The following is a 144,179-nucleotide window of genomic DNA, read 5'->3' as shown; positions in this document are numbered from 1 at the left end:
GACAATTTTGACCGGATTCCAATTCCTTTAAAAGCCAATATCTTCGACAAGGAAGAAGCTAGAGAGCTCAAAAAATCCATACACAGCCTCTGGGGGGCACGAGGATTCATTGAAATGAGTTTGAAGAAAATTTAAATTTTGGTCATTTTTTCAGAGGAGGTAAGGGGGGACCCTTATCCAATTTGACTTTTTTTTTGGATGGGCCATATCTTGGCCTAGGAAACACACAAAAAGCCCAAATTCACACACAACATCCCCATGGCACCAGCATTCTTTGTTGCAAGTTTGGAGTAATTTTGACAATTTTGACCGAATTCCAATTCCTTTAAAAGCCCATATCTTGGACAAGGAAGAAGTTAGAGAGCTCAAAAAATCCATACACAGCCTCTGGGGGCACGAGGATTCATTGGCATGAGTTTGAAGCAAATTTAAATTTTGGTCATTCTTTCAGAGGAGGTAAGGGAGGACCCTTATCCAATTTGACTTTTTTTTTGGATGGGCCATATCTTGGCCTAGGAAACACACAAAAAGCCCAAATTCACACACAACATCCCCATGGCACCAGGATTCTTAGGTGCAAGTTTGGAGTAATTTTGACAATTTTGACCGAATTCCAATTCCTTTAAAAGCCCATATCTTGGACAAGGAAGAAGTTAGAGAGCTCAAAAAATCCATACACAGCCTCTGGGGGCACGAGGATTCATTGGCATGAGTTTGAAGCAAATTTAAATTTTGGTCATTCTTTCAGAGGAGGTAAGGGAGGACCCTTATCCAATTTGACTTTTTTTTTGGATGGGCCATATCTTGGCCTGGGAAACACACAAAAAGCCCAAATTCACACACAACATCCCCATGGCACCAGGATTCTTAGGTGCAAGTTTGGAGTAATTTTGACAATTTTGACCGAATTCCAATTCCTTTAAAAGCCCATAACTTGGACAAGGAAGAAGTTAGAGAGCTCAAAAAATCCATACACAGCCTCTGGGGGCACGAGGATTCATTGGCTTGAGTTTGAAGCAAATTTAAATTTTGGTCCTTCTTTCAGAGGAGGTAAGGGGGGACCCTTATCCACTTTGACTTTTTTTTGGATGGGCCATATCTTGGCCTAGGAAACACACAGAAAGGCCCAAATTCACACACATCATCCCCATGGCACCAGGATTCTTTGTTGCAAGTTTGGAGTAATTTTGACAATTTTGACCGAATTCCAATTCCTTTAAAAGCCCATATCTTGGACAAGGAAGAAGTTAGAGAGCTCAAAAAATCCAAACACAGCCATCGGGAGGGTAACGGGGATTCATTGGCATGAGTTTGAAGAAAATTTAAATTTTGGTCATTTTTTCACTGGAGGTAAGGGGGGACCCTTATCCACTTTGACTTTTTTTTGGATGGGCCATATTTTGGCCTAGGAAACACACAAAAAGCACCAAATTCACACACAACATCCCCATGGCACCAGGATTCTTTGTTGCACGTTTGGAGAAATTTTGACAATTTTGACCGAATTCCAATTCCTTTAAAAGCCAATATCTTCGACAAGGAAGAAGCTAGAGAGCTCAAAAAATCCATACACAGCCTCTGGGGGGCACGAGGATTCATTGAAATGAGTTTGAAGAAAATTTAAATTTTGGTCATTTTTTCAGAGGAGGTAAGGGGGGACCCTTATCCAATTTGACTTTTTTTTTGGATGGGCCATATCTTGGCCTAGGAAACACACAAAAAGCCCAAATTCACACACAACATCCCCATGGCACCAGGATTCTTAGGTGCAAGTTTGGAGTAATTTTGACAATTTTGACCGAATTCCAATTCCTTTAAAAGCCCATATCTTGGACAAGGAAGAAGTTAGAGAGCTCAAAAAATCCATACACAATCTCTGGGGGCACGAGGATTCATTGGCATGAGTTTGAAGCAAATTTAAATTTTGGTCATTCTTTCAGAGGAGGTAAGGGGGGACCCTTATCCAATTTGACTTTTTTTTTGGATGGGCCATATCTTGGCCTAGGAAACACACAAAAAGCCCAAATTCACACACAACATCCCCATGGCACCAGGATTCTTAGGTGCAAGTTTGGAGTAATTTTGACAATTTTGACCGTATTCCAATTCCTTTAAAAGCCAAAATCTTGGACAAGGAAGAAGCTAGAGAGCTCAAAAAATCCAAACACAGCCTCCGTGGGGTAACAGGGATTCATTGGCATGAGTTTGAAGAAAATTTAAATTTTGGTCATTTTTTCAGAGGAGGTAAGGGGGGACCCTTATCCAATTTGACTTTTTCTGTGTGGGCCATATCTTGGCCTAGGAAACACAAAAAAAGCCCCAAATTCACACACATCATCCCCATGGCACCAGGATTCTTTGGTGCAAGTTTGGAGTAATTTTGACAATTTTGACACAATTCCAATTCCTTTAAAAGCCCTTATCTTGGACAAGGAAGAAGTTAGAGAGCTCAAAAAATCCAAACACAGCCACCGGGAGGGTAACGGGGATTCATTGGCATGAGTTTGAAGAAAATTTAAATTTTGGTCATTTTTTCAGAGGAGGTAACCCCCTTACCTCCTCTGAAAAAATGACCAAAATTTAAATGTGGACCCTTATCCACTTTGACTTTTTTTTGGATGGGCCATATCTTGGCCTAGGAAACACACAGAAAGGCCCAAATTCACACACAACATCCCTATGGCACCAGGATTCTTTGTTGCAAGTTTGGAGTAATTTTGACAATTTTGACCGTATTCCAATTCCTTTAAAAGCCAAAATCTTGGACAAGGAAGAAGCTAGAGAGCTCAAAAAATCCATACACAGCCTCTGGGGGCACGAGAATTCATTGGCATGAGTTTGAAGCAAATTTAAATTTTGGTCATTTTTTCAGACTTATCCAATTTGACTTTTTTTTGGATGGGCCATATCTTGGCCTAGGAAACACACAAAAAGCCCCAAATTCACACACAACATCCCCATGGCACTAGGTTTCTTTGTTGCAAGTTTGGAGTAATTTTGACAATTTTGACCGTATTCCAATTCCTTTAAAAGCCAAAATCTTGGACAAGGAAGAAGCTAGAGAGTTAAAAAAAATTCAAACACAGCCACCGGGAGGGTAACAGGGATTCATTGGCATGAGTTTGAAGAAAATTTAAATTTTGGTCATTTTTTCAGATGAGGTAAGGGGGGACCCTTATCCAATTTGATGTTTTCTGGACGAGCCTTATCTTGGCTTAGGAAACACACAAAAAGCCCAAAATTAACACAAAACATCCACATGGCACCCGCATTTGTTGTTGCAAGTTTGGAGTAATTTTGACAATTTCGACCAAATTCCAATTCCTTTAAAAGCCCATTTCTTGGACAAGGAAGAAGGTAGAGAGCTTAAAAAATCCACACACAGCCTCTGGGGGACACAAGAATTCATTGACATGAGTTTGAGGTAAATTTAAATTTTGGTCAATTTTTCACTTTGACTTTGACTTTTTTTTTGACGGGCCATATCTTGGCCTAGGAAACACACAAAAAGCCCCAAATTCACACACATCATCCCCATTGCAACAGGATTCTGACCAAATTTTGACCAAATTCCAATTTCTATAAAAGCCCATAACTTGGACAAGGAAGAAGCTAGAGAGCTTAAAAATTCCACACGAGGACACTAGGATTCATTGGCATGAGTTTGAAGAAAATTTTGATTTTGGTCATTTTTTCAGAGGAGGTAAGGGGGGACCCTTATCCAATTTGACTTTTTTTGGACGGGCTTTATCTTGGCCTAGGAAACACACAAAAGCCCAAAATTCACACACAACATCCCCATGGCACCAGGATTCTTTGGTGCAAGTTTGGAGTAATTTTGACAATTATGACTGAATTCCAATTCCTTTAAAAGCCCATATCTTGGACAAGGAATAAGCTAGAGATCTTAAAAAATCCACACACAGCCTCTCGGGTGCACGAGGATTCATTGGCATGAGTTTGAAGAAAATGAAAATTTTGGTCATTTTTTCAGAGAAAGTAAGGGGGGGACCCTTATCCAATTTGACTTTTTTTGGATGGGCCATATCTAGGCCTAAGAAACAAACAAAAAGCCCAAAATACACACACAACATCCCCATGGCACCAGGATTCTTTGGTGCAAGTTTAGAGGAACTTTGACAATTTTGACCAAATTCCAATTCCTTTAAAAGCCCCTATCTTGGACAAGGAAGAAGCTAGAGAGCTTAAAAAATCCACACACAGCCTCTATGGCAGGGGTGGCAAACTCATTTCAGCTCAGGGGCCACATTGAGGAAAATCTATTCCCAAGTGGGCTGGACCGTTAAAATCATGGCATAATTACTTAAAAATAACGACAACTTCAGATTGTTTTCTTTGTTTAACTTTGGTCCAAAATAGTACAAGCACATTCTGAAAATGTACACATCACAAATAATCGTCTTGACAAAACACTTCAAGTTAGTTGAAAATTCTGAGGAAAAAATTGGGGCAATTTCAAGAACACAATGCCTCAGTGATTGGAACTTAGACTTTGTCTCAGTGTATCTACAAAGCCATTTAATTTTAAGTCACAGCTTAACTGGGATTGAACAAAATACAAAATAAATACAAAATAAATAAATAAAACAACTCTTCTAGTTATCAAATACCTCATTTGTCATTGCCACATATTAATCCTGTGCTAACTCAACAAACCATACAAAGTGAGGTAGAAACTATTCAAGAGGGTTGAGTTACTCCCTGCCTTGTAGGCTACACTACACTGTAACAAATTGCTGTAAAAAAAAAACAGCCAAATTCAGTATAATACTGTTAAACATTAATACAGTACTTTATTGTAGAAAACAATGCATTCTGGGCAATACTTACCGTTTTCCGTAAATTACAGTAGTATACTGTGAATCGCATTGCATTGTGGGGGTGATTTGAATCAAGGCCCGGGAATTACGGAATTCTACAGTATTTCTAGAGGAGACGTTGAACGGAGCAGCAAAACCAACTTCACTTTCAACGATTATCCACCTGAATTCTGTACTTTATGAGCAAGTTGTGAGGTAAGATATTTCGGCGTTGTTTTTTTTTACTATCGTCGACAAAATTCTACTATAGTAGTAAACGTAGAAGTTACGTTACGAAGCTAGCTTGCAGCACGCTAATGCTGCTTTATCGTCAAGGTTTTTGAATAGTTAAAAGAAGTTCGTCATATACGGGGTTTTATTTTCAGCTGGCTAGCAGCTAAACGCATATTGTGCTTAGGGTTTTGGGCGTTTGGTCTCTTTTTTTGCACGTTTACCTGGATGGCTATTCTTAGTTTTGCTAACGTTCGAAAAGTAATTTTAATAGAGCACTTTTTAATCACAAGTAAAACATATATTGAAAGTGACGACAACACTAACAGTTTCCCTAGAAAGCATGCTTGGAGAAACTCGTGGGCATGTTTAAGTTAATGCTCAAAATGCACTCAGTCCACTTGATATTTCATGGTTGTTTTTTTGTCAGTATTGATGCTACTGTGTAATTGTCATGGTAAAGACGGAACTACAACTTTTGTGTTTTGTATTGGCAGCTGTCATTGTTGTTGGATTTGCTTACAACATGTACAGAATGTACCTCTGTATTGGCATATGTAAGGCACATGAGAATTCATAGGAATATTCCAAACTCAACTTTTAAATGTCTTAAGTGTCTTGTCTGACTGCAAAAGGACATTCCAAAAATGTGCAGCCTTCAAATCCCATACATACAAAGTCAGGAAAGCTACAGCTGTGTTAACCAAGAACATCTGCTTGATTACTATCCTCTGCCTGAATTCACTGTGGCATTAATAGTTCTCCATCATTCTCTCCTCTTATTGTAATGTCTATGTTGGTTGTATCATCCTCAAGGCATTGCCAAATCTCAGTTGCAACTCATTGGACTTCAAAGCTCTGGCCTATAATCAATAGAAGACCTGAAATATGTACGGCAAGAAGAAGCGACTGACCTCCTACCTGTTATTAACCTCCGGAAGCTGTTTAAATCAGGTAGTGCAAATGTAACTCAATGTTATATTCAAAGCCCGAAATGAACACAAGCCACCAGCTTACACAGGTCAATTTTCACAATGTCAAAGTTCAAACGTTTTTTTCAATCAAGCTACTCTGTCACGTCATCATCTTAACAGTGACTTACTAATGTGTTCTTTTTCTTTGTTCTAGAGACAGAGATGGTCACTCCAGATCTTCAGATTCTTCCAAGCCCCACACCAGTCTCCAGCCCAACTCCACTGGAATGCAGCTCACCACTATCAACCTCATCATCTTCAACAGCCACTACATCCATAGACCTATCCTACTCCAGCAACACAAGTAACAGATGGCCAGAAACATTGAGCATATCAGAAATAAATGGCCTTATCTCTTCAATTATGCTAACGTTGAGCTTCTTACAGACCTTAATGTGCTGCGTCTCCTGGAGCTTACCATGGAAGAATGTGGGACAGCGATCATACAATACTGCCGGTAAACCTACCAACAAAGAAGTCCAGGGTGTCCTCTCCCAGGGTGAGGGTGCTGAAGTAGCACACCATGTTGTCCAGCTACTGTAGGCCCACTTCAAAGATACCCCAAACGGGCTCATCCTTGTGGCAGACGTAAGTTTGTATTGCACTAAATTGTCTTAAAAATCATCTATGAAACTAGTATTCTCACTACAGTTTTACTATCTGTGCCCTACAGTTGTCTGCCACAGTGGCTGGTGTTGAGAGGACTCTCACCCTACCCCTGACTCCTCGTCTAATACTGCTCGGTAAATATTCAGTGAATTGACATACTCTATATTGCATATCAGATGAGCTTTTCAAGTAGAGTTAGTTTTCAGAAATAAAGTCATGAATGATATGTTCTTATATGCTTTCAGAAATTATTCAAAATTCCCATTTCAGGTGGAACAGAGCATGCGACTGTTGGACGCCGGATGATCAGCCTTGAGGGTCATGTAATATGTGAGGGAATCCAACCAGCCTTTGTGATAGGGCTTGCTGCTCTGTTTTCCCTGTACTATACTTCAACCTACAGTACCAGGAAAGGGCCACCTGTACTCTTTAATTCATTAAAAGGTAGGGCTCGTCCAGTGTTGTTGACCTCCTCTCTCTCTCTCTGACCATTTCATATATTTGCAGATTTTTTTCTATCCAACTTCTAATTTCAGACTACTGAGTTTTACAGGCACTTCATTGTAATTAATCCATAAGGGGGGACAAAGTCCAGCCGAGGCAAGATCATCTCCAAGAAGACTGAGACTGAGTCGTCCAGAAGAAGTCTCTCACAATCAATCCCCATGTCTCCACTTTTGATGTTGTAAGAGACCTGTTTAAGTTAATTTAAAACAACTTGTTTTGAAATGCTGAGATAAACTAAAACTTTTGAGTCACATTTTGTAAAGGGTATTCTCCTTTTTGTTGGTAATTGTTCATGTGTACTTCAAATAGGTACATTTTTCCCCATGCGATCAAATCGTAGGGCTCCCTTTGTGTGACACCTCTTTTTAATTTTTTTTGTGATGAGTTTGATGTACCTGTGTTCTAAAATGTATATCCTCAACCACAAATATTTGTGTTGCCTTTTTTCTAATAAATGTTGGCTAATCCTATATTTTATATTTTCTTAGTCTCTTATTTTCCATAGAATAATTTATTGCTGAATTTTAGTGAACTTGACACGAGTACTGCAGGTACTGTTGATTGTAATAATATACAACCCTTTACTGTTAGTTTACAGTAACTGTACAAAAAACGGTAAAGTACCGTCATCCCTGCTGACAGTAATCTACCGTTAACTCAATAAAATACGGCACTGTACTGTAATTCAGTAGATTTCAGTATTACGGTAACATACTGTTATGTTGATGACAGTATGAGAACTGTAAATTTACAGTAAAGAGCTGGCAACACAGCTGCCAGCTCTTTACTGTAAATTTACAGGACAATTTGTTACAGTGTATTTAATGATAAAAAAATAAATAGCAATGCATGAACAATTTTAACAAACCAAACATATGAACCGAAGTGACTGACATTATTACAGTAAATCCCACACTTCACTTTCTTTAAATTTACACAGAAGACAATCATTTTCACAGAACTATATCAGATGCATTGTCTCATGCGGCAGTTTAAGTGGGGTTACCCATTGTTTAATTTACTCCTGAAACTTGCCATCTTTTAGCTTTCACAAGTGCATCAATATCAGGCGTCAAATCCTGAGTGGCAGCCAATTTCAGGATGTTACTTAAGTGTTTGTGCGTGAGCCTTTAGCGCAGCTTTGTTTTATTGATGCTCATTACAGAGAAAACTTGCTCACAAAGATACGTGGTTCCAAACATGCACAACATTTTTGCAGCAAGGGCTGTCAACTTGGGGTAACCTGGCATGAGAAACTGATAAAATGTGTCCAAGCCAGCTGCAGCAAATTTACCCTTCAAATCTGAGTAACACTGCAAGTCTATTATTTCAAGTTGGATGTTGACGGGCAGATCAGAGGCATTCACTGTGAATGGCGAGCAAAAAACTTTGAAATCTTTCTCCAGTTTACCAAAAATCTGAAAGCGTTGCTCAAACTCCCGCAGTAGTCCCGTTATTTTATCTTTGAACCGCTTCATGTCTGCGACATGTTGAGTCGCGCACACATCCTTCAGAAAGGAAAGTGAGCTGCATCACTCACCTCCTGCGAGTTGCCTCCCCACAATGACAGCTTCAACTTGAACGCACATATGCTGTCATAATAGTGCGTGACAACTTTGTCACAACACCTGCTATTTTCAGCTCATTGAGGGCGCAGCATCTGTAGCCAGGCTGACAGCGCGGGACCGGTCCACTCCGACCCTGTCCAGTGCGCCGACGAGTGCGGTGAAAATATCAGCTGCTGTTGTGGTATCCATCATTGGCACCAACTCTACCAACTTCTCGGTGACGGTCAATGTGTGATCAACTCCGCGGATGAATATGGCCAGTTGCGCAACATCTGTAATGTCCGTGCTTTCATCAATTGCAACTGAAAACGCAATAAATGACTTTACTTTGCGCTTCAATTGACTGTCCAAATCCGCCGATAGATCAGAAATCCTGTCTGCAACTGTGTTTCTTGTCAGGCTGATATTTGCGAAAGCCTGGTGCTTTTCAGGGCACACAATCTCCGCAGCCTTCAGCATGCATGTTTTCACAAATTCACCCTCACTAAATGGTTTTGAAGCCACTGCAATTTCATTAGCAATAAGGTAGCTGGCTTTCACTGCAGCATCACTGATTTCTCGGCTATGAGTAAACACAGACTGCTGTTTCTTTACATTACATTACATTACGATCATTTAGCAGACGCTTTTATCCAAAGCGACTTACAATAAGTGTGTTCAACAAAGATAGATAAAAGAACTTCAGGTCACAAGAAATCGTAAGCGCATCTCCTTCCTAAACCGACAGCTAAGAGCATAACTAGAGCTAGAGTAGAAGTGCAATAAGTTAGGTACTATGATGAATGAGAAAAAAGGACAAATTAGAAATGAAAGATTAGAAAACAAGAGCATCAGAAGAGCTAGGACAGAGTAGGTGATGTCCTAAGAGGGAGGATCCGGGTTGTGTTACTTGAAGAGATGGGTCTTCAGCTTGCGGCCAAAGATGGGCAGGGACTCCGCTGTCCTGACATCAGTCGGGAGATCATTCCACCACTGAGGTGCCAGAACAGAGAAAAGCTGTGACCGCATCGATCTTTAGACCGGCCAACAATTCAATCACCTTCTCTCTTTTTGGGGGCAATTAGGGTGCCAAAGCACAAAGTGTTCAAAGAAGAAGATGTAATAGGGCAGGCAGAAAGACAAGGTAGCTACGGACTAGCTGTATTTGCTTGGCCTACTTGCTCAGCCCCGGTATAAACAGTTTGCTTGCATAACAGAATTGCTATTGCGACATCCATTGGACACATTTGGAACAGCAGTTTCTTTCATTGAAAAATTGCAGTTCATCTTGATACATTGCAAAATCATCTCGCGGGCCGGATATAAACCGTTCGCGGGCCTGATCAGGCGTTTGACACCCCTGCTCTAGGGGGCACCAGGACTCATTGGCATGAGTTTGAAGAAAACTTAAATTTTTGGTCATTTTTTCAGACAAGGAAGGAGCTAGAAAAATCCACACACAGCCTCTTGGGGGCAAGAAGATTCATTGGCATGAGTTTGAAGAAAAGTAAGATTTCAGACCTTTTTTCAGAGGAGGTTAGGTGGGACCCTTATCCAATTTGATGTTTTCTGGACAGGCCTTATCTTGGCCTAGGAAACACACAACATCCCCATGACACCAGGATTCTTTGGTGCAAGTTTGGAGTAATTTTGACCAAATTCCAAATCCTTTAAAAGCCCATATCTTGGACAAGGAAGAAGCTAGAGAGCTTAAATAATGCACACACGGCCTGTGGGGGGGGCACGAGGATTCATTGGCATGAGTTGGAAGAAAATTTAGATTTTGGTCATTTTTTCAGGTAAGGGGGATCCATTTGATGTTTTCTGGATGGGCCATATCTTGGCCTAGGAAACACACAAAAAGGCCCAAATTCACACACAACATCCCCATGGCACCAGAATTCTTTCGTGCAAGTTTGGAGTAATTTTGACAATTTTGATCGAATTCCAATTCCTTTAAATACCCATATCTTGGACAAGGAAGAAGCTAGAGAGCTTAAAAATTCCACACGAGGGCACTAGGATTCATTGGCATGAGTTTGAAGAAAAGTTAAATTTTGGTCAATTTTTCAGAGGAGGTAAGGGGGGACCCTTATCAACTTTCACTTATTTTTGGATGGGCCATATCTTGGCCTAGAGAACAAACAAAAAGCACCAAATTCACACACAACATCCCCATGGCACCAGGATTCTTTGTTGCAAGTTTGGAGAAATTTTGAAAATTTTGACCGAATTCCAATTCCTTTAAATGCCAATATCTTGGATAAGGAAGAAGCTAGAGAGCTCAAAAAATACATACGCAGCCTCTGGGGGGCACCTGGATTCATTGAAATGAGTTTGAAGAAAATTTAAATTTTGGTCATTTTTTAAGAGGAGGTAAGGGGGGACCCTTAGACAATTTGACTTTTTTTTGGATGGGCCATATCTTGGCCTAAGAAACACACAAAAAGGCCCAAATTCACACACAACATCCCCAAGGCAACAGGATTCCTAGGTGCAAGTTTGGAGAAATTTTGACAAGATTGACCAATTCCAATTCCTTTAAAAGCCCACATCTTGGACATGGAAGAAGCTAGAGAGCTCAAAAAATCCATACAAAACCTCTGGGGGGCACAAGGATTCATTGGCATGAGTTTGAAGAAAATTAAAATTTCGGTCATTCTTTCAGAGGAGGTAAGGGGGGACCCTTATCCAATTTGCCTTTTTCAGTATGGGCCAAATTCGTGACCTAGGAAACACACAAAAAGCCCCAAATTCACACACAACATCCCCATGGCACCAGGATTCTTTGTTGCAAGTTTGGAGTAATTTTGACAATTTTGACCGTATTCCAATTCCTTTAAAAGCCAAAATCTTGGACAAGGAAGAAGCTAGAGAGCTCAAAAAATCCAAACACAGCCACCGGGGGGTTAAGGGGATTCATTGGCATGAGTTTGAAGAAAATTTAAATTTTGGTCAGTTTTTCAGAGGAGGTAAGGGGGGACCCTTATCCAATTTAACTTTTTTTTGTATGGGCCATATCTTGGCCTAGGAAACACACAAAAAGGCCCAAATTCACACACAACATCCCCATGGCACCAGAATTCTTTCGTGCAAGTTTGAAGTAATTTTGACAATTTTGACCAATTCCAATTCCTTTAAAAGCCAATATCTTGGACAAGGAAGAAGCTAGAGAGCTCAAAAAATCCAAACACAGCCTCCAGGGGGTAAAGGGGATTCATTGGCATGAGTTTGAAGAAAATTAAAATTTTGGTCATTCTTTCAGAGGAGGTAAGGGGGACCCTTATCCAATTTGACTTTTTTTTGGATGGGCCATATCTTGGCCTAGGAAACACACAAAAAGCCCCAAATTCACACACAATATCCCCATGGCACCAGCATTCTTTCGTGCAAGTTTGGAGTAATTTTGACAATTTTGACCGTATTCCAATTCATTTAAAAGCCAAAATCTTGGACAAGGAAGAAGCTAGAGAGCTCAAAAAATCCAAACACAGCCTCCGGGGGGTAAAGGGGATTCATTGGCATGAGTTTGAAGAAAATTTAAATTTTGGTCATTTTTTCAGAGGAGGTAAGGGGGGACCCTTATCTAATTTAACTTTTTTTTGGATGGGCCATATCTTGGCCTAGGAAACACACAAAAAGGCCCAAATTCACGCACAACATCCCCATGGCACCAGGATTCTTTGTTGCAAGTTTGAAGTAATTTTGACAATTTTGACCAATTGCAATTCCTTTAAAAGCCAATATCTTGGACAAGGAAGAAGCTAGAGAGCTCAAAAAATCCAAACACAGCCTCCGGGGGGTAACGGGGATTCATTGGCATGAGTTTGAAGAAAATTTAAATTTTGGTCATTTTTTCAGAGGAGGTAAGGGGGGACCCTTATCCAATTTGACTTTTTCTGTGTGGGCCATATTCTGGCCTAGGAAACACACAATAAAGCCCCAAATTCTCACACAACATCCCCATGGCACCGGGATTCTTTGTTGCAAGTTTGGAGTAATTTTTTTACAATTTTGACCGAATTCCAATTCCTTAAAAGCCCATATCTTGGACATGGAAAAGCTAGAGAGCTCAAAAATCCACACACAGCCTCTGGAGGTCACCAGGACTCATTGGTATGAGTTTGAAGAAAATTTAAATTTTGGTCATTTTTTCAGAGCAGGTTAGGGGGACCCTTATCCAATTTGACTTTATTTTGGATGGGCCATATCTTAGCCTAGGAAACACACAAAAAGCCCCAAATTCGCACACAACATCCCCATGGCACTAGGATTCTTTGGTGCAAGTTTGGAGTTATTTTGACAATTTTGACTGAATTCCAATTCCTTTAAATGCCCAAATCTTGGACATGGAAGAAGCTAAAGAGCTCAAAAAATCCACACACAGCCTCTGGGGGGCACGAGGATTCATTGGCATGAGTTTGAAGCAAATTTAAATTTTGGTCATTTTTTCAGAGGAGGCAATGGGGGACCATTATCCAATTTGACTTTTTCTGTATGGGCCATATCTTGGCCTAGGAAACACACAAAATGCCCCAAATTCACACACAACATCCCCATGGCACCAGGATTCTTTGTTGCAAGTTTGGAGAAATTTTGACAATTTTGACCGAATTCCAATTCCTTTAAAAGCCAATATCTTGGACAAGGAAGAAGCTAGAGAGCTCAAAAAATCCAAACACAGCCTCCGGGGGGTTAAGGGGATTCATTGGCATGAGTTTGAAGAAAATTTAAATTTTGGTCAGTTTTTCAGAGGAGGTAAGGGGGGACCCTTATCCAATTTGACTTTTTCTGTATGGGCCATATCTTGGCCTAGGAAACACACAAAAAGGCCCAAATTGACACACAACATCCCCATGGCACCAGCATCCTTTCGTGCAAGTTTGGAGTAATTTTGACAATTTTGACCAATTCCAATTCCTTTAAAAGCCAATATCTTGGACAAGGAAGAAGCTAGAGAGCTCAAAAAATCCACACACAGCCTCTGGATTCATTGGTATGAGTTTGAAGAAAATTAAATTTTGGTCATTCTTTCAGAGGAGGTAAGGGGGGACCCTTATCCAATTTGCATTTTTGTTTGGATGGGCCATATCTTGGCCTAGGAAACACACAAAAAGCCCCAAATTCACACACAACATCTCCATGGCACCAGGATTCTTTGTTGCAAGTTTGGAGTAATTTTGACAATTTTGACCGTATTCCAATTCATTTAAAAGCCCATATCTTGGACAAGGAAGAAGCTAGAGAGCTCAAAAAATCCAAACACAGCCTCCGGGGGGTAAAGGGGATTCATTGGCATGAGTTTGAAGAAAATTTAAATTTTGGTCATTTTTTCAGAGGAGGTAAGGGGGGACCCTTATCCAATTTAACTTTTTTTTGGATGGGCCATATCTTGGCCTAGGAAACACACAAAAAGGCCCAAATTCACACACAACATTCCCATGGCACCAGAATTCTTTCGTGCAAGTTTGGATTTATTTAGACAATTTTGACCGTATTCCAATTCGTTTAAAAGCCAAAATCTTGGACAAGGAAGAAGCTAGAGAGCTTAAAAAATCCACACACAGCCTCTGTGGGGCACGAGGTTTCATTGGCATGAGTTTGAAGAAAATTTAAATTTTTTTTGGTGGGCCATATCTTGGTCAAGGAAACACACAAAAGCCCCCAAATCACACACAACATCCCCATGGCACCAGGATTCTTCGGTGCAAGTTTAGAGTAATTTTGACAATTTTGACCAAATTCCAATTCCTTAAAAAGCCCATATCTTGGACATGGAAGAAGCTAGAGAGCTCAAAAATTCTATACACAAACTCTGGGGGGGGGGGGGGGGGGGGGCACGGGGGGATTCATTGGCATGAGTTTGAAGAAAATTTTAATTTTGGTAATTTCTTCAGAGGAGGTAAGGGGGGACCCTTATCCACTTTGACTCTTTTTTTGGATGGGCCATATCTTGGCCTAGAAAACACACAAAAAGCCTCAAATTCACACACAACAACCACATGGCACCAGGATTCCTAGGTGCAAGTTTGGAGTAATTTTGACAATTTTGACAGATATCCAATTCCTTTAAAAGCCAAAATTTTGGACAAGGAAGAAGCTAGAGAGCTGAAAAAATCCAAACACAGCCTCCGGGGGGTAACAGGGATTCATTGGCATGAGTTTGAGGAAATTTAAATTTTGGTAATTTTTTCACTGGAGGTAAGGGGGGACCCTTATCCAATTTGACTTTTTTTTTGGATGGGCCATATCTTGGCCTAGGAAACACAAAAAAAGCCCCAAATTGACACACAACATCCCCATGGCACCAGAATTCTTTCGTGCAAGTTTGGAGTAATTTTGACGAATTTCACCGAATTCCAATTCCTTTAAATGCCCATATCTTGGACAAGGACGAAGCTAGACAGCTCAAAAAATCCATACACAGCCTCTGGGGAGCATGGGGATTCATTGGCATGAGTTTGAAGAAAATTAAAAATTTGGGCATTTTTTCAGAGGAGGTAAGGGGGGACCCTTATCCAATTTGATGTCTTCTGGATGGGCCACATCTTGGCCTAGGAAACACACAAAAAGCCCCAAATTCACACACAACATCCCCATGGCACCAGGATTCTTTGGTGCAAGTTTGGAGTAAGTTTGACAATTTTGACCAAATTCCAATTCCTTTAAAAGCCCATATCTTGGACAAGGAATAACTGGAAAGCTAAAAAAAAATGTGCACACAGTCTCTTGGGGTTACGGAATTCATTGGCATGAGTTTGAAAAACATTAAAATGTTGGTCATTTTTTCAGAGGAGGTAAGGGGGGACGCTTATCAAAGTTGATGTCTTTTGGATGGGCCATATCTTGGCCTAGGAAACACACAAAAAGCCCCAAATTCACACATAACATCCCCATGGCACTAGGATTCTTTGGTGCAAGTTTGGAGTAATTTTGACAATTTTGACCGAATTCCAATTCCTTTAAAAGGCCATATTTTGGACAAGGAATAAGCTAGAGAGCTTAAAAATCCACACACAGCCTCTGGGGGGCATGAGGATTCACTGGCATGAGTTTGAAGAAAATTAAAATTTTGGTCATTTTTTCAGAGACGGTAATGCTTATTCAATTTGATGATTTTTGGACGTGCCATTTCTTAGCCTAGAAAACACACAAAAAGCCAAAAATTCATACACAACATCCCTATGGCACCAGGATTCTTTGGTGCAAGTTTGGAGTAATTTTGACAATTTTGACCAAATTCCAATTCCTTTAAAAGCCCATATCTTGTACAAGGAAGAAGCTAGAGAGGTAAAAAAAAAAAAAAAACATCCACACACTGCCTCTGGGCTGCTGACGATTCATTGGCATGAGTTTGAAGAAAATTAATGGCTTTGAAAAGTGGCACTGAGTTACAGCAGCAATAAAATTTCCAGAAATTGGACTGAAGGAAAAACAGTGCCCCCTGCTGCTCAGAGGGCCAAAATGCTTACGGCACCAGGTATTCCCAGCCGGTCTCCCATCCAAGTATTAACCCGGCCCAACCCTGCTAAGCTTTCGAGATGGGACGATATCGGGCGTGTTCAGAGTGGTATGGCAGTAAACGAGGAGAGCAGCCACACAGAGGCTCTTTAAAGGTGAGACAGACCCGGTTCACATCACCGTGTACACATGACTTCACTCAAGTTCATCTTTATCACAATTTACATGATGCCTTCATCAGAAACACACATTTCTGGATAATGAAGTCTTACCTAATGAAACTGATAATCATCACATAGAACATAAAGAGGGACCACTAACATCTCTGACGCTCACTTTCATCATCATCATCATCATCATCGTCACACAGTGGCTTGTGTACTTTACTTCTCATGTGCATTTATTCTTCTTATATTATGACCATGTGCAATACTCATTTTCTGAATGTATGCTTTCATATAAGACAAGATAAGATACAACTTTATTCTCCCGAGGGAAATTGCTGTGCAACAGTTACAGCACAGTCGAGTATGAAACGAAGGAATCACCTCTAGAGCAAGAAAATGTGCTAAAATGCATGCAAGATAGGGATACAAGAACACACAATAAGCAGTACAAAGTCCATACATTCCATTAAAATATATCTTCCTTTATGTATCTGTAATGTTCATTCATTTGCCAATTGTAGAAGATTCACAGTTATTATGTTCCTTTTTACAGATTCTTAAATGTTATCGTACCTTTGTAAAGCTGTGCAGCATTGACTGAAATGTAAGAGGTGGCACTGAGTTACAGCGGTAATAATATTTCCAGAAATTGGACTGAAGGAGAAACAGCGCCCCCTGCTGCCCAGAGGGCTTAAATGCTTACGGCACCGGGTATTCCCAGGTGGTCTCCCATCCAAGTATTAGAAAAAACTAGTGCTGTCAAAGTTAACGCGTTAATTTTGGCGATTAATTTTAAACTTTTAATGCGTTAAAATTTTTTAACGCAATTAACACGGTTTTGTTTACTTCCGGTGGTGGCTGACCCATAACCTTTGGTCACTTGCGCGGGCAACCATCTTTTCTTATTAAAAGAGAGTCATTGGCAGAAAGATGGCGAACGACGGACTTTTAGGGGGAAAGTTTCTGTATAAAAAGTTGTCCGACGGCTCTTTGGATAAAACAAAAGCAATTTGCACAGTGTGCAAAGCCGAATTCAACTACCACAGAAGTACCACCACCGCTGCAAGTACCTCCACAGGACCTCGCCAGGCTACTCTACAGGAGTGTGGCACTCGTGGGCGAATGACGAAACCCGTGAGTGAAAGGTTAACCAATTCTTTGGTTACTTGGATTGTTAAAAACTGCCGCCCAGTTAGCACAGTAGAGGATGATAGACTGAGAGAAGTACTTCGTGTTGCATCGGGAGATACCTCTTATAATTTACCCTCGAGAGGAACCATCGTGTCAAGAATACACACGTTGTATGAGGATGAGAGGGCACAGCGGACGAACATGCTTCAGCACGCAAAGCACGTCGCTGTCACAGGTGACCACTGGACGTCTGTCAGCAACGATAATTATTTGGGCGTCACAGCGCATTTCATCGATCGAGATTGGACTCTGAAGTCGTTTGCACTTACTGTGAGTAAAACCGAGGTGCGACATTATGCTGAGGCATGTGCTAACCATTTTCTGGATGTTGCAAACGAATGGGAAATCAAGGAAAAGTTGACCACACTCGGCACTGAAAGTGCTCGTAACATGGTTGCTGCCGCGAGGCTACTTCCATTTGAACACCTGCCTTGCATGGCCCACTCTCTGCAAAGAACGGCCACAGTCTCACTTAAAGACAGTGGATTTGAAAGTGTTCTGGCCAAATGTCGCAAGATTGTCGGGCACTTTAAGCATAGTCCATCTAACGCTCAAGAATTAAACGAACAGCAAGTTGCACACGGACTTAAGCAAGAATCACTTGCTCAAGACGTTGCAACAAGATGGAATTCTACGCTGGCGATGGTAAAGAGGATCCTGAGAAACAAATCTCCACTGACCACTACCCTGGTGCAGCAAAAGAGCAAGGTTGCCATGTTGACTGACCAGGAGCTTGCCAAACTGCAAAAGCTGGAGGAACTACTTGAACCTTGCAGGTAAGTTATTTATTTCATGTTTCCCCTCCCTCTCTTTCTTTCTCCCTATCTCCTGTGTACAGTATACTGTATGTGTACTGTTTTCTCTCGGTCTCACGTGCTCTCTCTCCATCTTGTGTGTATGTTTTTTCTCTCTCCCTCTCTCTTTCACCTGTGTGTGCGTGCACTGGTTCTCTGTGTTGTAAATAAAGATTTACTGAAATGTTTACCACCTTGTGCTTTCCATTGCAGTATGTGACTGAACTGCTGGGGGGAGAGCAGTATGTCTCCTGTTCAGTGGTCTTGCCAGCCTTACGCCACTTGTTCAGAGTCATGGAGCCCTCAGATGATGATCCAGTTTATGTTCTGAGGTTCAAGGAGGCCTTTACCACAGACCTAGCTCAACTGAAGGATTGCACCAACCTCAAATGGCTGAAGATCAGTACTGCCCTTGACCCTAGGTGTAAAGACCTGAAGTGCCTTCCAAAAGATGAAAGGAGTGAGGTGTGGGCTTCAGTACGTGACCTGATGGTGAGCGGGACACGTGCACAACAACCACCTGCTGAAACAACAGAGGAGCCGTCACCAAAGAAGAGGAGGATGTCCATCTTGCTGTTTTCTTCGGATTCAGATACAGATAATGAGGAGGAGTCCATAGAGCATTGTCTGGAGCGCTACAAAGCAGAGCCAAAAATGGCCATAGAGGGGTGTCCACTACAATGGTGGTCAAAGACAGAGGGAGCACATGCCAGGCTGGCATCCATGGCACGCAAGTACCTGTCAACCCCTGCAACCACAGTGCCTTGAGAGAGGTTGTTCTCACTCTCAGGCCACATAATTCAAAAGAAGCGAGCTTCTTTGTCCCCTGACAATGTTAACAAACTGGTCTGCCTCAGTAACTGGCTGAGTGTAAAGAAGGACTGAGTAAATTATTTCTATTTAGTGAAAAATGTTCAATGTTCTTAACTTTCAAATGTATCTCTCCTTTCTTTTTTGAATTTACACTGTTCATTAAAATGTTTTTTGAATTTAAATGTACTTTCTTTGTGTTTATTCTACATTCATTTGATGATTTTACATTAAAAGATATTCATTATAAGCTTCAGTCTTAAGTAGAAAAATGCAATTAATTTCTTGATAGATTAATCGCGTTTAATTGCGATTAATTACAGAAATTTGTGCGATTAATTAGTTAATTTTTTTTAATCGATTGACAGCCCTAGAAAAAACCTCTCACATTTCTCCTTTTCAGTGATTATGAATCCACATTTTTGAAAGCATTGGTCCATTTTATCAGAAAACCCTTTTAAAAATATTTCAGGACACATATATTTGTGTTTATGTGCATACATTGCTTTGTGTGTTTGTTTGCTGGATTACTCAGAAGGTTCTTAAACAGTTTTGACTAAGCAGGGGGGAGTCCATTACATTTTCCAAATCCAGGGCTGTCAACTTTCGGGATACAAATTTTTTCCATAGTTATGTCATCTACTTCAAGATTAATAAACCAATTTCAAAGGAAAATGCGAGCACATTTATCCCTTAATAGACAACACAGCTTGGTTCATGTAATAAAGACAAATACAGCAGTGGTGAAGAGTATGTTTCTGTGTGTTTCCAAAGCAGTTTGGATGGTGGGGGAAGTATGAGGTCTAATTTTTTCCTTTCCAGTTTATATCCTGTTTGATTTCATAACTACTTCCGCTACAGGCTGAGTTTTTGTAACCTCACCGAGAAAGGCTGTGAAGCTCCGTCCTCAGTCTTGAGCTCCAAGTCTAAGAGTCTGAGAGAGCTGGACCTAAGCTACAACAACCTGCAGGACTCAGGGGTGAACCAGACTGGAGAGTCCACAATGTAGACTGGAAACTCTCAGGTCAGATCATTTTATTAAAGGATAAGTTCACTTTTTAACGTAAGTTCCATCATTCTTACCATACCAAGCACAAAAGCACCAGCTGCTGCGTTTTTCAGGAAACTGGTTCTTTGAAGGTCCCAGTAAAAATGACCTCAATCATCATCAAAATTTCAAGGCACTAAAACCCCTTTTTGTAAACACTTTAAACTCTGTTTAATCACAAACTTCTTATAAAATTAAGAATGTGTAGATGTAAATTAGAATACAATGAATGAACGGTTTTATTACATTATTTATTAAATTGTACTCTTAGCACCATTGGGTATTGCCGCAGCTTAACCGCTGTAATCTTCCACGTTTCTTAAGGTTTTCTGAGTGTAATGAGAACTGTGTAATATCAATCAAATTGTCTTGTGTGGCAGAAACAAGGCTGAAAACCTTTTTGGTGATTTGGACTTAAACCACATGGAATTTCTCTCTGACTTGTTTATTGATTTACAAATAAAAATGCAAACACAGTAACACACCAGTTTCCAGTGAATATATTTTCTAGAATTGACACCAACAACCTGCAGGACTCAGGAGTGAAGGTGCTCTCTTCTGGACTGGAGAGTCCACAATGTATTCTGGAAATTCTCAGGTTAAGATTTATCTTTTTTTCCAAATAAAGGGAGGCAGTGGCTCAGTGGGTAGAGCTTCTGCTTGGAAACCGGAGGGTTGCCGGTTCGAGCCCCTGCCGAGGCGCCCCTGAGCAAGGCACCGAACCCTCAATTGCTCCCCCCTCTGCGAAGGGTGGTAATGTAATGTAAGTCGCTTTGGATAAAAGCGTCTGCCAAATGATCGTAACGTAATGTAAATAGATGTCTTCAACAGCAATAAGAACAACAATTACAAGGCTGTCAGGTCACAGAAAAAGGCTGTGCTTCTCTGGCATCAGCTCTGAACTCCAACCTCTCCCACCTGAGAGAGCTGGATCTGAGCTACAATCATCCAGGGGAGCCAGGAGTGACACTGCTCTCTGCTGGACTGGAGGATCCTAACTGGAAGCTGAAGACCCTCAGGTAATGCCGAGACCACAGATGGCAGAAAGTGATCTGAAACTTTAATCAGGCCAAACATTTTGATCCCAAACCAACCCAGAGCCTTGTCTGAACCCAGCCGGGCCTGATACATTCCTTAGGACAACAATGACAAGCTCCAGCTCAGACTCATTTTCTGAGTTAGACAGCGACATTAACAACAAGTGGCGCATGATTTTAAATTGGGCTGTTAAATATCACTTACATGCATACATACTTTGGTATGATTTTATGTTTCTCTGCAGTGTGGACCATTGTGGAGAGCAGAGGTTGAAATCTGGTCTGTGGATGTGTAAGTGTGTATTTATTTGGATTTATTATGAATAAATGTTCAAGTCTGATTTGGACATCACTTTCAGATACTTCGATACTTTCTTAATTTTGATTAATTACTGATTATGCCTACGTTTGTTAGGCAAGAGACTGCTGGGAGCGACTCACTGGAGTCATTAGTAATACAGACAAAGCAACAAACCTTTCATTTCCTCTTCCAAATGTTATAAGTAATTTAAACTGTTCTTTGCATAAGCAGTGAGGTCACATGGCCACTAAGCGGTTACAATCATCTAATTTATTCATGAGATAAAGCAATTGAAGGATGAACCACGCCCATTCAACTTTGGCAGCCAATTATAGCAAAAAAGTAAGAATGCTGAAAAATATAAATGGCTAAAATTTTGTTTTGAAAACAAAGCATGTCATCTTGGTCTTGCAGGTTTTATGATTCTCCAAAATGCATTTGACATTTTTTTCGAGATGCTCTGACTGGCCGCTGTTACTGGGAGGTGGAAACGAAAGGATGTTTGTCCTTCAGCGTGGCCTACAGAGGAATCAAGAGAAGAGGAAAAATAGGCTGCAGGTTTGGAAGGAATGAGCAGTCCTGGTGTATGGAGGGTGAATATGTGTGGCACAACAACATACAGTTGCGTAAAAAGTGAGACTGGTCATGAGAACTGGACTGTTTCTGGACTGGCCTGCTGGCATTTTGGCCATCTACAAGGTCTCTTCTGACTCCCTGATCCTCCTCCACACCTTCTGCTCCACAACCTGCCTCAATATCACTCTGTCAGCACCTTGAGCACGTTCAGCACACTTCTTTCTAAAACAATTTCATTCATACCCGTAAAGATCTACGGCAATCACATTGATTCTTAAAGTCACTGTGTTAGAAAGAAATTTGTAAATAGTGCAAAATCTAGTTGGGGCGTGTCCTATGCAAATAAGATCTCACTCATTTGCATAGGTTTCTAGGTTCATTTTCTGTCTGATTTGGTCGATTAAAGTCTGAAGTCCAGCTCTGGTTGACTGAAATTTGTTCCTTGACATTGTGTGCTCACATTAACAACAAACAAAGCTTATTACGGAACATTACACAGGAATGAATCTCAGTGACAGACACAGGGTTTGGAACGCAGCACAAAATGTATGACTTTAAAAATGTTCCCATGGCGACACCTTAAGGAGAATTGCTCTGTGCGTTTCAGAATCAAGCAAAACAAAAAAAAGCAGAACAAATTTGTCAGCAGGGTTTTGGTCGTTGGGTCTCTGAACTACTTAATAAAAGGAAAGCCACGATGTTTCAAGGCAAAACGCAAACAACAACAACAGAGGACATCGTGGAACCTCACCCACAGGTAAAAGGGTTGATGCAAAGTATATACAGAGGGCGGGCCAATGTTAATGTCAATGCTAAGTGGCAGAAGCTCTCAAATTCCATACATAACAGTCTGCTGCTCCAGTTTGTGACCTTTGACCCTGAAATGTCTCACATGCAGGGCATTGTAAGGAAAATAGAACCTTAGAAAATAGATTTTACAAGGTGTTAGCATCATCACAGCATAACACAGTTCTATATGTGAATCCACAAGATACGTTTAAGATAAGCAAAGATAAGCTTTGATTGTGTTATTTGATTGTACACATTTGATCATTTCTATCTTTGTGCTGTAGAGGAAATATCAACTAGGGACTCAGCTTGGGAACCAGAGGGTCGCTGGTTCAAGTCCTGTATGGACCAAGAAAGTGGACTGGCAGCTGGAGAGTTGCCAGTTTGCCTCCAGGGCACTGCCGAGGTACCCTTGAGCAAGGCACTGAACCCCCAACACTGCTCCACGGGTGCCGTATCATGGCTGCCCTGCGCTGACCCCTCTGTAAAAAGCATGTGTGTGTGTGTAAGAGGGGCACGCAAGACAAATTTCAGATTGCCGTGTTTGCATGTGTGATTTGACCCAATAAAGATTCTATTCTATATTTTATGATAAGCTTACAGAAAAATGTCAGCAAGCAACTTCAGACATAAATGTGTACAATTAACAGAGGCCAATGTACACAATGAATAGTTTTCCTTGAGGTACGTACATATATTTCATTTAAATTATTATCTGCAATTCTGATTGTATCAATTCAGACTCATTCATTTATTTTCACTGTCCAGATATAGGAAAATGGATGGTTGGATTCCGGCCACTCAAAGATCCAAATTATCCTTACAACATGAAAACAAAGCATCTAAAGCAAAAGCAGGCAGCTATCAAAACATTTACTAAAGTGTCATTCAATTTGGTTTCTTTTTAAAGCAAAAAGCAAAGGCTCTTGTCCTCTTGTCCTTAGTTTGTCCACCTTTCACAGATGTCCATTCTCCAGCCTCTATTCACTGAATTCATGTTGGGACTCTGATAAGTGTTAAATATCAACACAGCCTCTGCAGTAAACAGGTACAACATTGGATAAGACTTCTTTGCTGTTTAGAGATGTGAAGCTGACAGCTGGCAGATCAGCACACATTATCATGCTTATACCATCTGTGGTAAACTACACATCTAAATTATGCAAACATTTTTACGGTCGATAAGGTGGCAAGTTTATATCAGTCAGCAAACCTTTCTGCCCCATAGTCCACAGCAAGGTGCCGTGTCCTAAAGGTTCCACTAGAGGGAGACTGCAACACACTTTTCTCGTCTTGACATTCATGCATCATGAAAGACTTTTTCTTGTCACCAAAAATATGTAGTTTATTGCTTATTGAGATCCATCATAGGACATACTGCTGTTTCTTCCATACTACAGCAGATATATTTCTCCATTTTATTACCTGTTTTAGGCTCACAATACCAGAGTAATATGACACTAATCTCCTCTCATGTTCCCTCTCAGAAGTTGGCACCACAGTGGATTATTGAAATAGGATTCTGCCTTTGATCAAAAGGAGATCAAGGATGTGTTATAGTTCACATCGGAAACAAGGTTTGTGAATGGCCCTGCTCACGTTTGACAAAACTACAACTTTCTAAAACTATGTTTGCAGACTTAACCAGACTTGATGTGTTCTGTCTGTGCTGGTGTGTGTGTGTGTGTGTAAGAGTTGAACACACGTCATCTTAATATGCTGAATCTCCAAGGCTGAGTGTGAATGCAAGATGTAGAAATTCATCACTGATAAATAATTAAAATCCATCCGACTACAGCCAGGAATTCTGTTAGGATTTTAGGGTTGTATATTACTGGAAAGACTTTGACATATTTGTATCACTGAGGGTCAAATGTTGAACTTGAAATGTTTATGCTTGACAGAATCATCACTTTTGCATCAAAAGAATCAGAGCATCTCGTCTCCAGACTCATGACGATGCACGTTTTCACATGTGTCCGTCAGTCGGGAAATGCCCTAAAAAACACTGATTACATTGTGTGTGATATAAGCCATCAAATAGCATTCATTTACATATTAGTCAACACCATCTGTGCACTCTTACACACATGGACCGGCATATGGAGGCAAACACGTGCAGATGCAGTAATTGCATGCATCATCTCATCTCATCTACCATCATATCTTATCTCAATAGAGCCGCTGAACCTCCATCCAGATGATTCTCAGGTTGGTGGGCGAGGAGCTCTTCCTAACTTCATCAGTCCTGACACAAAAGAGGGGCCAGCTAATGCAGCTCTGCTAAACGTCCCTGGGCACACAGATAACATATTGGGGATGTCAAGAAAACTCCGGAGGCCTATAATGGCCCCACAGCTCCATTTCAAACGTAGTTAACCTTAAGGGTTATTTATCACTTGGAGGGTCACTGGGGGGCACTTAGTATTTACTGCAGGACACACAGGAGGATGGGGGTGCTGGGGTGTGGGGTCAGTGGAGGGGAGTGGGAGAGGAAGCTACCCTCGCCGCCTTCCACTTGGTACTTACTTTGGTGGCTGCAATACATACATCACAGGATGCCTCACTGACACGTCTGACTCTCTTATTTACATTAAGTTCTGCCAAACGACAGCCAAAGACATTTTCACGTGAAGGTTGCCAAGTGCTCTTATGGTATCTGGATTATTTCCACGCTTCTATGGTTGGGATTTTCTCTGGCGTAGGCAGTAATGGTCCTGAAGCAAAGCACACAATGGAGGCGGCAGCCAGCTGATGGAGTCCTGAATGGGACATGTGAGGACCTAAGAGGCAGCTACAGCCCTCCTCTCTTTCTGTCTTTGGATTTGTTGCCTTTTCATCCAGGGTTTCTGTCTCCCGGAACAAACCCCAGAGCCTTCAGATGTGGCTAAACGATAGAGAAAATGGGTGAGCCGGGGTATTCAGAGCTGATTTCATCACGCCCATAAATCTCAGAGAAATCAAAGCCCATCTTATGCCCGCCCCTCTCTTCTGCCTTTGTCTTGCTAATACACGTTAGAGTGCGGCTGGCTGCCTGCTTTGATAGCGGCCCGGGACAGGATCACGGGCAGACTTGCAGATGTGGAACCTGGAGGCACCTTTGACCCGTGACCCCCGCTGTTAAATCCTGCCACTAGTTACTCGCACAGGAATCTCACAGATCCATTTCCTGCTCTGAGAGGAAAACACGGAGAGAAACGAGAACACATCTTGGTTTTTCCTCTTCGTATCGAGAAAGATCCCAGATATTAGTCACTTTAAATACCTCATACACCCTCACACACCCACGCAAATACATACACATGAACACAAACCGTGCTGTTACACATTACTGTATTGAAGCCAATAGCATTCAAATGTGACAAACAGCAAAGACTCATAAACAAATCTTTTCATATCCCACCAACTATTGAACAGACATTTCCAACGCTGCACATGAAAGGAAATGTATTGAAACAGCAGCTGAGAGCTAAAATCAGCAGTGATCACTCACCTCAAGTGATTCTGTACCATATTTGATTGAACGTGTTGTTCCTGTAACCCGAGACTTAATTACTGTAAAACAATGATCATGATGAATAATTTAATGGGGGCAGCAGCAAGATTCACCCAATCAACAATCAGTGTACAGCAGCAGGGACGCCTGCCTGTCGAAAAAGAAGAAAAATCAATTATTTACCTCCGTTTTTTTCCGTTTTAGAACACATAAAATAGGTTCCATAAATATCAGGGAGGAATGCTGCGCGGTGCAACATTTGCTGGTGTGTGTGTGTGTGTGTGTATGTGTGTGCCTGAGCATGTGTGTGTGTGTGTGTGTGTGTGTGTGTGTGTGTGTGTGAGAGAAGGAGAGATTCACATACACACAACTGACAAATAATTCATGTACATCTATATAATACACACACACAGGCGGTGCAGCCACCTTAGCCGGCAACAAAGTCCCTCTAATCCAGCACTGCTGGCTAACAAGCGGCTCTATAGCAGAGCGACGAGGCAACTGAGGCAAACCTTTCTCCTTTAATTATACAACAGTGAGTCTTGGAGTATGTGTCTTTGCTGCTCTCTGGTATTTTCAGGCCTGTGCAGATTTCCTCCAAATTAGAGAGCGGTGTGACAGTGCGTTTAGATGCATCACTGTGGGGGAAACATTGGAACAGCGGTTACATGGAACAGCTTCCAATGCGCTTCCCACATTTGCTAGGTTACTGATATGAAAATATGCAGATAATTTGAGGGAGCGTGTGAGAGCTTGCACGTGCACACGGGAAGATAATTACTGGCAAAGTGGCAGGAGATTTGATCAAAACGAGATACAGTTCAGTGTTCTTCTCACGGTGCATAAATAAAGACGCAATCAGCACATAAATGATGTTATTAAATGCATCTGATCATTTCACTTGATAGGTTGATCTGTATGCTGATCAACCTATACATGATCACTCATAGGGACCCACAAATCATTGGTGGATAAGTCGTTTTTCCGTTTTCTGAAATTTCCTTCTGAAACTCAGGAGAACCCTGCAGTGCCACTTGTTGCAGCTTGGACGTGTAAGGCCACGCCCACTGCTGTGCCAGTGAAATGTGGATGATGTAGAAGAAGGTTGTGTTTCATGTCGTGGGAGATACGACTGTTACCTCCATTTTGCCTGCTTTGGACGTTTCACCAAAGCAAAGTGCTAAAATATGTACATATATTATGTGTTATATAATTATTTTGTACTTGTTACCACAGCAAGAATCATGTCAAAGAAATGAAGTGAGGGTTCATCTCTGATTGTTCAACATATAATACGATCCAAACACTGAAGCTGCAGCTAAACAGGTTGGAATAGTTGATACCAGATCAAATGAAGGGGTCAAATGGAAGGAGCTGTGTTATTTTGACCTCGCTGACCCCAGCCAGCATCTTTAGCCTCCCGCTGGATCTGAGAGCAGATACCAGCAGGCGTGGAGGTGTTTGGAGTGTGGGTGTCTTTGTCTGTCCTCCCCGCCTGGACGCCCTTCTGCGGTGACTGATGGTCGGAATCCTGGTGGAGCATTGAAGTCGGGAAATAATGAGCATTCCCATTACACCCTTAGCAAACACTGGGAAAAAGGAAGAGGGAGATTGTTCCACACACCAGGTAACAGCTTCGCTCATACCTGCTGAACACACAAACACAAACACACACACACACACACACACACACACACACACACACACACACACACACACACACACACACACACACACATATGCATGAGAGGCCCATTGGTTGTCATGTCATCACTTTTTTATCTCTCTATCTAACTCTGTGGGTCACCTGCACCTCAGCGGTTAAATGAGCCCCCAGTTAGATCTGATTGTCTATTTCCTCTTCCTTCTCCTCCATCACACCATCTCTACAAGCCAACTTTGTGTCTATTCATCCTCATTTGTCGCTAGTGGAAAAAACCGATTGAGGGCGCTTGATCTTTTCTTGCCGCAAGAGACCCCGAGGCATGTCTGCGCGAGGAGAACCAGCTGTTGCCATGCCGATGGCACAAACGCATTATTGGTCAGGTCAAAGCATGACACCACTCATAACTATAGACCCAAAGAGCCGTTTGTTATAGTTTTATAGTTGTAGTGTGTGCAGTGACACAGCAGCTTTCTGGAAGTAAATAATACGACAAAGAGCAAAATTATACAGAAATGACTTCAAACTTCAGAGGTTCAAGTCCAACATGAAGAATTGTGTCTACGGTCCTGCTGATTGGAGCTTTTAAGCGTGTTGATGTCATAGTGACTGGACAATGTAAGCAGCACAAAGTCCAAGAAAACCTTTCAAAGCTGTTGGAATAAACCTGTAAACATCCAAGAAGCCTAGTTGTAAGCAGTCAGTCAAGGCGAAGTTCTCCCATCGTTAACCCCGTCTAGGCTAGGACGCTCAGACATCTAAACAGTCAGACAGCGAGAGACGGAGGAGAGCGAGGAAAGAGCGGGAACGAGGTTCAGACGGGGTTAAAAGGTTCCTCTTAAATGTCTGTGCAGTGCAAATATTGACAATGACTCTACGTTGTTCTCATCTAACGACCTGCATGTTCTCTCCTCCAATCACAGCGGCTCACAGGCCTGCAGCACAATCTCCTCCACAAGCCTGGATGTCCCAACACACACACACACCCCGCTAATGATTACCCACAATGCATACTGCAGAAATGCAATGGCGCAAATTGATGCCTGTTCAATAATTAATTAAGAATTTCAAGACCTAAGGAGTGAGGGGATGCAGACACTTCCTGTGAGTTCATCAGGCATCATTTCAGAACAATATGCAAAACCTCATGCAAAATCATTTGATGAAGAGTGATGAAAAGTGTGTAGTCATATCGCCTGATATCAAATCTTTCCGATCGATAGGGAGGGCAGGGAAGAGATATGATTCAATTATCTGAAAAATGTAATATCAATTGGCCACTCTATTATAGGATATCAGGTCTAATTTTAAACATTTTAGCAGATTAACATGAAATATAAGATCAATACAGTGATATGTGAGGCTACCGTGTAACTCAATCAATCTCACTTTTCCACATAACAATGAGAGGATGTAATTAAAGTAATTACATTTTAAACAAGATTATGACCTCCAGGCTTTCCAAGCTTGTCAGAGGAATGATGATGTTGTAAACTGCTGCTTTATCGTTGCCCCTGAAGTGCTTTCATTCTCTCTCTCTCTCTCTCTCTCTCTCTCTCTCTCTCTCTCTCTCTCTCTCTCTCTCTCTCTCTCTCTCTCTCTCTCTATCGTGCAGCTTGTGTCATCAGAATAACACTTAACTGAGACGCACCAAGTTAATATAAAAGCCGCCAAGTGCCACTGAAGTCTTTATAGACGGTGTCAGGCAGAGAAAAACGGCCCCCCAGGCCCACACGGGGCTGAGAACCAGTGAAATGTGTTTTGAAAAAGTCTGCGATTCGTGGTTACCAACAAAACACACTTAAAGATTCAGTGTCTTAGAAAACACACCCCTCCCTAAACACACCCTCATACTCTGTACAGATTATACAGTATGCACCTCATAAATTCCTGCCATGTAACTGCAGAGTGGAAAACTAATTAATTATCTACAGCAGCATCAAAATAAAGGAGTAAAATGCTCCAAACTACGGATTGTTTGGGTATATAAGGAAACTTCAAATGTGTCAGTGGCAAACGACCCATATCATGAAGGCTATCAGAGGCTGATCCAGTTAACCTTTGACCCCGAAGAAGCAAGGGGCCACCGATTGACCAGTGAAGTGAAGCACGGCGAGTCAAAGGATGCCAAAACGCTGCCGACACTCGTCAGCACCCGTCTTTTTCCTCTTTGTTTCAAAGTCTACATAAAGTACAAGCATATGCACAGTTTGATGTAAACACGTTTAATCCCCAATAAAAACGTAATGTGAGTAATGCGAGGGGAAAGACGGAGGGGCTCGGTTAACCACACGACGCCCCAAACCTTTCTAAATGGCTCCTCCACTCCCCCGGCTACTCTCCATTACCTTACATATTCTAAACAGTTTCTTCAGATGTCAGTTAATGTGGCCGAAGATTGTTTTCTCCTCTGTTTGCGTCTGAAATTGATGGATGTCTGAGCTTTGACCCCTCTGCGATCCGGACGCAATGGGAGTATAGCCAGGATATCTTCCATTTATTCCTCCAAGAAACAATAAAGTGGACCAATATGAGCGTTGCACTCTTACTTACACCCCCCACCTCCCTACCCAAGCCTTCATCCATTTGCCGCATAAAAATAACTTGTGGGCTTATATTCAAAGCAGTAAAGATGTTAAACAGGCTGTCAGTAATGGCGTGGAGTCTAAACGCTTGTGTTTGACTGAGGTAATGATTGCTTTTACAGCTCCACTGACACTTCAGAGCGCGATGACGTCGTCGACTTCTCCATCTGTCGCTGTCAAAGGCTGTCGAGACGCCGTCTGACTGCTCCAAAGTTCATGCCGACGTCCCTGTGCCAAGTGAACTCTCCTCTGATATAATGGCCGCTGGTTGGTGTGCAAACATTCTTATCAACAACAAACTTCTGGATCATAAAAAAGGAGGAGGAGGAGGAGGAGGAAGAGGAGGAGGTTCTTGGCGGGGGGTGAGATGAGGATTTGTGTTGTTGTGAGTCTCTGGGTGGAGCACAGTGGTCAAGTTCTGACTTGACGTAGTCTCAAATCTGCACATGAAACATAGAAACCAGCAAGTAGCCATATTCACACACACACACACACACACGCACACACACACACACACACACACACACACACACACACACACACATTTACAAAGCAGAGTCGTCACTTCTCCTCCCTGCCCGTGTTAATCAGGGAAGCTGTCCACAGTCCCATTGATTCCCAGAGTGCAGTAGGAGGACTAGCAGGCCAGACCCGGACTTTATGTCACACACGTTCTCTACCTCTGCCCCCTATTTCCCACAGGCACTACAGGCGCCATAAATCTGATCCGGCTGTAAAACTCTCTGCCCTCGGTGGAGGCAAACATTTAGAGGTAAACACGAGTCGCTGACATGCCATGGTTAGCCTTTAAACCTGCGCGCCCTCATCAAAACTGATGCTGTGCACTCAGAAATGGCTCTCTGTATTTGTCACAAGCTCACCAAATACAAACCGTTATATCCACCCTGTGTGTGTGTGTGTGTGTGTGTGTGTGTGTGTGTGTGTGTGTGTGTGTGTGTGTGTGTGTGTGTGTGTGTGTGTGTGTGTGTGATGGCTGCAGCTTCATAGCTCGTTACATGTCAGTGCAGCAGGATACTGCAGGATGTAGCAGAATGCTCGCTGTGGCCAAATATTTCAATGAAATGGCGTCATGGAGCGTCAGAGTAATGAACATACCTGTGTAGGTCCAAAGCTGTGGAGAGGTTTCATCAAGTCACCTGGAAGTTACTTTGGGCAGTTTTTACTCAAACATATTAGAGTTTGTCCGATTATCAGCTGTTAATACTTAAATTGCATAAATCAAACTTAATCTTTTTAGCCTCACTGGGGCACTTTGTGAAAATATAGCATCTGAAGAATTCATAACACAATTCACACTCCATAACATGTCTAAATGTGAAGATGAGACCTCTGTCAAACTTTGATCTGGATTTGTGTAATGCAAGGGAAACTACCATTGCCTAATGAGGAGGAAGATGATGGAGTGTGTGTGTGTGTGTGTGTGTGTGTGTGTGTGTGTGTGTGTGTGTGTGTGGCCGTGTCAGCTATTATCCTTGAGCTTCAGTTTTTATAAATTAAGAAGCCCGCGGTTTGCACTTGAACTTCCTGTCTTAAGAAGCTTTTTGAAAGATTAATTGCTTCGGTCCAGGCTCATACAATGTAGGTCAGATAGAGAGCTTTATTTTAGTCTGTTCATTATTTGTAAGAGCGGAGAGAGAGAGAGAGAGAGAGAGAGAGAGAGAGAGAGAGAGAGAGAGGCCCTTTGAAAGAAAGAGCTTCTCCAACTCCTGAGCTCGTCACGCTGTCTCTGGGTGGAAGCTGAGTTCTTGATCAGCTGAAGGTTAGTCGGGCATGATGCCATCTTACAGCTGATGGCTCTTTGATCCTGCGGTTTGCTGTGATTTGTTTCTGATTAATGTGGAATTTTCTGCTTTCGTTTATGCAGATTCACCCCCTGCACACACACACACACACACACACACACACACACACACACACAGGCCCACCACTGCCACAACAGAGCGATGTTGACAGGCCGAGAGAGCGAGAGAAAGGAAGAGAGTTAGAGGGAGGGAGAGAGAGGGAGGGAGAGAGAGAGAAAGTGAGAGATACAGGCTGATAGAAAGGAAGAGAGCGCGAGAGAGCGCGCGAGAGAGAGAGGGAGAGCCCACGTCAGTCTCTCAGCTCTGTGGGGAGCTCACTCTGTTTTCCTCTCGTTGGAACAGGGAGAGAGTAATGTCACCCTCAAGGCAAAAATATGAGAGAGAGAAAATAAGGAAAGAATGTGCAAAATCAGGGATTACTGACTGTCATACGCTCAAAAGAGGTTCATTGAGAAGTTAGATTTATAAGGTAGAACATCAACCGTGGACACCTCAGCTGCCTGTGAGGGGAGATTAGTGTTTCACAGTCTAACACACTGGAGGGGAAAGAAAGAGAACAACTCAATACTTCCATGAAAAGTGTTGTTTTAGCCAAAATAAAGCTAAATGTTCCATCCATACATCCAGACCGTTCAAACAGCTTCTTGTGTTTCCTTCTTGGGGTCCTCGTGGTGATCGGGTTGAGCAGAGTCGTCCAAAACATCCCCAGCAACTTCCTGCATCTGAGGGATTCCTGAAACGCTCCCAGAGATTTAAATCAATGTCTGGTCCTCAGTGTCTCCACGGTCTTTTAACTAGTTGGTTGCGTGAGGAACATCTGTGGGGACGTCCAGATGTCCAGGTGTCCAGGTGTCAGTGGTGTGCGGTGAGGTTCTTGGCTGGGGAGGCACTGACTCTTTCAAAGTCAGATGTGCAAATATAAGAATTCAACAGAGTAGCACAAATTCTTCTTTGAAAAAACTTAATTTTTTTTCTTATTTTGTTTTATATAATTTTTATTCATAGAATTCATTCCCTTGAAATCATACAATATTTACATTTCTATCACTTATCAGTGGACAAATATTTTATCTTGATTTTTAATCATTATTTGTTTTTTCCATTTCATGATGAGGCACTGCCTCCCCTGACCGCACGTCACTGCTACACATGTCTTTGTGTTATCTGCCCAGGCGGATACGATTGTACCACAGGCCGGATGTGGCCCGCTGTGTTCCATCATCGCTCTCTGAAACAGACATTCATGTAAACATGCATGCGCATTAGAGTCTCCAGCTTGGCGTGGGTCCACAGCTCTCAGGTGGTTTACGTTTGTGGACTAATAAAGATAGATCTATTCTTATTTGTATATCTGCTCTGTTCATCCACGTTGTTGTACTGTACTGTGATTTAAAGTAGTTTAAAGCTGTGCTAAGTCATATGTGTGTGTAGACGGACTCTCTGCTTGTTAAAGGAGCTGAGATCACAAACAACATCCAAGCTGAGACCAACTGCTTAGTGATGACACGGAGCTCAATGAAGAGAACATTTCTCTGTGAGCTTCCTGGTTTCTAAAGAGAGATGAGGCTGAGCTCCATTCTCTCCATGGGGACGCTTATACGAGCAACGACAACCTTAAACGGATCGCCGTGCATTTTGGGATGTGTAGCAGTGTGGTGTCCACGTGATCGACCGGCGGGCCAGATCTGATAAACTTCAGGTTTGATCTCACGGGTCGGATACGATCTCATCAAGCCTATGCCGTGCCTTCTACTGTGGAAACGACGCATGCGCATTTGTGTCTCCGGTGAGCATGTGTTTCCAGTTTGGCGCCGTCGCCACCGCTGACGATGATTACCTGTGGATTAAACCAAGACAGGGGTGGACTAAACCAAGCTCGGCACATTCACACACAAACATAGACCTCACCCCAGGAGATAAATGTATGTAAATTGCAACTCTGACTTTTGAATAATTTTGTTGTAGTTTGTCGTAGTTCGCCTGTATGAGCCGACCTTTAGAAAGAGACAAAACCAATTCCAAATTAAACATGTCCCCCCGCAATCAGTCAGTCATGGTTTAACCTCAATAAATTTCACCTGGAACGGCTTTGTTTGTTTCACCCAACAAGAGGACAGCAAAAGACAAAAGTGAACGCTTCTGAGCCCTTAACAAGATGACAGCAAGAGAAAGAACCAAATGCTCCAAGATACTTGAACCAAACGCTCCTGAGCCCTTAACAAGGCGACAGTAAGAGACAAGGACCAAATGCTCCTGATCCCTCAACAAGACGACAGCAACAGGTGAGTATAAACACTCCTGGTCCCACAACGAGATGACGGCAACAGGTAAGAACAAACGCTGTTGATGGTGACTGACGCATGGATGTAATTCAGTTCCAGTTGAGTCCAGACAGGCTGTTTGCATAATGCTGGGTCGCTTTGCTGCTCGGCTGTTAAGTGTCTGGACTCAAACCTGGAAATGTCCTGGCTAACGGGGCTCTGGTCTTATTAGTTACTATTGCACTTTTTAATGAGCATTGAAATTGCAACACTTCATTTGTGCACCGGTGTTTGGGTGTGAACATTTAGAGTGGGTAGGCTCATCTTTAGCATTGAAGCCTGTTTTAGTAGCTTTGACTTCACTACTCTGCCCAGTAACAGCCTTGGGGGTCAAACTTATTTCCTCCCAACCCGTCATGCCTCGTGTCTCCATTGCAGGGCGCTGTAGCAACGTCTCAAACTCCTATGGTGTCATGTGGTAACACGTCCATCTCCCCAGATGGAAGTACCAGGTTCAACTCCTGGTGGGAGTAAAATGGTTTGCACTACAGCGTCTAGCAAACTCTCTGCCCTCTCCACAGGCTGCAGAGTCTCAAACGGGACCAGCATAAGGCCCAAACTAATCATTGTCATCTTCCTAGATGAAGTTATTTGGGCCTTTAAGGCTGCATGAGTCCTACCTGTGAGTCACAGCCCCACTTTGAAACAGTCTTCAATTTTCAAATGCAACAATGTTTGTTCAAAATGTGTTTGTGAAATGTAAAAATATTATAAGCTTCCTTTACGCTTCTGAAACTCATTTTATATCTGTAAAACCTGTGATTATGTGAATTGTTAAATGTGACTGAGCTCGCCTCCATGAAGGTTTAGGTCGGCAGGTGTCCACATTACATCGTATGGCTCCACTGATGTCATTTTTAAGGGTCAAACAGTGACCAAAGATGTTTGAGAAATGTGGCTTCTCACCCAAATCAGATCTGTTCTGGGACGTGCAGCAGTGATCTCCACCCTCAGCTGTCATGAGTTGAATAACTGATTTCTATGAAAACACATCGTCACTAAAATAGATCCCAGCGGCACTCAAGTCTTTTCGCGCTGCGTGCATTAATATGGCACAGTGATGACGTGTGTCTACCTCCTTGTTGCCTCCCTCTCTGGGGCCTGGCGCCACTGGCGGTGTGAGTTCGGTGTCGTCGGAGTGTGTGAGCGCATTTATCGGAAAAGAAAGTCTTCAACCACAAAACGGTGGAAGATAACATAGGCAGTGTTGAGACATACTAATAATGACGATTGGTAATAAGTCCTATAATTAAACTATTACAACAACTGTGGCAGAAATAATTGAATCAGTCTTCCTAGTCTGGCCTCATATAGAGCAGCTCTCCGTGCCTGCAGCCACGGGTCAGTGGACTCGCTGACTGGAGAGCGACTCGAACTGCTGGACTGTATGAGTCTAATAGGCTGAATGTCTCAGTGCTGTAAATGAGGGACGACATCACTCCCTCCTAATGTTGAGCAACCGGGACGTGAATTATAAAAGCAAAACCCACCAGCCAGTCAGTGTATCCTAAACATGACCTCTCCTTTAGACAGAGCCGGAGCCTGTAGGGCGCGCCGGTTCATCTGTGACAATATCTGAACACGAGGTGAGGAGATACTCCTGGACAACGTGCTTAATAGGTCCCAGTTTGACGTGATTATTTGTTAGGGATCTAATTACTTTTAAGCTGCATCCTGGATGTGATGCTGCGCTGTAATGCTGTTAATCTCTCCACTGTCAGAATCCAGCGCGGGGCACCAACATGACGCCACAGGAAGTTTCTCTCAATCAACCATAGTGACGATGGCTGTGATTGTTTTTTTTATGAGTTTGTTTATGTGCAAATTGGTTGTTAAAGTCAACCAGAGCTGTTTCACACTAATACTCACCACTTTAATGAAAGTGTTTCCATGCACCGTACTGGATTAAAGCTAAGATGTTCACCAAACTAACCCACTAAACTTTACCATCAATTACTTCAATCTTTTTGAACTGCATTCATTTACAGATTGAGAGAAAGTCAATAATCATTTGATGGCGCACACACACACACACGCACATGACTTCTCTCCCCTATAGATGCGATGGATGACCTAGATAAAGATCCTCTGTGCTGTCGAAGACTGAAACTAATCTAATACGGTGCAAACCTCACTGTTTCAGAGAAAGAGAAGAATGAGATCTTCTTGATTATGCACCGTGTTTCTCAAAAGGCTTTGAGTCATCAGCACCCAGGAGTGAACATGAGGGTAAATACTCAGGGGAGGAAGGAGTCACACATACCTCCATCTCCGTGGATACTGGAGGAGGCAATAAAAGTGGCTTCCTTCAGTGTTCACGTGCGACATTATAGAGGAATCCTATATATTGTGCAGTGGTGATTCTGTTGTGCAGTTACAGGGCTGCAGCTTTATTGTGCAGTAAGGGAGGAAGGAGATCAGAGGTAGCACGGCTGCTTAATGGTTCCTCAACATAACTTTGAGCAGCTGGCGAGCACCCGCACAATGGAAAAAGTGGGTTTGGGGTTCAGCTTGTTGTCTCACAATGTGACTTAATGGAAGCCATCAAAGGGAAAGTGGCGAGCAGGAAGGTTTTGAATGAATTACAGGATAATTGCTGAGGCTTTTAGATGTGGTGAGATGCAGACCAAGCTTAGGGACAGAGGGCAGGAGGAGGAGGAGGAAGAGGAAGAGAGGGAGATTTCTGCTACTTTAATGGATCTTTAACTTTGTTTGACGTAAAGGAGATAAATCTCCGTCGACACGTCGATACCCTCAAGACAGCCACTAGTGCTGCAGAGGGAGAAACATGAGGTTGTCATCTTGATGTCAGTGAGTGACAGTACACTCCTTGAAACCATGGCAACGCAAGGAATCCTGCTCAATAGACCCCTGTGAATCAGGACCTTGATGTTCACTGCCAACCAATCTAAGGACAACCGGGGGAGGAGATCAAGGACGAAACTCCTTCAGAAAGGCGATGGATTGAAGTAAAAGACAAAAGCCTCTAAATGCAAACATGAAAATGCATCTGATTTAAGCCATTTTGTTTTTAGAATTAAACACCAAGGTTCTCGGTTATAAAACCTCCAAGCAGAAAGTGTCGGAAAGAGCTCACAGAGGCAAAGATAGTTGCACACATGTACATGATGTCACTGACTGCTGTGATCGTCTGTATAAGCGCCATTGTTTTTACTTTGTTTATTTATAAGGGGACAGTTGCAGCAGATCAGGTGGAGAGGAATAACAGCAATCAGCATCACAGATTGTAGATGGGATTTATTTATGCTAAGGTTTCTTTTGTGGGAATTTGCGGTGAATACTGTTTTCTACTTCACAAACTGAGCTCAAAGTTTGACGCCTGAAGTGGCAGAAACAGTCAAGGACAGATAAGTGATCCGTTTGTACGGATATGAGATAAACAGAGTCTGGCGGAACGGCTGTCTTGGGAAATTCCCAGCGCCGTTCTGGCATTGCTTTAATTTCCATTTAATCCCAGGAGCGGGAGTTTAACGAACCAATTAATTGCAAAAATCAGATTAAATCCCTGAAAGCCTGGAAAGTATCTGCGTGTTAAAGTGTTGCAGATGCTCTAGGCGCAGATAGTATTGTCCCTGGTCGATTTGCACAGTTGGATCTCTGTTAGACGCCAACAAGTCCTTGACTCGTGAACTTCCACCAATTGTCCTCTTTATCCTTACAGTTATTAAACATAAGGCCACTTGGGCTCATTCCTGCTGTGGCAAGTGTGTCCTATTTTCATAAATGCTGTTTTAAAAATATCTCTGACACACATGTGCAGAGATACATGTAAGTGCCTGGTCCTGGGAATGCTTTTACACAGCTCACTGCATGTGCTACACTCCAGATTAGGATTCCCCTGCATGCTGGAGGGAGCGGACAGACAGCAGGCATTGCAGCACTGGTAATCCCACTGATGGTCCCCAGTACCCTTCACCCCCAAGGCAGAACAATCTGGATTAGGAAGGTGACGTCGGCCCGTCGAGTGTTAGGTGGGGACCTATGCAGAACTAATCACGGAGAAAGCAGGATAAGACCGGGACAGACGTCTGAGCCTGCAGGGGTCAGAGGTGGAAGAGCATCGGCAACGGTCTCATTTCATCTGACTGGTTCCTCTGTGTTCAATGGAAATTAGAGCTGAATCAAAGTCAAAACACATGATAAATATGCTACAAAAAGCAAAATGGATGCGTCAAACCAGAGAGGGAAAGAAGAATAATGTGCAAACAAATGAACTATGGAACAAAGACACAGGATCCGTCAGAGGAAACATCCCAGTCCAGAGTGTTTTATTGTTTCATCAATGAGCCTTTAGCCGTTTCATGAGCGACAGAACAGAGCTGATCAGATATTGAGGTTTTGTAATCAGAGAATCAATGAGGTAGTGTGTTGTCGCGGTTACAGCTTTGACCCTAATGGAGGGTCCAAAGTGGTACCAGGCAGGCAGGCGACAGCAGCAAACAGTGGCGGGAGACCGCAGAGCTGCCCCGTGCTGCTTGGAGGGCTCGTCTCCTCGCGTCTCCGTCCTTCGGGGAATCTCTGGTTACAACATGTATGATTTGTAACGGCGGTGATGCAACTTGCAGCCTGCACAACATCAGCGCATCTGTTAGTCTTCTGATCAGCGTGTCAGCGATACCCAATTTATGAAGAGAGAGAGAGATATCTGCTGAAAATTAAGTTTAATGAAGCTTAATGAGGTAAAGCTTCACTTCATCAGAACTGGCAACGCCATGAAAGGAAATGAGACGGTCTGAATGAACATGTTGACGTGTTGAGCATGCCCGGAGCCTCAGAGAGGAAATCAGCTGATTTGTTTGGGTAATGTGCATTTGGACGTGACGGTTTGAAGACAAAGAACAAAAGCTTCTCCGGACACTTGACAAAGTAAATTTAATTCCTCGTCGGAATCTCGCCAAGAACACGGCGAAGGCAACATATGAACACTGAGGTGCTGGTATGCTAATGCTTCAACGCTAATTAAAGTCAAAGCAATTTGCTAAATTTTGAAAAATGTGATTAAAAAGAGGTTTGAGGACTTTTCACACATCTGTTTCCAGCCTGGATGAGCTCAAAATAAGACATGGATCATGAAGAAGAGCAGCACAAAACCATGTTTAACGTACTTGCACGAGAACGAGGAAGGGAACAATTCCACCTTGACATGGTTCATCACTTTAAGTTCAGTGGTTGCATGTGACCGTCTATGTTCATATACAGTGTCATCATCATCATCATCATCAGCTGTGTAACCTCATGAGGGGATTACTGCTTCCTCCTTCATGTGTCTCCAACAAGGACATCACAGAGCCTCTTACACTGAGACGTGCTTGTGTGTGTGTGTGTGTGTGTGTGTGTGTGTGTGTGTGTGTGTGTGTGCGTGTGTGTGTGGGTGTGTGTGTGTGGGTGTGTGTGTGTCCCAGCACAGCATTGGGTCACACACTCCTCACTGCTGCTTCCATCCAGGCTGCTTGAGTTTAACCAGAAATGCTTCATATTACAGGTTTCACTCAAGAGAAGCTGCAAAGAACACTTCCCTATTTTTCTCGCTTGCTTTTGTTTTAAATCTGGAGCTTCATACAAAATCACATGATGTAAATTCAGCCTCACAATTAGCTTACACACTGAGGCCTGAAGCAATTATAACCACCAGGGAGATAAAAAAAGGAAAGCCAACATCTTCTGAAACGGCTTATTTCAAATGCGGGAATTGCGGAGGTGAGGAGCTCAGAACAGCTGCCTCAGGAAAGGCGCTCTCTTAATTTAAGGACAACATGTTGGTAGACATGGAGTTGTGCTGTGTGTTGTGACAGGTTGTTTTCAAGTCAAACCGGTCACTCACACGGGCCGGATCCTCCCAACCAGGAGCCGCCAAACAGCAGCAGCAGCGCCACGTAACCGTGTGACAGCCACGGATTCGGCGCTTGGACTTTGATGTGACAGGCCCAAGGTGTGTACGAGCCACACACGTCGGTAATTTTCGGAACCATCTGCCTTTTCCTGAAGCACATACACATATACACATACTTGAGCGTGTCCTGTGTGAAGATGGAATTAAGTTTGTAGCACGCGGCGATGTGAAGGCCCTTTGGAGAGTGGGGTGTGTGTGTGTGTGGGGGGGTGGGGGGGGATTAGATTTGGATTAGCTATGTCAGCACATATGTGTCAACTCCAACACTACCTACTCAGATTAATGTGCCTGCCCCTGCTGCAGGATTAGGATGAGCTTTGGACAATGCAGAGGAGAGATTAAGGGCCAGAGAGAAAGACAATTTTCCTATTGAGCGTCGTCACGAGGTTCACCTGCGTGTGCTCGTCTCTCCGCTCGTCTCTTTCAAACTGTGATGCACCTAACAAACACATTCAGGGCTATTAGTTCTGCCGAGCGATCAGACTTTCAGTGCCTTCAGTATGAAAACATAATGTCATGTTCTGTGGATGATTCACTTAACTTTGCAAAGCCATGCGATGGTGTAACAGAAACAATTTCCTCGTCCTCCACACACAAGTAACACACACACACTGAACAGGGCATACATACTGTATGAAGCCCGTATGCCTGTATGTAGCGAGAAATGAAATCAATTCTCCAACACTGAGCCACAACATGATGCCATCAGACTGCGGTGCCTCATGTACCTGGAATGATGGATTTGTACTTTGTTTGTTAATCTGTTACAATTCCACAAAGTTCTCCTCATAACAAACATCACATTAAAGCCAAATGTAACCTAAAGAAAGTGGATTTTTGAATGTCAGACTGACAGCTCCCATGTACATAGCTCCACATGAATGACCTGCTGAGATCAACCAAACCTATTTAATGCAATTCACCACTGCCATCTGGGCAAAGAAACAGAACTTCAGCCTGGAATGTTAGACTTCCATCCTCTCAGTGAGACTTCAGTTGGTCCTGCCGCCACACATTTCCCTACATCTGTTCCCTAAACCAAACAATCTGCTGTCGTATGATTTCATAAGAAATGTTTCTCTGTTTTACTCGCCAGAGTCGCTGCCAAGTAGATATTTGAAGTTGCTCGGTGTGCCAGGTGTCTATTTGCCCGACTTCCCGGTCTTCAAACAAAAGCAGCCTCCACTTACAACAGCCTGGAGGGATGTGTGCTAACAATTCCCCAGTCGGTAGCCTAGCAATTACAGCGCTCCTCCTCTATCCCTGTAATTGCAGCAGGAGCAGCTTCCTGAGCGATCAGACCGCCAGCCTGCCACCAGGGAGGCCGGTGACATCACCTTAGGCAGCGCAGGTAAATGAGGGTGTTTTTTTGCTGCCGAGTTTAGTAAAGGTTGTTGGTTAATGTGAGGTGATTCATATTTGGCTCGAGTCACAACCTGGAGCCACTCCGCATGACGGATGGGGCGCACATTTCTGTGCAACTGATGGCAACCAAACCCTCACAGGGGGCTGAGTACCTGCACTAATTGGCCCGTTAGCTCAATAAAGTGGAAGAAGGTGAATTAGACACAGCAGTGCACCTTCGCCTGCAGGGATCCACCAATCCATGAAGGTGGGAAGAGAGAAGAGCACCCAAAAACCACAATTCCTAGAAGTAGACGTCAGTTCATCAATCGATTGCAAGTGAAAGAAGTTGGTAAAACATATTTATTTCATACTTCAAAGAGACGACATGGCTGCACCTTTAGCTTGTCTCAGTCAAACCTGCTTCATTTCCATTTTTGTAAAACAATGCGTCCAGCAAAATAGTGCTTCTACAACAACAGGGCTGCAATACAACATCATTATGGAACAATGTCGATAAAAACATAAAAGTAGGAAAGTCAACCATATGTTATGTTGCAAAGGTTGAATAAAACTCAACCGTACGTGAATCTAAGATATGGAACTCTGGCCCGAGGAGATTCAGAGATACAGAGAAATTAGTCTTCCGTATTGTTTGTGTGCAGTCGGCACGTTGTTCGCTGATGTATCACATGTAAGGGTGTCATTAACCAAACCTATCACCTATAGGGCGAGAAAGCAGTAAAGATTGATCCACGAGGGCCATTTCAGCACAGATCAATGCGTATGACTCTTCTTCTGTATGGATGGAGCAAATACTGAACCAGTGATTAGGGATCATGAACATCTTCAACAGTGGTTAAGCCAAAACATTGTAGTGGAAACGTCTGTGACTGTATTACTTTAAATTTGGCTCCAGGGTCAAACGTGAACGCACCGGCATTAATTCCTTTACGGATCCGCATTTTATCGCAGCGCTGCAGAGACGGAGGCGGCGCCATCACTCAGGTCTAATTGACATGATGAGGAGCTATTACCGTATTGATCTACCTCGCAAGTGGCACTGGATCAGCTGAGGCCCGTATCGACCTAACTAAGTGGTTCCACGGGCCTCTCAGGGTCAGGAGGATGTTAAGGGGACATTACCAGCCGTTTGTAAAGTTGGGTCCCAGGAAAAACGCAACAAAAGCTGTATTTTGGAATGAAACGGGGGAGGAAGTAGTGGAAAAACTGCTCTGGTAGAAACTAGAACATATACTTGTATACATATGCAATACCCGTAAATCAAACATTGTGCTTTATCAAACATGTTCATGTACTTTCAGAGGGTTAAACTGGAAGGTCAAAGTGTGTTGGATGGTGAATAAACTAAGTTAGGCAGCTTAGTGAATTAATATCATAGAAATAAATTATCATAAAATAGACTTCTCAACTTTATACATATCCACCAAATACTGTATTTACATCGTATAACAATCTCTCCAAAAATTATACTTTAAAAACAAAATCCAAACAGACGAGGAACCAGCGTGAGTCTTAGACGGGTTTTGGCTCTCAGTCCCAGCCAAAGTTGTGACCAATCATCTGGTAGAACTTCCTGTTAAAGGGTTTATAAAAGTCCCTGAGCTTCTGCACCACCTCAGGGTCGATGTTGGGATGGGTCCTCCCTTTGGTTTTGCCCAGGCAGTGCGGCTTGCTGTTCCCCTCCGGCCTCTTTAGGCAGGGGAAGCCCTTAGCCGGGTTAAAGTGGAAATGCCTCTCGTTGACGGCCCGTCTGAGCCCGAGGAAGTCCTGGACCCGAGCCATCTCCCCAGCCGGGTCTGTGATCAGACGCTCACCGCTGACGAACAGTAGCTGCTCCATGGGGAAGAACTGGAGCCAGCGTTCCAGGTGCTTGGCATACATGCCGATCTGGACGGCGCTCCACGTGGTGTCGATCAGACCCGCCGTGGAATTCTTGAAGGTCAGACTCTCAAAGGAGTGGATGTCGGGCTTCTTGGAGCGGGTCTGGGTGTAGTCGGAGATGGCTCGCGTGACGGGGTCGCGCACCACCACGATCAGCTTGGTGTCTTTAGACATGGTGTAGATCCGAGCCGGGACCTCCTTGGTGACGTAGTAGCTGGGGGTCTTCTCCATGGTCATCTGGCCCTTAGGTGACTTGGGCATCAACTCCCTGAAGAGGAAATGATCACATTTATATACAGCATATACACACAAGGGGGTACAGTCTGTGTGTGTGTGTGTGCGTGTGTATCTTTGTGTCTTCCATTATTCTTTGTAATCCTGTTACCTTTTAATTCTGCCAACTTCGAAAGAACTACCTAAAAGGAAGATGAAATCCACTTTCACACACTTGTTCGCAGGATCTTGCCAATCAGCAGCTAGATCAGGAATCCTGCCCATCATCTGCGATTGTGCGCGAAGGCTGAACGCAGCTCATGACATGTTCTAAACGCAGAGCCTAAAGAAAGACACTCTTCTCCTGCTGCTACATCTAATCTAACCCAATCTCCTCTCTCACACACACACACACATGCACACAATCCTCACACTGAACTATGCCAACTCTTCACACCTTCATTATGTTACACAATGGAAGGTTGAGTTATGAAAAGGCAGCGTGATGCGTCTTCATGTCGGCTCAAGAGTGATGACGTTGACGCCACTTCACATGGCATATTTGTCAGTGACATTAAAGCTTCTGCGCGCGCATGCGTGTGTGTGTGTGTCTAACATTCCCAAGGAGAAGCTCAAGTGGCTGTCGGCTCTCATAACTGCACTGTAAAAAAGAATCCTGTCAAATTTACGGTGAAATATCGTCAGCTGTGCTTGCCAGAATTTAACCATAAAAAAAATACGACACAAACATAAAAGACATGTCGGTACAAAATTAGAAATATTGTAAAATTTATGGTTCAAAACAGTCGCTTGATTACAGTGAATCACAGTAAATACAACAAGATTCAACAATGACAACAAGCTTTCACAAAGAATAAAAAAGGTGATTTAGAGGTCCACACACACACACACACACACGCAAGCACACACACACACACACACTCACACTCACACTCACACACACACACACACACACACACACACACACACACACACACACACACACACACACACACACACACACAATGAGAAGTCTGAAAACCTAAACCTATACCTATAAAACACAGGAGTAATAAGCACATGAAACATGCAGGATAAAAGGCTGCCAGGCCTGCTGGGAGATTTCTGTCACGTCTGTTCTGTCAAGTGTTTCACTGTCACATTACTATCAAACAATGTCGATAAATTATACTTTTCTGTACATTCAAATTATGAAATATCAAAATGAGTTACTTTCAAACACAATTAAAATAAATAGATCTATTGTAATACCAGATGTGTTCACTATCTGTATAAATCATTTGTTTTAAGTATAATATGGTCTTCCTTCTGTACTTTAATGACCAAACTTTATTTTTATTGTGTCAGTAAATTTGACTGTAATTCATTGTTTGGTGTTTTACTGTGTTTAAATCTGAAAACACTGTAATCTATAAGTATTACCGGTCAACACTATTTCTTACATATGTTATCATATTTTTACTTAAAATTTGTCTTTTCAGTCATATGTTGTTATGTGTTATGTTATACTGCAGCTTTTCTACCTGATTTCACAATTAATTTGTGTGTGTGTGTGTGTGTGTGTGTGTGTGTGTGTGTTTCTGACCATGGATGGCTTGATGCTAATGCAGCCTTGTTAAATGCAGCTCTGACTGGATAATGGCTGCAGTGAGTCAGGGGGGATTAGAGCTTAAACCAAACACACTGGAGCATTACAGGCTGCTGCACTGCCTCACTGGCTGTCTGGCTGACTGCTGAGAGTGAGTGAGTGAGTGAGTGAGTGAGTGAGTGAGTGAGTGAGTGAGTGAGTGAGTGAGTGAGTGAGTGTGTGTGTGTGTGTGTGTGTGTGTGTGTGTGTGTGTATGTGTGTGTGTGTGTGTGTGTGTGTGTGTGTGTGTGTGTGTGTGTGCGCGTGCGTGTGTGCGTGTGTGTGTGTCGGTGAGGGTCTATAGAAAGTAGTTACTCCACACAAAACAATGAATGGACACGATCAAACAAATATGATGTAATCTGAGTCAGAATCAACTGTTTGGAAGCTTTCAAATGAAGTATCAGACTAAATCATATAGGCCATAATAATAATAACAATAATAACAATAATAATGATCCATTCCGATGATGTAATGTCTTGTCCCGTGCACTTGATCGAAACTGAACAACACTGGACAACACCATAATTTCCAGCCATCTGTTGGTACAAGCACAAGGAGCTTCTTTCTCGAAAGCCGAAAGCCGAAAGCCTCCACCGTACAAATTTATGTGGTGGAAATGAGCAGAAATTGGTCTGCGAGGTGTTGCTGAGAAAAAGCTTTAGTGATTACGGGGGAAGCAGCCGTGGCCCAAACCTCATTAGTGCCACACAAACACTCAGGGCTGCTCTTCTTCTGCTACTCCATCACCTGACTGATGCTGCTTCCTCTTTACCTCCTTTCTACAGAGGTCTAGAGTCCAAAACTTCTATTCCGCTTTCCCCTGCCTTGACCAAATAAACTGTGCAAACCTAATCAAGGTAATAGGTGTTATATACACTGAAGAAACCCCCTGCAATTATCTCCTGCATCTCCTGGATACACACAAAGTGCTGCAGGCTTCTCTCGCAGCCTCCAGGGACACAAAAAAACTAGCGATCTAACTTTCCACTTAGTCCCCGAGCAAAACAGTCGGCATGAGGAGCTCATGCATTATTCATATTCAGCAGAGAAAGGGCGAGCGACTGAGTGAGAAAGTCGCCTGAGGGGGGGGCAGATGTAGCAAGCTTTCACGATTTGTTCTGCTTAATAAACAATGTCGCCCGGAACAAATAAGCTTGGGTGCATCTTCATCTATCAATCGGCCGTGCAGAGGCGTCAGACAAACGTACTCTTCTTCTGACTTCTGCACAATTCTATACGACTTCATTAAGGTAAAAAACGCTGCTTTCAACGATCCAGAGTTTATAAATATAATCGGTATATGAAGCCTTATGGATGAGAGTGCACGTAAACATCCTCTGCCCTCTAACCTGTCCTTCCAAACTCACAGGAGAGCGGCAGAGGGAGAGGGAGATAATGGGGAGGCAGCGGGGGAGAGGAAGAGGAAGATAAAAGCAGAGAGACAGAGGAGGGGAAGGAGGGGAAGGAGGAATCAGGGAGAAGAGAGAGAGGGAGCCGCTCTGTTTTGGAAGATGGAGACAGCCGGGGTGAGACGAGTCTGGCAGAAGCCTAAAGACTTCATCAGGCCTCTGTTATCTCCAAAGCCTCTTTCACTCACAAGCTGCAGAACACCGGTGGAAAAGTCGTTTGAGCTGCCGTCCTGTTATTGCAGGATCTGGTTTAGTTGGTAGACGAAGGTTCAATTAAGCCAGAATGTGTTTACACCAGGGGACAAGAACCAAAATATGAATATGAACCAAACCAGTTAGGTATGTGTGGAACTAAATTGTCACCGCTTTAGATGCTGCATGTTCCCCACTACTGCAACTTCCAGACAGACATCAATCCAGCCTGTGTGTGTGTGTGTGTGTGTGTGTGTATGTGTGTGTGTGTGTGTGTGTGTGTGTGTGTGTGTGTGTGTGTGTGTGTTGTGTAAGTCCCTGTGTTGTGTCTGCTGGGCAGTCAGGTGTGTCCATTAAGCTGGAGGGGAAACAGCATTTGAAAGCTGGTGCCTTGTTTACATTTGGCTGCTATCAGGACGGCGGTTCAAAGTTACTGTAGGAATTTACAGCCCTTACAGCTTGCGTGCTTGCGTGCGTGCGTGCCTGGCATAACCTCGGTGGCGAGTTCACCAAAGTCAGGAGACGACGCAGAAAGCTCCACCGCGGCTTCCACTCCTCCTTGTATCCTGCAGTGTTCTTCTTCTTGACTGACTCTAATTGGCATCTATATTTCAGGCCCCCATGACAAGCGGCTGCTCCAGAAAAACCCTCAGCATTATCTAATGTCAGGATGGGTTCTAATCTTGCGATGCAGCTCTGAGAGAGGGGTGTGTGTGTGTATATGGGGTGGTCTACTGTGGGAATCGTTCCTCCGCTCAAAGACAAGATGAGAGGTGGTGGTATGCAGCTACTTGGAATAATCAGACAGAAGTTACAGCGAGATGAGTTCCAGACGGAAATCAAAGGAGTTAAGGTTTTGAGGGAGGTTGGACTCTGCCTCTTATCACACGTGTGAAAGTCATCATCACGCTTCACGCTTGCAGAGGAGCGGCGCGGCGTTCAGTATCTCTGCAGCATTCCAGCAACGATAGCGCAGACAGAGCCGCTTTCCCATCCGCCATTATTACTGTCAGTGTGCAGAGCTCAAGGCCACCTGGCTGTCTGATGAAGACAGGTCCAGTTAGAGGGTTCTGTCACACAACAGTCAGTCTCACATTAACACTTAACAATTATGACAGTAAGTTGTTTATAGCAGCAGTGAGTTTATCAGGTCGGCGCTGCTGGAAAAGGCCAAACCAAGAACACTCAAGTCATCCAACCCAACACAGTAACCCAGTAACTATATAGCCAATAATGTAACGGCATGAGCTACATTACAGTATGAACACAATAACCATTAACTATGCTATAATCTTCTATATTTAACCGGATTCTTCATTGTTCGCATGTTTCTTGTTCCAGCACCAAGCAGGAACTGATTACAGCAAGTAACCATAATCAAACAAACTGACTACAATCATCAGATAGATGTTCTGTTACAAAACATATGATATTATGTACATTTACATGCAGGTTAAGAGTCTTATTCAGGCTAATAATAGATTTTTTTCCAACGTCACATTAAAGCCATTATGTGATTCAAATTGCATAAATCAACAGCTGTTAGTCTGAATAACAGACGCAGATTACGGTGACAGTGGATGTATTTATTCAAGCATGTATATGTAACTCCCTTCACAAGCACGTCCGTCCTGACCTCACACACTCCATGATGTAACACCACAAGAATATATGGAGATAGACAGAACCCTATTAAGTTTATCTTTAATAAACAATGGTGTGATTTGTGATTATCAAATCAAAACAACGATAATTCCGTAAGCGTTTTCTCTTTGATCCAATTGTGTCTAATGTTTCCAGCTTGTGCGGCGGCTGGTACGGCTGCACGCTCCTCAACAGAGACGCGCTGGTCGAGGAGAGGAGCAGTGAGCAAACAGCAACTTCAAAGGAGCAAAACAAAGATGACGGAGGCAGATTGCTGCTTTTGAAAGTTGGCCTGACTGGCTGTCAAAGAGCCTCTGCAGTGCAATGAGAGAGGAGCAGGAAACAACAGATTCCCTCCGCGGATACAACAAAGGGAGAGACAAAGATGTCAACCACTCCAGGGGATATAATGGAGTGACTTTGTTTTGTTTCAGCCTTTCTAAAGTGCTGTAATAAGTGCTGTGGTTTGACAAATTGCTTGAAGTGAAAGCCTGCAGGGTTGTTGCTGCAAATTACATCTTCAATCTGCAAAATAGGAGGAGGACACATTAGGAATATTGACATTCCAGTTGACTAATTCAGGGGATGCTACCAATGTTTTAGTTCTCCGTTCTTTGTTAGTTCCGCTCCGTTTCTTGGTTTTGAATCACTTTGTTTGAGACAGTTTCACTGAGAATCTCCTCGTCTTTGTAGTTTCTTCCTCTTCTCTTCCTGTCAAGAGTGCTGACACGAGGGTTTGAGCTGAGAAATACTTCAAGTGGGAGCTCTCTCCCTAACACCAACCAGCCCTGGGTGTGCTGAGTCAGCAGAAAGCCAACAGTGGACTTAGATGAACCTTGTCTTAGAAGAAATTAAACTTTGCCCGCGAAGACGCCTCGGAGAAAATTTGATTTTTTGAGGAAAAAAAAAGCAGAAGAGCAACGTTTGAGTGTTTTCCTGGGGAAGTTCCACTGAATGCTCCTTCTGGTGAACTCCCGCTGAGCGTCGTCAAAGGGCACTTTCACCCCTCGTGAACACATTTGCATACAAAGTGAAGGCAGAGAAAACACGTTTCACACTAATTGTCTGCTCTTTTATTGTGGGGGTTAATGCAGACCTCAGGGGTCCTCCAGCATTCCCTTTCACTCAGCTCCATAATACCGTTGCTCTTTCTATAGACTCACTTCAAATTTACTGCCCTCTATCTGCCACTTGCCTGCAATAAGCCTCCCCGGGGTTCTGCGGGATTAGGTTGACTTCTCTGACACCCTTAGTGAGTTACGGCCCATTCTATAAACGGAGCCTCGCCGGAGAAAACACAATTTCAGCAGTGAAGTCACATCTGTAGCGCGCAAGGCCTTGATTTGAGGAGGCATGGATTCAGTTGATGAGTAGTTAAGCAGGTCCAAAGCAGACATAGCGGAGGAAGTTGAAATCATGAGATGACTGTTATTCAAGAGGAGAGAGGAGGAAGAGGATGGAGCTGTTCCCACGGCTTTGGGGAGTCGCCTCCTGCGCTCCGTGTGTGAGGAAGCGTGCACAATTGTCTGCCCGTCTCTCTTCTTCTGCCAGTGGGTGAGAGAAAGCGTGATGTGCGTCCCCCTGCTGTGCTGGGCCTCCTCTCTCTGCGGGGGGCGGGTCCAAGCAGGATGGACACAGCGCAGACCTCCAAGCAGGATGGACACACCAATCACAGCAGATAAACGGCGTGGGCACCACTCAATGCCACGGCAGGAACTGATAAGCCCACCCACCAGTCCGCTGCTGCTCACCATTAGTCCACAGGCAGTGAAGTGAAGCATATTGGCAATCAAGTCAACAAACACACACACACACACACACACAATTCTCCTTCGCTTTAAGCTCCTTGTCCTTATCTACACTAAGACACTCAAATTGCTCATTTGTCAGGTTGTACATTAGACATAGAAACCCCAATCACCACACTCATCACACCAATCCTCTGCTCAGGTTTCCAAAATGCCACTAAGAGGTCACGCGTGTGCGTGTGTGTTTGTGTGGTTGTGTTTGTGTGTGTGTGTGTGTGTTTGCGGCGTGAGGTCAACGTGTGGCCCAGCGACTCCTCTGACCACCCAAGCCGAGATCTTGTAATTGGGAAGGATCACCTTCATTACGCGTCTCAGGATGAAACGGTTCCCCACAGCTGCCAGCTTGTGTATTCACATGTACACTTGTGAAATAGTGCACACTGTTTAGTATGCAGTTAGAAGTGAGAACACGTCTCAATTATACATCACCCAGCTCATGCATTTGCTGCTGTGGCTACACACATCACTCCATCCTTTCTGATAGCTTCTCCCTCCCTCCTTCACTCCCATAACTGATCAAATGCATTGTTTGCTGGTCTGTCCCTCTGTTTCCGGAGTCAGGAGCAATAAGAAGAGAAATTGGACATCCGAAAACAGCTTTCCTTTGTTCTTGTTGTCTAGTCTGTGGAGACAAACAAAACACGTGACTCCTCGCAGACTGATCGTGCAAAAATGTCCAAAACCTGTCCGGAAATTCTTGAAAAGGATCTTCAGAGAGAAGTCTTTGCTCGGCTCGCTCTATTGTATCTTTATAGAGCCGCTTTGTAGATCCTTTGACACTGAGTGTTAATCCCTCGGCTCAGTCAAATGGACTCTTGAAACAGCAGCAGCATCCCCTTTTTATCTCTTATGCTCGCTCTGATGTAATGCATGATGGATCATCGTAGCATTCCAGGAACATTTGGAAATCGAGAAAAGGAGATCTCAAACTTCCGGGATGACACATCTGTTTGGAAATCAGGAAATCAGCAACTGGGTCAAGAGTGAAAAACTTGAAAAGTGTCCGTGAGGCAAGGAATCATGACAGAAACAGTCATGAACTCTTCTTCTCTTTGACGTGGAGGTTTACTAGTGAGGTTTCTAAATAAATCACAGCCTCTGAATCAACACAAACGTTTGGGTCGCGCTCCAGGCTGCTGCAGGTTGATGCCGTGATGAAACCTGCCGACTCCTGTAACTACCATGAAAGGTTTTTCTCCCTTCTGTTTTGGAGCAGGAATGCAGGTCAAACCTAAATGGAAGCTTTCCTTTATCTGAGGTTACTCTGTGCACACCCCCGCCTGCCCCCTCCTCCTTTTCAGAAAGCCGCAAAAAGCCGAATCCAAGGACAGATGTGTATAAATTCCAGGAACTCTGGCCGAGGGTCATGCATGGGAATCGATTTGTGCCTCGTAAACAGACATGGCCAGTCCAAACTATGAGTGAGAAAGAAAAACCTCTGACTCCAGCTGCTATGATACAGCAGCACTCAGGTACCTGCAGGAAATGGCAGCCAAGCAGTAAGCGGTCTAGACGCAACTGTTCTAATCCTGCAGACGTGTACAGCAGCAGATATGTTATCTAAATCACGTCTTCACCTCAGGCAAAATACATCTCAGGTCACACTTATCACCTCCTCAGCAGCACTTCATTACTTGGCCGAACTATTAACCGAGTTTCACATTCACATCCATTAAATATCACAAATACTGTGTTTTCTTACAATAAACTATAGATTTGAATAAATTAGACTAGTTTATTTGCTGGTTTGTCCATTATCCAGGCCTTGTTATGATTCTAGAAACACACCACACATCTTCATTTGAGGGTGAATGTCCCTAATAGCAATAAATGTGACATAAATCACACATTTACAGCCTAGAATGTATCATTTTGACACGTTTTTAAATGTATTTCAACTTTAACATGAACACATGGCAGAAGATTAATTTTACCTGACTCAAAAACGTCCTTTAGGACTTGTTCTCATTCTTATTGGTATATGATTGTCCCTGGAAGCGCTCTGAATAAACATGACAGTCAATGATTGATCATGAATGAGCAGTCAGGCTCATGATTTGCCGCTTGCAGAGGACGTAGGGCTTAAATTATTTCTTCAATTTTCAATTAAAAATTCCTGCGGCATTTTCACTTTCCTTCTACTGGACCACCACTAACAAACACAGGTATTCCTCATGAGGTTTGTGTTCAAACAGTCAGGATGAACTGCAGGGACAAAGTTGCTTCAAACAAGTAATTGATCACATCAATCGATTATTATAATTACAATAAAAAAGAAAAGTGCAATACGGACTTCCATGACCAGGATTGTGCTCCAGGGGCCTTCAAGCAAGGCACTTCACACTACTTCACTTAGAAGCGTGTGGAGCTTATGCAGAAGGTAATGGTGTGTGTGTGTGTGTGTGTGTGTGTGTGTGTGTGTGTGTGTGTGTGTGTGTGTGTGTGTGTGTGTGTGTGTGTGTGTGTGTGTGTGTGTGTGTGTTTGTGTGCGCGCGCGCGAGCTACCTGTACCACTCCAGTCCCTTGTCGTAGTTACGGTCGAAGAAGTGTGGTTCTGCTCCCACCGCCCTGATGTCCGGGTGCAGCCGTAGGAACTCCAGCAGCGCCCGGGTTCCTCCCTTCTTCACCCCGATGATGATTGCCTGGGGCAGCTTCTTGCTCTCCGACCCGTTGGAGACGCTCGACGCGCCGCTGTCGTCCTGCGCCCTCGCCTCGTCCCACTCGTCCCCTCTGCTGTCCAAGTCGCTGTCGTTGTTCAGCAAGTCTCTAGACGACGCGCCGACCGACGACTCCTGCGCGTCCGCCTCGGCGTCGCTGTCGGCGGATCCGCGGCGGGTCACGGAGCCGTAGGGCAGGTTGGGTACCGTGGAGCAGTAACCCACGCAGCAGTAGATCATGTAGACCCAGAGTGACAGCATGATGCACAGCACGAAGAGTTTGTTCTTCACGTGGGATGATGGCACAACATGTAGATTGTGTAGAATCGGACTATATTCCATAAAACCGCAGTGAAAAAGTTATATTCCACTTGTTATGCATGTTCGCAGAGGCACTTCACTCCTCCGCCATCGGCTCCGATCCTCCAACAATATCAGCCTATATGTAAAAAAAAATGGACATTTCCTGTAAAGTGCGCCTCCGACTTCAGCACGAAGGACGCACGCTGTTGTTTTTATATTTTATTTAAAATGGATGAAAGGCCACCAAAGAAAGAAGCCATTAAACGATCACCAGGTGCGCCACTGGCAGAGTTGGTCTCCATCAACTCGCTCTCCGTGTGTGAGCGCGTACACACACGTAGCAACTTATCTACAACACAGCACAGCATCAAGCGTACCGAAATATATAAAAGGTTACATCCGGGACAGACCTTCACAATAAAGGTTATACAGTCGCTTATTAAACAGAAGAGATAATAAAAGAGCTAAGAGTTCCGTGTATTTGTTATATGTTTACTATAGCGATGCCGCTGTATTCCTGTAATCGGTAGGATGCGCCACGCAAAACACACAACCTCAACAAAAAAAAAAATTAGATTTATTGTTGCTATTATCATAGCTGCCGTTAAGTCATTAAAATGTTCGACTTTCTTTATAGGAAAATGAGATAAACGTACAATAATACTGATAATATACTAGGTGTGTTTTACTTAAATGATTTTTGAAGAAAATTGTATATTTATTTTATTTTTCTGGAGGGCTGATGGTTCCGGTGAAGGTGACCAATCCCACTAACTTGAACGCATCACAGTCACTAATACAAAGAGCCGCCTGGCGAAGTCACTAAGCCTCTCTGACTGCTCAGTACATTTTAGCTTAGATAGCACAGAAGAAGAGAAGATGTAGGGTCAATAAAATCACACATCCTCTCTCTAATTAGCTGTACAAGTTACTTACTCCTAAAGGCAATTCTGATTCGTTTTCTTTCCATTTAAGATCAAATAAATCTTGGCGATTTAGAATTTTGACTGTCGAGATGAAATGAAATCATAAACATTTTAGGGGGGGGGGGAACAAACAGAACGAAAAAGCTGAAAAGGGTCCCAGTCATGTTTCGAATTTTGATATTGGTAACGTTTTGATCACATAATGTGTCTTCAGAGGAGCTAGATAAGAAGAGAGAGAGAGAGAGCGATTGAACTGATCAAAACAATTCTGATGTTAGATATACATCTGCACTGTGAACAAGTAGGTGTATAGAGATGTAGATTGACCTTGGGGTCAGGACTCCTGGTCCAGGGTCTCCTGATGAGCATACAGCTCTTAGGAGACGTATATATCGAAGTTTTTGAAATTGAAAATGTCTATTAGTATTGAACGAGCTCCCTCAAGGCTCTTAAAAATAGAATATAGTGTAACAAAACCAGATTTGTGCGATCATATCATGGGACTTTTTGGGCCTCATAATGGGAGAAATGGTCAGAAATTATGGACATCATATGTGACATGACAACACGACATCTGCTTTCTGCTTTCTTGTCACTTTATCACCTCCACATACCAGCAAACAAACACGTTTCATAAGATAATATAATAATATGAAAAGACGTTTCTCAGATCAGCTGCGTCTTTAACAGTGCCACACTTTTCCTGGCGACGTGACTCAAATTGCAGAGTGAGTCAGAGGTAATTTTCCCCACAGTCTTTCATAATTGTCCCCTTAATCACTCCAGGCGACGTGAACATGCAGTTCTGTGCAAAGAAATGCAATCAGTGTTTTTTAAAGATCAATAAAAGTTAATCATTCGCCTCTGTGATGAGGATCTGCTGTATGACTACGGATTCCGTAGAGGCACCACAAGTTTGTATTACGTTGGTGTATGTGTGTGTGTGTGCATTCTTGTGTGTGTGTTGCACCGTGTTAGCACCCCCTCCTGGTGCAGGGTCAGAGGGCTCCGGTCCCTGCACACCCCTGAGCTAGCTGAGGATTAGCAGGATTACCCCGGAGCTGCCATGTCAGTCAGAGTTTCACCAGAGACGCCCCACACCCCTTCCATCTAAGCCCCTTATCTCATCTCTCACACACTGCAGTATATGATATGTGTGTATGTGTGTGTGTGTGTGTGAGAGAGAGAGAGAGTTTTAATCCTTCATAGTCGAGTTTCCACAGTATGCGAGCACAAGATAACCTGTTTGGAGAAATGTGTTGCATGAGATCGACACAGTCACAGCTGCTGACTGCAGTATGATGCGCTTGAGTCGTTCTATTGGATATTCAATGTCCTCAGAGACTCAATCATAACATTTGAGTGACCCCCAACCTTGCCACAACGCCGACCATCAAGACGCAATTTCAACCTGAACAAACAAAATTCCCTGTAAGATAGTAGTCAGAAATGTGTCGCCATCCTTTTGAGCTGAAAACTATGAGGTCATCGTCCCTCTTCTGTTTTGAAAGAGCAGAGTTGGTGTTTTTTAAGAATAAGTATGAGTGTGTAGTATGAAGAGAAGTATGAGTACAGAGGAACATACACAGACACGCACACACACAAACACACACACTTCCACACACAGTGGTAGTGGACTAAAGTGGAAGTGTCTCCTGAATGCAACAAGTGATATAATGTGTGGAGTTTATGCAAATGATCATAACTAATGTGCAATATTTATAGTTAATTAAACCATTACTAAGATCAATAATGTAGACAGCTGCATTTTGACATTCTGACTATAAAATGTCAAAGTAAAATAGTACAAAGCACATTTGAGTCGTTTGTAGGTTCTGTTGGATTCTTAATTTACCACAAAATCTGCTCACGTCACCACAAATAAACCAGCAAGTTACATGTTATGTGTGATGCAGAAGTATAGCGGTTGCATATAGAATTGAGAACAACTGACAAGCTGCACAAACCTCCTGCCAAAACAAACCAGCAAAAGTGTGTCTTTTTCTCTTTTCTGTATTTTCTGTTTTTGCACAGGCATGAAAAATGAGACATTTTCCTCATTTGTGTCTCCTGTTGGTCTGAACCGAGGGGACTGACACACTTCAAAATAACATAAAGCAATGGAAGGATGAGGCCCAGAGCACCAACAAAAGACACCTGAGGGGAAGGAGAACACACACACACACTCACACACACGCACACACACACACACACACACACACACACACACACACACACACACACACACACACACACACACACACACACACACAGGGAACACATCCTCAGACTTTTTCCAGAGTTCTGGAAAATTGTGTGTGCTGATTCGTTCCATCTGTTACGCTTGCACAGAGATGAACAGAGACAATACCACACGCACGCACGCACACACACACACACACACACACACACACACACACACACACACACACACACACACACTCACACTCACACACACACACACACACACTTCAGGAAAGATAAACTGGAGTTTGGCCAAACTTCTTGACTTGCTTTACACATCTTCAGCATGATTACACTAACTGAACCGTGTTGTTTGTGTCATCTGTTTAGGCTGCAGAGGAGAACCTCTGAGGAGAACCTCTGCAGCCTAAACAGATGACACAAACCCAGATTAGACATCAAATGCACCTGAACACGCCTGGCTGTTTATTCTACTGCACACTTATATACATACACATATACATATTCAGGCGTACAGTGAAGCTTGTACTGTTCAACAGAGTATAACTGAGCCTGTTCGGTATAAACAAATGAAAAATGATCCCGCTTTAGTCTATTTGGTTTGTCAGTCAGCCAACATGGCAGCATTTTGTTCCCTGTGATGTCTTAAGAGGAAGGAGAAGTAAATGTAGAACAGCTTTACATATTGAGAGTTTTCACCCCAGGAGGCTTCTGCTGTTTCATAGCCAGGAGGGAAAAGCTCAAAGCTGTATCTTTACGCCTAACAAGGATATGTCGCACGCCACACATCTGCCAACACAATAAAGCTTTAATGGGGCTGCGAACAGCTTGTTCACGCTTATCATCTTGTCCTGTCAACAGACATCCAAAATCCACTTTTCAGCAGACTCGCAGTTGTGAGAATAATGTGCGAATGAAGTGGGAATGCGAGCACCTGTGTGCTTTGTTTGCACAAAGGGTTCACGTTGTGTATCTGTGCTCGTGTCTTGCAGGAGTGTGCGGTCAAACACACGCAGGGTGTAATGTCACTGTTGGAACGCTCCAGATGTCAGAGATCTAAGCTCATTACTGGGCAAAGTGGACTGAAGGATGATCTCATCCTCCGCTCCATCCCAGAGACAGCAAACAAACCTAAACAACAGGAGGACCGGCAGAGGACTTCAACACGCAAGCCCCCCCCCCACCTGTCTCAGTCTAATGACAGGGTTATTAGGTGAGCTGAGAGGCAGATCAAGACTCTGCTCCGTCTTTTTAAGTCCCCCTCCAAGGTCTTCAGCCGAGGCTAAGACCATTTGGAATATCTATAAATTCTCTTGAGCCATGCAGAAGTCCATCTTATCTGCTGTGAAGGAGCCGTCTTAGCCCTGTCGGATTTCCTCACTTGATCCTGAGGAAAAGGTCTCATCCCACTGTGCTGTCCTGCTCGAGGTGAAGGGAGGAGCGCTACTGTCACGCACCAGCTAAGGCGTTCCACTTTATTTCACGGCTGTAAGAAGAAAATGTGACACAATCTATAATTTGTGCGATTGTTTTGTGTTGACTGTTGTTCTTCCTTTTGCACTTTTCACATCCAGATAGTTAGAGAGGTCATGCTCATATTTACAAAGAAAATACAGCTTTGGCAGCCGTGCAATTAAAACCGAACACATCTAATGAAACACATTCTAAACACTTGCGTACACCTTTTTTTTAATACATTAACCAGGTGCTTTGCAGGCATGTTAATGACTTTAGCTCTCTATCACCTCATTTTCAGGTCTATTTTCATGTCTTTATTCGTTTCCGCCTTGAAAATAACAAAAATGAGCTTCAAACTTCCTCATGATAAATCTGTGTTGGCTATTTGATCCATATGGAATCATGTAACTTAACTTAAACATTCTATAGTTCATTAGAAGTGATAGAATGTTGCATTGCAGCAGCGGGATCTCTGGCGTTTGAGGCCATGATGACAGATGTGATACGTAAGAATGTTTCGTACAATTGATGGTGTGAAACAATCACATTTTGCTGCTGTCAGCTTGAGTTTTCCTTAAATTTTCCTTCAAATCTGACTTGACCTCCAAGGATTTTGCCCAAATTCCAGCCAAAATAGCCCACATCAAACCAAGGGTGGACACGACAGCCTTGAGTAAACGTCTTTCATCACCATATCTGGTGGAGTTTAAATGGCGGTCGGATCCTATGAGTTGATTTTAATGTGATTTTCACCCATCACTTCATTTTTAACCAGCTTATACCATTTCACATTTGCAGGGGTTTGGAGCCTTTCCCAGAATACACTGGGCAAAACACAAGCAAACACCCCGGACACCCATCCATCAGAGATCTAACACGCAGCGGGAGAGACAATCACTCACACACACACATTCATACACGCAGCCACTTCAGAGTCGATCCATCTGAGTTGCATAAAAGCAAATGTGCGGGGAGCAAAGCCACACGATAAGATGAGACGACTTAAATGAAGCAGAAAACTCAAACGTGGCTTCTTTAGCTGTGACGCGACTCTGTGAACCTCGGTGCCCGCCAACGTGAATGTCATTAGCCGGAGCCACAGAGCGTGTTCTGTTCTTCAAGCGGCCGCTGCTGCTTTATTATGAAGATAATAACCTCAAAAGATATGAAAGAATGGCACCGACCAAAACATCCAGCAGCTGACAAACACATGGAGTCTCATAAGTGTTCAAAAGGAGCGAACAGTGGTTGGCAACAGTGGCAACTAGATACCTTCAGGTCAAAGACGTGGAGGCCGGGGGGGGGGGGGGGGGGGGGGGGGGGAGTCCCTCAGGGGGTATATCCTGGACCAAAACGTAGCCCATTATTCCAGCGGAGAACAGGTGCTTTCAACAAAGACGTCTGCATCATTACGCTCCTGTGGGAAGCGAAGGGAAAATATCAAGGCCGGTGGATTTACTACGCGGCCGCCTTAAAGCAGATCAGATGCCAGCGAGGTGAGTCAGAGCAGCGGAGCCATTTATAGAGGAAAGATGGAAAAACAAAGGAGAAAAAAACAAAAGACGAAGAAGTAAGGAGGAAGAACTTTCTTTAACAGCAGGTTTCTGGTACAACAGGTTAATTGGTCGCCTGTGCGGAAATTCTGATTAGTGGCAATTAAAATGTTATTTTGATTCTGTCATGCCTGACTGATTGCGTTCATTATTGTAATTAGGCATCATTAAATGACAACCATAGTCATATAAAACATTCTGAATTATTTTCAGTTAAATGAAAAACATAAATGACATAATGCAGAATAATTAATTCTAAATCCAGGTTTCATTCTAATGACTGTGTTTCTGTGCAGCAGAAGCATAAAAGCAAGAATGCCGCACGCAGCTGCATCATAAACCTTTTACTCCTCAGTTACTTCATCTTCACACTCTGTATTGCGTTCATAGCGCGACGTGCATGTCAGCGATGCAGTGAGGTCACAGGAAAGAAGAGCAGAGGCCAAGAACGATCTTCATCTTCAGCTGGGTGGAGGTCCTCTCAGGTCTGAGACGCCTCGCACTCCACATATCCACCAGCTCTCACGCTGACCCACGCTTTTAATGTAAACATTCCTGAAATTCTTCCTTTCACGTCGCTCATTCCACACATCTCCTTCACATACTCACTTTCCTCTTCAGCATCTATCAGAGGAGCACACACACTCCTGACGCTCTCTCACCCCGGCTAACCTCCGCAGGCGCTCTACCACTTTACCTCCCATGGCAGCCGCTGAGCTCGGCCCTCGTCAGCCTTCACCGAAGGCCTTGGCTCCTGTCAGGGCCCCTTTGATCTGTGCCGAGATGACAAGGCTGTGTGGTCCCTGTGTCCCAGGCCTCCTCTGTTACCACAAGCAACATATGACAAGGTCACTCAGGGGAGGGCAGCAGGAACACACTCACACTGTGCTGCTACCTGCAAGATTAGGCTGTGTGATGGGGGTGTGGAGTTACTGAGAACCCACCACCTCACACTAAGGACTCAGGTCGTCCAAGAGTGAATAATTATGACGATTCTGTACTTAGATTTCATGTTCTGTGTTTGGAGCCGGTGCTTGTTTTAAAAATGTCCCAAACTCTAGATTTTGACAGATTTTACAGCACAAAACACAGCATCATGCATCATTATAGACAAATTCATGTGTAGAGGGGATGAAACTGTTGACATAAACAATAGACGAGCCGCAGGAGAACAAAGTAAATCACTCTTCACAGGTATATTTGCTATGAGTCATGGGGTGGTAAAATCTGTTGCCATTCTCTGCGGAGTCGCTGTCTGAAGTGAGGGAAGTCAGGATGTCGGATTCTTAGCCCCCCTGAGGAAGAATCAAGAAAAACACGATAAGAGGTTGTTGGCGAAATTACAGACTGCAGGCGGCCCTTAATGGAGTTCAGCTCGGGGTTGAAGGGAAATAAGGTCAGCCTACAGTCTGAGTGAAGCTCCTGCACCGACGCATTCCTGAACACTGACGTCGACAGGAACAGGAGGAGGCTGATTATCGCTCAGTCAGAGAAAAAAAGAGCTTTTTATTTAATGAAATTAGTTTAATAAGTCTGAAATAACAAACAGGCAACATACTTGGGCGTGTTTAGTTTTGACTCGAATGATCATTTCTATGCTAATGCACCGATCCTACATCAACAAAACATAAAGAAAGGAAGCCAATGCAAACATGCTATTGATGATTATGAGCTCTTTCTCTGCAGATTGAACCCTGATCATTAACATTAAATACACACACACAGCTGCACTATGAAACTATGCAGTGAATGCAAAGCTTACGGGAGACGTGACAGTCCATTGAATTTTGAACCTCTTTGAGATTTACATAGCTGTAAGGGAAGGGGGGGGGGGGGGGGGTGCAAAACAACCATCATAAACCACACATTACCCCTGTTGTACATAGTTTCCTAAGGTCATGATGGGGATTTGGGGTGATGTTGCCAAATATCCACAATATAGGTCTGAGTTTGTTTTGATTAATGAACCCTTGGTTGTTCAGTTTGGCCGAGGCGTTCTTGACCTGCGTCTCCACAGCTTTAGGTTAGAACAAGAGTGATGGGCTCCAGCCCCACAGTCTGGCATTCAAACCTATGGAGAGAGCGTGGTATTTCTGAGCTCTGTGTACATTTTCCCATGATCCAAAAGCAGTGGGCTGTAATATCCTGCTTGTAAATCTCTCTCTCTCTGGCTAGTGGCTGCCAGCGGCTCAGGGAGGAGTTGGCTTGTCACTCAGGCTGCTCGTCTCACATCATAAATTCGGGACCATCTGAGCTCAATCTGTCTCTAAGATCCATGAAATGCCAAGGCTAACTCAAGGCCCCTGCCTCCTCTAAGGTTGGTGTGATATCAAAAGCGTGTGTGTGTGTGTGTGTGTGTGTGTGTGTGTGTGTGTGTGTGTGTGTGTGTGTGTGTCTGTGTGTGTGTCTGTGTGTGTGTCTGTGTGTGTGTCTGTATGTTGCCGATGATCTTCCATATACACCTGCAACGACATCAATATGCAGATGATCCCAGTCTGGAGCCTATAACCATGGGATTAAATATCAGGAATGCAGTGAGATTTAATGTGGAGGTGAGACGTTCACGTGTCAGGTGAGGAAACACCTTCATAACACAGCAGAACCTAAAGAGAGACAGAAACACTCACAATCTCACATCCGCTCTGATTCGGGCCTCTTACAAGCAAACACGTGTAGCGAAGGACAAACTTGTATGTAAACACAAATACAAATGGGACATCCTGCAGCTGGAGGTCACCACACAAAACCAACCAACCAGCCAGCCAGCCAGTCAGCCAGCCAGCCAGCCATTTCTGTGTGAATGAGGTCTGATTTTGCCACATGTTAGTGTTTGTGGCACTCATTTGTTTACAGGCTGGATTAAAGATATAAAATAAGATAAAAGAATAATTAATCTTGTTTTGTTCTTTTTCCTGTGACTTTGCTTCAGTGCTCTGCTGAGCGTGTGGGTGCGAAACCAGAGAACACTAAGAGAGTTACAGTAATAACACTTTCCCTTGCCTTGGCGTCACATCAAGTAAATTAGTTGAAATCTTTGCAGCTTCATCTTAAAGATGATTTTTACTGCGTCTGACACTTTTGCTCTTATTTAAAAGCCATTTCCATTACACGTTCTTCTTTTATAGTTGCTGCTTCATGTTCTTTTTTTTTTCATTCCTTTTTTTGTTTTTTTTTACGATCCCTCCTCTGCGCTCGTTTAGATTTGCGTAGTAAAAATGAGGATTAGACTGTAGAAGTAAACGTATGTGGAACTGATAACAAAACAACTTTTAACTTTATTTAACTCTGCATAATAGACTGCAGCTCTGCATTGACAGGCAGAGCTGCAGTCTGTTAAGGTATGTTCACATGTATAGTGTGTAGTGTAGTGTAGCCTCAACATCTCATCTTCACTCTAGTATGTAAGAATGTTTACATCTTTAAACTTAATAGTTAATCATTCATTTTCTAAAACCTATTGAACATCTGTCAGGTCGTCGCCATTTAGCGCCGGTTGAGCTCGTTATGCATCTATCGTCACTGGCGACGACTGGCTTGCAGCCCTGCACTTAGCGTCTGAGGGGCGTTTGTGATAACCATCATTTTGTGTCATTGGATGCGTGTTTAAACAGCCCCCATAGTTCAGACCTGTAATATGTCTCCCCCCTTTAGATGTCACAGCGTTTTCATTAGGCCTGGCTCTGGGCTTGCTGGGGCTCATTATGGCCCCCAGTTAAAGACACAGCACAAAGTGGAGCCTAAGCACCCTGGCTTACCTGCAAGGTTTGAAGGTAACACCTGCAGTGATTTCAAGAGGCGGGGAACTAGAGCCATCAGCCCTTTGTCTTCCAGGCTGAAATCACATCATCAGTGATCAATAGGACCGGGTATAATAGGGGGTGGAACATACACACAAGTCACCACTGTGGAGCCAAAGGAGGAAGTATGTGCAGTAGCCAGAGGGGAAGGGGCTCGTCTGCCTGCTGCCTGCTGCCTGCACACACCCTCCTGATGAACATGTCACACTTCTCTTTAATGACAGACCAAAGGCTTGTAGCCGCTCACTGCTCACACCCAGACTGATTGATCTGGGTAATATGATGCTCAGTGTCTGAAGATAAAACACCAGCATGATTTGTAGCAATCCCACTCATTGTCTCCCTGCTGACCAGGTAGCTTTTAACCCATCATCACCTGGGGTCATCAGGTGCCCTGCCTTGTTTGTTTTGAGCAAAATCAACACTCGACACACTATGTCACATTTCCAGCAGCGCCAAGCCCAAGTCATGGTTGCATATGTCTTGTAACTGTTGTTGTAATAGCGTGACTTAGTGGAGGAGCTATGAGGCATCTGTCTGAGCAGGTCATTGTCAACGTCCAGCCCACATAACAGTAGATGTGGGTCATCAGGTGGTGAGGTTATGACTTGAGAGGAGGCTTCATTAGGCCAACTTGGTCTGTGCTACTGGGAGCCAATTACTCCCCAGCTGCCGATTAGGACATTATGGTGAGAGGAAGAGCACTCAGTCACTCCACTCAGAGGCAGGAACAGCAGGTGACCAGATGAAGGATAACAACACAACATTCAGTTCTCTTTTTTAATTGTTGTGTTTAATGTTGCTGTCGTGGAAAAGATTTCAGAATTAACCAAAACAGGATGTTCTTCAAAGATATTTGGGTTTTGAAATCCAGCTCTGAATCCTCTTGTAGTTGGCCTCTAAGTTTGCTCTTCCTGTTTCTCTACATGAGGGCATGCCATTCATTGTGGAGGGGTTATGGGTGAGAGAGTTTCTGAAACAGGCCAGCGGATATAGAGAATCATCTACGCTGATTTAGAAGTGTCCAGAGACACTCATGGGCAGTAAGTTTTGGGGGTTGTTGTCAGAGTGGAAAAGACCCCTGGAGATGCTTTCAAGAAGAAGAGGGGGGCAGGGACAGTGTCTGGACTGGGACCGGCCTGTTCGTCTGAGTGGGGACTAATGAAAACAAATGATCTGACAAGGTCACAGGGGCGAGATCAAGGCTGAAGGATCCTCCGCCCCTCTCAATTTCCAACTCAGGAGATTAATGAGGCCAGAGAAGAGCCATTTCTCAGTATCATTTACTCCCCGAGGCTTCTCAGCCCAGTGGCAGTGCTGTGCGGCCCACCTGTTGGCCCATAAAGGGCTCATGATGCTGAGCCAGAGGGCATCAGTCTCGACCAGGGGGCAGCGGCTGCACCATCCTGCTCACGCGTGGAAGCATATTGTGCCAACATGCCTTAACATGACTGGTCCATTACACTGAATTTGTAGTGAGAATGTTTCACCTGCACAATTAAAAGTGGAACATTTTAATGTGGGCCTTCTTCCTTGTTAAAATACAACAACAGTGCAACAGGCCATTAAGCTAATTAAGAACATTTTCACACACACACAAGATGTTTCCCCTTGTTAAATGCAGCAACGTAACTAATGAACATGTTTTTGAATCTCCCGGTTGTTAAAAATACACATGGTGTAATTAGATGCCCAGGCAGTCAGAACGTGTTATGTTCCGTGTCGTCACTGTTGGTTGATACATTCTTACTGACGGAACAGCTGAGTCGTGATTCTGACTCAGTGGTGCTAAAAATCTAACATTGAGATGTTTATGATGCAACGCTGCCCCCTTCTGGACACTGACGCTAAGAGCTGCAATGCAGTCTGAATGATGCACCACCACAAACTAAGTCAGAAAACACACTCATGTCTCATTTTCACAAAGATAAACAGTCTGTCCTCAGCGCAAATCATGGCAAAATATATTTTTTGGGGTTTTTTTTGCAATTGTTTTTATTGAAGCCATCATTATACATGACATTGTGCGATTATTTTTCTATATAGAAAGAGGGGAAAGAGGAGAGAGAGATAGAGAGAAGGAAGGAAGGTTGTATTATCTCTAAAAAAAGATGTTTATGTCATACAATGTATAAATGTATATAAAGCCTAATTTTGTTGTTTTTACTTTACGTTAATAACATTGTGAGCACATTTTATGAGCAAAATTCATGTTGCGTCTGAATCGTGCATTGAAAAGGAGAAGTCGTTAATATCAATGAGTTGTAATGACACACTTACATCAATAGATGGCGGTGTTAGTGCGGCTGACTCACAGGAATGAAGGTTTTAGCCATTGCTCTCTCCAATTTCATGTGAATTTAACGTCTATACGGTCGACTTTCAGATTAATAACGAGGTTTAGCACTTAAATGCAACTTTTAAGGGAAAACCAGTGATTAAAAATGACCGCATTACACATATAAACCCTTTTGTCTGGCAGAAGTAAAGGCTTTTAATATTAAGATGAGCCACACACAGGCTGCACTGCTTCATCTCAGAGCTTCAACCACACTTATTTAAACTCTGTATCAATAATAAAGTCAATCGTCTACCTAACCTTTATTTTTCCTTTTTCTCGCGCATCTCGCCATGTGGAAACACACCAGGCGAGTATTTGATTTACTACATTTCCCAGGGTGCATTGCGGTGCAGCGGCTTTTCTTGTCACTGCTGTCGCTCTCTGCCTGTGGGCGCCTGTAGCGGTGAGCTGCTCCAGCATCCCTGCGCAGGCAATGGAGCAGATATAGCTCCGATCATCATCATAATAACAGGAATAATAATAATATTAGTAATAAATCCTTTGAAAATATGTAACCGGGGACTAAGTTCTCGCGTTGCGGCAGTTCACGATGGGGGAAGGAGAATATGACAGATCGGATTTTTTTGTTGCGCCTGTGTGGATCACGGGCAGTTATTTTGAGAGAAATAATGCGGAATATTTCCCCCTGTAGGTGTTGACGCGGAGAAGACAAGATGAAGAAGCAGTTCAATCGAATGCGACAGCTCGCCAACCAAACGGTGGGCAGGTAAGAGACTCTCTGCGCTATTATCACCGGGGCAAGTCAGACAGAGGGGATGGGGATAGACCCCCCCCCCCCGCCCCCCCTGCACGACCGAGGACCAGCACCGCTCCAATATGTGTTCCGATGTGTGTGTTATCATACTGCAGATGTAGATGAGTGCAACGGGGCGATGCAGTGGAGCGATATGAGCTGTTTGAAACGCGTTACCTCGGCTTAATGTCCGGTGGAGCAGCTACCGCATAGGCAGCGTGTATACAGGCGCATTGCAACAGTGCAACCTGCCCACTGAGATGCGTGAAATATACACGATCCCAGCATGACAGGAAAGGGAAGCATCGCAGTAACGCACAAGATCACATGAGAGGCGTGAAAACAACTCAGATGAGTTATGTTCGGGATTACATGAGCTGCTGTCACCGAAGCTGTCAGTCAGTGTGTGTAACGGGATGCAGACGGATGCAGTGTGGGGCTGCGACGTGAAGGAAAAATGGGGGGAAAAGGCGCAATGTTTTCATTACGCAGTACTGTCAGCTGTGATGGGGGGGGGGGGGGGGGGGGGGGGGGGGGCACCCAGCTGAGCTGGGTGCCCCCCCTGAAGGTCGTGAAATGTATCTGACACACACAGGGGGAGGATGGGATCTGATGGGAATGTTTACAGGCGTATGCTCCCAAAAATCCGATCAGAGATGTGAGGGGGAAGGAATGAGGCGGTGTGTTGTTTGGCTTCATATAGGTGATAAGTACATGCAAACATGGCCCCTGAGTCCTGTAGTCACTCTGCACCAGTGTGGCTCTGAAAATCCACTCCCACCTTCAGGAATTGATGCCTTTTGACCCTTTAACATTGCTGGTGTGTGTTTATCACTCTGCCCCCACCCAGCAGCCTGTGCAAGGCCAGAGGTTGCCCTCTCTCTCTCTCTCTCTCTCTCTCTCTCTCTCTCTCTCTCTCTCTCTCTCTCTCTCTCTCTCTCTCTCTCTCTGCTCAGCACCAGGGCCAGGAAGTGTGGGTCATTATTATTACAAGACTGTGTGAGGGACCTGCACTCACAGGGGGGGACACACCTTAGGTTTCCCTCCTCCTCCTCCTCTTCCCCCCCCTGCTGGATCTGCAGCCATCAGTCTTTGGAGTCAATTTTCCTTTGGTTGAGGCTGTTTGCAACTCCTGCTCTTTCCATGTGAATCATTTAGGGAGTGTGTGTGGGTGGGTGTGACAGTGGGTATGTGTGTGTGTGTGTGTGTGTGTGTGTGTGTGTGTGTGTGTGTGTGTGGTTGGGTGGGTGGGTTGTGCGCCCTCATTATAGGATAGAAGGTAGGACAGTTATTTGTGCATGTGTGTGCACTTACATTATATCGCTTAATTTGGCCGCTCTCCCCACATGTCGTGCATGCAGCGCTGTGCTGTGTGAGCATTATATTCCTCTTATACTCCGCTGTGTGTCTGAGAGCCCAACAGCAGCCTGCTGAGGTGGTCCTTCTCCACTTCTGTGCCATAATGAGCAACAGTATCCTCCCCTGTAAAGTCTGCTCCCATGGCTAATGATGCCTGCTGTGCTCAAACTCAAACCCTCAAATCAAAGTGCTTTCGGAAGTTGCCATCAATCCACTGGCCACATGCTTGAAGCCAGATTTCAAGAAGGTCTTTTGTGAAGGAATTTTGTGCAACAGGTACCAGGTCTGACCGAGCAACCTTTAGCAGCGTTGCGTCTTAGCTGTGTCACACTGGCACAGGTGGTGAGAAGAACAAAGTCACACCAACACTGACAGTCTGGGATACCCGAGTGAAACAGCAAACACCAGCAGAAGCTCCTCTGTTATCATCAGTATAAGAACATTACGATCAGGTTCTTCACCACAATCTTACATTAACAACTATTGCTTTCCAGTATCATCTGATTTCATCTCTCCATGGTTCACAGCTGTGTGGTTCTCCCCTCACAGCTCTTGGTCGCTGTGTTGCATTCTCGCTCTTATTCGCCGCTTGTTTTGGATCCTGTGATGTTGAGCCTCGTGGTACAAATGCAATAAGAACCTAAAGCTGTTTGAGTGATTGTAAGAATGCCACAATAGTAAGATACAAGTAAAACTCTTAAGATGCAAAGTTATTGCCAGTAAGATTTGTAGCAGAAGGAAATGTAATATGAAGATATTGTGTCTCTAGTATGTGGCTGCTCATAAGAATGGAATAATGCTTTTGGATCAGTTGCAGGATTACACGGTCAGGTTAGATTCAAGTACATTAGATTACATTTGATCATTACTCAGATTAGATTTTACAATGTGTGAGGAAACCTACTGACTTTCCAGCTTTATGCAGCAATCACACACACAGGGTCGGAGTTTGTCCACACGTGCTAAGATGCCCCGACACTGTAAAGAGTCACAGGGGAGGTTGAGGATGCATATAGATGAATGTATACACAGTGTTTGCAGACAAATGTGTGTAAGTGCTGACTAATGAGGCAACTCAACATAAACAATTCACACGACGTTGCATTTGTCCCCTTCACATAACACTTGGGAGCCTTTTCTGTGAGGATAATGGCCTCGCTGTTTAAATGGGTTGTGATCACATCCTGCAGAGGATCACAGCCTAACTAGTTTAACATGCACAGGCAGACGACACGTAACTGCGCCACGCTGCGTTGTGCCGACTGTAATGGAGAGGCCTGGGGTTCAAACTCGAGCTGTCTGTTCAGTTTATCCGCATTGGTCGGAACAAGTGAAATTAAAGTGCAGCTTGTCCTCGGCTGTGTCACGTATGATTTGGCTGATCAGACGTATCGCTCTCCTCCTTGGCTCATCCCTCACGCTCTGCTGGCTTGAAACGTTTGACCTTCCTGAACCCTTTAGTCGTCTCAAAGGTGCAGCTTCGTATTTGCTGACTCGTCCTCGGTTCTGTCCAAGCAAGCCGGCGAATCCGGGAGAAGAAGAGAATGTACGACTCTTATAACTGTGTGTGTGTGTGTGTGTGCGAGTGTGTAAACGTGTGTGTTGGAGAAGGTGGGTTGTTTGGTTTGTGGGTGGATGTGTGATGCGTTTGTGCACCAGTATGTGTGTGGGTGGGTTCCTGTCTCTAACAGAGAAGGATTAAGAGGTTAGAATTTCAGACTTTGAATATAATAATCTTTTTATGATACCTCTCCAAGTCCACCATATTACTATGTGTGTATGTGTGTGTGTGTGTGTCTTAAATGCAAAGGAGATTGAAGGTCTTCTTCCAGTGGGGGGTTGGTGATCAGGTGTGCAGTGTCAGCATCTCTCTGGCTCTCCAAGGCTGCCGCTGCCGATCCGTGTCACATGACCGCCGGCTTGACCAATCCCGTGGCAGGAGCAGGACTTCATGTTGGAGGCTGTGCGGCCATGCATACTTTACACTACAGAGCGACACGGGGGGAGACGAGGGGCGGCCGCAGCGGGAATTCTGCCTCTTTTGTGTTTGCTTCACCTTTAAGTCACACACAATTTGGAGGTTTTTGTAGTTTACTTCAGGTTAAAATGAACTTTCAAGGCAGCTCAGCGTTTGAATCCATCTTTAATAAGAATGCGTCGTAAAGTTTTTGACACCCTCAGCATGAAACGCTGAAGAGGCGAAGGGAAGATTCAGCCCATTTCTCCTGACCTATTTATCAATTCCCCACACACACACACACACGGTCCTATCTAGGTCTAGGACAGCCGAGCAAAAGATTCCATGATACAAATATGTCACTGAGTAAAATAGGTGAATATTATATGGAGCTGGCAGCGGAAGTAAAGGGGGAAGTGAAGCACATTTTGTCTTATTCTCTATCTGATTTTCATGAAACTTGATGGGCAAGTCAGGTGAAGAACCTGTTCAATTTTGGGGAATCTCGGAATTTTCTCCCCTTTCTTTGTTTCACATTCCGAGGTGCAGCAGTACATCTGATGCAATGAGGATCGAGCCCCTGCAGACCTCCCTGACAAACACTCACGTCTGCCACCCATTCACTGTATCTGACTCACAAATAACAGTAATGTATGTGCTAATGTATGCGAACACATTTCTTCCTGCATGTGCCTTAGGGGGGCGGCTTTAACCTGCCATTACTCAAAGCAATTATCAGAAAATAGCAGTCATTTGCAGCATGGCAGATGAATTGTAGATGCTCTCTCTCTCTCTCTCTCTCTCTCTCTCTCTCTCTCTCTCTCTCTCTCTCTCTCTCTCTCTCGCTCTCTGTCCCTCTCTTTATTCTAGCCTAGACCAAGTTGCATTTGGAGGTAAACAAGTGTAAGTTTGCATGTTAGTATGGATGCGAGTATTAGTGTTACTCATCTATCATCATGAAGCTTTGTCCTTCAGTAGATATTGTTTTGCCATGTTTGCATGAATCATCCTCGTCTCCCTCTAACATAAGAATTCGAGTAATGAATTCCTGTTAACAAGGAAAATAATTGACCTCGTCTGTTTCTACATTCTGCGCGGCACTGCAACACGCTCATCTCTTGGCACCGTGATCACAAAGAGCATATGGTAGCTGACAGGTAACATGAGAGGGAGGAGACACTGTTGAGTCCCGATGCAGCATCTTCTCCCATCTCCCTCCCCCACCCTCCCGTCTCCCTCCCCCACCCACCACTCAGCTGGCGAGTACATCACTGGCTGAGGAAAGTACTCTCTAAATACCTTTGTTAATGAGTCAAAGCCCCTCCAGTGGTTCTCTATGTGGAGTTATGTGTGTGTATGTGTGTGTGTGTGTGTATGTGTGTAAGTAGTAAGATAATTCACTAATGATCTTTTTAGCTCTGGCTCTGGTTTCACAGAGGCATTCAGAGCTTCAGAGCTCTCTGTGGTGACGACCCTTCTCTTACCCCATCAGTGCCTCTCAGAGACGGCTTACTGCAGGGGAGATGCGGCCATAAAGAGCCTTTGTCAAGAGGCCATTTTGGCCATCAAAAGCAAGATGATGTAATGGCAGACAGAGAGCTATTCCTCCCTTTCTATGTCGCCGATTCTCTCAAAAGGCCAAGCGCTTAAAGTGCCGCTGTGCTGGTGGTCCAACACAAACAAACTAAGCACAAGAGTACTTACGCACACGTACACGGTTGTGTTTTTAAAGGACGATGTTGTTTGATACAGGCTCTTATTTGTACTTTGAATTCCTCTTCATCCTTATCGACCCGCCGCATATCAAAGTGGATTCTGGATCAAAGCAGCAGTATGTGTGTGTGTGTGTGTGTGTGTGTATGTAAAAGGTGACCCATTTTGTACCTCGTAATCTCATCAGCCACAGGAAATGACCTAGGGCCCGACAGAGCTGCGTTTAATGAATCAAAGCCAGAATACATAGTGTGAGGAAAGACGTCAGCCCCGTGAGATTCTGTCGCACACGTGGAAGAAGCCTGAAGCTTCAGATAAGCGTGACAGAACTTTTCCAGCGCTCGAATTAACGAAACACATCACACACCATGACATTAAGAAGCTGGTAACATTTGTAAACTTCTCACCATAAGATGCAGAGTGTCTATCAGAAGTTCCTCTGAAGGCGACACACACGCACACACACACACACGCACGGGCAGATCTCTGTCAGCACTGCCCACTTCCTTCCACTCAGGAATGGCATTGGCTCAAAACAGGAAGCAGTAATCTCTTTATGACAAATTCCTGTTTTGATTACCTTTCATCACCTTTTCTTGAGCTTTTTCTTTTTTTTTTAATTCTAAAATGTAACAGTTACTTCGGACTCCAGCTCTCTTTTTATCCACAGTGGGCGAAGAGTCTCTCATTCGGTTCGGTTGCTTAGAAACGCTCATTAGGTATTGGCTGTTCCATCACATTTGCTTATGTGTTAAGTTTCTGAAAATGGGAAAGAAAGAGAGGAACATTTCAGATCTGATTGGACCGATCTGCTGAGAATGTTTCAAGACTCTGACGGCCAAAAAGCTCATATTGATCTCTGCTGATTCACTCTGTCTACTTGATGCTCCCCATTGGACATTTCACATGCTGTAGGTACAGTGTGTGTGCGTGTGTGTGCTTGTGTGTGCGTGTGTGTGTGTCTGTGTGTGTGTGTGTCTACGTATCTGTGTGTGGTCATATGCCAAGAATGACGACACAGTTAAGTCAGAGCACAGTGCCTCTTGCGGAGCTTATTCACCATGAGTTAAGTTATTAGAGATAACTCGCTGCCTGTGTGTCTAATGCAACAGCACTGAATGCTGCAGGCTCGCTCTCTCCCTCTCTCCCTCTCTCCCTCTCTCCCTCTCTCTGTCTCTTGGTCTCTCTCACTCTCTCGCTCTCTTGGTCTCTTTCTCTCTCTCTTGGTTTGTCTCTCTCTCTCTCGCTCTCTCTCTCTCTCTCTCTCCTCGCTCCCTCTCTCCCCCACTCACTCACTCACTCCCCCCCCTCTCTCTCTCTCCCTCTCTCTCCCTCCCTCTCCCTCTCTCCATCTCTCTCTACCTCTCTCATCCCACTCTTTTACTCCCTCTCTGGATATGTAGATGTTAGTATGTATGTGTGCCTGTGTGTGTATGTGTGTGTGGGTGTATGTGTGTGTACACTCCTCTCACAGTTATTCTTGCATACTTAACAGAGCCGCGACCTAGTTTACTGGACAACTACAGTAAGTGGGTTTTTCTGTTTTAGTAACCTGGCATCGCTGCACTTCGCTCCCCCATCAGCCTTCAGCTCGGCCATTTAGGGAGGAAACCGAGCGGACCACTTGATGTGATGCACAACAACCGTCTGGGGCAAAATGTACAGTACAGTGGAGAAACATTACCATCTCCAACTGCAGTGTGTGTGTGTGTGTGTGTGTGTGTGTGTGTGCGCGTGCGCGTGCACGTGCGTGTGTGTGTGTGCGTGGGCACATGCCAGTTCTCCAGGCCATGTGGTGGCCTACTGAGGTCCCCATTCTGCTCTGCTACTCCCCTCATGTTAGTGGATCTAACACACTTCAGATTGACACTAGCAGTGTGTGTGAGGAAACAGCAGTATGATTAACCTACAGACGAGGAGCATGAAATCAGCTCATTGGCCAGGCACCAGGACAACGTGTTATCTGTTATCTGCTTCATGTTTGATTATGTCTGCATGCATTATTCATGCTTTCGTACGCTGTGTGTGTGTGGGGGGGTCAGCTGTGTGTTTGGCATGTGACTTTAAACTAATTCAGCAAAACCACAGCGTGTTTCTGATCAGCTCAGTATTGATGTTGTCACCAGTGTTGGGATTTGTTCAAATCTTGATAGTTGATGATATTGTCTCAGCTTATTTCTCTCTCTCTATATCTTTCATCTGCAACTTCAGCAACTGTGTGTGTGTGTGTGTGTGTGTGTGTGTGTGTGTGTGTGTGAGAGTCATCAGTAGCTGCAGGTAAAGGAATGCCTGCAAAGTGGCAGATGGTTGGCATAAAGCTGGCAAAGGCTCATCCCCTCCTGCATAACGCCTACGAAGCTGCCAGCTCTGCCGCGTGCTCACTTCCCTCCCAGGACGCTCTGCTCTCTGCTCGCTGGGAGGAATCTTGCTCCTCACCTCGACAATCCCCCCCCCCCCCCCCCCCCCAGCCCCCACTAAACTCAGCTCAGGCTTTGTGAGGACAATCAGCTTCAGCATATCTCCTGTATCCCGCTCAGTGCTGTGCTAGATTCTTCTGCGGGATTACGTGAGAATCTGATGTCCAAAGAGGAAATGCCGTCGTCTGCAAACAAACAGACCTCAAAGATCTATGACCGTCTGAACAGATCAGCCAAGATATGCAGGCTGTAGCTTCTTTGATGCTCAGATCAAGATGACCTCATCTGGAGTGCTGCAAATTTTAATTCCCAAACTTTTAAAGCAATTAGCCCTCCACTGGGCCTTAGATTATCTAAATCCGCAGTCGCAAGCCTGCAGGATAATCACACATTTAGACACAAACAGAGACAGAGTGAGAGGAACAGGACCATCACCTACAGGAGTGGAACATAAGCTCATCTCATGTTGTTGGATTTGTTTATTGTCAGAGCCTTGTTGTCATTCCGTTTCCTCCCAACAACAGGGAGCTCCCTATCCCATCTGTGCATCTGTGCCCCCTGCTAGGGACCCTCCAGCTCCTGGGGTCTCCCAAAGGAATCCTCTAATCAGCCAATCACAGGCCGGGGGCACAGTGACGGCGCTCACAGCTGTACTGCAGACCTGCAGGCTACACGCTCAGCGACAACCTCATCTGCAAAGTCTCTCGTTGCACACGGCGATGGATGGAGGCTTTTTGCTGTGAGAGATTGTCAGAGGCGGTTTGAGTTTAGTTGCAGAACTGTGCCAAACTTCAGTGCGCCGGGTCGGTTATTGGAGGGTTATTTTCGTCCTCTTTTGCCATGTGATCAGCAATCTGCGATCACACTTGCGCTTACAAATTATGCCAGGAATCTTTTGCTCTGCTGCCATTCTCTCTCTTTCTTTTTCACAGACACACACACACACACATATTTCCTGTAATGTTTTTTTTTCCAAATGAATCCCAGCAGTTCTAAGGGGCTGAATGTGATTAGACCCATTGGTACATGTAGACTGACCCAGTTCCCATGGTTCCATGCTCACATCCTGGCACTCTGGACTGGAGAAGCTAATGACTGACATCATGCATGTCAACATTAAATAGAAACAATCAGTAATCATATACTGTGATTTTATTGTGCTGTAGTAAGAAATGAAGGTCCATTCTCTTGATAAACAGAGTTTTGTTTTTACATAAATTGCACAAAACATCTATTATGCCTGATCAGCAGCGACATGATGAGGGCACAATAGCAGGAAGGGGCTGTGCAGACGGAGAGGGGAAGTGCAGCGGGCGGGCATGTGGACCCCTGATTGGTTCTGGAATATTCCTGTGCCAGGGAAAAAACGTGCCAACATCTCACATTATAAGTAGTATGTTAAATGAAGCATGTCCGGAGATGAAACTGGATCTTGGCCGGCGTGTGTCCCGCGACACACGGGCCGAGCCGGCACGAGCAATTCTCAGCCCATCAGCTCACCCGCAGCCCAGACAATAGGAGCTAATCAGTGGAATCAGCTTATGCCGTGCTTGCACAAAAACCTGCAGACTGCCGGCCCACCTTGGCTTCTCTCCTGAGCCTAGTTGCAGACATTGTGTAGTGAGGTTCACCAATCAGCACGGCCAGAGTCACAGCTCGTGCCCCTTCCTCCAGTCCGCACCCTGCTGGAGTCACTGTGGAAGCTGGCACGTCTGACTCACGCCTGTTAGGACCATCCAGAGTGTATACAGAGCGAACAGCTTGCTAATTAATTCATTTATTCTTTCATTTGCAATCAGATAAATATCCATAGAAACGCTGCATGTGCTCATTTTGGCGTGATTCGGTATTTTAGTATATTGGCGGCATGAATGAGTCCTCCACATCTAATGCATCACATCTGGGCCTGTTATTTCGTAATACCGCTGTGAAAAACATCTGTTCAAGGGTATTGTGCAATATTTTGGCACAGACACAATATTATGGAATAGATTCAGAGGGATGTAAGACTTTAAAAAGTCTAAACGATAACAATGAGGGATTAATGGGACAAAATGGGAAAATGTCATCACCTCTCTTCAACTGTTGTATTCTCAGGTGATCATTATGTGAAAGTGATTTGTGTTGTTCACTGAATAAACAGCACAAAGCTCCAAACTGGATGCTTCATTCAAGTTCAAGTTCAAACTTTTTGTCTTCACAGGGCAGAAAAGACTGAGGTGTTAAGCGAGGACCTTTTACAGGTAAATGTGTGTGTATGTGCGTGTGTGTTTGTGTGTGTGTGTGCGTGTGTGTGTTTGCAGAATCAACACCATTGACACCTGTGAGCGTGATCTTTGCTTGGGTCTTAGCAGTTAGGCAAGTGTGATGCTGATAGTGTGCTTTGCTGCATAATAACTGTGATTAAAGGGTGTTTCCCACAATGCAATGCACATGATGCCAACTTCCATATGCAACAGCAGATCAGTCATTAATATTGCAACTAGAAAGTGAATTCCAAATTGAAACCCATAATGGGTCTTGCACGTGTGTGTGTGTGTGTGTGTGTGTGTGTGTGTGTGTGTGTTTTCAGGTGGAGAAGCGTTTGGATCTGGTCAAGCAGGTGACACACAGCACCCACAAGAAACTGACTGCCTGTCTGCAGGGTCAGCAGGGTGCCGATGTGGAGAAGAGATCAGTCAAGTCGCCTTCAGTAAGAAGCGACAGCCATCTTTCTCTCTCTCACACACACACCAATTTAGATTCTGATTCAGAAACATGACCTGATGATGTCATTTCTCTCTCAATTAGAAAAAGTTGCCACTCACCATCCTGGCTCAGTGTATGGTGGAAGGGGCTGCAGTGTTAGGGGACGACTCTCTCTTAGGGTAAGACACACACTCTCACACACTCACACACACACTGTTAATTATTGATCTGGCTATTGAATTCTTCTGTGTCCACATTCCTCACGCCTGCATTTCAATTCTGTTCGATTGCCCATGACTTTGCCTTTGTCCGCCATCGTCGCCGCCCTGCAGGAAAATGCTGAAGATGTGCGGGGAGACGGAGGAGCGTCTGGCTCAGGAGCTGATCCAGTTTGAGTTCCAGATAGAGCGAGACGTGGTGGAGCCCCTCTATGTGCTCGCCGAGGTGAGCCAGCACGCCCGTTATTCAACACAACCTATTAAAGACGTGACAGCTCGCTCATATAAATGAACTACACGGCCTGCTGTCGGGTTTTCACTTAGGAAGTTGTTAAAAGAAAACAACTTGCAAAGTATGAGGTCAGCGGTTATATAAAAAGACTCTGGTGTGATGTTAAAGCCACATATGTTGACGCCTAAACATCCATTTTATCTTTTGTCCTGTAGGTTGACATTCCCAACATCCAGAAACAGAGGAAGCACTTAGCTAAACTTGTCTTGGACATGGATTCGGCTCGGACAAGGTGACCCAAATCTACATTTCAGACATTTGTTGTCATACACCTGGGCTTTTCAGGCTTTAAATGATCTGCGGTGTCCGAGCCGTGACCCGTCCGATATCTTGTTCCCACAGATTTCACCAGTCGTCCAAGTCGTCCAGTCACCCAAGCACTCTGCAGCCCGGCGCCAAGTCGGAGTCCCTCAGAGAAGAAATGGAGGAGGCGGCAAATCGCATGGAGATTTGTAGGGTGAGTCACTAATCAGAGCCGGTCACTGCTTGTGACCTCTGCAATTCTCCCTGCACGCCCACGTTTAAGCTAAAACTGTCCCGCAATGTTGGACATTTGTGTGATCATTTCATAAAAGGCGGTTTCACTCTGTTTGCGTTTCCAGGATCAGTTGTCGGCAGATATGTACAATTTTGTGGCCAAAGAAATCGACTATGCAAACTACTTTCAGACAGTAAGTATGTCATAAGCTGCAACCCAAGAGAGAACATACACTCCGAGTAGCAAAGATCACAGTTAAGTAATGATCCGTTTGTGTTGATTGTTGATTCTTCTTCTCCCACAGCTGATAGAAACGCAGGCAGAATACCACAGGAAGTCATTAGAAATTCTTCACTGTATTCTGCCACAGATTAAAGCGCACCAAGGTGAGTCATGCACCGTGCTAGTGTGTGTGTGCGTGTGTGTGTGTGTGCGTGTGTGTGCGTGCCTGTGTTTGCATGCGTGTGCGTGCGTGTGTGTGTGTCAGGGAAAGAGAAAGAGACGTGCCGGGACTCCGATTCTACACCTGCAATGTCTCAACTCACCTGGAGCAAAACCAAGATGAGGAGTAATGGAGTATATCGTCCCGACCTGTCACATTATTATATCATTAAACCCTAATTATCTACATTCATAATCAGGCTACGGTCGGTTTGCAGGGTCTGCATGCCAACTCACTCTGGCTATGCCATGTTACTGTTACACAGCGTCGTGGTTTCCTGCAGCTTTTGCGTCTCCGTCTGTATCTGTAGTCCAGCACCTCCAGCTCGGTGTGTGAGACAAACTCAGTGTTTCAGTTCTCAGCCAGTTTGAGGTCAACCTGACCTCACAAACACAGCGCTGTTTCAGATTCCTTCACATAGGCCTATTAAATTCCAGAGGGATGAGATCAAATCATAATGGTCAGTTAGTTAAAAGACTGAATAGCAGATCTATCCCTGAATAATTGGTGCTTAACAGCTGTTGCCATGTTTCCGTGCACCCAAATCCATCCAAAATAGATTAATTCACCATTTGTTCAGATAATTCATTAAATGTGCTTTTGTGCTGGTAATGCCTGACCGCCTAATACCAATTGGTCGACCTCTTTTCCTGTTAACTGCGCAAACCGTGATTTAGGGGGAAATCTCTAAGCACAACTGTGTGTTGGATATTAAGCTTCTGTATCTGCTGTGGCTGGAACTGGCTAAAATGGTGCATTGAGCAACTGATGCTGACCGATGCTGAACAGCTGAAAGAGATGCCTGAGTGTGTGTGTCTGTGTTTGTGTGCATGGAATAGCTTGAAGGGAGCCACAGTCAGGGTCTGCTGTAAATGTGGAGGATCGCACATGTCAGAGGTCTTAAACTCGTACAAATGGAAGTGCAGCTTAGGTGTGTATAGATTTGTTTGCCTGTATGTGTGTGTGTGGGGGGGTTTGGTTGAAGCAGTTGTGTTGTGTTTGCAGAGGCGTGGGTGGAGAAGCCGTCCTTCGGAAAGTCTCTGGAGGAACACCTGAACATCAGCGGGAGAGAGATCGCCTTCCCCATCGAAGCCTGCGTCACCATGCTGCTGGAGTGTGGCATGCAAGAGGAGGTACACACAAACACACACACACACACACCAGCCCTTTAGCTATGAACAGCTTATTCCTAATGATATCACACGTCTTTAGATTGAGCGACCGCTGGCTACGGTTTGTTTCTGTGTCCTATATAAGGATAAAGCTGTAGAGACTAGTTTGAGATCAGTAAACCGCCACAATGAACAATTTGTCACTTTACTTGGTTCACCTAAAAGTGTAGAGTAAATAAGCATCTCTTGTGGTTGGCAGGGGGCTGATAAAACGGTGTAACTTCCCTCCTAAATGGCTCCTTAATGCTCACCGGTAAAGGATGACTAGTTAATCACTGCACCAAGATAGCGACTCCATCACTTCAGTGCTGCGTTTAGGCGTTGACATTCTGGCTCTGATAACGACGCAGCGTATCTGTTTCCCCATGTGTGGGCTGCAGGGCCTCTTCAGAGTGGCTCCATCAGCCTCCAAGCTGAAGAAGCTGAAAGCCTCGCTGGACTGTGGAGTTCTGGATGTGCAGGAGTACTCTGCTGACCCGCACGCCATCGCAGGTGAACTACACCCACGCAGATACCCATCTCCATAACAACAACCAACCATACTGTTTAATTGTACAAAGAATAGGCGAATCCATCGAGGAAGCCAAGGCACCAGTGTTTAAAGTAGAACTACATTCTACTGATGTGCACAGTTCATTTGTGCTCTGTAAACATTTTGGGATCTCTAATACGCTGGTGTTTGTCATCAGCTTTCGCCTCATTGCTCTTCTTCTTCATCTTCTTTCTTTTCTGCTGCTTTACACTTGAAATCTGTGTGAGGCAATCTGAGTCTGGCAGCAAGAATCCGCCACCGGTTTGTTTCTTTCCCGCCCGTCCGTCCGTCCCTCAAATCAGTTCTTACTCTCCTGTCGTCTTGCCCGCAGGCGCTCTGAAATCATACCTCCGTGAGCTCCCCGAGCCGCTGATGAGCACTGAACTTTACGACGAATGGATTCAGGCCTCCAAGTAAGTCGCTGATGATGAAATCTTGCCGCTGGGGCCCCGATGAAAAACAGAAAACGCTACTTCATGTAGATGTCAAATGTGGTTAAAAAATGAGAAATGGCGACATTTATGTAGCATCTAAAAATAAGCCGGACTTGTTTCCGTCTCTGCAGCATTCAGGAAATGGACAAGAGACTACAAGCCTTAATGGCAGCATGTGAGAAACTCCCCACAGACAACTTGAACAATTTCAGGTGAGTTACTTCCACTTTCGGCCCAATAGGCTGTAAATCATCAAAACCCGCAGACCTGTCAACATATAACACATTACTGGACATTACATTATGACATCATTTCTATTCTTTGATGTTTAGGTGTTTTATTTGTAGGAAATGCATTTGCAGCTGTGTTCAGGTTTAAGATCTTAAGTGTTTCACAGACAAAACAATGGAAATGATCAAATGTCCTACATGTCGCTACAGCAAAAGTCTAGTATATAAGGAATCATTCATGTCCCTGAAATGTGATTATGTCAAATAAGTAGTATCTGTGTACTGTGATGCATGTGTGTACTCTTAAATACACTGTGAGCTTTATTCTTTATTGATTCCTACAGATATCTTGTCAAATTTCTATCCAAACTGACCGAATACCAAGATGCCAACAAGATGACCCCTGGTAACATGGCGATTGTCCTCGGCCCTAACTTGCTCTGGACACACACTGAACCGTACGTACACTTACACTCTCACTCCATCGTTTTAGTCGGATTATTGATTTAATTCATGAAACAGTAACGAGCTTGTTGTTGTGTTTCTTTGCAGGAACATGACAGAGATGATGACCACTGTGTCTCTACAGATCGTCGGCATCATTGAGCCCATCATCCAGCACGCTGACTGGTTCTTCCCTGGAGGTGGGATTCAGACGTACTAAGCAACTTATCACTATTTATTATGAATCATCTTCTTATTGCATTATTAGAGGGACTTTAGTTGGGTTTGTGACATTATGGATGGTAATGCTTCTCACTTCTGCACAGTCCAAGGTGAGAAACCCACCTAGCCCTACACTGATGAAGATGGTAATCACGACAATGATGATGACGATGATGATGTCCTTTATAGGTCCACTAACTCTGCTGTGCTGCACACCTGAACAGTCTCTGTGCTCCTCCCTCAGACATTGAGTTCAACCTGACAGGAAGCTACGGCAGCCCGATCCACACCAACCACAACTCCAACTACAGCTCCATGCCTTCGCCCGACATGGACCAGTCCGACCGCAAGCAGCAGCACGACCAGAGCCGACGCCCGCTCAGCGTCGCCACCGACAACATGATGCTTGAGTTTTATAAAAAGGATGGGTATGACCCTAGGTGCAAACTTCTGCCGCCGACCTGCCTCCCTACCTCTCTCTCTCTCTCTCTCTCTCTCTTTGGTGGTGTGTGTACATATTAAGGCTCCATAAGTGACACAGAGTACATGATTGCGTATCTCACCTGTCAATCCAGCTCATCCAATTACACTCTCTGCTATCAGTGGTCATCAGGAGAGGAGGTGGCTGACAGCTCGTTTAATTTGAATAGACGAGGACTGAAATGCATGGAGTAGCGTGTTTCTATGGTAACCAGGCTGCGATGGAGGGTCGATGCTTTGCTCCTTCTTCAGGAAACGTGTCTCCTCTGCTACCGTCTTATCCTCCCACATCCTGCTCCTCCTTCACAGTCTGGCTAGCACAGCACCTTGCCTGAGTCATTCGTCCAGCTGGTGGACATCACAGACAAAACGCAAACTAATATCTTCACGACTACACAAATCAAATGAAGAAAAAGGGTCTTTAGCCATGTAGCTGTTTACGTCTCATAGTCAGCAGCTATTAGTGTGATTGTGAGTAGCACAATGTTGGGATTCGTAATGGAAACGTGTGAAAGATCAGTTTTGTCTGCTTTGTCTGTCTGCTGGTGCTTTTCTAAGAGCAAATGTGTTTCATTAGAATAAATAATCGTGGCTCTCAGCAGCCTCCTCTCTGGAATATTCCTTCATATCCTCTCTGTCACTGTCATTTTGTTTCCATTTTAGACCCTTAGTGCCTTAGTGTAGCATCTCAGACACACACTCATATTCATTTCTCATCAGTGTGTGGTGTTAGGGAGTGTGTGTGCAGCTGTTACACCGACCTCATGTGCCTTTTCGCCTCTCTTCCCTTACTAACGCAGCATTAGGAAGATACAAAGGTATGACATCATGTCTTTTCCCCCCCACACTTTCTCCCTCCTTCTTTCCCCACTACCCTGCATTGTGAGTGTGACTCCGTGTCCGTGTTGTCGTCTGCAGTATGGGTGTCCGGGTGATGGATACCTCCTGGGTGTCTCGTAAGGGTTCGTCCACGCTGGCGCGCAAAACCTCCTCCACCCCGCCCGGCATGCAAGGCCCCGGCTCCCCGGCCGACACGCTGATCCCCGAGCAGCCCGGCGAGCTCCTCACCTCCCCCTCCGCCACGCCCCCGCTGGGAGACAGGGTCTGGTAAGTCGCCACGGAGACGCTCCCCTCCTCTTTCTCACCCGTCTACTTCTCTATTTAATTTTATTGCCATCAACATCATCATCGCCACCATCCACTTCGTCAGCGCCACGTGAATTACTTCCATCTGCCATTAAGTTGCATCACATTTCCCTCGTTTTTAGTCAAATCTTTCATTTTTCCTGTTTGTATCTGAGTGAGTCTGTGTGTCTCATTCTGTTATTTTACCTATTTTCTCTTTCTCCACATTTCTTCAATTCTCCCTGTGGTTTGTCAGGTTTATGTCACAGTGGGGAAAATGTTCAAATGGGTAATTGTATGACTTCAGCTCTCAGGGGTTTTTATTGCCAACTTATGGAAGTTTTGTTCACATGACGCTAAGCTTCAACCCGCAAGTCCTTGCAAGCATGTTAATATTTCCAAATCTCCCATTGATGTGGCTTGGCTTCCTCAGCTTTGGTTGTGAATTCTTTCCTTTTCTGTTTCTACACTGATTGAACACCATTCTTTCCATACGGTATGATTATCATAGTGAAACACATGAATAATCACCTCATGGTTCTTCCTGTGTTGCAGACAAGTGATAATAAGGCTTTTGGCTTGGCTGGCTTTCCTCTCCTATCCTGTGGCTCTTTCAGCCAATGAAAGGGTTTTGTGTCTGTTCCACGCTGCCCTGGGCTGACTGCAGGACCTGCAGCGCAAACAAGCCATATAGGATTAGAGCAGAAAGGGTTTTAATATGCAGAGAGGGTAGATATCCACTCATCTGTTCAACCTGATAATATTGTAAAGTGCAGACGGCTGCTCTGGCTGTAGAGACAGATCCTCCCAGCTCCATGCAGTGTTGCAGACACAAGGTGATCACAGAGGGAGTACGACACACTGTTTTTGTTTCCTTTGGCAATATGAACAACTTTCCTTTCCTTTGTTGTTTCTTTGTGCTTGTCTTTGTATTTCCACCAAGCTGACTGTGTGCTAAGCTTGGTGCCCACCGCCCGCCCCAAAGTGCGATTATTTTCTATCCTTGGCTACGGACGAGCTTCCACACTAACACCTTTAATCATCCAAGCAACTTATCCTGTATCGCTCCAAATCGTTTCCCTGTTCAATCACTAGAGCTGTTACTTTTGTGCTCTCTATTCTCTTAATATCTACAGCTCAGACAACGTGTCGCCCAATCGGCCGGACACCTCTCATGCCCACCCACCCCCCGGGGAGGACCGGCCACCCCCTCCTTACCCCACTTCCTCATGTCACCAAGCCCCACACCTCTTCTATCCCAAACCCCCACCCTGCGCTCGCCCCGTGGCACCGGGTCCAGAATCCCAGCCACCCGGCTCACCCCCGCCCCCCATGCGCTGGTCTGGCTTCACTCCCCCTGCCCCGCCCCCTTCCTCCTCCTCTTCCTCCTCCTCTTCGTCACTTGACATCAATTCAAACCCCAAACCCAGCTGTCTACACTTCCCCAAGCACAGCCCGCCTGGCGACGTGTCGCATGCCCCCCCACCTGACACTAACGCTTCACCGCTCTACATCAAAACTCCGCTGGTACTAACCCGCCATGACCAGTCCCTCGGCAACCCCCCTAGCCTCCCTTCTTCCGCGCCCCCGCCCCCTCCGTGGGCTGCCTGTCCATGTGCCCGAGAGAGAGGACCCCCCAGGCTGACTAGGTAAATACACCACACCCATGGCCTCTATGGATGCACCACAGGGTGGCAGCTGTATCTCTCCTCTCCTCTAGCTCACTCGCTTGCTTTATTCCCCCAAAGATTACATACCTCAGATTCTGTAACATTCAGGTTGTCCGAGGGATTCCTCTCATGGGGTTGCCTAGCAACTAAGGATGTTATATGCCTATGTAGCTCTCAGTTTGATGCTGGTGTTGTGTAGATGATAAATACATGGATGGTGCTGCATATGGCTGAAATAGCATATGGATGTATTTATTCTACAGTTTGCAGCAGTGTTTTACTAACCTGAGCTGTTTATAAAGTTACACACGATGTGCAGAATAGAACAGAAATATGGATATTGCTTTTTGAAGCTCCTGTTAGCAAGACTCAAACTGCTAAATGAATCACACAGTTTGTTGACTCAGATGTATTTGATGTTGCAGTCACGCAGGACAGAATTAGTGCAGTTCTTCTCCAGCTCTCCTCCGTCTGACCTCACAACGTCCTGACATCACAGTCAGAGGGACAAACTGAAGTGTTAGGGTGTTTTTTATTAGTTTTCTGCATTATAGACGGACAACGTTACTTTCACCTACACATTTGCATAAGATGGTTCTTTGGTGGTGTTCAGTCTACTAGCTGCTCTGTACATGTTATAGGTTTGGGATTAGTGACTCTGTCTTGTTACTTATCTGCACTATTTACTGTCTAGAAACTATCACAGAACAAGGTTAATTCTGGTCACTCCTTCATTTTGATGCTGTGTACGTTTGCATTTTTCATTAACAAAAGCCTGACCAGCTCGGTGACACTTTGATAAAGGTTTGTGATTTGAGCAGCACATAGGATTCCAAATTGTTTTTGTGTTCAGATCACAAAGCTCCTCAAACTGAAATGGAAAACTGCTGTCCTGGGAGTGTTTAGATCTATTTCAAATTTAAACACAAATCTTCTAATATACTGACACAGCATTTCAGTGAATAATGTGCTCAAGTTCATGTTATCTGGCCTGTTGTTGATATTCTCACTGCATACGACTACACAGAGGTCAAGCAGCTCCAGAAACACATAACTAAACCCTCTGTCAGGTTTGATGTAGTGTATCACATGTGACATGGGCCCCTTTTACATCTTGCATTAAAATGCGATCTCAGTATCCAGATACGTTATCTAGATTATGTCATCTGATGACAGGACCTGAATTTACACCTTGCATCAACGTGCATTCTTGTTATCTGGATACTCTGTGCATTGTGATCTGATCTCAGTAGGCGGTCCGCTGCTCTGTTTAAGCTGTTGTTCTCCCCTCTGCTCCCTGAATGGCCTTCATCCATTATAAAACAACCAAACTCTTTGTGTGAACATGCAACAATTCACTCGCATTCAAATAAGTTTATGAATGAGAGCAAACAGAGCAGGAAGGACAAGGTGTCAGGTTCCATCTCAGTAATGTGTCCCCCCACGTACACGTTGCTTTTACACCTGAATACTTAACAGGGATCCAATCACAATGCAAGCCAGACCCCATACATACTGTATGTGCTGTGACAGATCAGATAGCATTCCGATCACCATGTGTCCTGCCAGCAGTTACACGGTGCATCAACATGCAGCCTCACTATCCATATAATGAGACTGCATGTTCGTGGGAGGTTTACTAAGAGATATAACTCTTCAGCTGATGTAACCTTGGTTTAAAATAAAACTTTTTGGGTTTCAGAATGCTTTCTGGTAACAGCTGAACTGAAAAGTAGAAGTGATGATGATGATGGTGGTGGTGGTGATGATGGTGATGATGATGGTGGTTGCTGTTGTGGTCATGACAATGAGATTGACTGACTTTGTAGAGCATAATTTCTCCCACATTCACACACTAATCTGTGCCTGTCTTTCTCAGTTCACTGAAGAGTAAGGAACTGTCTCCTGTGATTGGACACAAAGCCATCCAGGTGGCAGGTCCCACAGTCCCCCCCAGCAGCAGCCCACAGAGCAGCAGCCAGTCACCCCATTCTACAGAGCACAGTCCACACACCCTTCGTAAAGGTCAGACCCTCCGCCATTCCAGATTACATCCGTGCTTTTTATCTTTTAAAAAGAGAAGAGACATTGAAATCATTGTCGTGTGTTCTCAGGTTCCAAGAAGTTGGCCCCTGTGCCTCCCAAGGTCCCTTACTCCCAGTCTGGCGGGATGTCCGACCAGTCTACAGGTCAGCCTTCTCCGGTTAGCCTGTCCCCCACCCCACCCAGCACCCCCTCCCCTTATGGACTGGCCTGCCCCCCGGGCCAAGTGCCCCCGTCCTCCCCAGGCCAGAACCCCTTGGGGGCGCTCCACTCCCTCTCATCCCCGCCCTCCCTGACCGGAACGCTCACAAAGTCCCGGCCAGCCCCTAAGCCAAGGCAGAGACCCAGCCTGCCCCCCCCTCAGCCGCCCCCAGCCCCGCCAGCGCTCTCTGGCTCAGCTCCGGCCCCAGTGCCCCAGCCTCTGGAGCAGGACCTCCTGGACGGACTGTCTCCCGGGGAAAGCATGTCTACAGGTAAACATCAACCTTTGGCAACAACACCCCCACCACCGCCGCTCCCACAGGTGGGGCTGCAGCGACCCTCTCTCAGACTTGCTGTGGCTCTGTCCAATGGAGACGGTGGACGAGTGTAGGACTCTATAGGACTCTCAGAATGTCACTTTAGATATAAAAGCTATCTGTCCCCTTTATAGACTGCACCCAAAAACGATGTCTGAATGAATAAAAGTTGCCTTTTAGACACAGTTGCCTGAGAATGAAATAATGTAAATATTGGCATTTTGTGCAGTTGTAGCAAGAAAATCTCCTGTATTCATTGCTTGTGTTATGTGATGATGTTTCTTGGTAATGTGTGGAAACATCAGAGAAGCATAGCTCGTCCTGCTTGTTTGGAAGTTGCCATTAGATTCATCATGTGCTCTCTGTTTATCTGTGTTACCCAGACCCTCACTGGCAGAGGTAGGTCAGAGGCTTACACGGTTCACACCAGTCCGCTCTCTCTCACTGCCCTAGCAGGCGTGGAGACTCAGACCCACATTATACCGATGATGTTCTGATGATGAGGTGTTCTGTCAATATATACCAGTCATTCTGTCACTTTGTTATATTTATCATTCTCTTGTTCCCCCTGCTACTATTGTGTACCTTGCAGCTGTGTGAGGCCAGGGATTCAGTGTGGGCTAAGTGTGAGGGGGACTTTTAGGGTAAGCCAGACCGCCCCCGCCCCGTGTGCTCCATCTCACCGCCTGGCCTCATGCTGTGGCTGCCTCTGGGGTCTCCTGCAGCCTGTCTCAAACGCACAGTACCAACCTGTAGCTCTCAATCAGAACACTCTGCCCTATTCCCTGTTAGTGGGGGGTTTGACATTATTGTCTTTCTTTGCACGGTGTTGTAGTTTAACTGATAATGCATGGCTTATGGACTTCCCAGAGTGCACCACACCGCGCTCATATTACAGACACTGTCGCTTACAAAGGTCCATCTTAAAGCGCCCTTCCGTTTCTCTCAACATTCCCAGCCTTATGTCAGCAGACATTCCCCCCTCTAACGCCCCCTGCTGCCAGTACCATGGGGGTGGCAGGTAACCCCCCACTTCTCCTTTGGCAGGATCATCGCTTTTTTATAACCTCTGCTCCTTCTTACTACACTACCACGCTCCATCTCATTCCTACACAGGAGTCGTCATCAAGCTGCATCCAGTCAATGCAGCAGTGATTTAGATTATTTATATTTTGATTAAATATTTGGTCCTCGTGAGATTTCCATTGTTACTTCAAGCCCACTTGGTGTCTTGGTGCCATCTGTCACAGAGTTTCCGACACATCCTGTTGCCTCTGTGTTGGTTTAGCTGGCCATTGTTGTAAACATGTGCAGTAATGTGTCATTGTGCAGGCATTCTGACATGTTATTGTATTTGACCTGACATGATGACTTTGCTGTCTCAAATGACACAAGACGCCGTCGTGACACCAGCCGCTGCCGAGTTTTGTTCAGTAGAGATGTGACTTGCAACACACTGACAACATCCCTGTGTAGAAAGCGAAGCACATGTAACCCTCTGATTCCTCCAATGAGGGCAGACATCATATGCCATGAGTTCAGAATGAAAAAGACTAAATATTATTTCTGCTCTCTTTCATTTTTACACCTCATCATCATCATCATCATCATCATATGCCCTCTTTTCCTCTTCTTGCTCACCATCACCATCACCCACACTCTGCCCATCACACTCACCTCTCCCCACCATGCTTACCATTAGATATCTTCAATTATGAAATCCCCTCCATCAATGTCAATCTGGACAGCCTCATCGATGAGTTCAGCGGCGCCCCCTGCAGGAGGTCCCTGGCAGTGACAGACTCTCCAGAGGGGGATGCTGTGCCTGAGGAGGAACCCCAGAGCACCACCCTATGACCTATGACCCTAAGGCATCACAGCTTACCAGCACCCCTATGGCTGTACATACTCTGTCACCACCAAGGCCTGATGGAAACACCAATTGGCCTCACCAATGCCCACCTGAAAACAGAACTCGAACCCTCCCTCACATCTGCTACAGGCTGCAAAGAAACTCATCTTAGAATCGCTCGCTAGTACATAATGTGACTCCAAAATCACACAAAATGCCATTGTGGATGAACAGTTGCCTTTTGGAGGGAAGACTGGAAATATAGAGGACTTTTTATTGTTTCCTTTCTTGCTTTGCTTTGTTGATTTATGGTGTTTGAAGCTGTGGTCCGTACGTAATTTTGTGACTTTTTACATTTCTTTTTTGCCTTATTAGAACATGCAATTGAATTGCAATATGAAATTCACAATAAATGTCCATTTCGGGAGCCTCAGAGCGTTTAGGAGCGAAGGCCATCCTCAGGGTGAAACCTAGACGGAGTGAGAGTGTAGTCTGGTTCTAAAGGTAACAGGGTTTTTGCGCACATTAGGGAAAAAAACTGAGCCGTACAGACACTTTTGGCATGCAGGATGAAACCAGTTATCATTTCACGCCGTTTCATTTCTTTTATTATCGCCCTTTTCTGTCACACAGGACAGTAAGAGCCGAATGTTCAAATGTAAATTCAAGTTTTCTGAACATGCATCTTTTATTCAGGTACTAAGACAGCACCATAATGTGTTTGCATGACGAGCAAATTTGATCAAGCTGACGTGAATCAAGGAACTCAGAATGGCAGTGTTCTCTGAGTCCTGTTGTTGTTGCTGTTGTCGTTGTGGTGGTGGTGGTTGTTGTAGTTGTTCTTAGAGAGTAATACCACGCCACCCATGTGCTCATGTGTGATGAAAATGGATGGATGATTTCTTTGAGGTTTCAGCCTGACTACACTGCCTTTAGGTTCGTATCATTCTCTCTCTTAACCTTGTTTCAAGTGCTTTAGGTTCAGTAACCTTTGATTCCCTTGTGTAAATACAAAGACTGTACATAAATCGATGTATATAAATCTGAGAGGAAAAGTCTATGTAAAATGCATATCTTGAATATATATTATTAATATATGTGCTGATATTTATCATGTGTAGAAAATGTAATGATGAAAAATGTGATGTTATTTTTGTCCCCGCACACGATTAACAGGTTTACTGTCGATTCATGATGTTTCAGTATAAGGACAGGTAACAAACAATGCTGCAGCTAAAATGGAGGATGTTTTTTTATTTTCTGTTAAGAATTAATTATCGTGTTTCTAATGCTGTCTCCTGAGCTTTGACTTTAAACGAGCCATAGCACTAATGAGTCAGTGCTCTAACACTTCTACTTCAGTTTCAGTTACTAAGTAGGTTCTTGAGTCAATAAATAGGTTACTTTCAACCCCTTTGGGATTTTTAATAAATTATTCATAATGATGATTAATGTAGGTGATGTTGTTTGATTTGATCAAGATTTAGTCTTGCCACTTATCCATGAAGCCTCTTCAGTTTTGAGGGAATGGTTGATGGTAAATCTGCATTCATCCTCTGAGGTTTGTTTGGCCCCATGCAGGTGTGAGCAAATCTGTCTGAGGACAAACACCAGCTTACTGTTCACTAATGTGGAAATAAAGATGCTTCTTGGGCGAGTGGCAAAATATGTAAAGACTAAAACAATAAGTCCAGTTACCGTGAACTACAGCTGCTAGATATGGACGACCTGCATGTACAGCAGCAAAGAAGAGATATCTGCTTACTCGGCGAGAACAGCACAGTCTAATCTGACAAAACTCAAGTCTAACCTGGCAGTAATTCATGTGTCTGTACAGACAGTTTGGTTCCATATCAGGCAGCCAGTATCATCAGGCAGATTATCAGCAGATCCAGTAGATAACAGATGCTGCAACTCCACTTTTCTAATTTCATTCATTTCTTATAAAGTATCTTAGGCTTTCCAATTTGTGAGTTAAATTTTTTGTCAGTTTAAGTGCAATTACAGTGTTTACTGATCCACCTCAGTCCAACAAAGTGGTCAAAGTCGCCCTCCCCAAACCGACAGATAAAGCCATTACGTTTATTGCAACTATTATTTTTATATCCTCAATTTGTTTAACCTTTTAATTTACTCCTGGCGAGACTGATTTAGGGAAACCTCTCTCCAAAAGTCTATGGTATGCCTCAGTGTTTGTTCTTCTTGGAATATGTTTATGGAGATCTTGGTGATGTTGATAATTATATTGGTAGTCGTGGTGATTCTATGACAACAATTGCAAGTGCTCTCACACTGGTTGTTATTTTGGAACTATAGGAATACTTAATACGTAATAGAGGTTTTATTTTCTGTGCAGGATGAAACAGTTGTAATGAGGATGGGAAGGGGATGATCTCAGTGTGATGACTGAATGTGACTCGTTCATATTTCACATGTATGCTGCTTGATATTTACTTGGTGAACTGCTCGTATAGTGAGTGAGTGTTTGCATTTGGGTGAAGGTAATCGAGGGCCTGTTGGCATGTATTATTAGTATTATTATTATTAGCATTTGTACATCCTAGCTGGAGCTTACAGTCACCTAAGAGCATGTATTCATATTCATTATAGGTGTGATTATTACTCTGCTGACAAGACCAACACGTGTACCTTCAACCTCTTTACCAACTCATCATTTTATTACACATCATAGTTTTCTAGCCACTAAAGCAAATTTACTGGGATGTTAAAAAACACATTTGTAGAAGTCACTTTTTGCGACAAATGACACATTGTCACAGAGTTTTACAAGCATCTCAACTTCCTTTACTTTCCCACATAAGCACTTAGTGTGTTGGCTTAATGTAAAGCTCAGTTTGTTTACATTTATGTGTTGGGGATTTTCAAAGACAAGAAAGAAAATTTCTGATTAAAGAAAAAGTGTCATGCATGCGCTTATAGTCTTTTGATAATCCACAATTGTGTCAATCACTGTATTTTTAGGGATTGTAAAGCAATTAAAGTGGTACTGGATGAAAAGTGAAGTAACTTTAGAGAATGTGGATCGTGAAATATGGTCCTTTGTGAGTTATTGAGCAATACGTTAGAGGGAGTTGATGTTGCCTGTGGATGTACTGCCTCCTTCTGCTTTCATTACTAGTGTACAAACAGAATCTGCCGCTTGTTAAGCTCACCATGCCCACCCCTCCTCTTCTGCTTAGCATATCAAGTGGAACACAGTGTGTACTGTGAAGCCTACCTGCAATCCTTATCAGAATGTCAGAAATAAATATATATATTAAACTCTACATTTTTAAGAATCTCTCCTGCCTCATGTGGTCTTTTAGCGTTTCTTTAACACTAAAACACTAAATAGTACCAATAAACATCATATATAAATCGTTATTCTCCTCCCACATATGAAAGTGGCTCGTCTACAGGTATGTGTGAATAGCTGAAACCTCTATGAGTCTGTAACCTGAAGGACTGGATCAACGAGATGGTGGAAGGCTTGTGACTGAAGGAAACTAGGAGTGTACATGTTTGTCAGGCAGGTGAGGAGCACGATCTCATTGTGTGAACCATGAATCACAACCTGAATACACAACTCAGGCAAACTGTTTTTTGTTTCACTCAAGAGCATTTAGCATCAGACCTCATTGAGAGCAGTTTCCTTGCAGTCTTACATTCTTTGATTTGACATAATAGACATAATTGAACATGACCCCAGATATCTCGGCTCAATCTGGACACTGGGAGCCTTGTGGTAATCTAATGCTGCATTCCACCAGTGGATCTCCTTACAGCAAACAGCGAGACACAACTCAACTCTTCCTGCAGCTCTTTCTCCTTCTGACTGCCATGGGTGCATCAATTATTTCTTACTGAAAGTGTTTAAGGTGGCTCTGTTTACACGGCCTGTAATTAATTCAGCTCTACCAGTGAGGAGAGCCAGTATAAGATGATACACACTCCACGGTCACACACACCCACTAAGATCCGCACGGACACAGCGCATAATAAACATTTTTCATCCATCAGCCTGTGTATGGACAGTGCTTATGTTTAAATGTGTGACATCACTCCTTGTGCATGATGAGATAGTCAGGCATCAAGCCTAAACCCTACAGACTGTTGTGTGATCAGATCACACACCCATTCCTCCCTAAACTGAACTCAGTTCACTGCCAAAAAGAAACTCTTTTCTTATATATGCAGGCATTTGGAACTAATTTGTCCTTGTTGCTTGGCAACAGGGTATCCAACAACTTGGTAACACAACAATGTAACAACTTTATCAATGGGATTATGGCGTCAAATTACTTTTCTTGTCCTGCACTGCTGAAATCACTCCACGATAAACCATCCGCGTGGTTGTTTAAACACACTTTGACTCGCTTTGTTACTCTTGAATATTCGACTGCTCATAAAACAGGTAGAACATCCCACAAACAGGATTGGAGACAAAAGACTCAGCTGTCAAGGAAGCCCTAACCTTTTCTTTATTTTAGTCTGTTGCCTGGTAACGCACAAGTTCAACAGAAGTATGTCTATTAACTCACAGTTTGGGGAAATGGCAGCGCCTGTTTAAACACCACATCTCAAAATCACTTTCAAAGTTGATCCCAAGAGATTAGATGAAGAATTCATACTAGTAGAAAACGATTGAGATGATTTGATTACAAAGACACAGAATGAGGCACTTTGCATGCAGAGGCTGTAATCACAGTCCCTGGCATGCCATAGTCCTTATACGTCCAGTCTATACCCGGGCTATGCCAACAAGATCCAGGGTAAAGTCGCAGCCACCAGTGCGAGTATGGTGAACACCGACAGCAGGAAGAACAGGCAGCGAGCAGTGGTGCAAAAACTGCGCCTCCGTCTGCGGCGAGGTTGAACCACAGTCATCACCACGCTGAGCGCATCTTCTTCAGCCATGGGTCGCCCCTGAGCGCTGATGAAAAAGATCTGCGAGGCGTTCTGGCCGGGACTGACCAGCCTGTGTCGACGGACTCGTTCGGGAATTTCCCTCAAGCATCGCGCAATCCTGTGAAAGCCGCTCGGTGCACCGTCCCCGGAGGCGCGCCGCTGTGCGCTTTGGAGCTGCTGCCCCAGGAGAGACAGAGGAAGAGGAACCTCCAGGGTCTGCCCTTCATCTGGATCTTTGTTTGCCAGCAGCACCGCCGCTTCCTTCTGTTTCCTAATAAATGTCAGATGTCTGCAGATAGGGCAGATGATAGTGTCGCTGATGTTTCCATCTTTGTTAATGCTGACCAGTGTTTTGACCAGACAGTCGTGGCAGAACACATGGCCACAGCTCAGGGTCCTTTCAGTGCCCGACAGACTCTCATAACACACCGGACACTCGGACTCATGCTCATCCTGCTGGCCCTCCTCCTTGAAAAAATCCATGGGGTGTTTGTGAATCACTGCAATTAAAGATGCAAAAGTCCTCCGGCTGCCTCCCAAAGAACGCAGAGTTTATGCAGAGTCCTCGATCTCCCTGATTGTTGACTGCAACACTTCTCCACTCTTGTCTGTGGGTGGAGGAGACTTGTAAAACAGGGCCTGCCACCTGTGGCTGCAGTCACTCTCAGTCGACTGATCGGATCCCTAGAACGCGTCGCTGGCAGTTGAAGTGGCCAAGCTTGTTTGTGCTGATCTTTCCTCTTTCTATTCTATTCAAGTCTGCTCTGTCACCGGATTAGACCCGGTGGTATCTTGAAAATGACCGGAGGCATAAAAAAAAATACCGTAATACGTAAAAAAAAAAAAAAAGAAAAAAAGAAGAAAAGAAAAAAAAAAAAGTAGTTTAACAATTACACAAAACTGAAAACACTAGAAATCCTAGAAAAGCAAATATAGAAGGATGACATAATACACTTTTTGTTGGGTGGATCCATAACAAGAGGGTTGTGATGAATTGTATTGGTTTGTATATTGTGTATCTTAGTTAGGCCATCAAGCAAATTAAAGGCACAAGTAAGTGCTGGTTTGTCTGCAATCGCACGCCACCGTGTGGTCACTGTAAAAACTCCAGCGAAACCACGCGAGCCATTCTAGTGATTGACGTCAGCACGCACGCCCATGTCGGGACTCACGTTACTTCCGGGGGACGCGTTGGCAATTTCCTAAACAGTGAAGAAGCCAGAAGCAGCCGAGGCCGGATAGCGGAGTGCGGCGGGTTTAACTCCGGTGGCGACGCAGATAGACAAGACAGCCGGACGAGGAATTTTCGTGCCCAGGTAACAAATTCATTCAACTCCAGACATGTCAGTGTGTTGACGCGTTTAAATGTCGGACATGGTCGCTCCGTGTCGGCTCTTGAGATGACAGCCCGGCTCGGCTCAGCTCGGCCGGGCGTCGAGAGGTTTTTCCCCCCTTTGACTTTTCGTTTTATAGCAGAAATTACAGCTTAATGTTTCAATTTCCGCTACTCTCTGTTCTATCGACAGATTAAAATGTACGTGTGGTTTGAATTAAAGCTTGTGTAAACTAGCCGGTGACACACAGACTCCATGACAGCAGCGTGATGCTACTGTTACTGACATAAATGGCAACCTAGAGCTGTTAAATCAGACCATCAAACCGTGATAAACACATCTTTCTGTGGCCTCTGTGGGTCAGGAGATGATTTGTTATTTGGGCCGTCAGCTATGTTGAAAAGAGACCCTTGTTGTCATCTCTGTTCAGTTCAGTAGTGGGATCATATCTCCTCTAGCATGTTCTAGTCCACCTGTGGTTCCATCCATACAAACATGGGACCAGTATGACAGCCCAGACCCGGACCCGGACTGAACATCCACCACACCCTGTTTATCTCTGTAATACTACTTCGTATCACTAATGAGGCTAGAAGAAGCGATGAGACTGGATTTCAGGGAATCCTACTCATCATCCAAGTTTTAGGCCCCAGTGTACACAAATGTGATGACAAGAGTGTGAGCGTTCAAGTGCAAGCTGTGAGTAAGCACACAGTCATCCAGAGTAAAAGAGGATGTAAACGAAGAATGAGGGGCAGGAAACTCTCCCTTCACTGCCTCCCCTTGTTAGTAATGTCTGGATGGCTCCCCAGTCACTCCCCAGGACCGTCACCATCAGTGTGTGTGTGTTTGGAAGAGAGAGAGAGAGAGAGAGGATCTGTAGGAGATGTTGTTGTTACGTTTAGATCCAGAGGTCATGCTGACAAGCCGCTGAAAGTTGCTGAGACCAGACATATGCAGAACATTCAGTCTTTTGGTTGTGGCCGAGTCAGGTTGCTTAATGTTGAGGCATCATGTGATCGGCACTGTGCCACTTCTGTACGCGTTTGTTCTAAATGTGTGAAAATGCCTCCTCAGCTGAGTCTGAAGAGGAACACACACACACACACATACGCACTCAGGCTGTGACGAAACCTCTTGACGCACTCTGTCTTGCTTCAGGTCAGCAGGCTCATAAGTGGCCATATGTTTTTGGGAGGGGTGGCATATCCTGTTTAGTCCTTTTATCTGAATCGCCATGGAAACAGCACCCTCCTGTTTTCTGTCCCTCACAATTGGGACTTTTTTGACGAGAGGGGATTGAACCAAAGATATCACCAGATCTCACCCAGCATCACCCATGGCATCATCACACATGGAGCTCACGAGGCTCTTATCACGTTGTGCAATCGCAGCCGGAATCCACCAGATAAATCAGGAGGAACCCGGGAACATTTCCCTCTCTCCACCCATATTGTTACGAGCTCCGGATTCCTGCATGAGTTCCAGAGCAGCGTACGAACACGTGAGGGGGGGGGGGGGGGGGGGGGGGGGGGGGCGATGGCTTCATTGTTTGTGAAGCCATCGCACAGGAATGCTGAGAGGTAAAGAACAAGCGCTCCTGCCTGTGACCGTGCATCCCTCCGAGTCCTGACCACCTCATTCCAGTCAAGGACAATAATACCTCCTCCATGGAAGCCGCAGCCCACACCAGGTATCAGCTCAAGTGTGTGTGGAGCAGAGAGAAATGGAAAGTATGCAGGAGTGGTGTTATTTGTCAAATTCCTTACCAGTACAAATGTGTATAACAGCCTTAGACCGTCTTGTACGACCTACGCTGGCTGTCTAACCTGTGTGCAGGAAATCCCTCCAGGCTGTGGATGGGTTATGAAAATTCCTGGAGCGACAGGAATGGGAACGCCTGGACAGCAGCTGTGTGTATGTGTGTGTGTATCCCCACACACACACACACACACACAGCAGCAGCAGCTCCTTTCAGATGTGTTTATTACCGCTTTAAAAATCGTTTAGCATATTCACGTGGATCACAAAGTATGTTAGAGTTTAATGACACACCAGAAGAGGAAGTCTTGTGGAGGAGCGTTTCCTCCAACAGAACGGAAGAAAAAGAAGAACTGCAGTCGGCTTTGATCTGCTCAGCTGCCATTAACCGCACTAAACCAACATGAATCTGTATCGTCATAGCTAGTGGATTATGTCAACAATGAGATCAAATAAGTGGAGCTGAATGGAGGTTAGAGACAGAACGAGCAGGTGACCCACTTTAGATGGCTGAGGAGGAGACGTTTGTGTTCCTGTTACAGAGCAACATGGACACAACTCTGTGGCTTTGAACAGAGAGGTTTGTTTTGTTTTGGGACGATGAAGACACAACATTTTAATCTGGCTCTTGGTCGTTGTGAGATAAGCGAGTCACGCACTGACCGGGCCTGAAGCCGCACGTCAGAGGACGGAGAACGCAGATTACACTCCCACAGAAAGGCTCGGCCTACATGGAGTCTCGTCCCGGCCTCTTTTGCCTTCATGCTCCCTTGTTGAGCTGCTGCGTGTGGGCGTGACACTCATACATACATACATGCTCACACACACTTCTATGTGTCTTTTGAATCCTCAGGTGGCACTGCCATGGACACAGAGATGATCCCCAAATTTGCATCAAAGGACGAGGAAGTCGATTACTGGAAGTCCCAAGCACTCAAGTACAAGAAAAGGTAGGCGACATGATTTCCGCCTCGCTGCTTTGTCCTCCTCTGTGTGTATCATTCACATTTCTCCGTGTAGTTCCTCTTTGTTGTGCTCTGGAGGCTTTTACAGATATGTTCTCTCATTCATGCTCCTGTGCCGTGTGTGTTATTATGACTCATTCTGCCTGAAGCCAGAGATCCCCATGACGCAGTGTGGATCCCCCCCCCCCCCCTCACAGAGTAAACACTCCCATGAAGCAGCTTTGTGTAAAGGACACACACCACAGGCTTGGTTCTGCAATATGCAATCATGTCGTCATCAGTCGTAACCAAAGACTTTTGTCATTCTCGTGTGTGCGTCTTCTTCCCTCGGTGTGTCTGCATTCGCCATGTAAGGGTGAAAATAGGCGACGAGCTTTAAATCACTGCCCGTGACCAAAAGGAGCTTTCTGAGGAGGAAGTGATCCTTCGTTTGACCGCAGCTGGTGTTTGTAGCCACGCTGCCGTCACAGTGTCGCCGTGTGTTCGTCTGTCTCTCCTATTTGTGGAGTCAGGACCCTCAGAGGAAGAGGGGAAATAGAATGTCCTGGAGGGTTAAGAGTTTCCTGCTGCGGGTCCATACAGGGGGAAAACATCCAGCAACGGAAACTCAGAGGGAGTAGTTAGTCAGACGATGTCATGCTGACGTGTTCAGGGTCACTTTACAGCGACGCACTGAGTGGAAACATGGAACCAACAACCTGTGTGTGTGTGTGTGTGTGTGTGTGTGTGTGTGTGTGTGTGTGTGTGTGTGTGTGTGTGTGTGTGTGTGTGTGTGTGTGTGTGTGTGTGTGTGTGTGTGTGTGTGTGTGTGTGTGTGTGTGTGTGTGTGTGTGTGTGTGTGTGTGTGTGTGTGTGTGTGTGTGTGTGTGTGTGTGTGTGTGTGTGTGTGTGTGTGTGTGTGTGTGTGTGTGTGTCATTATGCTGATGAGGCAGCCTGTGTGCTGCTGGTATGCGTGGAGCAACCCGAGCACAACAACTGATTGACACTGGGCTGCTCTGTGGACCTGAGAGGCACCAGAGCAGCACATGTCAGAGCGGCGTGAACCCTGACGCTCTCTGTCTGTCTGTCTGTCTGTCTGTCTGTCTGTCTGTCTGTCTATCTGTCTGTCTGTCTGTGTACATGTGTGCCCTATCTTAGCTCATATCCTCATCCTGTTTTTGAACAGACCCCTCTCTTGGTCTGTTGGCCTCTTTTGACCTTTGACCTCGTCCACAGCTGAGGGCGTTTGGGAGAATTCCTGTTTTTTCCGAGCTGCTCCTGAAGTTGCTCTCCACAGTTCAGCTGTTTGTTGTATGTTGAGAATGCTGAGCTGGACGTGTTTAGCTCCACAGCATCTGTGTGTTTGAGCTTGAATGCGTAAAGTCTCCATATATCTGTGTGTTAGTCTGTCGAGTCTATTCAGGTTTATTGGGCAGATGAAACCTCCAGAAAGCTCCTGAGCTGGTGTGTGTTTGTGTGTCCCTAACTGTTCTCCCCCCCCTGTGTGTGCTCCGTCTCAGCTGCCATGAAGCACAGGAAGAGCTGCAGGAGTTCCAGGAGGGGAGTCGGGAGCTGGAGGCCGAGCTGGAGGCTCAGCTGGGTCAGGCCGAACATCGCCTGCGAGACCTGCAAGCCGAGAACCAGAGGCTGAGGAACGAGGTGGAGAACCTGAAGGTAACTGGACCCAGCCACTCGAGCCGCAAGCTATTCAGGGACTCGGTCTCGGCTCTCTCAGGTCACTTATAAAGTAATTTGTGGCTACTCCCAAGGTTACCTGATCTCCATTGGAGCCTGGGGACCAAAGTGCTGTTTGTATGTTTGGTGTTCATAAAGGTTGCATTAAGATAACACCTGCTTATTTGGAAAAAAAGGAGGAGAATGGAGAACAAGCCGATCGTCTCCATCATTAAAATGCCTTCAGCCGTGCTGCATAGAGCCGTGCTGCATAGAGCCGTGCTGCATAGAGCCGTGCTGCATAGAGCCGCGCTGCATAGAGCCGCTGTGCACCGGAGCCAGAATGTATCAGGACTGTTCACATGGCAGCAGCATGTGACTTTACACGTGGCTGCTGCTGCTGAAAACGTAGCGTGTAAAGTTCTCCAGAGAGACGCTGAGTCATACTCCTCATACTGTATTGTGCCACAGGGCCTCCAGAGGGACAAAGGAGTTCTATGTCAATGACATCACATGGAAGAACGTCTTGACTAGATACATAACATGAAGTATCAGAGAGTTTGAGGCGGGGGAGGAACACTTTGTTTGTCCCCGTTTCCCCACACACACGCTCACTCCCAAGCTCCTCTTCCTCCTTCCATCTGTCTGTCAGGAGAAGCTGGAGCAGCAGTACGCCCAGAATTACAAGCAGATCTCCATGCTGGAGGATGACCTGGGTCAGACGCGCAGCATCAAGGAGCAGCTCCACAAATACGTCCGCGAGCTGGAGCAGGCCAACGATGACCTGGAGCGAGCCAAAAGGTCAGACTGAGGATCGGGATCATGACGCCGTCTAAGTATTTATTTGAAGTATTTACACTCTCTAACAGTCGTGTCCTTCACTTTCCATCTACAGGGCAACAATAGTGTCCCTTGAGGACTTTGAGGGCCGTTTGAACCAGGCTATAGAGAGGAACGCCTTCCTGGAGAGCGAGCTGGACGAGAAGGAGTCTCTGCTAGTGTCTGTGCAGCGACTGAAAGATGAAGCACGAGGTACAAACTGAGGAAAAGAAGAAGAAGAACCAAACTCCTCTGTCCTCTGTGTGTGTGTGTGTCTCTGTCTCACTGCTTTGACTTTGTCCCCTGCAGACCTCAGACAGGAGTTGGCGGTGCGAGAGAGGACCACGGACCGCATGTCGGCGCCCAGTTCCCCCACCTTGGACATCGACAAGATGGACTCTGCGGTCCAGGCTTCCCTGTCGCTCCCAGCCACGCCCGTAGGAAAGAGCATAGAGCATCCCTTCATCAACCCCAAAGGTCAGGATCCATGTCCTCACATCTTCACTGCTCAGTGGAGACGAGTCGTGTTCTGATCCGTGTTCTAAACCTGGCTTGTGTCCTCCAGCTTTGACCAACGGCTGCGGCAGTCCGTCCCTCACTCCCTCCGCCAGAATCTCGGCTCTTAACATTGTGGGCGACCTCTTGCGGAAAGTCGGGGTGAGTGTCTGTCAGCAAACATCGTTGTAAAACCAGAGCCAGAATAGGTGTGAACATTCCCTGTTTTGTCTCTAGGCGTTGGAGTCCAAACTAGCCGCCTGTAGGAACTTCGCCAAAGACCAGGCGGCGAGAAAGAACTTCCCCAACGACAGCAGCACTATCAACAGCAACGCCACCAAATTCTCTCACTCGCTACACACCACCTACTTCGACAAATCGTGAGTGGTCCTTACGAAGCGTCGGCCATGTTTCCCGTCTGCACTCGTCTTGTCTCTAGGCCTGTCTGATGACCGTTTGCGTTTCGTCTCTCCCCCGAAACTGCAGGACCGTTAACGGACTGGACCCCAGCTCGTTGGCCTCCCTGGCCTCGCCCAGAGCTGTGTCGCAACCGGGCCTGGTACCTCTGAGCGTGTGAGGCGTGTGTGTCCTTCCCGCCCTCCTCCTGCCCCCCCCCCCCCACCCGCCGACACAAACCTCTGCTGAGACTCCCATCCACCCGACAGAACGGCACAGAGAGACGACACTCAGAAGACCGTTACATTGTGTGTGCGCAGTGTGTCTGTGTGCGTGTGTGTGTGCATGTGAGTGTTTGAAAGGGAGAGTAATGTGCGTTTGCCCGTTTCGAGAGTGTGCATTTTTTGAAATTGTCGTGTGTGTGGGAGAGAGAGAGAGAGAGAGAGAGACTGGAGTATACAATGAACATGAACATGCCTCCTTGATGGCGGTGGAGTTGCGTGGGCGAGGAGGTGCACGGTCGCTCTGCCGCACACTTGCATGTGCCTGAAGCTGCACCTCTACTGTGCTTCTATGAATGTCGCTCTGCAAACGCGTTTCCTCTCTGAACCTCAAAGCTGAAGAGGTGCAGTTATACTCTTCGTCCCGCTGCTCCTCTTCAAGCCACTTATCCTGACAAAAGGTCCTGAACTGACCACAGCTTCGTCTTCTTCTTCTTCTTCCTCTTCCTCCTCTTCCTCTTAACCTTTTTTTCCCCCTTAAAACCTTCACTGAAATTGCACAATTAAACTAATTTCAATTTAGAATGTATTATATTTAAAAAGGGATATGTTCATATTGACTAATTTATCTCACTGTATGCTTTAAAATGCAATGTTTGTTACGTGTGTGTGTGTGTGTGTGTGTGTGTGTGTGTGTGTGTGTGTGTGTGTGTGTGTGTGTATAAAGTGGGGTGGGAGGTTTGGTGGGACCCCGTATTTACGAGAGTGACTGAGGTGAATGTTGACCGTTCAGAGCCACAGGTTGACCCTCTTCGCCACGTGTTTCGGCAACTTGGATGCAGTCGTCATGTTACACCTTTAATTTATCAGCTGGTTCTGTCTCTGGGGCTCAAACCCACGTTTAAACTCACTGAACTGTGCAGGTTTTGGCCGCAGTCGAATGTCTTTTCCTCGAGGAACGGTTTTGCCTTTTTTTTCTTTTTTTTATTAAATGGCAAATGTAAAGATTGTTTTGGTTTTTTTTCCAATGTTGCAACAGGCTTGTTTACCTCATTCCAATATGATGCAAGTGTAGACTGGATTAGTAACATGAATTTGGTTCCATCCCCAAAGAACTCAAGCAGTGAGTGAAGACACATTTGCAGAATTTGTGACCCTAATGTTTGATGTGTGTCTTACTTTCTTTTTTTTTAAAGCATAATTTAAGCTTAATTTAACATCTCATAATCCTGTTTGAGTCCTTTTACAGTGTCACAGATCCTCACTGTCGTCCTGTTGATATCTTGGACAAAGAATTCAGAGTTTTTGATCTCAAACCCACCTAAAGACGAATGTCGTTCTGGCACTGTGCTGCCTGTTACTTCACTCTGTTCTCCAGTCAGTGTAAATAGGTTGTAAGGACAGAAAAAACACATTTGTACATAGACATTTGGTATTAAGGTCCTATTTATTTCAGATTCTGTAATGACATGTTCAAATTAAGGAGTTTTACTATTGTACAATGGTTCAGTCCTTTGTATCAGGTTGTTTAAGTAAATAAAGTTTGAGATGACAAATATTTTGTGTCCGTTGCATTTCATACACAGTAATTAGACATTTTACAGTAAAGAAATAGCTACATTTTCATACACACATTGGGATGACGCAACAATGTACGCAGCATCAAAGTCCGAGCTTCTTCTCCCTCATTTCCTTCAGTTTGTACTTCTGGATCTAGAAGAATATAAGTGTTCAGTTAATATTCATATGTTACTAACTCCGATAATGGAGACATTTTAGATGATTTTGCTTTGGAGCAGAAGCATGGTACCTTTCCAGAGGTGGTCAGTGGGTAGCTGTCTGCATACACAACATGAGGGATCTTGAAGTGAGAAATCTAGAAAAAAAACAGGAGCCATCACATGAAGTGGTGCTGTGAGTTTGGGTGTGTGGAGGCTTGTTATCGCCTCCTCTCACCTGGCCTCTGCAGAATGCTTTTATCTCCTCTGCACTGCAGCTATGCTTCTCCTTCAGCCTGATACAGGCACACACCTGCTCTCCAAGCCTTTCATCTTTCACTCCGACCACCTGGGAAAACAGAAATAGCACACGACCAAGAATGTAACCAGCTGATACGCATGGTGGCTTGTGTGGAATACATGATAGTGAACTTCAAGTGAAGACATCAAAAAGTTCCAACAATCTCCCTGTCAGTCACTTGGTAGACTCTTTGCTGTCCTCTAGTGGTCCTGAGTCTCACCTGCACATCCAGCACTTGAGGATGTGTATGGAGAAAGTGCTCTATCTCAGCGGAGTAGATGCTCTCCCCTCCTCGGATGAGCATGTCCTTTAGGCGTCCAACAATCTGGCAGTACCCCAGGCTGTTCAAGGCGAGGCTATCACATGTCAACAGGAGGGGATGTGCAGTGTTAAGTGTCGGGCATATGTAACTGCTCACCACAATTCCTTTCAAATTCATATCTGTCTTCAGTCTTCTCATAATCTCTGAAGGGCAATGCGATCCCCCAATGAGCCCTGAGCAGGAAAACAAGGATCTCTGAACTGCTGGCTCGGCTCAATAAAACATGCAGTTGTGTTCAGCCGACAGCTCTCTTACCAGCTTCAGCTGATGACAAGTCGTACTTGTGTAAACTTTGTTTGAATGCCGTAGACAATGTTGCACCTCGGAGGAAAAGAACATGAATGGATGGATAAATACACATACTTATAAGAAGACTGATTATTTTGTATGTTGTTTGTATGATACCTTTCATTCTGAATGGCCTCCAGGTTGGCACTGCTGTTGTAGCCAGTGGAGGGGAACACCAGTGTGATGCCATGCACTGCCATGCTCATCCCTCCCATTACAGAGCCGAAGCAGCGGTACATGGGTGCGGGCATGCACACCCGCACCTGAGGCTGAGGGGACCAGCAGAGAGAGGATTTCAGACATTTCACTGTATCTGTGAGTTCTAACAGAGACAATGTAAGACACAATGCACTCACCCTCCACCCGTAACCCAAACGAAGACCAAAGAAGTAGGCATTATTCACAATGTTGTGGTGGGAAAGAGTGGCTCCCTTTGGACTACCAGTTGTTCCGTAAAACATGCAAGCAGACGAGAGGGATGTGAATATGTAAGTTCTCTGGTGAAGCCACGTTATCAGGCAGTGGTGCCGGTGTGACGGGTGCAGACAGGTGGAGGCTCACTGAGGTGAACTGGATGCTGATGGGACCATCACAGGACAGCTTGTTCTGCAGATCCATCAGCTCTCTGTGGTGCCGACTCTCGCCTGCTTGGATGACATCATTCACATGGAACATCCCAGTCTGCCTGCTGTCCGTCACAATCACCAGCCTCAGGTCTGGCAGCCTGCCAGACAAGAGATGGAACACATTCTTTCCCCCTCTGTCCATCTCACACCCTAAAGCTCAAGCCGTTATCTTGTTTTTGTCTAACCTGGCGCTCTTCATGGTGCCTGGTGGAGCTGTGTCCATCTCTGGGCAGATCTTACGCAACATCTCAAAGGTGGTGGAGCAGACGGCGGCTTTACTTTGGACCTGCCGTCATATCAGTCAAACACACAGTAAAACCCATCCTCTTACTAATATGTAAGGAATATTCCCTATCAGTTGCATGTCTGTACTTTGGTTCTGTGAATGTATGTCACTTATAATGGATATCATTTTGTTATTATGTGACAGAACTCATATTACCTTCTTCAGAGTAAACTCCACTTCCCTCTGCTGATAGGCTGGATTCAGTGACACTTGTAGAAACAGCAGCAAGGTCAGTAAAGTAAGTAAAGTCCACATTACAGTCTGGATTTAGATGCTGTACGCATGATTCAATATCATTATCACTCATAACGTTGTAATGTGCACAATTGTATCTTGGACAAAGTCTAAAATTCCTGGGATGCTTGATACGAAGAACAAAGAGGAAGTAGCACAGAGGGAAACAGAGGAAACAGGGACGATGGCCAACAGGTGAGTCTCATCAGGACCAGGTGAGACTAATCAGGGCTGATTGATGACCAACATACATATACTGTATATGGAAATGTTCATTCATCAATCTGCTTCTGTTGTCTTCTTTTGGTGGCAAATAACTGCATTACATTTAGAGGTGATATTTTCTCTCCCTTGTTTAGATATAAAGAGGAGTAAAACACCACCTATGTTGGAATCATCACTAAAGTTAACTGTTCAAAGATTCAAGTAAAAAGTCTCATTTCTATCTGTTGTATTAAAGTGATTTAGATATGATTTTTCCATGTGCTCAAAGTAAACGGACCAGTATAATTCCAGCCTTGGCAGTAGCAAACTGGAAAAGGATTCATTCATATATGATGAGTCCCCAAACTCCCAGAGCGAGAAGACCTGCAGCCATCTGGTTAACCTGCACCACAGAAACACAACAACAGAGGTCATGTTAGGTAGCCGTTAATATGTAACAATACAGCCTTAGTTTGTCTTTTTCTAGCTTTTGTCATTCCCAGTTTAATATCTAACGGATGGTGGGATGCAAAGTCCATATAGACAACTACAGCTGAATCATTGCTGGAGAGGTATAAAAGAAAGTCTGCATCAACGTTACAAACCAGGCCAATAATAGTTTAGAGAGTGACATGATGTTGTCATGGTAACAGCCTTCTTGCTGAGTATATTTATTGACGAAAACATCCGGCATCAGAATGAGCATGCAGATGTGAGACTTACATCTTGCTGAAACTCGCCGAAGGTTTTCCGCACGCCGTCCTCCAGGAAGACAACAGCCTCACGATCAGGCCTGCAGGCTCTGGCTCACAGTCAGGGGGAGCATGGAGGTGGAGGAGGTGCCATGGCCGTAGCTGGTGGTCAGTGTAGGGATTTGAGGAGAACCATCCACCTGGAGGGACCTGAGGTAGAGACGTTTCCAGTGTCATGCAGAACTAGACTCAGCTGCTTTCTGGAGGAATGACTGGAGACAGAAAGACTAAGAATTTGTTCCCTGCAGAATAAAAGTAATAGTTTCAGTGACGAAGCAAGGGAAGGGACACACACCAGCTTGAGCTTCAGAATGTTCTAGACTGAAAATTGAAGTTTCTTGTATGTAAAAGATCTTCGTTACTTGATTTCAAAGCAACATCGTTTCTCCTTTGCAACCGTTTCAATGGTGCATGAAAAAGCAAGCGGAGAACCTGAGCAGCGAACCTGAGCAGCGAGGGTGAAATGAGCACAGACATGATGCAGAAGTATAATGCAGTCTGAGTCTCAGTCTGAGTCTGGGTCGCAAGGATAGAGAACACAGGGACTCTGGGGACAGGATGTGTGTGAGCAGAGGTCACATGAGCAGGTTTACCTCCCCATACACACACAGAGGTGACAGCACTGATTGAGTAATCTTTAACTTCCAATGTTCTCACTATTTAACGGACATATATTGGGTGACTTATCACATCCCTCAGTATAATCAGTAGTCTTCCCCATGATTGTGTCGCCTACTGAACCAGACTGGGAGACAACTTAAAGGCTCAGGAAACTTATGCAGGTAATTGGAGTTAATGAGCTGTAAGCCAAAATCATCCAAATTAAAACAAATAAAGGCTTGAAATGTTTCACTTTGTGTGTAATGAATCTATAATATATGAGAGTTTCACTTTTTGAGATGAATTACTGAAATAAATTAACTTTTCCACAATATTCTAATTTATTGAGCTGCACCTGTATACAATAGAGTGACAAGAGCCTGTGGTGCCACCTATGGGTCATAAATAGAAGAACAAATTTATACAGTGTTTGTATTGTTATTAAGGATAAATGATGATGATTCAATTCATCAATTGACGGCATCGTTGTTTGTCTGTTTGCTTGACAGCCGGATTACTAGAAAAGTTATCAACCAGTTCTTGTGAAGCACATTACCGGTGGTCTATGGAGGAACTTGTTCAATTTGAGTGATTTAGGATTCGTTTCTCTTTCTTTAATATTCCTTCTTCAACATTTCAGCCTTTGTGCTTGTTTTTGGTAAAGTAATCCTTAAACATACGGTTTCGCCTTAAAGTCTGGCTGTGCTTCCACGGCCCTTCTGACCTGTAAAATAACTAAGAGGTTGTCAGTGTTCACAGATCCAATAAAAACAATCCCATAGACCCCTCAGTCACACAACTGCTATTTTATTATTGGGTTTCTTCCCAGGAATCACGAACTGAACTTGATCCGTTGGACGTTGTTTTCCTTCTAAATTTGGTATGAAATATCCAACACTCAATGAAAATCAAACCCTTTTGGAAACACTGATGGCTTTTTAAGTACACACTCTGCCAAATCACTCTGGCCAGGAAGCACAGTATGGGTTCCATCCCTCCTGGGGGCCGGCGTTGTCTCAGGGAGCTCTAAATAACTTTGTCATTGTCGGCTCTTTACACTTTGTTTGTTTTCTCCTCTCTGCAGGTCGCCACAGCCTCACACTTTGCTTTCACTGGTACCTTATTGTTCCCTATAGACACTTTGCTGTCACTTTGAAGTTCTCCATCAATGCCTGGAAAGCATCGCCGCAGTATATCGTGGTCCCGGCCCCTTTTATTATGCAGGGTCTGTTTTCCAGGCTTTGTTATGACTACAGCATAAATCTCCATTTTACCATGGCTGGAAATATGAGCGGTCTCCGAGGGTTTGGAGAGGGGACTTCAACATAAAGCCTGGCTCTGTAGCCTCGCTCTCTTCATTATGGGTTTGGTTTGTGGGATAATACAATACGTGGAGCAGCCATGATGGTGTCAGGTAAAGTACTCTAGTGAACCCACAAACTTCAAAACATCATGATCTATGACACACTGTGCTGTAGTGACTTTTTGACTGTAGGGGGCAGTATATGTCTAACAAAGAGAGACCGGTGCCTCTCAGCTGACATGCTGTGGTTCACCATGCATAGTGTCTCAGGGTCTTAGATGGAGTCAAGCCACATTCTGTCTTGTTCTAATCAAATCATTTTTTTTGATCTGTTGAACACTTTGGTGGGGGAATTCCTGCTCTGGAGTGGGGGAGGGAGGGGGAGAGAGAGAGAGAGAGAGAGAGAGAGAGAGAGAGAGAGAGAGAGAGAGAGAGAGAGAGAGAGAGAGAGAGAGAGAGTATTCATCATCATTTGCATGGAATTCCAGGCGCAGAAATGTGAGCATAAGAAAGATTTAAGATGAAGAATTTCACCGTCAGCACATCCTGACTCTTCTTTATTCTCTCTGTTACTCAGAGATGTTGATGCATTCCACAGCAGAGCAGTGATAATCCTCCCGAAATCGATACATTATGTCATCCCAACAGGCTCTGCGTAAACTTGATGTGACTGTTGTTCAATAGTAAGTGTCTCACTGTTGTTATTATTTCATCTGCATTCTGTTTGTCACAAGTTTACTGTCATAAACAAGGCAGGGATTTGTCTTCAGTTCGCTCGCTGCTTTAGTTCTTTATTTTCCAGCGGTAGGTGACATCGTCAGCTTAATCAGTGCAGTGGAGTGTGCTGACCTTTGACCTTTTGTAGTGCTGGCAGAGGCCTGGCAACATAGGAGGATCTGCAGCTCTCATCAAGGGTCACCGACTGAGGCGAGCTGGTAGTAAACGTGGAATGGCTCAATGCATGCGCGTGCATAAGCATAATCGTGTGTGTGTGTGTGTGTGTGTGTGTGTGTGTGTGTGTGTGTATGTGTGTGTATGTGTGTGTGTGTGTGTGTGCGGGTGTGTGACCCCCTGCAGCTCTACTTTCCCTGGGCTCAGCCATTCTTTTCCCAGCTGACCGTTCAGCTGTTACCAACACTTGTCCACTTGATAACTGTTGCCTCAGCACATACGCCCTCACGCTGCTTTACGACCACTAACGACTTAAATGATCAGAGTCGCTGATCTCCCGCCGGAGATCTTATCCAGAGTATGTTAATCACTACAACATCACACTTTCAGGGTTTCTTTCAGAGAGAAATGAGAACAACTGATTGAAACCAAAGCCGTGCAAGAGTAATATTCTATGCATGTCATGAGTTTGACATTGGAATGCGTGCTGCTCTGTGCACGAGATGGCGTGTGACAGCTCCTAAATTCCTCTGATGCTCTCCTGAATTAGACGGCACTGTCGTTGGATTGTGTTTCCATTTAGCGTTTGTTCACAGCACTGAAGAGGCGTCCTGAGATCCCCTGCAAAACATCAGACTTCATGCCAAACCTGAATAATTTAACGTATTTGTGAGATTATTGATGGATACATTGTGATTATGGATTCTGGTGGGATGAACAGAGAAAATCCAATGTTGTTTATGACGATCTGAAACCTTCCAGGATACATAAGATGCTGTTTTCTCTCTCTTCTCCTCTTCCTCCCCCCTCAAGAATCGATCAATCATTCTCTGTCCCGAGAGCAAACAGCTCACATCCGCTCCTGTGTGAAAATCTAAGTGCCCGCTTCCTACCTATCCATCACGCAATTATTATGCCCCTTATTTAGGCATCTATCAAGTGTCACATGTTCAATTACACAATCCATCACGTTCTGCACTTGTCCCACCAACGCTGATGATCTTTGTGGCCCTACAATGCCCAAAGATGTGTGTTTCCCCCGAGAGGCCAGAGGGCGCGTCCCCGTCTCCTGCACATTCTAATGGCTGCATTTAGATAGGAACCTTTGTTTCCCCTCTCTTCTTAAGGCCGCGGCCTCGGTCAGGGGTCAGAGGGGGTTGTCCTGGTTACCAAAGAGGGTTCCCCCAGCAAGGCAAAATCAGGGGTGTTCATTGGACTGTGCAAACAGCAGATCTGCTGGCTTGACAGTGAGCGTGACAGGCCTGAGAGCAGAGAGAGAGAGAGAGAGAGAGAGAGAGAGAGAGAGAGAGAGAGAGAGAGAGGGGGACGGAGACGTCTCTATCACAGTCTGACAGGCTGTGAAGACAATGCAACAACACACATTCAAAACCAAGATGAAGTCCAGGGAGCCGTGGCGACGGGCTTATCTTTTGTTATTTTGATTAGAGTGATCATTTCCTTAATGGAACTTTATGCACAACTCGTTCTTTTATTCATTGTGATAAGGATAATTATGAGGAAGGAGAGAGAAGAGGCCAGGAAGGAAAGGTGAAGTGAGGCAACTGGCAAACAGGTTTGTGTTATTACAACACGCAGAACCTGATCCTTCAAACTGCCTCCTGACTTCACCATCACACTTCATATCAGAGTTCAGACTGTATCATTCCCTCCACACACAGGCAAAGACAAGTAGGTTTCTTGCAACTGATGTATTTGAAGGCAACGCACACACACAATACTGAAGAGAAATAAATACAATGTTACCATAAAACAATAGCATGCACAGCATACGGAATAACATCTTACCAAAGTAAAACAGACAAATAAAACAAATACCTTGCTGGCTTACTGCCTCTTGACAAAGGGAACAGTCTTGAAGGACTTTAGAGGTTTACTTATAACTGTTTACATCAAGTCTAAGTCTGTTGTGACCTGCATAAACTTTCTCCGCAGCTTATAAAAATGTCTGTGTTTGCTGCGGCTTACTGAGACTTCAAACTAAAAGAACTATTACTTGTACTTAATGAAATAATGTTTAAATAATAAACGCCACTTAAATATATTCTCAATTATGACATCAGTGTTAGATAAGTAACCAAATTACATCAATTATGTAAACAATATAATTGCAACAGGTACAAAGTGTGTGTGTCCTCTGAGAATATCACAGAACAGACCTTCATCTCTGTGCAGCGGACCACCAATCACCAAGGCCTCATGACATCATGAGAAAGTTGTCCCCCTGTTGACAAGGCCTACTGTTGCCATGGGGCTCCTGGAAATGGCACCATGGATCCCAGTAAATGAAGGTTGTTGGGGGAGGGGATGTGAAGGCCGGCAAATAAAAGTGCCATTTGCAGCGTGTTTGCTTGACGTCCTCAGAGCCAGATTCTGCTCTGTTATTGGGCCGCTGAATATTGGGGTCTCCCAGTGGAGGCAGGAGCCCCTCAGTCTGGAAGTCATTGTTGTGTTGGTATGTTTGCTGAGCGAACTGAGCTTTGGGAACCATGCAAGTTGACAGCAGCCACAATCACTCACTCACTGACAAGAGAGAATGATGTGGAATAAATAGAAGAGACGGAAAAACACCAAGAGGATTAGAGACATAAAGTCCAACCAAAATAGTGGGATTTACGTGAAAGATCATCTTAGCAGAAGGTATATATGTGCAAGAGAGACCTCATCTACTCCCTGTCAGTCAGTTTTTGGAACACTGTCTTGAAAGGTGACCATCATTCAAAGCCAAGCAACTCCTGATCTCCAAACCATCTGATGAAGAAGTTTCCCTGGTCTACCTCACGCACATTTACTCAGTCCGAGCGCACGATTCCCCGATCCCTTTGATACCTGATATTCATGGACGCGGGCCCGTGCCGTGACCTCGCCGTCACTTTTTTGCTGGAGACACCCAACACCCCCGGGCTCTTAATCCTGCCATGGGAGAGGCAGAGTGGAGGTGGAGGCTGACTGGGAAACTCATGACCCAGCAGGGATTATGGAGCATTTTGGGGGCGCCTTATTGGCTTGTGGACCTGCTCTGTCCCACCTCAACCTAATGGTGTATTCATTCCACTGTCAGAAGATGGAAACTTCGATAGAGATCTCACATGATTGTATGTTACATATGCAGCACTTATATGCATGCATCATCAATTTGACAGCTCAAACAAACAAATACGTATATGGAATTTTGGCCAATAATATCATCTTCCTCCCATGGAATCCTGGATTAACTAAAAAGTCATTGTTTAAGAAATGTAAGAATTTGGGAGACAATAGCCTGTGTGTGGCGTTTTGGCGATGTGTGAGGGAACACATTATGTCCAAGTGGAGGTGTTAGGAGTGCAGCTGCAGGGTGAGCTGTGGCTCAGCGTGGGTGGCAGCTATCTGGCTGCTGAGGCGGTGTGTTTATGTGTGCTGGGGTTGGGGCCACGTGCACGCTGCAGGCATACACACATACACACCAACACACGTACCCACCCTAAAAAAACCACAGAGACTCTATTGATACTGGCTAATCAAGGCGGCAGGGCCGGTGTGTGTGTGTGTGTGTGTGTGTGTGTGTGTGTCGGTGGGGGGGGGTTGGAGCTGTGCACGAGTGTGTGTGAAGTCAACACATTCCCCACATTCCAGCACTTCCCAAGGAGGCATACAATATTAGCAGCTACCCTGAGCTCACTGGCCTCTCCGTGCCGGCCTCTCCGCTGCTCCTCTGTCCCCGGGGTCCCACTGCTCTCTCTCTCACTTCATCGTCTTTCTTTCTGCCAAGTGACGCTGCACTTTGCTGTGACTGTACTTCTCAGCTTCCACCCACGACGTGATCATGTGGTGACTTCAGGCTGAATCACACTGACAGCACAGAGTTCATGTCTGGTTTGATGTGACCTTGTCTACGAAGTCAGAACTGCTTGTGTTTGTATATATAGAATAGAATCAAGGTCCTCACTTGACTCCTCATCCTCTCCTCACTGTATCAGCTTACTGACTCTGGGTTAGATTGAGTCGCCAGCTCTTTCTCACTTTTTATCGCTCCACTTATTTCTTCCATATTTTCCCCTCACAGTGTTGAGAGCTCAGGGTGGGGCAAGAATAATAGCTAATGATGAGCTATACTTATAAATCTGACTTGTTTCTGTGACAGTTTACCTTGTACTGTACAGTAAGTTCAAATTTGAATGCTTGATTTTACTCGTGAGTATTTATTTTGCCAAAATCAAGGAATTGGAATTTCTCCAAAGCTAAATATGTCACCCTCGCTTTGTCCACACTGTATGTGCTTTTGTCCACAAGATTTGACATCAAGGCGAGCTGGACTGATGAAGAAGCATCATCAGCCAAACAAGTACCCACTAACCCTCTTCCTCCTCCTCTGAACCTGCTTCCTTCACAGCCAGAGCGGGCGGCAAGGTTCACAGTAAAGCACTGTCGCCATAGCAACTCTGTTTGCATTTCCCAGTGAGCAATTCTGGGACTGCTGGTTTTCAGCTGGAATTCAGACAGTCGATTCACTGTCTCACTGACTGTCTGTCTGTTTGGGACAAATTACCAAAAGACCTGCGAGGTGCATTTCCAACTTAAGTGAAAAAGCAGGAAAACAGGATTAGTGTCTGCGGCCTGGATCATCATCTCACCATCTCAGAGCTCCTCTAACGTGAGCTGTTCTAATGAAACAGAAGAACCTTCATTTTAACAAGGAGCTCCAGTGGAATTCTACGTGCCAATCAAACATGGGCCTGTGGTTGGAGAGCAGCGCGCCGTGCTGTGCGCCCAATCACAGCGCCGTATTCAGGTCTGTCTTCACTTCTCTCACTCTCATACCAGCCCGCTGCACTGGAACAAAGGGCCCTTTCACGTTGACCTTGACACACGGCCACCCCCCTCACCACAGGAACCGAGGCCAGGAATCCACCCCGACTCTCTGATATCAATCTGCCTGTAGCCCTGGCAGACGGCATGAGGTGAACCGGGGAGGAGGATAATGCAAATCAGATGAGAGGGATGTTTGATTCCAACTGTATATGAAAGAAAAGCAGCAATCTGAATTTCTCCTCCATGTCCCGGAGCTTCAAGTCATACTGTCATTTAGAAAACAATAAAGCAGATTTTGCTAGAAATTACTTACACACTAGGACAATAATATCGAGTTTACAAGCTCCGCACACAACAATTTAAGTGAGACGGTTCCCAAATCCAGTTATTGTGTTACACTATAACTTGGTGTAAAATCCCATTTCTATGGTCAGAGCTGCATTCTCTATGCTGCTTCACGTTACAGGGAGACATGGCACAAAGCAGTGAGCTGACGTGATGCAACACCTGGATGTTATTATGGGATGGAGATCCATGACATTACAGTGAAGGTATCTGGTAAGTAAATGACAAATATCACCACAATTGCATCCAGCATATAAAAATACAAAATAGTATTAGTGTCTTAGATCGGATGCAATTTCCCCTCTAAAGTCATAAAATTATGTAAATCGCTTAAAATGTTGCTGCTATTGTTATTATGTCAGAATAAATTAAGTTTAAGATCAATCACTTCCTTTTATACACGATAAAACAAAAGAGTCGGAATTTAAACACCACAGGCATGAGAGTGAAGTTCCAGGGAATAAAAGCTTTTATTCTCGAGGGCAAACAGGATTTTGCAGTTTTTGGTTTGTTTTTGTTACAATTCCACCGCCTGAAACACACTTAAACTCAGGCATTCAAATTGTGGCTCATTTTTTAAACAAAATAAAAATAACAGGCTTTGACTTTATACACGTTTGTCACGAGACATAACTTCACATCTGTACATCAAACTTTCTCTCTTGTTTTGTTTTTTTTACAAAGCACGTGGAGCTTCCAAATATACATCATTCACATTTTATACACATTAAAAACCAAACAGGCTCTGCTACATTTAAACCTGCCAGAGCGGCGGTCCGAGCGCCTCTCAGCTTCCAGAACAGAGCCCGACTTTCACGCTGCTTGGCAACCGTTCGGGATCTCCATTCTCTGTCTCTTAAGAGTCACGAGTCTGCGGGGGAGGACGGAGGCGCTGGGATGGGGGCCAGTCTGTCCGTCAAGATGATTGCGCCACTTTCTCTCTTCAGTATCATCACTTAAGTTTGGCTCGTCTCCCTCCCCCGCTGGGCGAGGACTTGTCCCCGTTACAAAAGCCGCATTTGGCGGTCAGTCCGTGTCCACGTGACAGGGGTTGGTGCCCTGCTGCTGCGCCTCGCGGAACAGCCGCAGGAAGTCTTTGTAGCGTGGCGCGCAGCCCATCCAGGCCTCCCCAAACCGCACTGTCCCGGTGAAAAGGAAGTCCCCCTCGGCGGACTTCACCCCACACTGGATTGGCATCTTGATGCGGCCGGTCCAGCTCCGTGCCCTCACGCCCCCGGATGCAAACACCTGGGTCTTCTGTCTGTAGAGGCGGCTGATCTCCACGGTGACGGACGTGTGCTCCTCCTGCTGCTCCACCTTCTTAGTGCTTCCTCGTGCCACTGAAAGTACAGAAGGACAGAAGTAAGACACTGGTAACTAAAACGAGCCGTGTTTTCATTGGACATTTCTTTCCACCATTACAGCAGCAGGAAGCCTATAATTCTCCCAAACGGGGCTGTAACTTACCGAAGTCGCTGGTGCAGACGGCGAGGAGCATCTCAGCGTCGGTGCAGGGCTGGCAGGGCGCTGAGGAGAGAGAAAGAGAGCGAGAGGATCAGTCAGGGGGCAAGAATCCAGCACACGGATACAAAAGAAACTGGGGAAAGAACCTGATTACTTCAGCACTTCTGCTCCTGCGGTCTGATCAGAACAACCTATCTGAGGCTGCCACAGCTCTTCAGGCTAAGTAGTTCTTACACAAATACACAGCTGCGGTTACGGCGGCTGTGCGGGCGCACGCGCTGCACAAAAACACGTTCCAGGTCGTGGTAATTTCCGTTTTTGCGAAGGATTGAATGATTCTGTATTTAGCTGGAGAGCAGAACAGGAGTCGGCTTGTCAGGAGCTCAGGGTGGTTTTGGTTTTAACACCAAACAGAGCTGGACGTGAAGCTGGTGGTAATCACAGCTCATTAAAAAATGCTGATGAGTGTGTGAGCGTGCCTGTGTGTGTGTGCGTGTGTGTGTGTGTGTGCCCTAGGGCGCTGTTTCAGTCAGCATTCACTGCCAGAACAGGAACCCCCTTAGACACTCCATAACAAACAAGGACCAGATGAATAGGATAAGGAGGGCGAGAGGACAAGGAGAGGTGAAGAAGCTTTTTCTCTGATCTCAGCTCAGTGAGTGCTCCTGCTCGCACGCCTGCTGGGCTCAGAGGCACACAGGTCTGACAGAGAGACAGAGAGAGAGAGACAGAGCGACAGAGCGACAGGGGATAGAGAGACAGAGAGAGAGCGCAGCACAGAGTTGCAACTTGAGCATCAGACGGAGCGAAATGCCAGAAATGAAGCTGAAGAGGGAAAACTTTGACATCATCACCTCAGCCTCTGAGCACAAGGAGCTTCTGACCCCATTTTGCAAGTTCCAGCAGTGCAAAGGGAAGTAGATTGAATGAAATGGCCTCCGCTCAGCTCTTTCACAGCCCTGAGCTACATTTCACCTTTGATTCAGGCTCTCTGTCTGTCCAGAGAGTTTTACGGCACTAAATGAGAGCAGTCAAGTCAATGATTAGTTGACCCAGGTGGTCCTGAACTCCTTTATTAGCCCCGGACCTGCTTCTGGCAGGGGCGGGGAGGGGCAGGTGTGGCTGGAGGGAGCGGGCGTGCGGTCAGCAGAGGGCTGAGGTGCAGCAGGAGGGGCGACTACCCTCCACATGTCAGGGAGAGTGATTACAAATGTTAACACAGGTGGAGTTAATGCACTGCGGAATCTGTGTGGAGGAAAATATGCAGATCCTGGCAGTGATGTTAAATTAAATGTAAATAAGACTTATTAACCCCGTCATCCTCTTTATGAGCAGAGCTGGAGGGCTTATTTTTAGCTGCTTTACTGAAGATGCAGCTTTGCATGTCTTAGGTCAGCTTGTGTTGCAACACAAGGCACTGCTACATCACCAGAGGGGTCAGAGGTCACAAAGCCACAAGCTCAAACAGCTCAGGAACAGCTGGAGAGCAGGGGAGACTTCAGAGCGGCTGACCTCGCCCAGAGCACAGAGCAGAGAGCCCTTTGAAGTGAGCTCGCTGGCCGCCGTAGCTTCAGACAGAGCAGCCAGCACAGCACCGGCCCAAACCCAGGCCTGTTATTCCCCCCAAAGCAGAGCGGAGCGCTGGAGCAGAACAGGGCTCACATGTCAGACATGAAACAGAACCACAGGAATGGGCAGAGAGCAGAGTCAGCATCTCTGGCTGGCTCCTGCAGATGCAGCACCGGTCTTGATCAGAACCACTTCACAGGGGCAGAGAGGGATGAGGGATGGGAGAAGCAGTGAGGGCAGAGGGGGCGGACAGAGGGTCCCTGCAACATCTGGGCTCGGCTGCATTCCACTCTAATGGAGCACAACTTGTTAATACGCTTGGCACAGACGAAAACCACTTCAAACAGCCGGGAAGAGAGCGGGAAGATAGATGGAGGGCAGGAAGGGAAGGAAAATAGGAGAATGATAAATAGCAGAGAGAGGAATGGAGAGGTAGGAAATGGTGAGCCAGAGGGGAAGAAAAGACAAATAATTTAAGAAAGGCGAGCTTAGTGGGTGACGCTAGGAACGCGCGTGTGTGTGTGTGGGGGGTATGGTCTTGAAGGTTTCTACTAACATCTGGACAGAGATACATTCCAACTTGATGGCGAGCAACTCAACCCCAGCACACAGCAGGTCAGAGAGGAGAGAGGAAGAGAAGAGAAGAGGCAGGGAGACCAGAGACCCTGAACCCGGGGTCCAGGTGACACGAGACCACTGTCTTAGTGAATCATCTCAGTGTTATCACACACACACACACACACACACACACACACACACACACACACACACACACACACACACACACACACACACACACACACACACACACACACACACACACACACACACACACACACACACACACACACACACACCATGAAAACAACTCCTCCCCCTCTCTCTCTGTGTGTGTTGTGCCAAATAAGCATGCAGGATGTGAACCCAGAGAGCCATAAAAACAGATGTGGGCTCCATCACTCCTCATATTTTGCTTTGGGTGAAAAAAAACACAGTTGAAACTCTGCAGGTTTGGCAGGTACGCAGCGTGACACACACACACACACACACACACACACACACACACACACACACACACACACACACACACACACACACACACACACACACACACACACACACACACACACGCCTATCTATTAAGAAACTGATACTCTGACATTCAATCCTAAAAAATACAACTTTTATAAACATATAAAAGCTTCATCCTTATGTTTTGATGAGAACTTTGACAGTTTTATTTTGACAAGAAATATATTCCTGAGAGAATTCCGGGGCAGAAACACAAACACACTCTGGCTGCAGCGTTATAGCAGGAGAGTTGGACAAAGTGCAGAGTTTCCTACTATTAAAGTCAAACTTAATAAATGTTTCCACCAGTTGCAGGCTGCATTTCATGGCGCTTGACGTGGAGACGAAGCACAAAGCGGCGAGTCTGCGAAGTCTGCAGCTCTTTACAAATGCAGCAAACACAAACTAAGCCAGGGAAAACATCTACAGGTTTCCCGCCGCGTCGTCACATCATCATAACACAAATGCATCTTACCGCCAAGCGAGCGGGCCGCTGCTCCCGGCCTGTCGCTGACCAGCTCGTACTGGAAAGCTGTGATCCTGCGGCTGATGTCCGTGTGCTGGATGGCCTCGATAAAGAGCGCCCCCTCCTGGATGCCGAAGCAGTGCACCTTGCCCCAGGCCTGGTCCTCCTCGCGCAGCAACAGTCGCAACTTGCCGCTGCGGTCCAGGTAGATGTTAGCGCCGCTGGAGTTTGCCGAGGGCTTGATGCAGACGGAGAGCCGGGCGGCAGCGGGGGACACGGTGTTGGGCCGCAGGTTGACGATGATGGCGCCCGTGGGGTAAAGCCACTGCAGAGAGCCTTGGGAGCAGCGTAGGTACACCTGCTCCACATCCCTGGAGTGGCCCTCGTGGGTCAGGCCGCTGGAAGAAAAGGCAAAGTACAGAGGTCAGAGGTCAGAACTCTGACAAATCACGTTTTCTTTGCTTTTCCTGCTCACACTGAACCAGATTTGCCTTTACAGTAGCGACTCTCACGCTCATCTTGACTTCACCGAGGTGAAGACCTTTGGGTGACTATCTGGACTTTAGACCACATTCCACTCAAAGCATTAAACTCCAACTGTGAAAAAGACTGGCTGCATGACTAGTCACGAGCCAGAGCAGCCAGGATGACCTCAGCTGCAACACACTTCCCATACCACATTGTTTCTCCCAGAGCTTTGGCAAAACCCGCCGCTGGCACGCTGCCTTTGGGAAGAGTTTGGATGCAGGAATGGATGAATGGAGGGACGCAGGGGCTTCTGGGCAGACAACAGCAGCAACAGTAGCCGGGCCTGCTGCATGCAAGTGCAAATGCAGGTCACGCACTGAACCTCCCCTTGCTTTCAAGCCACCAAAGAGACTGGGAGAGACTTGTCCGGGCAGCACTTCGGACCCTGGCGCCAGCGTGACCAAATGACTCCCTCCAGAACTTAATGCCTGGTCAGGGTTTGAAATCTCCAGTCTGTCAGTCATTCTGTGGCAAAGCCAGAGGCAGGAAGCCATCAGCATTCTACCAGCATGCACATGCCAAGCTAGTGGTTAAACTGTAGGGGAGAAACGCCCAGTTTGTTGAAAATGAGATGCTGAAATTCAAATGTGCCATAGATCAGAAGTAACCCGAGGCACATGCAGAGCATATGGAGCGAAACCCCCAGAACCAGCCGCTCCTCTGCACGCTTCTAATTAAGTCTTCTCTAACTTCATCATCTCTCTGCATGCAATTAAAGATTAGTCGAGAGAGAGAACTTAATGAATAACAGACTATTGGGTCCAAGCTCAAAGTTCTGAGTCCTGAGCAGAGGATGAAGAACCAAACCACCATTTGAGGTGAAGCCGCTAAAGTGAAGAAGAAGAAGAAGAAGAAGAAGAAGAGACTCCAGCAGATGTTTGACTAGAGATTGAAACTTTCCAGAGTTTTCTGCCTGGAGATTAAGAAACTGTCAACAATTGTTTAAAAAGATTAACCATAAGACTTCAGCGACAAGTTCATGGCATTCATGTTACTGTTGATTTGGGGGGGGGGGGGGGGGAGTCCGCCATGACACAAAGAAGCTATTAATTATAGAAATGTCTTATTAGAGTTCATCTCATTTAAAACAGACTGGAGGCTTATTAAGCTTTATATCTGAAACTAACACACATCATTACTTTATATACAACTTTATCATATCTAAATGAAAAAGGAATAAAGCAAATCGTGTTGATTTGATACTTTTACACATGAAGTCTCCATTCATGGCAGCAGTGAGTCATTCATATACAGCGTTGCACAACCGAGAGCAATAAAACAATAACATCTCAATTACGTCATCGTTAGTTTGTTTAAAAGAAATTTGTCCGATAAAATTCGTGTACTTTTATATATATTTTCTATTTTTTCTATTTTTTCCCTGCAAATCGGGTGTCTGACTTCACATCGGCGCGGAGTTTCGGGTCTTTTCAGGCCGCAACAACATTCACTTTATCTGGTTTGTTGATGAACAACACTTAGTGATCAGTTTTAAAACAAGATAATCGATCGAACGGAGCCTCACCTGCCCTTCCAGCTGCACTGGTCGCTTGAATATTGTCCCGATGAGATCCGGCTGAGCAGCAGCAGAGACAGAGACGCCAGGATCGGGCTGAGCATGTTTGTCCCTCCGCTCACTTTCTCTTCTCTCAAGGAAAACTACGGGAAAGTTTCCACCAAAGCATCGTCTCCATGTGCCCGCACCTCCGCGTCTCTTCCCCGGGATCCTGCGCGTCTTTTCCCCCGGGATCCTTCGCGTCTCAGCTCCGGGATCCCCCGCGTCTCTTCTCCGGGGAGCTGAAGATGATTAAAGCGGGGAGATAAAGAAGGCACCTCCGGTACGTTCCGCCCTGCTGACTGAGCTCCGGGAAATGTTTGGTGAGTTTCCTTCCCTGGAGTTCTGCAGCCCTGATTGCTCGTGACGTCACAACCCAGCCACAGCATGATGCGTTCAGGGGCTCAACCAAAACTCCAAAAACACAAACTTTGGAGTGTCCGAATGCATTTAAAACAACAACTGCATATCAGTTACCGAAATAAACATATTGATGAAATATAAATATAAAACATAAATAAACAACGGTATGACACATTAAAGAATACCTAAACAGTAGATGTAGGTAAACACAGTATGTTACAAAAGCAGCGATATACATACAAACATGTACTTATATCCAGATCCTAAGCATAATTACAGAGTATGTCAAATTAAAAAACGACGCATTCTTGTAACTAACTAACCAACTAACTAACCAACTAACTAACTAAGGAACGAACGAACGAAGAAACGAACGAACGAACGAATTAACTATGACGATGATGATGACGATGATGAGGATATTATTATTGTTGTTGTTGTTGTTGTTGTCGTTGTTGTTGTTGTTGCTGTTGCTGTTGAAACATGTTTACTGTCGTAGAAAACTAATACAGTGTTCATCTGGTCATAATAAGCTAATTTAGCCAAACAAAGCTATGAACAAATCCGCAGGCCGCAAAGCCTCAAACATTACACTTCACCAGTAGAGTCATAGATAGTAAATTCCATATTTCCAAATCGGTATAATTGCGTTACTACTCAGAGCTTAACTGACTGCAGACAAAGTTTCCGACAGCACTTGAAGGCAGCATGAAAATGAAGGATTTTGTTTGTGCAGCCTGCAGCTCCATACAGGCTCATCTCTATGAAATACACTGTTTGTGTTCAATTGTAGGTTCTGACTTTAGCCTGAACTTGTGTCCTCTGTGCATCTTCAACCACGTCGCCATGTTTGCATGATTTCTTACTCGGACAGAAGAAGTAAGTGAAGCTTGAAATTATGTTTTGCAGCTCCACAAACATCTTTATGGGTTCACCATGTTGATAAATGAGTGAATTAAGACTCACAGGGATAATGTAATGGTAAAATAACGGTAGCTCTTCAAATTGTTGGATCAGATTTCTGAAACCTTGATTCATTTCATATCTGAGGACTCATGACTGAAAAGTATTCATCAATAGTTCATTATAATAAGTGAGACCACATGCCAGAATAACCAAACCGGGCATTTCAGACAACCCAGAGTTATGCAATATGAAGGTCCTGTATAAGAAGAGTTTTCTGAATTGAACCGACAGCTGTAAATGTATGACACAGATTTGTAGCAAGGTTTTATAAATGAACATGAACCTCACATTGTGTAAAAGAACCATGTTCCAAGTGCAACAAGAGCGGCAGGGGCATGTAGAGCAGCAGGTCCGTTAAGAGAGGTTGCATCTGTAAACATAAACTAGTCCTGACTCAAGGAATGGATCCAGGGCAACATTTTCATATAAAACAAGATGTTTTGTGTGTGTTTGGCATGAGAAAGAAACCTGTCTGACAAGGAAAACCAGAGGAGTTTGTAACTGCTACTTTCCCTCTCTGGTTTCTTAGGACTTTGATTTGGTGGAGGCTTCATGATGACATGTCTGGATTGCTGCCATGCAGGGTTGCGTGTCCAGACAGGGGTCCGGGGGCCACCAAAGGGCCTCACAAACCCCAGATGAATGTGGAGATATCATCTCAACCGTTGACTCGCCCTCGCCGCCATTTTACAGATTTTCCCTCTGAGCAACTTTCTAGTATCATTTGCGTAATTTGTTCACCGGCTGGTAAACGTGTCTGGTGGGCACTCGTTTCTGTTGTGTCTCGGCCGCACTGCAGGCGTGCTGTCTTGATGTGGTAACAGAACTGCCAGGCGTGTTTGGACATGGCATTCCATTGCCACCTGCACGGTTACGCCAAGGCTACACCTGTAACTGTTTCTCCATGATGTCTGTCATCATCACAGTCTGTGCGGCAATTCAATGTCTTAAGCAGGACTATTAACAGTGCAATTACCAGATGGAATGATTCACGACTTACTCACAACTTTGATACCAGCAGGCCCGAGTATCATCTATATGTTTTTGCCGAATTTCTCATTACAATGATATTTTCCGAGTGTGAGTAGCTCCATCATATCTTTAGTTTATTGTTAAAAGTACAACACATTACACATATTTAAGTCAAATACTAAACTGTCCACAGCTCCACAGCTCCACTTCTCCTTTCCAACATGTGCCCTCTTCTTGTTATTCCAGTTGCCCGATCACCGGCTGTCCTTGTTTGTTATTTTGTCTCTCACTGCAGCTGAAAGCAAAGTGGGTTTTCACTCTCAGCTCAGCTCCACCTGTCAGAGATCTCTCTGGAGGTGGAGGAGCGGAGCGTCGGGAAAACAAGAGCCTCAATCGATGACAGATATCTGGAGAGTGAGACGCAGACGGTTAATCATACACTGGGTGGCAAATGTTGGCTTTAGAGCGAAACTTGGCACAGCCGCCCTGGCATTCAGAGGAGCGGCGCGTGTAAGTTAGTGGATTAGGTGTGTTTGATAAACGTGTTGTGCAGCCTGGGACAGAGGGAGGGAGGGAGGGAGGGAAGGAGGACAGGAGAGAGTTTAGCCTGGGAGCGTCTGAGGGGGGGAGGGGGACACAGCTTTAAAGATCTGTGTGTGTGTGTGTGTGTGTGTGTGTGTGTGTGTGTGTGTGTGTGTGTGTGTGTGTTTTGTCAGGCATGTTGTCCCACACACTTGTTGAGAGCGACCCAGCCAGTGTCCAGGTGAAAAAGCAGTCATAAAAGAGATTACACTTGTGGCAGGATGTGACTTTCTTTCGTGTGTGTGTATGTTTGTGTGTGTGTGTGTGTGTGTGTGTGTGTGTGTGTGTGTGTGTGTTTCCCCCCAATCTTGTCATTGCCTCATGTCCCCTCTTACTTGAACCACTCTGGTTTCCCCTTGATTGTTTCACTGTGGTAAAACAAGAAACCAGACTCGTGCAATGACACAAAACCTTGTGTTGGTACAAAACAGGATTAACCCTTTATTCGCTGTGTCGCTCTCTGTTCTGGTTTCTGTGAGTTGATCAAGGTTGAAGTCCGGAATGTTTGCCAATCAGTGCAAGCCTGGAGTTAATTTTCAACACCCTCTCCTCTTAATGTTAAACCTCCCCGACTGAGAACCAGTTGGATGGCTGCTGCTTCCAGAGCGAGTCTCTACCTGTACCTCATTACGCTCGCAATCTCGGACAGATAAACAGTAAACCTGCAGTCGCACGAGCATGGCGGCTATCTTGTGGTATGCGCCCCGGCAGATTGTAAGGCGCTGATAGCACAGAGAGACCGTACGCCTGTCAGCCTCCTTTGCTGGCTCCTCTCCAGACTGTCAGAAATGCGGCCCAGCTTAGACCCGCGTCCGCATTCCTCTGGGTAAACAAATCACCCGGCAGGCGTGATGTTTGTATCCCCTCCAACACCTCGCATGACTCACACCAGTCCATCAAACACCTGTGGCTTGCTTTCCACAGCTTCAGGAACTGGAACAAGACGGTAATAATCATAGCGTACATTCCAAACGCTGCGGGCCACCGTCTCAATCATCGGCCCGGTGCGTTCTGCTCGTCGTATCTCGTATCTCGTGTTAACTCTGTAACATCACGCCGGTCGACAGCCATATGTGGGAGGAAAGTGACATATTTGAAGTATGCAGCAACTGGTGCATATCTCTACAAATTCTCTGAAGTTTTTGCAAGCCGTGGAACACAAAGCCTGTCTTTTGTTTGGCCTGTGATGGAGATGTATGGCCCATTCGCATGCGCTTGTCAAGGGAGAGAGACGAGAGAGGCAAAATTTAACTTGAGGAATATAGACGAAGAGGAATGAGAGTAAACAAGAATGCAGGGAGCCTGAAGGTGTCGTGGCTGGAGGAGATCAGGCGATACAAAGGCCTCAGCATTCCCTCTTGTTGGGGTCCGTGCCGAATTATACCTTCAAGCTGTTCTCACCCCCATGCTATCAGTTCCTTCATATCCCCCCCTGTCAGCTGATGAAGTGCAGCTCTGAGGGCTCACGAGAAGAATTTAGGTCGGCCCCCGTATTGGACGTGGCGCATGCCCAAACAGGAGGTGAGTTATTCTGTTCGATAAAAAGTGAATTAAGCCGCAATTTGTCCTCAGCTTTTATAGCGATCAGATGTGGATTACGCCCCTAAAGTCCAGCGGCTCTGAAGCTGGATGAGGAGCTGCTGAGAGACTTTGGAAGATGGAAGCCGAGATTGAAGGTAGAATTATCCGGCTGTCTTTGAAGTTCCTCACGCCGCCTTCCTCAGGACGACTTCCGCTCCACTGATTAGCCTCGGTGTTCTGATTCTCATGGCCCCCTGTGGAGACACCCGCTCTGGCCCACATCCCTCCTTCTCCGCAGCCCTTTGGGATGACGGGTACGCTCATTCTTCGCTTCACGCCGCCAGCGCAGGATGCTGTACACAAAAAGTGTCAGCCATTAGGCCGGCTGATGCTGGGTGACAGGCATGATAGACTCAGAGACGCAGGGGGAGGGAGCGCAGCAACAAGAGCGCCTTCTTTGTTAAACCTCAAGTTCTCTGGCTCACTCTGGGAGATCAGCTCCTTCTCTCTCTCTCTCTCTCTGCCCATAGGGCTCTGGCAGCCGTCCTGCCCCATACTAAGAACATTTTACTGTCCCCCCCACCCCCCAAAAAATATATTGATTTCATATTGGCCGTGCCATCCCGTGTTCCCAGTATGGAATTCCCCGGGAAACAGCAAAACAGATTTTGACGCAGTTTTGAAGCGTTTGTAGGGAACGAACGTCATCTGTGTTCAATCAGAAAAGCAGGGATGTGCCAGTCCAGATGAAGCTCATTCAGGCTCCCTGGGTATCTTACAAAGACGGCCTTTCAATCTGCACTGGAGGTTGTGTTGTTAGTTTGGGCCTTTTCTCATTTCCAACAGGAGATCTTTGAGGAGATACACACTCACTTTCTCCTTGTGGTTTTGAGGGCTGGGGGGGGAACAAAGAGACACTTACCTACATCCCATATCCACAGAAGGGTTTGTCTTCTGATGCTATACATTGACAGAAAAGAGAGACCGATAAACATCCTCTCTTGGTGGACACACAGAGTTGAAACAGGCTAATAGGCAAAGTGCTTTCACTGAAACTGCCATTAACAAGCTCATGTGTTTACACAAGGAGAGTGAGGGGATGAAAGAGACAGAGGGAGAGAGAGAGGGAAGGAGAAGCAGGAGAGGAGAACAGTCGCTCCTTTGTGTTCATCCACATTTTGCAAAGTTTAATATTCACAAACGGTTCGCCTAAAGACATAAACAGCAAACTATTGCACAACAAACAAATCTACACAATAAACAGTGGAATCTTTCCTATGATAGCTCTCTGTGGAAATCCGGACCCAGTGGACCCCCAGCAGTCTGCTCCCTGCAGCACAGACACAGAGGGGTCTTTAAGCTCCTCTGGCACCCGTCTGAATGGATCCCATTCTGCCTGAAACGTGAGCTGAGCCCAGAGTTCCGTTGCTGGAGTCATCTGCTCTGAAGGTGACACTCGCCTCGTGTGCCGCGCTGACAGCCGAGGCCACAGGTGACGGGAGGAGACGGGAGGAGTCGAGGGAAGACACAGAGCTTGGATTTGTGCTTATTCGCAGAAGAATAGAAATAGTACAAACAGTTCAATACTACATACACAGGTGTATCTCAATAAATTAGAATCTGGTCGTCTTCCCCATGATTGTGTCTCCTACTGAACCAGACTGAGAGACAATTAAACGGCTCAGGAAACCTCAGCAGGTGATTTGAGTTAATGAGTTGTGTGGAGTGTGAGTCTACAGTATTAATAATTAATAATATAACTTTTTCACAATATTCAAATTTTCTGAGATACTGAATTTGTTTTTGTTTTTTGCCATAATCATCAAAATTTAATTAAATAAAGGCTTGAAATAGTTAACTTTGTAATGAATCTATAATATATGGGAGTTTCACCTTTTGAATTGAATTACTGAAATAAATGAACTTTTCCATGATATTCTAATTGATTGAGACTCACCTGTATGTATATGTTGTATATGTTGTATCACATAGGTTGGATTGATTGCACTGAACGATGTCACATTCTACAGATGGATCTGAACTGTGTGTATGCGTAGATGGCAGTCTACTTTACTGCTTCATAACTGAACTTTCACAGACAGACTTTCATTTCTCTACTTTTACAACTTATAACTTCAGCTGCAGTGCGGTGGAGCTCTTGACGGCCACTTAATCTCAGTTCTTCACTCTGTCAGGCCTTCATGTTGGCTCACATCACCCCCCACGCCCCCCACACACACACAAACACACACACACACACCCATATGAGCTAAGAGACCCCCAGTGAGAGGTTGGAACTGAATGAGAGTTTACAACAGCACTGTGCTCGTCCTGCTTCATGTCACAACACAAATCAGTCAGTTATTTAAGTATAAACTGTATCATACCTATCAAATATATGGATGATATATAATTACTGTTTCCACGTGTTGCTTCATGCACGTATGGGAAACAGCATCAACATGTGGTTCAGAGGTGTGTCTGCTTAACATGTGGGAGAGTTTGAGTCCTGCTTCTGGAGGTCACGACCTCGCTGTTATACCGTACGCGCTGTATAATAAGAGCAAAACTGAAAAGTAAAATGATGATTTAAAGGAGGAGGCGTTTATAGTTTCATCATGTTTGCACTTCTCGTCTCACACATGAATGATTCCATTGTAGTGATCGGAGTGGCCATTACATTCCAGGCTGACACACTTGTTTCCTCCCTTTCGCGCTGATTTACGAAGTGTTTCCTCCGCTAACCCTGAAAACATCTTTAGCCTGTTTGCTTTTTGACAGCAAAGGCGTCAATGTGCAGAAATTTCGCCGCTTTAATTAATCAGCTTTTTCCTGAATAGTGGGTTGTGGTTCCACAAAGTTTCAACACTACCTCAGCAGCCAGTGCCAGAGTGAAACTGACAGGCGTGTTTTAAGGGAAATGCCAATTACTTCCATAAACAGAGTGAAGGGGAAATTTTGAAATATACACTCAGGAGTCGGAGTCAGAGGAGAGGGAACGTTTCTCCCAGCTTTGGAGGCTTTACAGCAGCTTTTGCAGGGAGCATGCTGGTTGTCTCAGGGTATAAATGGCCATATTTCATCATCATTTAGCTCCTCGGTGTGTGTGTGTGTGTGTGTGTGTGCTGTGCTGTGCTGTGCTGTGCTGTAGAGGGATCATGTTTCTGATGAGGAACAACACCACCGCAGAGTCGCTGCTCTCTGTGCCAAGATGTTGCTAAATACTCACTACGTCTCTCATTTTGTTTTGTGGTACCACATACGAATAAACAACAGGAACAAGCCAAGACCTGAAGCGTGGCATTAGGAAAGGAGAGCAACAAACAAATAACCTGTTGGGTTTGTATCTCTCCACATTCATCCTGAGGTTACAGCAGGCAGCCTGCCAACAGGGCCTGTGGTGAAATGAGGAACCATTTTGAGTTCAGCAGGTATTGAGAGAGAGCAGATAGAAATGGCCTCCCTGTAGGCGACACGTACAGAAAGATGCCTTATTACTATTTACTGTAATTTCAATTAACTTAAGCCGGTTTTCTATCGTGAGAAAACGACGGCCGGTGAGCCTCTGGAGAATGTAAACACCTTCCAGGGCGACGTTACCCTGGAAACATGAAGACGGTCTGAGTATATGGTTGCTCGTGTGCCGACTGTGTGGAACCTGGAGGGCGACTCTGGCAGATCAGCTGTAAGATCAGCTGAGGGATCACGGGAGCTGAGCGCCGACGCTCTGTGATCTCATTATTGTGCTTTGTGTTACTCGCCGCTCCACTGTTCTCCCGCCCAGCTTAACCCTGCTAAGCAGCTCAGCCTCTGACACACACACACACATACACACCTCTAGCACTGCGGGGTTGAATCAGCAAGTTGTCCGGCCGGTTCGTGTACGTAAGAAGCACGCACGCATGCTCGCACACGCACACCTGGAACACTGATTGTACACAGTTCAATAGACACACGCCAAACACACTCTCAGATGCTGCCGTGCGTGGACTCGCTTTAGTGAGGTCAAGAGGAGCAGCAGGAGAAACCATCGCTGATAAACAACCAACACACACACACACACACACACACACATATCGTGAGAACATATTTATGGTAGAAGTCACACTAATGTTATTTGGCCCGTAATTATACGCTTGCTTCAGTCAAACACATAAAGCTGTCATTAAGTTAATGTCTATTGTGACTTGCAGTTCAACACGTAGTCCCAGATTTGAACAATTTATTCATACTGTTTCAATCTTCAATCTGTGCAGTTCAGTGTGACAGCTTCACAGAGTTACACACACACACACACACAATGTGCTGCTCAGTGTTTCTGCAGTGAACATGCTGCGTATCAAAGACTCCATGTTACTGTTCAGGCACCTGTTGGACTACAATCACAGGAGGCTAAGTCATGATGAGACACGTGTCTGTGCAGGTGAATCACGACAAGCAGACACAATTGTAACAGGTGGCACACAAACACACACACACACACACACACACACACACGCACACACACGCCTTCACAACTAGTGGAGCGAGTGCAGAGCGATCGGCTGTGTCAGATCTGCAACGAAAATCGGTGAGGTCACGTTAGAAACCAGTTATCATCTCAAATCAATCAAATCCTTTACTTAACTAAACTCTCAGCTGTCAAAGTCTTTTTGGAGATACATGAATTTCACAGGGCAGCTTGTAATTGTAAAAAATGAGTTTAAATCTTTAACAATAAACGTATCACCTGTAAATAAGTTGCAGCTTTCTGACTTAATCTGTAGTTAAACACACTCATTCATAGTATTCAATCACTCATATGTGTGGCTGAGGCTGAGTGGAGGTGGTCTGGGGAGCGAAAAAGATGTCCACGACCTTCTGTGCTTGACAAAAGTGCTTTCACATGTGTGTGAGGTTGATCACAGCCCAGACTACAAGCAGCTTTGAGCCGCAGACGTTTCATCCGTACGACCAAAATGTCCCAGGATACCAGTTTGCGCACAAAGCCGGCGATTCAGCGGCTCCCTCGCTCTGCACCTCAGCCCGGTCTCTCTCTCTCTCCTCGCCAAGCCTCAGATCCACCAGCAGCCCGAGGAGATGCAACGCCACACAATGGGACTATTGTGTACGCTGAGGTAACGCTGTAATTGCTACAGTCTTCTCATTCAGGTGAAAAACACGCCCCCTTCTGACTCTGGCTGACATCTTGACGAGCTTGCGGCTTTGAGTGATGTTGAATTAATTTGATTTAATGAAAGAAAATCTGGAAGCTGACGCACCTGAGGCCCTGACAGGAAGCTGAATAATCTGCTGTGGGTATCTGCATGTCTCTCTCTCTCTCTCTCTCTCTCGGTCCCTCTGTGTGTGTGTGTGTGTGTGTTTGTGTGTGTGTGTGTGTGTGTGTGTGTGTGTGTGGAAGCTAAAGCCCAGACCACAAGGCCTGAAGAGCTGGAGTGACAGATTTAATAACATCCTGATATTTCCACGAGGTGAATCGGTGATCCGTGGCGAAAGAGTGGTGCTCTGGAGAAAGTTAATAATTCCTCGCTGCCAATCCAAAAAGCCCAAATGAGAAACAATTTTTCCGTTTGAGTCATGCGGCAGAAAAGCTCCCGGTGCATCAATAAATGTGCCGCAAAAGAGCACGTCTGCGTTCTCACAGGACTCTAGAGGACTGCTTCTCCTTTTAGTTTCCATTCTTTCCTGTTCTTTCACCTTCCATCTTCCGCTCGTCCACCTGAGGAGCTACGCCACAGATCTGAGTCAGTAAGGAGGAAATGCTCCTAATCAGCTTCCAGCTCTCACTGAGCGCTACGCCGTGCAGCTTCCTCGCCTTTCATCCGCTTAGGAAACATCTGGAATCATCTGCCAGCCGAATGAAAGTGTGTTTTCTAGGAGGTTTGCCAGGAATGTTATCATTGTGTGATGATCAACCATGCTGTGCAGAAATATAAATTAAGGAAATTCACTGGTGTATTGCCAATAAATGCTTTGACATCATCTTCAACAAACTAATTCCTGGTGATCATCAACAATGAGTTTACGATCAGTCTCCTCCTTATTACTCACTGAAGGGCGGCGCACTGAGTCATAGCTGAGGCTGCACGGAGGAGCAAACACAACGTTTCCTCCAGAGACTGTGACGCACTTTGTATAGCAGCACAACACCAGCTTGTAACTCAACAAAGACCTCAGGATCCACAAGAGCGTGTTACGTGTGTCCCACAGAGAGAGAGAAAGAGAGGGAGAGTGTGTGTGATAGTGTATCCATGTGAGCAGGTGAGCAGACAAAGCTGGGGGTAGGAACGTGTCGCTCCATGCCCGAGCCGGGACATCAGGCAGTGACGTGTTGACAGAAGCAGGCAGAGGCAGACAGAGGCAGGGTCAGGGGTCCCACCTGTCAGTGAAACACCTCTTTCTCTGAGCACGAGGCATCGTCACCTCAAACACTGAACACACACACACACACACACACACAGAGGCCTCCAGTACCTGCAGTCTACACAGTAAAAACTTCAGTAGATTATATTTAAAAGGAGCAAATGATGTGGTGAGATGATGGTATTTACTTTGTCTCTGTGTTGTTGAACCATTAAAACCATGAAAAGGCTCCAATTCGACATTTGAGTTTTGGGAATCACTATTCAGAGCGTGAAAACATCCTCACAAAGGGTTTTTGTGAAATAAGAGAGATGTTTGCAAAATCGGGGAATCTGATCTCTATGACATCACCAGGTTGCGTCATGGTGTTGCTCAAGACTAGAAAGTCAAAGGCAGCTAAATCCATGAAAAAGCAGCAGGAGGAGAAGCTTTATTTTTAAAGCTGTAGGACCTTTATGATGTCATAGAGGTCAGTTTGCCTGAGTCACAAAAACATTTACATACATATAGTTGTTTTCATATGCTGAATGGTCTTAAACCAGTAAACTACAGTAACTTGAATGTGTTTGGTGGAGACGAGAAAGTAAGTGAAACTGAATGCAGCTTGACAAATGTCTACCTTTGAGCCTTTTTAACTGGTTTGATTGCCTGAGGACTCGTTGTATTCACTTGAACAAATACATTAACATTTAATCCTCATTGCGGAGTAACTGGAATATACAAATGAATAGATGCAATGTCCCAGAATATATTTGCATTCATAACATTACAATCTGTGTTTGCACAGCTACACGTCTGACGCCCGGTTGTTGGTAGGTGTGCAGGGAAGAGCGCCGCTGTGTTTGGACCGCACAGAGGATGTGCAGATCTGGCTGAAGCCATACGTGGGGGGATGTGTGGAGGATGTTTTTGCCTCCTGTGTGGTGACTCCTGACCTCCCCCATTCTCTCCAAACCTGCCTCACCTCTGTCCTATTGTGGCTCTTATCAAACATTGACCGGCACAGGAGATAACAGTGCGTCTCCCATCAAAGCAGCCGGTTTCTGTTCTCCTCTCATGGGCTTTTATGTGGACTTGACCTCCAGTTCTGGCCCATATCCAGCATCTCAAAGAAGGAGAAGCTTATGAGTGAATCATCGAGTTTAGAAACTGCTGCTGGAGTGGAAGAAGCAGAATATTTGGCATTTCAGAGGTTCAATATTTCCTCATGTTGTATCTGAGTCAAGTATAAAAAGTACATTCATTTGCCCTGAAATGGAAATTAAAGTCAGCATTTTAAAATGACCTCATAAAGCTGCTTTCGTCACCTCTTACTGTTTCCTGCAGCAGCTTGTTGCCTGCATGGCTCCCTGATGCATCATTGCTGCGTGACTGCCTCATCCGCAAAGACAACACTTTGTGGTCCTGAGGGCCCCCGCTGATCACACTCTGCTGAGCCGCACTCGCACAGCCTCTCATCTGCGGTAACGCGCACTGACACGGCCCTTTGAAGTGTGTGGACCAGGGGACCGGACCAACAAAAGCAATCTGATCCCAGCTCGATGTGTCTGAGCACAGGCCGTGGACCCCCGACAATGAGCTGGGACAGCAGGGGCCCCATTTGCAACTTCTGCGCTTCTGTGCCCAAGAATGGACCTGACAGAGAGCTGGACATGTGGAAAACCTGCTGACTCGGGGACGACAGAAAGTCATTCTCTGTCCAAGGTTCTCCAAAAACAAATCAAATCTATCTGTTTAAGATGGAATTGTGGGACACTGAGGGGGCCTCTCGCCACATCTTCCACCTCATAAAGTGAAAAACCTGGCCACAGACCTCCTCGACTCTGCGGGTTGTCATTTTTCTGTGGTTCTAATCAGTTGAGTTCAGGACGAGCAATTACACAATTTGGCACAGAGAGAGCGAGAGGAACTTTTCCAAGTCCACAACCTAACATGTGTGTCACCTGAGTCATAGGAAGATGGAGAGAGGATGTGGGGGAGAGCAAAGACGTGTCAGCACTGACTCGAACCACATGTGGTGTTCATTTTCAGAGATCAGGACTGGTTTCCATCTTAAAGTCACAAATGCTTCCAGGATAACGTGAAATTGGGCAAGTCCCACAATTCATTGCAGTCGGCCAACCTTATGTAACTCACTGGCAGGTTTGTATGAAGCAGATTGACTTGAACGCAGTTGACATAACTCATGTTTCACTTATTAGGATGAGGATTACCATGTAACCATCGTGTGTGATAACCACCACCCCTGTACTGCAGAACACACTAACATTAAAAAAATACCAAAACAGAGAGAACGACAGAGGACAGACGGATTCTTTGTGTCCCTGACATTCCAGTGTGTGTTGTGTGTTTACATTTGCTGATATGTATGCAATTGGGCAGGTTTGAACAGCTCAGACCATGTTGGGTGTTCAGTTGTGAGCTCAAGTCAAGGTCCTGTGTGTGGGAACGGAGCCCTGGATGCTGGTCCACCAGGTCCCGTCTGTGTCCAGGACCACAGGAGTGAAGGTCAGTGAGGTGCCAGAGAATCAAGAGGACATAGCAGGGGCTGATTTCTGTGTTAAACTGGTTATGTACAAAAGTTTCAGAGTAGAAAATCCACTGAATACAAGTTCCACAGATGTTAACAGAGGAAAGTCGAGCATTTGGTTCTGATCGTCTCTACAAAGCCAAGAAAAGCTCAAAGTCAGAGGATCAGGAGTCTGACACTGATGCATTTGGCCAAATAGTAAAAGAACAAATGAGCGGCAATATGAAGAAAAACAAGACAGAATAAGAAAGAAAATAAATCAAATCAAAGAAGCTCTCAATAATAATGGCATCAATCACGCTCTCGTGTCAGAGGATATTACAGCCTCACTCTGTATGCCAAAGCAGATCAATCAGTGATCAGTCAATCTACCACACAGGCATCTTCTTGTACGAGTCGCACTACATTCTTCAAATGAAAACATGCAATTTTAAATCAAGCCACTTATATTCCTTTCAGATTTGGTAAACCAGCTGCTCTGTGTGTGCTGCCTGACTGACAGCACACGGAGCTCCACTGAAGGCTCCACTGAAGGCTCCAAACTCTGCTACTCAGACTTGACAGAGGCATTATATCACCGCTGCATCCACCACCTGTGTCCGCCCCTCTGGGACCACTCGGCACATTTTCGCAGAGGAAGAATTCCTTTCACACCTTCACAAAATCACTTGTGCGCAGAGCTCCACACCGATGATGCGAGCGTGTAAATTTTATACCGTCCCAAAAGCCAAGCCCGAGGATGACCTCAGCACAGAGCCACGCCGTCCCCTCCGCTACATCTGGTTCACTTTAGCTTCAGCATCAACGAGCGCTTCCACCTCCAGAGTACCCCTGCTCTCACACATACACACACACACCCTCAGAGCACATATGAATCATGCCGGTGGATGTTTTGCAAAGCCTTACGGATCTCTCTGAAAGCTCAGCACCTGATGTATATTTCATGAGGCATTAGACTTCATATTATTCATGCTTTTCTGCTCTGCTGTTTTTGTTTGGGAGACAGACGGGGAGCAGCACAATACAATGGCAGCACAGCGACGGAGGATTAGAATATCTACAGTCCACAAATCCCACAAGCAGCCTTTATTCACTGGAGGGGGCATCTATAATAGTATTAAGTGGTTCTCTATGGAAGAATTCATGTTGATCATTCTGAGGAATTTTGCCACATAAAAAAATGAGTCATGTGTTTTGCAGGCAGTCGACGCTGAAGGGAAAGGGAGGAGTGGAAAGAATGGCTGCAGTTATGGACTCTGGAAGATACTGTAGTATGATTGAAGAAAAAACTTTATGTCAATGTGCCACGGGGTGGAAAAAAAAATTCTAACTTCCTCCAAGAGGCCCTAATGTGTTGATAATCATCTTTCAACATAAAAATTGGGTCTGGAACTCACTGCAGTCTGACCGTGCCCAGGCTGTGTGTGTGTGTGTGTGTGTGAGTGTGTGTGTGTGTGTGTGTGTGTGTGTGTGTGTGTGTGTGTGTGTGTGTGTGTGTGTGTGTGTGTGTGTGTGTGTGTGTGTGTGTGTGTGTAAAGAGCACATTCAGCGAGGCGGCCTTCACGTTGACCTAACCCCGTCTACAAACCTGCTCGGGCTAAGCTCTCCTCGTCCCGAACAACGCTGCCTTTGTTCTGCTGATGGAAGAGTGGAAAAGAGAGCGAGAGCGAGGCCCTGCGCTGTTAATCATTCAGAACAGGCAGGTCACAGTTTTGCTTGTAGTTTATAACAGCTAAGCTTACTGGATATCAGCCCCCTGAGTGATCCCATTTGAGACCAGCTGCTGCCGCTCCTGCCGCCACTGCTGCTTTTGGCGAAGATGAGCAACGGTCGCCCAGCGGGGAGCGTTCAGGGCGGTCGCTCCTGTGAGACGTCAATGTTATTCATCTCCACGCACAAAAATGTTTTTATTTGGAGGATTTACAGCGAAAGCACGTCACTTTCCATCTCCTGGCACATACCAGAGGACGAGCGGTCCATGACAAGTCGGTTCTTTTGGGAACGTGGTGTCTAAACAGTTCATTTGGTGTCAAAAGTACATTGAGGCGTCACTTTAATCGTCATCTTTGTGGATTTTAAAGTTTGGTTAAAGGTGGCAGGTGTTTGTAGAAGATCTTGGAGACACATGAGATGTTCCCATGCAGAGAGGGAAACGTGAGATTCACGGTAGGACAGAGTGGAAAAAGCAACACGGAGGAGAGCAAGAGGCAGAGAAAAAGAGAGAGAAATAATAAAAGGGAGTGAGGGAGACAAAGAGAGCAAATCCAATTTAGCCATATGTGATCCTATCTCCACAGCAACTCTTTGTGTTTCCACTGAACGGTTTGTGAGCTTTGGCACCGGCAGACTCGTCTACCCATGCTAGCCCCCTTTTCCTAACTGCCGTCCCTATGAAAGGACGAGCGAGCAGGAGAGGAGAGGAACGCGGAGAAAGAGATAAAACACCAGACTGGGGAGGACGTGGGGCGAAAAGGGAAAAATAAAGAGCCAGCGCAGGACAGGGAGGTGATGAAGTGAGTGGAGATTTTAAAGTGGAGTAGCAGGACATTCCTGAGCCAGCTGTGGGTTGGAGGGGGAATTCTCACTGAATGCCTGACAAATAAAACAAGACACAGGGCTATTTCAGTATTCCAGGCAAAAACCCACTGGCAGATCGTAACGGAATGAGGCGGGGGGAAGAGTTTGGAAGGGAAAGGAGGCCGGCTAATGAGAGAACCAGCAGGCAGCGCAGTCCGGTAAGAGAGGCCTGAAACCGCAGCAGTCCAGCGGTTAACCTTCCTCTGCCTCTCCCTCTCCTTCCTCCTCCAACATGGAGTTGGAAAAATTGCAGCAACAGCAGCAGCAGCAGCAGCAGCTCGTAGTTGTTGTCGGCTCATAGCAACGCACATTCCTCTGGTGCAGACAGGTGGTGGTGGTGGGGCTGTTTAATAAATACGGGATTTGATGCAGGGAGTCAGGGAGGGAGGAGGGGAGTCAAAGGCCATCGCAGACTGTAAACAGCAGAGGCGAGCAGCCATAACAAGACTACCGCTGCTCTACAGGGGGATACAAAGCCCCCCTGGCCCCCCCTGTGACTCACCCACTCACAGAGACGCTGTCCGTCCCTGCACAAGCACCAATGCTGCAGATGGTTCAAGGGGCTCTGAGGTTGTAGAGTCGGTAAAAGAATTTAAAAGCTGAAATCCGATCGTCTCTTCCACCGCCACAGAAATTGATTATATAAACTTGTTTCCACTCTCATTACCACAATGTGCAAAATGTAGACTACAGGTTAAACACAATTATCTTTTATTGGAGTTTCTTACTCTGTTTAAAGACTATTGCACACAATTTTGTAAACTTAACTATAAACTATTAATGCAAAAACATGAAGAGTAAATAGTGCTCACACTCAGAAATAGTGACATTTGACAAAACGAACCAACATCCATCCTCTGAGAGACGTTCACACCCTCAGCCAGGGGCGACCCTCTGGACCAGGTGGGAGTTATAATGTGACTTTGGCCCTTTGGTGGCACCGGCAAAAAGAAAGTGTGATTCCAAAAGACCAAAGTAGACGGAACGTTTGTCCTGTTACTGTGATAAGAGACCGAAACGTAGCGAGTGAGAAAGACTGGAGCCCAGTCTCCCTGGAGACTGGGAGCAGAGTGCAGACGTTGCCGTTGGGCGGGCGAGCGATTGCGTTCAGGTAGACTTGTTATTCCCATTGCTCGTGCAGAGACTTGCCTTTCCTCTTTAAATAACTGTGTTTGCGATTAGTAGGGCGGGTTTGAACGGGGTTTGACAGCCACTAATAACTCCTGAAATACTGAATGACTTGGACGAATGTCAAAACAACGCAGGTAGAGCAGAGATGACTTCATGGCCCTTGCTTAAGCACCAGCAGTGCTGTAATTTATGGTGGTGGTACAACCAGTTACACTCCAACTTTACGACTCTAATGTTAAATATTGTTGTTGCCGTTTCTGTGCCGTTTCATCGCACTGCAGGGCTCAGGCAGATCTTCAAAGCTCTCTTTGTGGCGTGTGGCAGGGGGTCAGGGGGGTTTCCGGTGAGCGTCGCTCCCGCTGTTGCCACCCAGGGACAGAGAATGGTGACCATGTGTGTCAGCGGGCCACCACATCACAGTCGCCAGCCTTTGTGATCTCTTTTCTGAGCCTGCGAGCTCACCAGTACGTCTGCACGCACTTTTTCCTTCCTCCCCTCACCACATAGATGAGAGGAAGAGGGGGGGAATCCCACATCCTGTAAATTCATCGACTTGTGTAAGGTATCGCCATGAAAACAACATTACTGACAGCAGGTAAATAAGACATCAGTGATGTTTTGATTGCGATTTCCACACCAAACATGAAACCCGACCTGATGAGCGGCTCGTAAACAGTTAACCAGCCTGAGCGCACTTCCCTTGCTCTAGACTTGATGTCAAAAGCCACTTCCCAAAGCTGAGTCAGTCATTTCGTATGACAGCTGCTGGTAAACCATCGCCACCGCATCCACTGTCCTTTCTTCCTCCATCTACTCATCCCGGCTCATCCCCAATGCGTCTCCTCCTCCGGCTCTAGAATTACGCTGCACACATCGCACACCGCCGCTGTGAGGGCAAAGCACGAGTGACGCAAATCATTTACAGTTTCAAAGGCTTTTTTCTTCAAATGTAGCCGTGCGGTGAGCCCCTCAGAACTCTGTGTGGATACTGAACGTGCCTCATGGAAACAGCCCCTTCTCCAGAGCCCACATCACTGATGGAAGTGATTAAGTATATTGGAGTGTAATTCCACCCCCCTTGGTCTGGCTCTTAAAATAGAGAGAAATGAAGAGGAGGCCGTCCAGCCTTCCAGCCAGCCGGGGCGGATGTCTGAATTCCTCTGATTGGAGCGGAGCAGCTAACTTGTTATTAGGTTGATGTCGGCCCGTAACCCCAACATCAGGCCTGCGATGTGAGGAGAGGGGCCCCGGGCTGAGTGATGCCACGCTCCACTCCCCCCAAACGGATCCTTCGCCAAGCTGCGGGTTCTCCAAGTTATTGATTTCAAAGGCATTCCTTGCATTTGGATGTAAACACAAACATGGCACACACACACACACACACGCACACACACACACACACACACACACACTCACATACTCACACACACACACCATGGAATCACTACATTCCAGCAGCAGCAGCAGAAGCATCGACTTTTGAGTCACGCCGCGGTTGTTTTTGTTAACAACAGTGTATCGCAACATCTATTCCGTGACGCTGCTTTATCCAAAACATGTGTGTGGGCCCGCTGTAGGCAAGTGCGAGGGACTGGCAACGCTGTAATTAGCGTGATATTTATTGTGTTAATACGCCACACACTCCTGGCACGGCAACGCGGCTCTGGTCATTGTTGAGGCCGCTAGGAAATGAGGCATGAGCAGCTGTAAGGTTTCAAAGGAAGCGAGGTTACGCAGAGTATGAACAGTCTAACCACCTGAAAGTCGGCCCTCAGCCCTGTAATTTAGGCGGCTGCTAAAACACAATGCAAACACTACAGCCGGAACAGTCATAAAAATGGAAACTGATCCGGGGCTCAGACGTGTCTGAAAGCTTCGGCTGTGGAGCTAACAGACACCAATCTGTCTCACTGAGGTTAACCAAAGACTAAACAGTGGCCACAACCGCAGTTCAGACATTAAAACTCTTGTTACACGGACAAACAAATAGGATTATTAAACTGGAACAAGGTACTGAAACGTTGCCATAAATCTTTCCCGGACAAAGGGTCAGTTTGAGTCGATTCCGCCTTTTGCCGTCGGTACAGCAGATGCACCCAGAGCACAAACGTGGCCTGTGCTCTTAGATGTCCTTAACAACCGTAACCAAGAGCACCATCGAACCTCTGCAACCCGATTCTGACCAACTTGACGTCCAATCAACAGCGCCAAGCCCATAAAGACAAACACATCATACCGTGACGACTCCGCTGATCCCAAAGATCACAGAGTCGCCGTTACGCATGATGACACAACAGACGTATTGACAAATTACAGGCAGACAAATACAAAGCCGGCCTGTGGAATCACGCCACAGTAAAACATAACGATGGAAACGCTGTCAGCACAACACGACAAAAAGACTTCAGCAGCTACTGTATCATCCCATTTGAGAGTCCTGTGATTATCTAGTTGTGAAATGTCTGTCTTTGTCTCTCTGCATGTCACAAGTTCAAAGGCCTTTTCACGGCATCATCACATGCTCAGACCTCAAACTAGCCATCGCTTATGAGTTCCTTCATACTGCAAATTGGTGACATCCAAGTTGGCCAAGCCTCAACTTTCAATTTCCCCACATACGGAGTGCGGATACGGACGAGGAATCAGTGGAAAATGACTCATAAACTTGATACTTGATCTGTTTTTCCAACTAATAAAACATCATTATCACTATCACAGCAATTCTTCTCCTTGAGCACTTCATTTCTCCTGATTTATGGTCACATTTAACTGAAGCTGCTGTGTTTGCACAGAAGTTTCATGTTAATTCTGGTTGCCATTGGAGCTGTTGATTTTTATTCTCACATCTCACATAACAAGCACCATTGGAATAACCTAAATATTCATTTAAGCCAAGAGCGAATAATAACAAAGTCAATGCCGTCAGAGACAATTTGAGAGACGAGCCTGAACTCTGCCTGACTCTGTGTGCACTTCTGCTGGAACGGCTTAATGATATTTCGGCAGTGATTGCTAATCATAACGTGACTCTGACCTCTGTGTTAAACAGCCAAGTCCCCCTGCCAAACACATCGACAAGCCGATCCAACTGGGTCCAGGGCTGACCCGCAGGCCCAGAATAGGTCCCACACCATGTGGCAGCTGCTTCTGACCGCAGCCCTGACTCGCTCCTAGCCCTATCCCCAGAAGATCACCTCTCCTCTGGCCTTTGCTCCTACAAGAGCCTCTCAGAGATCCTTTATAAACTCTAAACTGCTCACTCGAGACACCTTGTTTACCTCAAAGACTTGGCTCATGACTCTATCCCCGTCTCCATCCCCAGGCCCGTCCCTCCCTGCCCTGGATGTTCCAGAGCGTCCGTCTCCCTGCTGTGTTCGGCCTCCCGCTGCTTGATCCTGGGGAATAGTAGTTCATGTCAGAAGGAACATTGGAGAACGTCTCCTTTTAATTATCAGAGAAACCCTGACTGACAGGGCTGCGTAATGGATTCCAAATGGTGAGCTACAGGCATGAGTGGGTACAGGGTTGGAGGAGGTTTCCACATCGGGAGCACGAGCTGCAGGAGGAGGAGGAGGAGGAAGAGGATAAAAGGAGGGGGAGCAAAGAGATATGACTCCTTCTCAGGTTCTGACCCTTGGCTGGCCCTGTGCACGTGTGCCTGCCACAGATTCAGACCAGATTGACTGTGTTGGCTCAGGGGATGACGGAGTGACAGAATAATCTGACTAACAGCGTCTCACACGGCCCAGTGGTGCTATCTCCTCTCCCTACAAGGGCTGTTGGTAATTTATATGCTCCTGAGATCTTTGTCGCTGATAGTGCGGCACCTCTCTGTTCAGAATGGAGCCTGCCTCTGTGGTCGGGGGGTTGGGGGGTGGGGGTGGAGGTTCTGTGGGTGCAGAGTTCTCCTCCCTCAAACGCAAACACAGGCCCCCCAAAACCTCCCCTCAGCACCAGGAGCCCCTCAGCATATATCTTCATAGAAATAGTTGAATGAGTTATAATCATCATGTGTTATGTGCTGTCCCTCTCTCTATTCCCAGGACCGGAGGCTCCACAAAGACACAGAGATCTTACAGCAGGAGGCTTAACACCAAATCAAAAATAATATAATCACAGAAAAACAAAACACCAGCATTATGGCATTATGCATTATGGCTCCAAACAGATCACATACACACACATACACACACAGAATTCAGGACCACCCCTGAGAGTTGACCTGGCCCTGCCCCCTGCTGCTCAGCACTGGCGTGTGTCCAGAACAAACTGGGCCTCTCCATAGGGAGCAGCGGAGGCCTGAGGCCGTGCTGCTTCTCAGGCGCCAAGGGGGCGGCGGGCTGCCAGTGGTCAGTCGCTGCTGAGGCTTCTGGGAAGGGTGTCGCGCTGACCTCCACCCTCACACCAGCCGGCTCCTGGGTGCAGGGGGTCAAGTTGAACGGCACTCCTACGAGTAAGCTGCTGGCCAGCGCTGTCATAGATGAGCTCATTCTGGCCTCGGTCCAACCAAGAAGCGAGCCAGGACCCTGAAGTCTGAGCCGCCTCCATGAAGGCACGTTGGACATAGATCAGCACAGACTAGGCCAGCAGCAGCAGCGCACACACACACACACACACACACACACACACACAGGGAGAGAAGAGACGGTCTTTAGGTTACAGGCAACACAAAAGAGAACTCAGACTGTCTGGGGGACACCCAAGGCCAGAGCGATGACAGGAAGAGCACAGAAGAAGAAGAAAAAACACTACATCACAACATTCAGTGATGTCATCATACCTTTAACTGGACTGACAGCAAGTTTGACGGATCTATTGGTAACAGAAAAAATGCCGGAGAGTCGCTCAATTCAAAGAAATGGCAGACAGGTCAGAGGCAGACAAGACGAGCTAGCACGTCTTCAAGGCTAATTTTAGTCTTATCATGTTCCTGAGCCAGGCTACTGTGAAACATAATCTTATCTTACAGAAAGACCTTGACAACTCCAAGTGATGCTAAGTAGCGTCTTATTCTGAGCAGCCCCGAGCTTCTTTCATCAGACAGGCTCGGTACAGAGAAGACATTTCCCAGAAGGCCACGAGGAACTTTCAGCAGGCCTCATATCATGCAAACCCAAACAGGCCCGCTGGCCAACAACCCGCTACGCTCCCCAACGCCGAGATAACGTACGAGCATCTGTCCTTCAGTGCTAACAGGTTAGACAGATACATACACACACACACACATAACGCTGGTGTGTATGTGTACGCTTATGCGAGTAAAACACACACATTCTCGCACACTGGCTATACAAAGACACATTCTGAAAATGGAATCCGGGAGGTGCTGGGGCTGATAATGGCGGTCAGACTCCTCCAGGCCAACAGCGATAAGGGAGGGAAGCTAATTGGAAGCTGCTCCTCGCTAACAAGGCCGCTCAGCTCCGACATCATTCAACACAAGCCATGGAAACTGTTTAATAACTGTTTAATAGGCCTTAAACTGTTTATATATTGTACATTTCTCAAAATCACATCACATTTTCCTCACACAAGCTTCTTAACCGCTGAGTACAAGGCGCCTGTTTACACATAAAAACCGAAACGGGAACGAAACGCTGAGCAAGTATCTAAGAAAGTAACATTATTTATGACCTTTCAATCAATTAGCCAAATAATCTTGAAGCATCTGTGTGTGCTGTGGATATAAAAACACACACTGCCCATTAACCTGTGGTCTATAAAAGGACACAGCTCCGCAATTAAGCCACACTGCCAAAGTTACCCAGCTGCCTCCATTTTAAATGACTATAATTCCAAACAACGTGGTAATTTCCCCGGCAGAGCGCATGCCTGGTGTGCTGCTGATTATGGCCTGTTGGAAACTTATAAAGGCTGTGGTTTCCTGGAGGGAGACCGCATCAGCTGTCATATTCATAATTATAGCATTTCAGCTATTTCTATCAATCATATAATTATCGTATCTCTGCTATTTCTATCAGTCATATAATTATCATATTCAGTCATTTCTATGTCTTTGTTTTTATTTATTTTTTAAACTTTTCCTTTAGGGTTTTACACCCATGACATTTAGTACACGCTGCTCTGACGTGCTTTGCTGCAAAGCCTGACCTGATGTTTGTGTTAGTGCAGGTTGATGATGCTTTGATAGTGACGCCACAGAAGTGCCGCTCTATTTACA

The 144,179-nt window shown here is 45.3% G+C and overlaps 5 protein-coding genes, 1 long non-coding RNA gene and 2 pseudogenes across 7 annotated transcripts; 3 read left to right on the top strand and 5 right to left on the bottom strand.

Annotated features, from left to right (window-relative positions):
- The first annotated feature begins 5,158 nt into the window (after positions 1-5,158).
- LOC142993498 (uncharacterized) lies at positions 5,159-7,381 on the top strand. 2 transcript variants are annotated; one of them, XR_012961122.1, is made up of 6 exons: positions 5,159-6,005; positions 6,180-6,329; positions 6,413-6,524; positions 6,699-6,768; positions 6,905-7,078; positions 7,171-7,381. It is a non-coding gene; the product is annotated as an uncharacterized LOC142993498 (long non-coding RNA). The 2 variants fall into 2 exon arrangements; XR_012961121.1 differs by having other exon boundaries at positions 6,905-7,381.
- Positions 7,382-16,153: 8,772 nt separating this feature from the next.
- Positions 16,154-16,272, bottom strand: LOC142993825 (5S ribosomal RNA; annotated as a pseudogene).
- A 26,941-nt stretch (positions 16,273-43,213) lies between these two features.
- hs3st3b1a (heparan sulfate (glucosamine) 3-O-sulfotransferase 3B1a) lies at positions 43,214-54,112 on the bottom strand. Its single transcript, XM_076144183.1, has 2 exons — positions 53,334-54,112; positions 43,214-44,178 (listed from the first exon to the last, which is right to left on the bottom strand). Exons 1-2 carry the CDS (start codon positions 53,825-53,827, stop codon positions 43,560-43,562), a joined length of 1,113 nt encoding a protein of 370 aa, XP_076000298.1. The 5' UTR covers positions 53,828-54,112; the 3' UTR covers positions 43,214-43,559.
- Positions 54,113-66,475: 12,363 nt separating this feature from the next.
- On the top strand, positions 66,476-93,942 carry arhgap44a (Rho GTPase activating protein 44a). Its single transcript, XM_076144312.1, has 22 exons — positions 66,476-66,795; positions 76,472-76,511; positions 76,841-76,960; positions 77,059-77,135; positions 77,289-77,400; positions 77,622-77,698; positions 77,809-77,923; positions 78,069-78,137; positions 78,249-78,330; positions 79,392-79,519; positions 79,939-80,050; positions 80,422-80,503; positions 80,656-80,736; positions 81,099-81,212; positions 81,307-81,398; positions 81,665-81,848; positions 82,701-82,718; positions 82,819-83,007; positions 84,162-84,674; positions 86,575-86,720; positions 86,810-87,211; positions 88,959-93,942. Exons 1-22 carry the CDS (start codon positions 66,743-66,745, stop codon positions 89,111-89,113), a joined length of 2,961 nt encoding a protein of 986 aa, XP_076000427.1. The 5' UTR covers positions 66,476-66,742; the 3' UTR covers positions 89,114-93,942.
- Positions 91,765-94,779, bottom strand: LOC142993542 (RING finger protein 222). Its single transcript, XM_076144313.1, has one exon. The coding sequence runs from the start codon at positions 94,497-94,499 to the stop codon at positions 93,861-93,863; it is 639 nt and encodes a 212-aa protein (XP_076000428.1). The 5' UTR covers positions 94,500-94,779; the 3' UTR covers positions 91,765-93,860.
- Positions 94,780-95,209: 430 nt separating this feature from the next.
- On the top strand, positions 95,210-102,632 carry ndel1b (nudE neurodevelopment protein 1-like 1b). Its single transcript, XM_076144262.1, has 9 exons — positions 95,210-95,332; positions 97,965-98,061; positions 99,577-99,730; positions 100,383-100,531; positions 100,626-100,762; positions 100,859-101,026; positions 101,115-101,206; positions 101,282-101,424; positions 101,531-102,632. The coding sequence occupies exons 2-9, from the start codon at positions 97,976-97,978 to the stop codon at positions 101,619-101,621; spliced, it is 1,020 nt and encodes a 339-aa protein (XP_076000377.1). The 5' UTR covers positions 95,210-95,332; positions 97,965-97,975; the 3' UTR covers positions 101,622-102,632.
- Positions 102,633-103,323: 691 nt separating this feature from the next.
- On the bottom strand, positions 103,324-106,869 carry LOC142993580 (medium-chain acyl-CoA ligase ACSF2, mitochondrial-like; annotated as a pseudogene).
- A 7,917-nt stretch (positions 106,870-114,786) lies between these two features.
- On the bottom strand, positions 114,787-121,352 carry metrnla (meteorin like, glial cell differentiation regulator a). The gene is made up of 4 exons (XM_076144268.1): positions 120,964-121,352; positions 118,920-119,308; positions 115,808-115,867; positions 114,787-115,680 (listed from the first exon to the last, which is right to left on the bottom strand). Exons 1-4 carry the CDS (start codon positions 121,056-121,058, stop codon positions 115,367-115,369), a joined length of 858 nt encoding a protein of 285 aa, XP_076000383.1. The 5' UTR covers positions 121,059-121,352; the 3' UTR covers positions 114,787-115,366.
- Between the last annotated feature and the right edge of the window lie 22,827 nt (positions 121,353-144,179).

This window comes from Genypterus blacodes, unplaced genomic scaffold, assembly GCF_046128005.1.
Source record: "Genypterus blacodes isolate CSIRO-AG114 ecotype Tasmania unplaced genomic scaffold, CSIRO-AGI_Gbla_v1 ptg000028l_1, whole genome shotgun sequence".
In the NCBI taxonomy this organism is placed as follows: domain Eukaryota; kingdom Metazoa; phylum Chordata; class Actinopteri; order Ophidiiformes; family Ophidiidae; genus Genypterus; species Genypterus blacodes.
Note: the sequence above shows the minus strand (reverse complement) of the source record. Positions and strands in the feature narration are given on the sequence as shown.

Bases quoted from the DNA above. Each gene is read 5' to 3' on its own strand.
- ndel1b (XM_076144262.1), top strand. From the start codon at position 97,976: ATGGACACAGAGATGATCCCCAAATTTGCATCAAAGGACGAGGAAGTC. The intron at 99,731-100,382 runs GTAACTGGACCC...TCTGTCTGTCAG, and splicing joins ACGAGGTGGAGAACCTGAAG to GAGAAGCTGGAGCAGCAGTA. The intron at 101,027-101,114 runs GTCAGGATCCAT...TGTGTCCTCCAG, and splicing joins TCCCTTCATCAACCCCAAAG to CTTTGACCAACGGCTGCGGC.
- metrnla (XM_076144268.1), bottom strand. From the start codon at position 121,058: ATGCTCAGCCCGATCCTGGCGTCTCTGTCTCTGCTGCTGCTCAGCCGG. The intron at 119,309-120,963 runs GTGAGGCTCCGT...CTTTTCTTCCAG, and splicing joins CAGTGCAGCTGGAAGGGCAG to CGGCCTGACCCACGAGGGCC. The intron at 115,681-115,807 runs GTAAGTTACAGC...CTGTACTTTCAG, and splicing joins CGTCTGCACCAGCGACTTCG to TGGCACGAGGAAGCACTAAG.
- LOC142993542 (XM_076144313.1), bottom strand. From the start codon at position 94,499: ATGGATTTTTTCAAGGAGGAGGGCCAGCAGGATGAGCATGAGTCCGAG.
- hs3st3b1a (XM_076144183.1), bottom strand. From the start codon at position 53,827: ATGGAATATAGTCCGATTCTACACAATCTACATGTTGTGCCATCATCC. The intron at 44,179-53,333 runs GTAGCTCGCGCG...TTTCCTCTTCAG, and splicing joins AAGGGACTGGAGTGGTACAG to GGAGTTGATGCCCAAGTCAC.
- arhgap44a (XM_076144312.1), top strand. From the start codon at position 66,743: ATGAAGAAGCAGTTCAATCGAATGCGACAGCTCGCCAACCAAACGGTG. The intron at 77,136-77,288 runs GTAAGACACACA...GCCGCCCTGCAG, and splicing joins GGGGACGACTCTCTCTTAGG to GAAAATGCTGAAGATGTGCG. The intron at 78,138-78,248 runs GTAAGTATGTCA...CTTCTCCCACAG, and splicing joins ATGCAAACTACTTTCAGACA to CTGATAGAAACGCAGGCAGA.